At 33.9% G+C, this 109949-nt stretch overlaps 1 protein-coding gene across 1 annotated transcript; it reads right to left on the bottom strand.

The window, feature by feature from the left end:
* Positions 1-10605: 10605 nt before the first annotated feature.
* On the bottom strand, positions 10606-53242 carry LOC118199372 (calcyphosin-like protein). The gene is made up of 5 exons (XM_035371214.2): positions 53088-53242; positions 26746-26834; positions 23984-24161; positions 16578-16787; positions 10606-11568 (listed from the first exon to the last, which is right to left on the bottom strand). Exons 2-5 carry the CDS (start codon positions 26817-26819, stop codon positions 11467-11469), a joined length of 564 nt encoding a protein of 187 aa, XP_035227105.1. The 5' UTR covers positions 26820-26834; positions 53088-53242; the 3' UTR covers positions 10606-11466.
* Positions 53243-109949: the final 56707 nt, after the last annotated feature.

The following is a 109949-nucleotide window of genomic DNA, read 5'->3' as shown; positions in this document are numbered from 1 at the left end:
TTTTTACAAAAACACTCAATCTTTATGTGCTTTCTGGTTAAATCTAAAAACCGAAAAGTCAATAATTGTTAAGCCCTAAAAGTATTATTGCCCTTTTCAACAACATATATGTGTGAGGCTGGTTTTTCTGCTCTCTGTGTAATCAAAAACAACCAAGTTAAATCCAGAAATAGATTTAAGGTGCTCCTTGACAAGCATTCAACCCAGGTTTGCAGATCTTTCAAAATGTATTCAAGCACAAGGTTCTCATTAAAAGCGTATAAAATGTTATTATAAGATTAAATTTCAATTATTTTTAAAAAGTTTTAAATTTATTTAGTTTGGTCAATAAAATATTAAAAACACTTGATTATTTATTAAATTTTTCTTGGATCAAAAGTACTTTTGTTTAACTTTATTATTATAAAAAAAATAAAAAATTTGTAAGTTAAATAAGTCATCATTGTAAGATTAAAGGTTTTTACAAATATGCTCTAAAATAAAGCAATGAAAAAATATTGACTTTTTTTGGGTCGCAACATAAACATTTTTCTCAAATTTGGGTCGCGGCTCAAAAAGGTTAAGAACCACTGTTATAAAGCATTACATATCAAGTAACATCATTTCCACCATTGAAGAAACTTTCAACTATGCCTCCATAAAGTGAACCAAAAAGGATTGGTGCTTTTCAGTAGATGATTCTATTTCCGTCGAAGCCATGGCCAGGGGCTGAGATAACAGTCCAGATAGCAGTTATTGAATTATTTTAAAAAATTACATAAACTACAAGTCCTGTTGTTGTGCATATATTTTTCGAATTTGCATCTGAATTTTTATAGAAGTGAAAAGTATCAAAATATGTCATATAGAACAAGGAATACAATATTACGTAGAATAGAGAAGTTATGTAATATTGCATACACTTGAAGTACTACAATATACATAAAAATACAATAAACATCGTAATGCTTAAAAAGAAAACACGAAAACACTATATCATTGAATCTACGTTAATTTATCATATTTGCTCACGTTAAATTCATGTGGGATTAAAGATACAGTATCACACTGAGTAAAAATACACTTATTAAAAATACATTCAAGGTTAAAATCAAATGCCTTCGTAAAAGACCTTTTAATAGAAACTGCCTTATTCCACATTATACACGAAGAAAACCTGAAAACGACCATGCAGTGCGCTAATGGTTGCAGACTTCCTGACCTAGGCTGTGAAACAGCCCTTAACATGGTATGACGTCTCAACCTCTAAAGGCGATCCACGATGGCGCAAGTCCCCCAGTGGTGAAACACGGGAGAAAACGAAAAACGTCAGGTGTATAAGCGCAAGACAAGGCAACTAAGCACCAACTGGTCACCGAAGTAAACAAAGACAACTTCAATCCCCTGAGTTTGACAACGGAGGCGAAACCCCGATGAAAACCTTTGAAAATCAAATGTGTTGCGATCTCGTAGCCGGCAACACACTTAACAGTATCCGTACGGTCATTGCCGAGTCCAAACTGTCCACCGATGCGTCGGTGTCTCTAGTCATGTGAAAACATTCTATGTACCCAGGCGTCGAGTCTAAGTACAGGTCTTAGCAAGAACGCCGGGGGTTCCGCCCAGTTGACCACCCGGGGAACAAACTCCTACACAGCCAGCCCATTTGTCGGGATTTGAAACTGAGTCGGACTGCCAGCATTCAACGACCCTCCTCTGGTGGGCGCTGGTTACTGTTGCACATTACTTAAAAATATATTACAGTTTCTCCAATACACTCAGTGCAGTTAAGTTATGCTATGCAATGTTTGCATAATACGAGCGCAATCACTATATGTACAAACACATGATATGTGAGAACAAATACACTAAATACGATTTATGCAATACACATAAAATGCAATATGTATAAAAGATAGAATTATAAATACAGTGTAGGGCAGTCATAATTTTTTGTGTTTAGGCCTTTCTCATGTCATATAATTGAAAGAGCCCAGTGACATGTAAATCACAAATGCACTTCAGTGTTGTTACATTGAAGACGAATATCACTATAAAGATATAGAGTAAAGATACATTTAAATAATATTAAATAAAATACATATAGCACCAAATATACCTACCATCCCTGAGCGGTTAAATAGCTGAACACTGATAGTCTCAGTGTGGGTTCGATCCTAGGCGAACGGGTTGGCTACATGGGCGTTTCCATGGTTTTCTCCATGTATAATGTATATACTCACAAAATTCTTTTAGAATCTCCTCCACGAAGACATCCATTCCCTTAAGCAGATAGCCGTAGTATATTTTGCCATAATTTCGCCATAAACCAAAATCGAAATCATATATATTTAAATAGTTTTAACCCTCTGAGCGTTACGCGTTTAGCCTTGAAATTTCAAAGTTCCTCAAAATGTTATGAATAAGTTATATTTTATTGATTTTAATTAAAAAATGACTCTTTCATTTTGTATCTTGATTCCTTTTCTTTCAATATACACCCAAACTGAAATCAGATACATTAAAAGCTAGCAGAAATTTTCATGTATAATGAATGTGGAAGGCAACTTCCTGTACGGAATTTTTCGGCCTTAACGCTGAGAGGGTTTTAAATTACATGCGTGTTACCCTATCACATTAACTACGCTCCTGCTAAAAAATAAACAACAAACTCTGAAACAAAAGGCAGGGATGTAAAAAAGAAAAATTAAAACATACAGTTACATATGAGGTAGAGATCGCATCGCCAACTGCAAATAGACAACCAGAATTAATGCAATCCCGCAATCACACCATAACGATCGGGACAAAGGAACACAAACCACAGGTCGTCGGGCGTACACTTTCATGCAGTCGATTCGGCAGAATTAGAAACAAAATATGTCCATTTTTAAAGACATGTCCTCAAAAAGGGACATGCCGAACCTATGCGTCAGTTCGCAAGCATTGATAATTCCGTGTAATCCGAGATAGCCAAAGCAAAGCGGAACGCATGAGCCTAAGACACCATCTGCGCGATGAAATGCGTTGGAGTGACGTCGAAAGGTTTCAAAATTCTTGCAGAAGACGTGGGTCTGGACTTCGGAGGATTGCTACAGCTGCAGACGATCGCTTCCTGTTGCTATATGCAAGATGCCGTAGACCACTAACAGCATGACAGCTATTTCAAAGGAGACTATATTTCAAACTCATCTAAAATTGACACTATTTTGCACGAATCACTTTATTTTTGACACTTCACACAAAACAGTAACAATATCTCAATCATTACAACAATAACACACACACACAAAACACTTCTAACCTACTTAACGTCATTGTTCTATAAATGTACACTCATCGTTGCCAGTTATAAAAAAACTTACTTTTCCTATTCTCGTCGTTCTGAAGGCTTATAGAACATTACTGGCGTCACTGATTAGGGTTCTTGTAGGGGTGGCAAGGGTCTCGGCATAGCTTTTGTTGGACATTACGCGGTCTGTATGAGTTCTACGGCAGGGTTCATCAGAATTTGCGAGTTAAGGTAATTACTCTAGTTTGCGCCCAGAAGTTACTTTGCGCCTCTGTATCCAATAAAACATCTGATGGTACATTGTTTATGATAATTTGCGTTACTGAAAGAGAACATTTTTTTTATCAACACTGTCCTAAATTGAATCAGAGTCTTTTTTCTTTACGGAGTGATTGATTTTAATTCTTAACATTTTGTTCTAATCTTTTGTTTTGCGATTTACTTTGGCTATCGTCATACAAGGATAAAAAATTCTTCCGGTTATCAAAAACGTCTATTGACGTCAAACTTTAATCTTCTTTCCGTTATAAATCTACGAAAGTATCCGCACAATCTCTGTTCGTATTTACAAGCAAGAAAAACAATCCATCATCTGTTTCAGATGTCAAATATTCAGACACAGTCAATTCGGATGTTACCGATGTCTCAAGATCACCTGATTTATATGTGCAAACTACCTAAAGAAGAAAAAGGCAGTGTCTTAAATGTAACGAGGAGCATCAGTGTAATTTTCGAACTGTCCGGAGTTTCCGAAGCTCGAGGACATAAAAAGAGGACCAAGAAATAATCAATCTTGACCCCAAGGAAATGACTTAATAAACATAATATTTTAACTTTAATTTCTTCCATACTTAAGAAAAATCTGAAATTCAATGGGTTAGCCTCTGTAAACGAAGAACATATACGATTGGTGACTTCAAATCTCTTTTCCCTTTTGGAAGATCCCATCTACGAGTTCTACTTTAAAATTCATAGAGATTGTTTTTAGTAGCAAAAACAATGGGATTCCTTTACGGAAGAAGGAATATAAACTCTCAAAACTATAGGCTTATTCGGAGGGAATAAATTTTAAGGCACAGTCTGTCAAACTGAACGAATCAGATAGCATCCTTCTCTTCCAATGATCGGAGCTTTTAAGCTTTTATCTCGAAAATGATTTCAGCCAAATCTCTGCTTCTGGATTTCTTTCTTTATTCTCATAAAGCAATGAGAATCTCCAAAGATAAAGTACCTCTTTTTAATTTTCTGTTAGATCACTTCTGAGGAGCTCTACTCAAGAAGTTTGTATTTTCATCGGGAACTAGCATGGGAATAACTAAGGTTACTGGAAAGCGTATTTACTCAATAGCAGATGCTACCATAATCAATCGAGTATCCGAGTTCTAAAACGAAGAATTAGAACACAATTGTTCGGAAGAGCGATATAATTTTGTAGAGTTTACCATTAATTTTCTAATAATTAATTTTTAGTTAGAAATAGCTTTCCTTTCTTATTTTCCTACTTACGCTTTCCTGCCAGAATGAGTTTTCAGTTTCATGCTTTACGCAAAGTAGGGTAGAAACTACTATTTAAGCTGAAATCTGAGCTACTTCAGATAAAGCGTGTTCTGCCTTTCGGCCACGTTGCTGTTATGAGTTAAAGCTTGCTATTTTACGGCCGTGCTTATTATGTGGCTGTTAGTCTACGCCAGTGATTTTAGCTAAGAGACAACTGCGCGGTAGCAACTCTGTGCTGCTTAGCCTGATAATTCTACTTAGCATTAGTTTAGTTTCACGTTTTTTCATTTTAAGTTAAAGCCATAACTTCCTGTACGCCCAAGAAGGGCTATCTGTGAATATCGTTGAGTTAATATAAAATGGTATTGTAACCCTTCTTCTGAAGCTTTACTTACATAAGAAGAACTTAGCAAATAGTCGCTACACAGTTGTACTAAGTCCTAGCAGTTAAATAACTTTATTTTAGCTAGAACTCTACAGCTTTCCTGATTCAAAAATACTCCTTTTCTGCTAAGATGTCTCGTAAAAACTTATTCTTGTAGCCATTCGGTGGCGTATCCATTCCAGCACAGTGGAGAATCAGTCTATTTTCAACAAAGTTTAAAGACTTAAGTGAATGCCACATTCCCAGGCCATTAGATTGCGCCAAGTGATCTATATCTAGGTTCTCACGATTCGCAATCTACCGCGCGTTGATTTCTTTTCGTGTAGACGTCTCAAAAGTTCATCTATGGGACTTCTTAAATCTGATAAAAAATTGATCGACGGAATTTCAGCTGATACTGCAAACTGGGTGCAGTATGTTTGGTAAGTTCGAGAAATTCCTCCAATCCCTTCAGTGATATTTTTCATCTCCAGCTCCATCCTTTAATTTGAACAACTCTTCGCTTAACTGGGACCGTATCAGATAAGGAATTCAGTAATTTTTTATTTTTCAAAAATATGCCAACAATATGCACGTTAATATTTGGCAACACTAGCTTGATGCAAATCAATTATCTATCGCCCTGCATCAGCGATATTCATGTATGGTGTATATTTTAATATTGAAAACATTTCAATATTTGCCAAGAAATTATTTTACACTTTCGAGTAAAATTGCTTTTCGTGATAAACCCAAAAGTCAAAGAAGTATTAGATTAATGGTCGTCTATAATTAGTCAGCGAGGCCTGAATATCATGGCTGAGTGTTGAAAGTCATCTCTAAAAATCTCGGGAAACAACGATTTATGATTGGTTGTCTCGACGGAAGGCATGACAGAATATCAAATTTAAAAACAGTGCATGACTGAAAAGGCAGTGCGAATATAAGCATGAACAGAGGCAAAAAAATTAAAATTCCAATTTTTTTTAGACAAAGATTTAAAAAAAATTTCTTTTTGAATTTTTTTTTTTTTTTTTCAGTTCAGATGATATTTACAATATTGGTGAAATCGGCTTGTATTAAAGTGCTACGCCCGACTGCTCCTTGCGTTATAAACACATTGGTCAGGTTATAAAATGGCAATGGATCTCATTACTGTGTTATGCTATGCAAATATGTCAAATACGGACAAATGAAACCAAAGTCATGAGACTTTTTCCAAAGTTAAATGACTAAAGTCATGAGAAAAAAGTCTAAGCTGCGATGCTTTCAGCGGTTAGGAATATAGAATTTATCAGTAGAGTATTAAACCAATAGTAATGCATTGATCATTTGAAATTTTTCGGGATTGGCTTACTAGTTGCTATATAGAATTATACAGCATAATCAACGGAAAATTTTGTTTCTTCTTAATGATTGTGCAGCATTCCCTCATTTAGTTAATTTTAAAATATCAGGTTGGGATTTCTTCCTCTTAAATCAACTAATGGAATGCGAGTAGTAAAAAATTTAAAGACGCTGTATACAGAAAAATTGTTTAACACATATTGAAATTCATTGACGAAATTCAATATTCATAAACAGCCTGAGAGACATCGGTGGAAAAATTTCCATTATGAAAGCAATACAGTTTGCCGTTGACAGTTAGTGAGCTATTATAAATAACGCATTACAAACTTATTCTGCTATTTGCAGCTTAAACCTTTGGAAATTCCAGAAATTTTGAGTAGTGAGGAAAATGAAGCCATACTGCAAGTTCCTATCATCTCGGGAATATTGAACTTATTGAAATGACTATAATGAAGAATTTTCAATAGAAGATAAAAATTTACCATACTATGACGCAAATTTTGAGGTTATTAAATCCAAGTGTAAAACAATAGACGACTAAAACGATGTTGAAGATGATGCCTGTGCTTCTGATAAAACTTGACGGAAAAAATATAGCTTTATTTTTTTTTTATTCAGGAAGATAATGAAAGTAAGCTTACATCTGCACTCAGTACATGTGCTGATTTGGAAGAACAGCAAAATTTTAGAAGCTGCACTTCATGCATTTCTTCAGAATTAAAATTTAGAGAAATTGTAAAATTTATCATACAAGTATAATTTTTTCTGCACATTTAGATCAAATATTTTCTTTATTCCGGTTTAATAAAGATTAAATTTGGTATCGAATTATTACTTTTTACCTATTAATTTATTTATCTACGTATTGCACATTTTATTTCAAAATTTAGTCTTAGTTCCCTGAGATGGGATAGCTGCTTTATTGGGCCAAAAGAGATTAATTTCAATGTTTCTCCCTCTGAGTGGCCCAGGGTTTTGGATCTGTAATGAAGACCTATATCTAAACATCCTTTATTAGCTAAATTTGCACATTTGTATTTTAGTCTCTAATTTCATAAACTTATATTCATTAAGATGACATCTATATTGTTAATGAAAGTAAGAAAGCAAAATATCTTAAATTATAAGCTAGTATATACCAAGTAACAAAAAACTCATGACCAAATAAAGCTGACCATGGCGTTCAGAGGGTTAAGTGAAATCGACTGCGATATATTTCTTGCTTAAAATGATGCTAAAATTTCACAATGTGAAAGCAAAGAAGAAGAGAAAGGTAAGAGTAGAAGTTACCTATTTATACAAGTATGTTTCGTATAGTTTATTAAAGAAACGTCTTTTAATAAAGTACCAATTCTCAAAAACTACGACATAAAGTCAGTAAATATGTTAGGAACTGCTGCAAGGTTAAACTGAGTCACAGTGTGTTGTTCCATCATGACAATCTCAGGTCTCAGCTGCACGACCAACACAGCGATGTCTTACCGCATTCAGATGGCAACTTTTCAACTGTCTCCATACAACCTACCTAGACTTAGCCCCAAGAAATTTTCACTTGTCTAAGCTCTCTCTGGTAGTACAGGTTTCGTAGACAATGTAGAAACTGAAAAAGTCCATACCTAGCTGCGGCAATAACCCAAAAAATTTAAGTGCAGCAGGATTCAGACGTTCATACATTGAGGAAATAGTAGTAAATGGCGAGTATATACTGATGCATCATTAGATTTTTATCCACGTTCATTTCCGTAGCACTTTGTAGCCTTCTTTCACACTAACCTCATGTTCAATTCGAAATCGAAATCTTTTCGGTTATTTCTATTGTTTGCGGATGAAATATACGTAACTTTAACTTCATTTATTGGCTATCTCTTCCTTTCGTTATATATTTTCACTATATGTATTGTTTAAAAAACTTTAATTTCGTCTTGACGTTATTACGCACGAAACTATTATAAATTTGAATAAAAATTGAAATTTCCATAAGATTGGCCTTTCAGATCATTCAAATATGCAGTAAATTAACCGTAAATTAACAAAAAATTTTCTGTAAATTAACAAAAAGTTCACTTTCTTTTGATATTGAGAAACCATACCATTGCTATGATAAATAATTTGTAAACATTAAATGACAAGCGGGACAAGCATTTGTTATTCTTGTTTTTATGACACTGAAGTTACCGTGTTTAGTAATATGCTAAATTCTACATTCAAAATATATCCTCTTCGATATTATTATACATCGACTTTGATATTAATATCAAGAACAAAACTTATTTGCTAACTTTGTGGAAGGGTCAATAAATTTTCTTTCTCTTTCTTTCTTTCTTCTCAAGATCTTACTTTTCAGTTTACTTTAATGATTTTTTTAGAACACCATACAAACATATTTCTAGAACAAATACTCTGAAGAATTGATTTTATTCATTTTTTTTCCATAAACTACGGAATATTCAACCCGAACTACGTATTTATTTTTAGGATATTTCTAATGTTAATTTTATATATTGACCGTTTTTTGCTTTCGAAACTATTTTTAATTTAGATGACTTAGCATCAGAGCATTTACTTCTAAATAATCTAAACTCCAAAATAGATCAGTATACATAGAAATACTGGAAAATATGCTTAAAATCTATTTCGATTTAGTACTGCATAATGCGATCATGGCAGTGTGAGCCCAAAGCTTTTTTCATTTACACGGAACTTATGAAAATGTGTGTGCCCAAAGCTTTTTTCCAAGCTTTGGGCAGTATGTGTCCAAAGCTTTTTTCATTTACACGAACTTATGGAACTATAATCAAATATCATTCCCATCTAATCTATAATAAAAAAACTTAATTTCCCATTAGTTTGATTGAATTCAAATTTAAAGTACCGTTAAATGAATCGCAGTTTTACTGCAGTAAACTTCTTTTAAACGCATTTATTAAAAATCTCAATTATAATTTGGCAGAGTAATCATGGAAAACATTGCTTATAAGGTTGATATTTATTGAAATGACTATAATGACAGTTATGTGCAGTAGAAATGGCAGATCTCAAATCGATTAATATAAATCGATTAAAATGGTATTTAATATTTAAAGGCTACAAAAATCGATATGGAAGGAATATCATGTCAAGAGAAATTCAGTCCTGAAGGGGAAAGCTGCATTAAAAAATAATAGAGTAGAATGGTGATTATTAGGGTTACACACAGTCAATATTCGGTAAACTGCCATATAGCAAAAGAATACTCAAATGGACTACAAGAGCTTTGAAAGAAAATAAATAGTTGGTCTTTTTTCTTCACTGTTGAAGAGACAGCTGGATTATCTGTTGACAAACCTTTATAAAAAGGCTACAAATTTAAATGCATTACTTGAACAACTTGAAAAATATCAATTTCTGAATATCCTGGAATATACTAGTTATAAAAAAACACAAAAGGTTTTGCAGAATTGTAAAGAATTAAACAGTGTTTCGAAAACTTAGGATGATTTGGTAGAATCATATTAATTACAAAAGATCTTCCTCAGCGTTTAATAGTACATAATCGATAGAAAATTTCTAACATATGTAATTTTATTAAGAGGCATTGGCCATAAGTCATAGTTAAACTTAGCAAGCAAGTTGAATTACAACAAATATAGCCAAGGCAGTCACTTCATTTGGAAATATGCACAAAAGGAACGAGCAAGCAGTTATACGAATTCTCCATAGTGAAATTGAGCAAACATACGCCGGTGAGTGATGAGGCAATTACTGTAGAAGCTTGCGTATGGGTTTAGTGTGTTTCATGAGTTGACCTCTTAGAAAGGCATAAGAAACTCATTGCCCAGTTAGTCAAAAGAGATTGTTTCTTCAAGAAACCAGATATTTTGAAAACATTTAATTGCGATGAGGTTTATGGTAATAATGATTCTTTTTAAATTTTTTGGGAGCATATACTGTTAGCAAAAAATATTGTGATTGATTTTTGATTCTTCTACGTATAATATGAATTGTACAAACAAAAACAATGGAAATAAAATAAATAATTTATTTCAGATGGAAAAAAAAAAAAAAAAAAAAAAAAAAAACCCCACTTTTCGGTACAAGGCCACATTGATCATCAAATAGAACTACACAAATTATGCAAACACTATTAAGTAGACCAAAAATTTAATATTTTATTTTACCCTTTTTTAATTAAACTATTTTAATAGCAGTGATGCTATACAAATCAAGTATTACAACATAATTTATTCCGATTAAAAACTAAATTATCAAATCAAAGAATGCCAACAACAATATGCAAAAAGTGTTAAAAATAACAAATTCTTTACCAAGTTCTTCTCGGAAAGGATTTAGTAACATTTACTTAATGAAATAGAAAATACTATTTAGAAAAATATATATTTCTTCTATGACAGATATTCGTATTGTAATACTTTTTTTTGAAGGAGAAAGGAAAAAAACAAAATATTTTTCTGTTTAAAAAAAAAAAACATTTTTCTGTTAACAAAACATTTTTTCCTTTAAAAACGTGATAAATATAAAAAATAACACTGAATGGCATAAATAATTACAGTTAAGTATAATTAAGGCCATTATTTTACCAATGGCTAAGAAAGAAGCTCTTGACTAATACTGAGAAGTACGTGAAGACAGGCTAATACTGAGAAGTATATAAAGACAGGAATGTTTAAGAATAAAGCATTAAAATGCGAAGCTTAAGCGTAAACTACATTATGCAGAATTTTAACAAGCTCCAGATAACAGATTGATGTTAATGTTTCTGGACAGCAATTGCAGATTTAACCTTTTCCAGATGCTCAGCTTAACGAAAACATGGATTATACACACGAAAATCCATAATCTCATTTTTCAGCTTAGAGATAAAAAATAATTTATACTAATTCAACTAATTTGTAATTAATACATAATATACGACAAAAATGAACATTATTTTCAAATAGAAGTTCTACACAAAGAGCTTTCTGACGTAAATGACACAAACAGGAACTTAGAGTTGCCACGCCTTTTCCATCATGGTGACAAAGTATTCGTCCAAGTCAATAGATGCGCTGACACCCGCATAATAATCAATAAACTCTTGCTTAGAGACCTAGAAAGAAAATGAGAAATTCTCTTATTAATGACGATGAACCCGCATAAATTTGTTTTTCCTCAGTTAAGCTCGTCTGAACGGTTTTATTCAACAGAAGAATTAGTTTCAGAACTTTGAGCACTAAAGGTATTAGAAGCAAAGACAACGTGATATGAATGGAAGTTCATTCATTATAGTTATACCCATATGAAAATAAAAATGAAATTTTAACTAAGAAATGTACAGTCTACTTAACATACTCAGGAGCAAAAACGATCTTATTCCTCCTTTTTTTCTCTATATATTCTCATTAACGCTTAACGCACAGCCTGAAGTTTTTCACAAAGGCATAGCAGCAGCAATTCATCCAATTACTGATATTACTACTGTGTGATTTGTGGTTTTATTAGATTTCATTGCCCATTTAACTGAAAGTCGGCTGAAGAAATATTCGGTAACCGTGCATAACAAAACACCTCGAACTGGAATTCAAAGGAAGAAGAAATAACATGTCAAAGAGAAATGATAGCACTGTTTCAAATCACGATTTAAGATTGAAAAGAATTGTTGGAATAGGGATATTCTAACATCAGTCTTTCAGTACATTTTTACTAATGATTTAAAGACAAGTAAAATTCTTGGAAAGCGAGCACTTCATGATTTGATAACCGATTAATGCCAAAATCGAGTGAATGTATGTTAAATATATTCAAATGAGGATTCTAAATATTCATATTTTATTTACGAAGACTTTTCATTTAATTCAACATTGATGAGATCATACATGCAGTCAAGTAAGAATCAGTTAAAGTTTTGCTTCCACTCAAATGAGCGGCTATCAAGCGTTGTAACTCAGAATATTTATGCACTTTAAAGTGCTGATTATGGCTTTTGATTATGATGGGATCGCAGTGGCTTAGTCAAAGCTCTTGACGCTCCTCTCAATGGACGTCTAAGATCTTAGTGACATATATTGAATGAAATAAAAGCTTTGTTTATTTTTGAAATAAAACTTTTCCAACATTCTAAAACGCTATTTTGCATTTTTTTCTCCCGAAAGTATAATTGTCGATGGCAGAATAGAGCTTTGTTTCATTACTCCAACTGCTTTCCTGTAGAAGTAAAATCAGATTTATAAACTGAAACATACTTATTTTTAGATCCTTGTTGTTTCCTAATCGATATGTATCCAGAAAAATTAATCTGACAAAAAGTAAAACTTATAGCAACTGAAAGGAAAATTCACTGAAGTATTCCAATACTTGTAAGTCACTGAAGTATCCCAATACTTGTAAAATTTGAAGCGACCAGCTATCAATATTTTTGATTCGTCTTTCGATGCTGTAACAGAAATACTCTAAAGCAGCGGTTCTCAACCGGTGCTACGCGTACCACTGGTGGTACGCAAGAGAAAAATAGGTGGTATGCAAAGAAACAAATTTAAAATTCAAAACTCTCGTGAAGGAAAAAAAACAGTTGATAGAAATTTCCTGTGATCGAACTCTAACTTTGTGTGCGATTTCAAAAATAACACACCGGTTAACTTTTGACTGAAACGGGGGAAAAAAAATTAAGGCCGTCTCAAATAAAGCTATTAAATATTTATTGCCCTTTTGCACAACCTATTTGTGCGAACAAGGATTTTCTTCCATGTTATGTTTGAAAAATAAATAAGGAACAAAAATTAAAGTGTATCCTAATTTACGTTTAAAGTCAAGTCAAATAAGGCCAGACAAAAAGAAATTGCCCCCTCTTATAAAGACCCAAATTTCATACTAAATTTAGAATTTAAGTATTGTAACTTAAATTTTGATACTTAAAATGGTAACCAATTTTAATCTAACATTTTTATGTGTGCAGATTTAATACAAATAGCCAATAAATTGTGCAAATGGGAAAATGGGAAATATTTCTAGTGAGAATTTGAAAAATAATCATTTTAAAATGTAGTTATGGTACTAAAGTTTTTAAATTTTTGTTTAGATGTTAGGCGTTAGTCAAAAGGTTGAGAACCGCTGCTATAAAGTATTTCTTTCTCAGTGAAGATTCTTTCTTTCTCAGTTTCTTTCTCAGAAGAAGAACTGTTTCCCATTCATGCCAATGTAATCGTTATTTAATTGATATTCGTATTTTTTATTCAAAAGTTTCTGTGGAGTATGAAAAGCAAAATAAGAAGGATATAAATTGTTGAAATCTCCATGAAGTTTCTGTCCAGTGAGGGGGGAAAAATTCTTCAATTTATATTTGCATGTCAGTTCAGCATCTTGTGATGCTTCACATCACAGGTGACTAGCTGGTTAAGATGGCTGAATACTAGTACTTCGACCTAGGGTCAAATCCCAAAGAATGGGCTGAATGCATAAGTATTTTTATGGTTTAACCTATGTATAATGCAGGATATATAATGTTTTTAGCATTCATGATGTGAATACAAGACAGTAGAACTTCCATGCGTGAATATGAACCAGTAATTTTCAAACTTTAACGAACTTTAGTCTTCCAAAAAGACATCCTTCTCTTTAGATAGATAATCGCATTGAGTTTTGTTTAATTCAATAAATCAAATATTGTTTTATAATAATGCATGGCCCCTTCTTCTCGAAATCGCAAGATTTGCACCAGAAAATCAAAGAACTTGGCTGGGTAATTTTACCTTAACGCATCTTATAATTCAGGCAAAAATCTAACGACTTTTCATTTGTTTCGACCAAACGCAACATTTTTTAACATTTAATGAGATCAGAACATTTAATATATTTCAGAACATTTAATGAGATCGACCAGTATTTGGAACTGATTTAAGAAACTCCAGTTTTACAACAATAGTATCAACAACTTTATTTTAAATGAGTAAATATTGTGATCGCATTTAGTGATTAACTTTCAATATTATGCTTCTGATGCTATTTCAAAATTCATTAACAAAAGTAAAAAAGCTTTTAGCAGGAGACCTGTTAAGGATTAAAATCGTACAGTGACCTGGCGATGCATACTGTTTTAATTCCGCAGTAAAAAAAAAAAAAAAAAAAAAAAAAAAAAAAAAGACGTGCTTCTTTCAATAAATGGTAAGCTAATCAACAAGTAAAATGTTTTACAAACTTTATTAGTAGTATAAATGGCAGAACGCTCTCACAAGCAGAAAGGAAAGATGTTTGAAGACTTTACTGCAGCGCAAAAACTTTTAATGACAACCCTAAGAAAGTCAAAATGTTTTCACTCACAGTGGAAATAAGATCTTAATGAGATTTAAATATAACATAACATAACGTTAATAGTTATATTATTAAGACATTTTGGACGATTTACAAACAAACAAACTAATATAATCATGAATTTTTGACATAAACATCCAGTAAATAGGGATATAAGATATTTCTTATTTGTATAGGTTACAGCAACCTGTTTCAATGAACAGTTGCTTTATTAACACAGAAAATTGATTTATCAATACATTTTAGCTAGTTGCACATTTTTAAGCTTCATAATTAGACACAAAATTACGGTTGCCCTATAAGTATAACATTACACTGAACATAGTAAATCTGTTCAAAACAACAACCTTTATCAAACATGGAGATATTCTACAACAGTAAAGATAAGATTAGTCAGGTGAAGGACCTAAAAACCTGGTGTTCTGTCACGTGTTGAAGACAATCTTCTTAGCGTAAATCATTGCAGCCACAGGACGCACTGGCTAAAGTGAAACAGTGTCAGGTCTAGAATATCGCAAAATTCGAGATAATAATAACATTTATCGCTGCCTATTCATATCAGCTATTCAATTTATAACAATTCATGATCTTGTTGAATACACGTAATATAATGAATCACAATTCATCATTACAGCCGCTTAAAAAATATAAGGTGACTATATTGCATACAACAAAACAAACATTTAAAAATCTGTTTGGGCGACTTTTCAATCATACTTGTATTTCCGAAAGAAGGAACTAGTATTAGTATTGGGACTTCATTTAAGTACACAACATCTATATTCTTAGGCAAGCGAAAAATTTAATAAATTCTGCATATTGTTTTTGAATGCTTACTATTTCATATTTCCATCTGTGGGCCGATTTCAAGCATACTCTGTCGCGAAGTTCTTTCATGATGCAGGAGTGTGCTACCGTCCTGCGGACCATGCATATTAGTTCGTTTCTCTAGGGCCTCCTCGTCTTCTTAAAGCTAGGTTGGCAATCGAAAACTCCCTCAGAACGTCTGCGAGTAGCTCGGCCTCCATATCGTTGCTGCGCTCTACAGAGACGTAATAAAAAAATGAAAAATTGTTTTTTTACATCTATGTTCCATGCAGCAAAGCCTCTCGATGCCCATAAAGGCTCATCTCTCGGCGCTGATGCCGTGGAAGACTTAGTTTTGAACTGCTACTGAAAGCACGAGATAAGATTCCGTGCGCGTGAAATAAAAGAGGGAGCTGTTGTCGGTTGGACAGCGACTCCCATCGCATTTCCAAGGTGTGCTCTACCACTAGCAGATTCGACTTTGAGTGCAGCTCGAACGTTCTATAAACGTACAAAAGCCACCTGGCTGATCTTGCCGTAGTCATATGCTTGTTTCAAAGATTAAGCCATGCATTTCTAAGTCCTTTTTGTCTCTCTGAACTCATGAAAATGTTTCACTTGGTACAATTATCCAATCATCTTACAAAGAATTAGAATGGTTATAGTAGTTACCGTACATTTCTGGACTGAATGCATCAAAACTTTAAATGATTTATTCTTTTGCTAAGGATATGGAATCCTTGAGGCGTAAGACAACAATGACACTACCCACCTCACAGTAAAAAAAAAAAAAAAAAAAAAAAAAAAAAAAAAAAAAAAATTCGAATACCTTTTACTCTGGAATATTCAAGCAATGTAACATAAGCTACAAGCTAGGCAATATACATACGAGTACATTACATCCGGTTATTACATACACAGCTCCCAAGTCAAGGGCGGGCTGTTGTGAATCGGAAGAATAAATAATGGTCGACTTCCCGCCATTTACAACAGCAAATGTTTTCTTACCGTTCCGTCTCCCTTGTTGGGCGTGTCAAAACTTTGAAGGAATTCCAGTAGTACTTCGTCTTCGCTCTTTTTGCCCGCGGCAACATCTGGATGTTCTTTGGCATTGTATACGCCTTTTAAGTCTTCAAGAGTCACACTTCCGTCTCCTGTCTTGTCCATCTTTGCGAAGGCTTTTTCTATGACATCTAATCTCTCTTGGGAAAGAGGAGGCTGAAGAGCCATAAAATTTAGAATGAATGTTATTTAATTATTACTAAAATATGCACATATATTTACAACATCAAGAAATAAAAAGTTCATATTGCAATTCAAAATAGCTTAAAAAACTAAAAAAATCAAAATAAATAAATAAAAACTCCAATTTGCTGAGACCTTCAGGTCAATATATTACCTCAAAGAAAAAAAATTACTATTAAAAAATAATACAGCAAACCCTTGTCGAAAGCGGGGTTACGTCATTAACGCAATGCGCGAACGAAAAAATCGCATTCCGCAAAGTAAATTTACTTTGAAATCAACAAGTTAGGTATAGAAACAGATTAGATTAAGAGAAAGTATGTATAATTTATACAAAGCTAATTATCGTAATTAAAAGGCGAAAATAAACAAATGTTAATTGAAAGGATTTCTGTTACTGTTTAATAAGTAGGTACATGATGTATTTTAAGTAGCTGGTAATTTCTGCTTGAGACAATATCTGACGCAATTAATTCTTCGCGGTAAGAAGTGCAAAAAAATTCAGTACATTTCATAAAATACCCTCCTCTTCTCTCATTTGTGTCAATCTTCATTGCAAACTAAGACAGTCCTTGTGCCTTTTATCAACAATTCGTTTAATTTTTTTGTAAGTTAAAGGCGCTTTATCTTCTTCACTTTCGATGCTTTCATCGTCTGCTAAATCATCCAATTCTTCATTTGTCATTTCACGAATGTCATCCTCGACTAATTCTTTGATTTCGCCTTCTTCCGTATATTAAAATCTCTCGCCTCTTACTGCTTCTGCACTTTGTACGATTGCCTTGGCTTCATTTTCAATCGACAGAAATCCCTTTTTCAATTGATCAAATTAAAATTCTTGACAACTGATGCCACAACAGACGCCAGACAGCATTAATTGTTAACGAATTCAGATCACAACTGATGTTAGAGAGCATTAATTGTTAACGAATTCATTTGTTCATCAATAATTAATACTTACAATTAATGTATCAACAATTAATGCTTGTTGCGAGTTTAATCATTTCTATGCAGCGTCTTATGTCGAATAGCTTCCAGTAAGTAAACACGCCTGACATAGTAGACTTTGAATATTTTTATGAGTCCTCCATGATTCCAATGGGTTAAAGAAATAGTTATTTGGTTTAAGGAATAAAACCTCTACATTTGGCTGCATTGTTATGAGGGCTTCAGCACTCGGTCCTGGAACATTTTCGAATACTAAAAGAATTTTAATGCTCAGTTTTTGGCTATTCTAAGCAATGTTTGATTTCTTTAATGAATTAATTTTCAAGCCAGTAATTAAAAAGGACTGTCATAACGCGGCAGTGTATTCTGCTTATAGTTGAAATTTCCGCATTGAACAAATTAAATAGAACAATTAAGATAACGCGTATACGCAAAACTGTGTTCCGCAAGTCAAGGTTTGGCAAAAGTTTACTGAATTTCCGTTTGTAGCTTCGAAACTTGTTTTGCATTTCTTTCTTGAGTATAAAAAGGTGTCACAAGAAAAATATCAAAATGCTGATCCCCTGTATTGATAATGAAGCATGATAAAAGTATATTATTACTGATGCAACCAGATCATAAAAATCAACTGATTAATGAAATAAAAGACTTGTTGAAAAAAGCTGAATGAAAACATATTTTTAAATTACAATACAGTGGAACTGCCGGCGAATGGCGGACTCACTTACTAAATGGCGGCACTTGGGGATGGGACCGATAATTTTGATATCCAAGATTCAAGAAAAAAGACCATTGCTGAAATGGAAAACTGGATTTTTACAGAATGGAATATTTGCTGGGAGTCTCTAATAAGATAAAAAGAGTTAATGAAAATAAAAAGTTAAACAAGAGGATGGATATTATAAATAATGTTGATATAAATCAGATACTGATTAATCTTGGGCGTTTCCAGGCTTACTTTAATCGGTTTCATCTACAGAATAATGATAAATGCTTAATATGTGATAAGTTTGGGGACACCAGGCACTTCGTCGTTGAATGTACGCTTACCCGGAGTGCAAGAGAGAAATATAAAAAGAATTTTAAGGACGATTTTAAAAGGAACTCTTCAAATTTGAAAGATTTTGCAGAGACAATAATGAAGATTTTAAATACGAACAAAGATAGAATTGGAATTCGGCACTGAGACTTAGATTTCGGACTTTATATGTTTTTTCTTATGCTTGTTTTTTCGGGCCAGTCCCACTTTTTGATCATACGGTCTGCTTGTGCCGGCTAGGAAGATCGGAACTGTGCCCTTATAATGCTGATGATTATTACTTTAGAGGAAGGCTTTAAAAGAGGTTGTAAGAATTATCGCATCCATCTGGGTCGTATTAAGTGGTTAGCACGCCCAGCAAGCAAAAGGAAACTCGGTTCGAATCCCGGCGAGGGTACGGTTGATTATTTATGTTTTTTACTTGGAAAATTATGACAATATAGATAGTGGTGTCTGAACTAAAATGAGGTAGACGATAGTTCGTCATTAACTGGATTTGGTGTACTAAAATTTTACGTTTGTAGTAACCTTTTAAGCGGGAACGAATATACAGAATGTTCGTATATCCTTCTGCATACCTTAAAACGTTTAGCAAGTCCAGCTAGCAAGTGAAAGAGCAATGGCTCGAATCCCAGCTGTTGAGTTTTGCTTTTCTTAACTCCCGAATTTCTAAGCTTCACATTTTGCCACACAACTAAAATAAGTTGGATTCGTTAACACTTATACTTTTTCGAGCTGGCTCTCCCCAGTAGCTCTATGAGCGGAGGAGAATATACTGCTTTGAAGAATTATTATCTTTCCACTTGTGCTAGTGGTGTTAGTGGATAGCACCAGCTAACTCGCAAGTGGAAGAACCGTTGCATAATCTGTAGAGTGGCAATCGAAATAAAAATGGGCGAATTATAAGCACATCATCGGGGTTCAAATTCCAGCGATGGCACAATTCATTTTTCACGTTTCGAGCATCAGGAAAGGCTAATAATCTCTAAAAAGTGACTTTCAGATTTTTTCATCTACTCTATCTTCGCTTTTGGAATCGGATGATTCTCCGTTTCCTTTGTGTTCATCATACACTTTTTAAATTTTACACATGAATTCTAACTTATGACCGCTGATTTGTACATAAATCTCGTTGGAGGGAAGGTCGAAAGCAGCGAAGTTTAAGAAAATTATCAAATATATTGTTACTTATTTTTCTTCAAGTACCTTACGATACGGGTTCGTGGATTTGGAGTGAATAACGACAAAAGCACTTGATGAAGTATCAAAACACTTATTCAAAACAGCTCCAATAACACGTTTACAGTCGTCGAAGAACTACTATAAACATGCTGAAATGATCAGCGACACAGCCTTCAGACTATCAGGCTATAATGGTGGAGATAGCTTCACTGCAAAGCACCAGAGTACAGCTCCCGATTCTGTTCAGTCGTTCTCGGAACTCCACATACTCTCGAGGCTCTTCACGCTAAAACTCGCGATGCACTCGACCATACACTAGAGTACAGCTCCCGACTCTTTGCTTTAATCGTCCCTGGAGCTTAACACACTCTAAAATGAAACTCGACGATGCACTAACTCGCGATACACTAAGAGACTCTTTCGGTGCATTGGATGACCAACTCGGCACTCACTGACTATCAACTCGATGGACTCTTAACTAACTCTGTACGTACCAGTAGGGTTTATAACTTTTGGCTTGTGTTCGAGAACATTCTGGTCCAAACCAGTAAGAATTCGTTTCTGAAGGTTCTCCATCCTGCTATGGTATATTGCCAATTTTGTCGCCAAATAGTCGATTTCTCACCAAATATGAAAACCCTGCCTTCCCTTGCTATTTCCTGGCAACCTTAAACCTGCTTTACGGGGAAGCTATCTTACCGCGGCTGCACATTTCATAACAATATTATTATGAATTTTAAGCTACAAATGGCTTGAAAAGTTGCTAATCTTTATATTACATTATCCACTGAATCACAGAGTGTCAAACTATAGGAATATATCTAAATCGAAGATAATTTGACATTGATTTTAAATGTTTCGATCCGGACTTATGGCAACAAGCTTTAAAACAAGAATTATTAAAGAAATAAGAATAAAAAGTAAACTTTCTAATACTAATAGTCTTAAAAGTGGATTACAGTTTAAAGAGCGAGGTTTTTATTTGCCCTCTCTCCGGTGTTTAGAAATCAAAGTAGACATCAAAAAAAAAAAAAAAAAAAAAAAAAAAAAAAAAAAAACCGTTTCATTTTTTTGTTTTCTTATGTAGTGTTCGCATAGAAATATATCTCATATTTTTAAATGGTAAAAAAAGATTTGAATAACTATTCGACATTTCATCTCATTTTAATTGGCCTCCCTAAATAATATAATCAATTACTCATTTGACAGGTAATATCAGATTTACTTTCGACTTATGACAAGTGTGTAAAGAATGTAAATCTGTAGAGAATTAATGTACTGTTTATTTATAAAACCAATTAGAATAAAAACTAATCAACTTAAGTTGTTAAAATCTGCAATAAACTGTCTATTGTTACTGATGCAATGAGCATTTTCTAGATAGCAACGCAAGAGCATTGAATAAATCACAATATTGTCCGCTTTCTTATTAATAGGTACTTCTTTAGGGATAATTTGGGGAATTTTTCCCCCTATATCGATCCACGTGTTTACTGTAACTGTACACCAGTTAGAAAGTGCCTCAACGCAATTTTTGCTATTTTTACATTTATAATGATTAATGCCGAGAAAGCAATTTCAGGTGTTACTATTTTCGCTTTCCAAAAAGGAAACTTCTTCCGGCAAAACAAGAAGTTGTTACTAATCTAGAACCCCTCACTTAACTTATACATTACAAAATTACATTGCTTATAAGTGTGGGGAAATGAACAATTTAGAAATAAAAATAACCTATATCTTAAAAAATATTTTGTAATTTGTTTAAGGTTTTTTATCACTAGTATATAAAAGATGCGTGCATATAACACATGGTTTCCTAACGCTATAGCGTGTACATATACGTTATACCACGAGTCAGAAATAAAGCCTAAATTTGTAACAAAATTATGTTGCAAGATGTGAATTGCAACTTCAGTAAAGTGCATTGCGAGTTTTACTAACATTATGGCAAGTTTGTTAATTTTTCTTCTTTTTCGTAATCAACATGTTAATTTGCAAAAAAATGTTTCATAATGCGCCTTTAGGCGTAAAAGGTTATTTTTTAACATGTATCCGAAAATCTCATTTCTAAATTGTAGCTAATAAAATAACCCTTATTAAGCAAGTTACGAAACTTTTAACACTAGAATACTAGAAAAGAAAGACTTCAAGACTAGAAACAAGAGAAGTTAAGATTTTATTATTTCTTTAATATGTTCTCCTACTGTTCTTTGTTCTTGTTCTTTTCATCAGCTCTTCTACTTGGCACCACGCCCAACTACAAAGCTGAAAGATCGCTTTACGAGAAAAATTGAATAATGACTCTAACCCAAAATTCTTCCCTCCTTTCATCTCAAACAACACACTATAATTAAACATATTTTCTCCTTATGTTCTGGTGATGTGATCATTCGGTAAGAATCTGGCAATTTGAAGAACCAAGGTCAATTTCTGATGAGGACACAGTGAATTTTTCAAGATTTCCGTTTCCTTTATTCTCAGTGTTTCTATACACAAGCTAAAAATTGAGGACGATATATTATCACTACCTCAAATTGATAATTTAGGATTACTTCTTCCCCCAGCCTTCATTTAGATGGGGCGAATGTGTGAAATTAAAGGTATTCTTCCCATGTGCTCAGTAGAGTATTGGTCAGCATATCAGTTGAGTAATATACAGATCCTATTTGGTTCCCGGCAAGGGCAGGATTAATATTTTAAGATACCGCATTTCGAAACTTGTAATGACTCTACAATGCATGTACCTCTACCTCTTTGCAGCAACGTGAAAATTTTCAAAATAACTGGGGAAGGAATATAAACCTGTGATTCTGCTATATTTCTAGCTTTCAAAACGTAAGTTGCATGATAATGAGGGTACGTAAATTTGGTTTTTTAGAAGTAATGAAGTAAAAGTTTTTCACTGAAAAGAGCTACTCTGAGCCTGCAAAAGGGCTGAAAAAAGCCTAAAAAAGGGCTACCCGCTAGGAGATAAGAAAAAGGAATAATATTAGTAGTTAAAAATCAGCCAAACTTTTAAAACCACTTATGATTTTTCTCAGATTATATTTTGAGTTTATCTGCATTTTTAAATGACTTAGATGAGCAGGACACATGGAACAGGCACCAGGGCATAATCCGATCCTGTGTTTAATACAGTGAAACAGTTGATAGTAATTACGTTGTTAGTTAGCATTTCGAAGATAGTAATTCAGAGTACTATGTTTTCATTCTTCATTGAGAAGAAAAATGTTGTAGGGTCTACTTGCTTGTCTTCTGAGTGATAATTGTACTTGTAGTAACTGTACAGGAGATGGGTTTAAAGTACCTTTTATTAAACTCTTTAAAATTTACAATGCGTCAACTCGACGCTAATACACTACGTTTGGGCGATAACTGAAATCACAGAACTAAACTAAAGATTCGAACATGTTTACAAGTAGTAGAAATTCTCTAAGGGGCTCAGATAACTCCTGGTGGTAGCAAAGGAAATGCTGTTATGCTACGTAAACCAACAATAACTCCGGGAGTATAAGCTCACGCAACAGATGCTACGGAAATAGCCTAACTCTCTCTAACTTTCCTTCGGGAACCCGGTATTTAAACTTTTTCTCTTCCAAGTAGAATTTGCATTAGTCCACGCGCGCTACCAAATTTAAATATTCTGCCATTGACAATTAGGGAAATGAAGGCTTATAGGAAAGTTTAAAATTAAACTTTATCCTGTTTGTTAAAATAAATATGAATCACTACAAAGTAAAACACGAGTTTTAATGAAATCTTTTTTCTATTCGTTATGAAACTTCCATTTATTTTAAAACTTCTCTCTCTCCCCGTTTAAAAAGAAAATGAAAGAAAAAAAAAAAAAAAAAAAAAAAAAAAAACTCATTATCAAAACCAAAAGCTTATTACTTCTAGTAAGCTTACTGCAGAGTGTTTTGAAGTGTGAGTAATTTTATAGCAACAGACTACTATGACAAACGGGATATGCATTTTTCTTATTCAATTTGCGGTTACTTACTCGTACGGCCTTCAAAAATTCTTCGAAGCTGACGGTTCCACTACCATCTTTATCCAATTCTTTGAAAAGCTCTGCAACTTCATCACCGTCCAAACTTGCTCCATATTCTTGCAATCCCAGTTTCATTTCGTCTAAATGCAGCTTCCTATCGCGGTTATCATCCATGAGACGGAAAGTCCTAAAGTAAAATTTTATTAGTATATGAAACCAATTTCCTCTAAAACTTGAAAAAAATTCTCTTAACAAGTACGTTTATTTTTTAAAGCGCATAATAAAATCTATGCACTGGAAGTCACATCATATCATTCCAGACTTAATTTACGTTGGAAGAAAGCAATATCATCTTTTTCCTGTGATTATTTTTAATATCAGATGTATAAGGTGTATTTTAATTAACATATTATTTCCTACTATTTTAATTAACGTGTTATTTATTACTATTTTAATAGACATTTTACTTCTTACTTACTACTTACTATTACTTACAAATAAGAAATAAAATAACATGTTATTTTATTTCTTATATGTTATTTATTATACTTAATTACTTTACTACTTACTACTTACTTACTAGCTGAAGGACTCAGCATTGGCCTGGCTTTACGCAGAGTGAAGGCGCTTCCTTTTTTGGGGGGGGGGATGGGAGTAATTCTTTCGAAATCTCAGGCAGACAGTGATTTTCCTCTTATTTTGGTTTAAGATTATTTTATTTTATTTATTTCGCCACTTATTTATTTTATTTATCCTCTTATTTCGGTTATGCATAATTTTACCAAGTTCGAATAAAACTGTAGAACACTGTGGAACTAACACGGTGGCATGTAAGAGTTCTGTTAAGAACTGATATTTGCTTTGTTAGCGGTTACATCTTGTTTCGGAAATACGTTTACGGAAAATCACCATCCACTTTGGTCGATTCTTTCACTGTTTTCGGAATATTCGCGAAAAACTGACATCAAGCGCACTAAAATTCTGCTTTAAAGGTTCTGCACTGTTTTAAAGAGTAAACGAACATGGTGCCATCTAAGAGTTTTAGCAAGAACTGAATGGGAAAGCAACAACGGCGACGTAAACCTAAGATGGGTGACACGATTTCAAAATCGAAATTATGTTGAAATATTCACATCGGAACCCAAGATGGGCGACTTGAGAGCAACGTTCTATATAAACGCCGAGTGTGAACCCTGTCGAACGGTTTTTTGGAATCTGATATAGACAGTGATCTTTGTCTTGTTTTGAAGGTCAAAGGTGCAAAATTTCATTAGGATCGGAATAAAACTATTAGTTTATATGAGTTACACACATACAAACAGGCACTCTTCTTTACATACGTATATGATTTTAATGAATCCATTTAGGGCAATTTCACGGGCCTTGTTAATAATTAATAATAATTTAAATGAATCTGCATTTATTGATTTTAAATCGCTTAGTTTATTAATAAATAGCAGAATAAAATTGAAAGAAAAATTATATATCTTATGCTTTGCTGAACGACAAAACACTGCCGCCTGTAAGATAGACTTATTTAAATTTGACTGTGGCTACACATACCTTTTAAATCGCTGATTTTGTTTATTAAATTCGAAAGACAAATACACTGCAAGTGGGCAATACACTTCTTTTATATCGTCGAGTTTTTATATTAAATTTGAAGCAAATATTTTACTCTTTGCAGAGTGGCAATACATAGCTTTATGCATGATCATTGACAAAAATCATTACTGCATTTTATTTTATATGTTGATTTTTTTCTTCAATTCGACTTTTTCTTCTCTAGAAAATGTAAATGAAGAAAGTTTAAATAACAAACGAAAACCTTAGAAAGAACTGGCAACTCAGCCAACCATGCTGAAACTCTACTACCGTTCCTTGCCTTTAGCGCAGTGCTGAGGACTGATGTTATTTTTGATTGAAATTATGTTAGTTATTACGGAGCCACGTTGTTAAGCTTTAAATTTAAAATTTGATTTGTGTATAATTTGAATCATTGTTGTCTAATCATTTTGAGTATTAGTTATCTGTTCAGGTTGGAAATTGTTGCAGTTAATTAGTTAGCATTTTAGTTAACGCCAAATTGAAATGACAATAAATGCTTTAAGTTTGTTCTTTTACCCTGTTGTTATTACTTAACATTCTCGGCTTAAGGGTAAAGATGGGATGATAATTCGTCTGACAGTTTAAAAAGTTAAGAGTATTCAGATTAAATCAAACAGAGTGTTTACATTAAATTAGAGTATTTAAATTAAATCATACTCTTAGATGCACTGTATATATTCACAGAATCTCTCCCGGAAAAGAAATTTTCTCATCACGTTATGTAATAACTATATATATATATATATATACAGAATGTAGCTAATATCTTTGTTTATAAGGAAAACATTAGCTACTTTTGACTATAATATATTAAAAGTGGTTGTTTTTTTGTGCTTAATAACATATTTGTTTTTGACATTATAATCATATTGTACTTTTAAAGGAGAGCGCAGGAATCACAGGTATTACGAAAGCATAAACATATTCAAATACCTTTGTTTTAAATGGCATAATGAGCATTTTATAAAACATTTTTCAGTAACACATGATTCGTGTCAAGTATTCAAGTCTCAGTTTCATCCCATAAATGTAGAACCTTTTAAAATCATTATCAGTATTTATTTCAATAGCAGTTATTATCTCTGAAATAATTACTAATAATCATAATTTAAAAACCATCAACTATTAGCTCAATATTAGAGGTATCTCATTTGAATATTTACCGAGAAAGTCCAATAATTCCATTAGCTCCTCTAGATCTGCAAACTTCCCGCAATTTTTCAACAACCTGAGACATGATCTTCTGAATAACCTGAAAAATAAATTTAATAAATGAGAAGTTAAGATTTAAGCATAATTTAAAGTTCTTTCGAATCTAATATTGCACGCACAACTAAGTAATAAGTATATTATGTTTTCATAAATTCAGTAAAAATCACAGCAACAAGGAAAAACTCAAATGCGAGTAAAGAATGACATATTAAAATCAATTCAGACACTTATAATAGCGACAAATAAGATAATGTAAATTCATATGAAAAAATCTTTTGCTTAAAGGATGAATATATAAACTTAAGAAAGTAAAGAAGAAAATGAAATTCTGTCCATTGTTAGGCGCGAGTTTAATTGGCCTCGACTTCAAGGGAAATAATAATAAATATGTCAGGCATTTTAGAAAAAACATTACGTACGCATTAAAGTTTTCCTGAAGTGCATGGCATATTTAAGTAGTATATAAGCTATCAGAAATACCATAAACGATCAACATAATGACAGAATTGTTAGCATTCTATAACCATAATAATTAACAACATTGTTTGGGAGCCGCCCAACCGGTAGAGTGCTTAGTGACGCTAATTGCCGTACCGAGGGTCCGGTTCGAAACCGGAGAAGGCATGGATGTTTGTAAATGTATAGTGTCCGTGCGGCTTGGATGTCTCTAAATAGGCGGGTTACCGAAAGTCCTCTCTGGTAAGGCAAGAGGGGGGGGGGGGGCAGAGACCCTCGGACCCGTTCTCCCTCCCCGGGTGCTTTCCATCAAAATTGGAGGAAAAACTGAGCAAAGGCGCGAAAAAGATGAAGGCTACAAGATTATATTAGACTTTAACGTAAAGATAAATGAACAAGGGTGAGGCACTAGAAAATATAGGCAAACTATTAGGCAATATAGAAGAGCAAAGGGAGCTTGAAATTTTTGTGTAACAGATTTACGCAAGTACGCGACTGAATTTTAAAGTTCCTTTTTATTAAAATCATTAAAAAGTTAGAGATACATAAAATTATTTTTCCGTATTGTGATAAGTACTAAATAAAAATCAAGTTAAATAATGTATTATTGTTATTTTTGGAGATAAAGGGCTCATAAAATTGATGAAACGATTTTTTCAGGATAATAATATTTTATTGTTTTAAAACAGTTACTTGGAAGATCAGTAGTTCGAATGCCGGCGAAGGCAGAGCTGATTTTCACATTTCTCGTTCTGGGAGAAAAAAAACCCTTAATATCTTTTAAACTCTGCTTTCATCGGTTCTGTGTGCATTCAACCAATTACGGACTCGTACGTATATAACAGTATCATACTAAACCAACTGTTGTGTCCGTGCATGAGCAAAGTTCTTCAACACTATATTTGAAGCAATAAGCGTCGTAAAGGTTACGCCAAAATGTTCAGTCGACATTCTTGTACATTTTTGTAACAAAAAAGAGCATTAGCGTAGAGTAGTAAAGCAAACAAAGACAAAACTTGTTATAAATGACCTTGACCGAGCAACAACAAGAGACATTCTGGCGAGAAACTCCTCTTAAATAGAAGGCATTTAATATTACACTGCGTTTACTGCGAATCGTGAGAATCACCAACCCAGGAAATGCAGTTAATAAATGTACCCGTTTATAAGCAAATAAAAGATTTTCCTTCACATTATTAGTCTAGAAAGTACCGACCTTTTCTATCTGAAATGACATATTTTTAATCCTTATGAGGTAGACAAAACTTTTTAAATATTAATACACATTTTAATAAGCATAAAATGATAAAATAAGCAGTATACGTTAACTCAAACTCAAACTATCTAATGAATTAGGCTAAAAATCAAGTAACTGTTTATCAAGTCCGCATCAACTAACAGAATATTAACAAAGTCGTAATATATGCAATAAAAATCCCATAATCTGGGACGTTCGGGACTTAAGAGATAGCGGATTATAAAGTATGTCAGATTTTTTTTATATATATCATTGGAATAAAATTGTATTACTCAGTAAAAAGATTTTTTTAATTGAATTTACTGAAAAACGAAAAAAAATTGCTTACAGCGATACTGCATGCATATTTAACATGTAAAACGTATCTGTAAATAAATTTACTTAAAGTTTAATTCAATAGAATATGAATATTTATTTATTTATTTTTCGATATCATAATTTTTAACTTTTAAGGTGAATTTCACAAATATGATTAACACTTCACCAGCCTCATGGCAAGTGATCTTGGTTGAATCACCGTCTTTTCTGTCCTTAAGCCATAGGTTTCTGATCCTCTCTCACTATTCTTTGAATTAACGTTACCCAACTTTTGGTTAACAATCGCATGTTTCTATTTTATTCCCGCATCACCACTTTTTTTTTATCAAGTATTGAAAACGTTTTAGCATCCAACGATAAAAAAGCAAATTCTATATAAACTCTAAGTTTTGAACAAAAGACTAACTGCAAATTGCAACATTTTAGAATTTTGTAATCTGTAAATGGCAACCATTTTAAATTATGTAAAACAAATATATATATATTAGAGTTCAGGTCAACTTAATAGTTGTGTATGATATTTTAGAATTCTACGTTATACAGTAAACAAATATAATTCGACAGTTAAATATGAATATTCTTTCTTTACGACAATGACAAAACGACAGGAAACAACTACTCAATCTTTCCAAATATTGCTGATCGCTACTAGGGCAGTCTTAAGGCAGGTTTGTTTATTCAGAATACGGCAAATAGGTTACTCAAGAGCACTACGCATGCAAACAGGCACACTAGGCGGGCTGTCTGCCAAAGGGAAGGGATGCTTTTGTGAAGGACTTTATAAAAGAAACTGGCTCGCATACACGTTGCATGTAAGGAAAGCCACGAAAACGTTCATGCATGTAAAGCCCGTTCGCCGGGAATCGAACTCAGGTTGGACCTACTAGTGTTCAGGGACTTTACCACTCGTCCACTGGTGGGCCATCTTAATGCAGGAATGCTGATGAAAGGGATGCCAGATTATCAGGCACACTGAGCCACTGGATAGCACATTATCAGATTCTACAGACTGTTTTCCAAAACACATTTTAGGCTAATGGCTCCAGTTTAAGAAATGAAACGAATGAATGAAACAAAGCAGCTTGTAAAAGTGTTGGTCACGTGACATCTTTCAATAAAAGGAGTTAAAATGTTCTTTCCATAAAAAGAAATGTTTTAATGAATAAGTTAGTGCTTGCTGTATTTAATATATCTCAGTGAAAAAAATAAGGAGTATTAAAAAAGTTTCAAACTGAGAAAAAAAGCTATTTAAAATTATTCGACTTAAATTCCCCCCTCCAATGAAAAACAAAGATGAGATTTCAACTTCAGCGACTTTATAAAAACTGACAACTGCTGGAAAAATGTTTCTCTGAAGTTGAGCACTTTTACAAACAAGAACTTGAAACTTACACCTCTCTACTCTTATTTTACTAAAATTAAAGATGTCTTTAAGAAATTTTTCTCAAAAATTTACACAGATAATTTTAGAGACATGAATGTCTTCAAAATTTTAAATTAAATATATATGCAGCAATTTTAACTTAATGGTGGAGTAATGTTTTGGCTTCAAAAACTCGGCTATTAAATCTCCTCCCATCTACAATTTTTTCTTAAGGGAACGGCATAAATATTTAGTTCGTGAGTGCTTTTATTAAAAGGCATCATGAGATAAAAGTTCTCGCAGTCTAAAAGTCCACTTTATTGCAGCGATTTTAAATTAGGTCTGCGATCAGATGTTCAGGAAATCAGACATTTGTTTTTCTAAAACAGGATCTTGGTAGAATTAAAAGTCACACGAAGAAATTAAAAACCCTCCTCAGACACAAATTTAAAAAAGAGTGTAAATAATACTTTAAACTTATTTTTATGGTAAAGCAAGGACAACTACGGTGCCTTAGATGATAAGATGCTTTCACACGTGCAGTTAGGAAAACCCAATCATAACTATGTTAAACATGAGATAAACACATGAAGCCTTAGTCAGCGATTAAGAACTTAATTCGTAATGGATCACTAGTGTTTTAATAGTCTCATTTATTTGGCCGTTGATGGCCGTAAGGAACAAAGATTATACCTTTTTCAAAACCATTTGCATTTCATCGCTCTATAAAAGCAGGCCACTGATGTCATTTGCTGCCATATACGAAGGTGCCAAAATACAAAAATCAAAAGAATTTTCTAGCGATAATTTTTTTTGAATCTATATCGAAAGAAAATGTTAGAAAATGAATATATATAAGAACACTGGCCCATTCATCGATTGGAATCGACAAATGACGTGTAACATGTGTAACCATATAGTCATGTGTAACGTGTATGCAGTGATACACATCATAAACGCACGTGTACACATCATAAACGCATTACATTTTCTTAATGAAATAATTCAAAGAAAGCTTATGATTTTTTAAAAGTATATGCCCATTTTTTACTTTTTCCCGAACATAACTAAAACAGAAACTCACAAATTCTTAAACGATTTCTCTAAGCACGTGAAATTCAAATCATTTAGCGATAACATAAATCCAAAACAGCTTCGATTTTACCATGCGTAAATTAGTAAATAAATGCCATAAAAACTGCAGGCACTATTGATGATTATAAAAATCAAAACAGAAACACGACGTTTTCAAACACATTTTCTCTCAAACGCATAGAGGTAGCGGGCTATGACGTCTAATTAATGAAACGGCTTGATTTCTTTAAAAACTAAACGTAAAAAAAAATATATTTCAGACACCAAAACTCAGGTTTTGGAATGCAAGTAACGAAGCTGTTTAAATGCAACGAAACTTAATATTAGTTATAACAAAAAGTTGAGAAAAATACGTTTTAAATCGTGTCGTCGGCAATGTGATCAAAAATCAGGAGTTTCCCGACTAGAACTGAAGCGTTGGCTCATCTGAGCATTACACACACATTGACTTGTTTATAGCGCAGCATTCTAAAAATACGCATCATTGCTAAATCAGATTAAAAAAAAATTCTGAAATAAAAAGGCGCCATAATTACAGAAAACATCTACAAATATATCTATCGTATAACATCACATGTTAAAACCTAACGGAAGCAACAACATAAATCTGTTAAAAGCCTGCATTCATGCCTTTTATATAATTACCGTCAAGGACGAGGAAATAGTCTCGTGTCTCACTGGCTATGAAATAAACGAGGAAAGAAATCTAAGAAGAACGAAGACTAACAGACACAATTAAATACTATAATAAAAAAATTGCCTAGCGGTAGATAAAGATTGCTTGCAAAAGATGAGAAAAAAATAACCACACCCCCATCAAATCCTTGGACGCAGAGTGACGAAGATATAGGCAGCAACTCAGAGGAATAAATAAATAAATAAAAAGTAATAGTAAAACTAGAGAAGAAAGTGAGATCTCTGTTCGTTGGACACTCCCAAAGTTTGTCTGTGAAGTTTAGTATTCTAACGTAGTGAATTTAAATGCGTCATTAAAATGAAACATGAGTCAGAATAGCATGAAGTGGTCTGTGTGTTTTAAATATTATACGCATGTTTAATATACGCATCTTTTTATATACGCAAATGCTAATACAATCAACACCATAATCAAGAAAACAATCTAGAAAAGCTCTATTACAGTTAGTACAGATAAATTAATGCTCGAATATTTCCCGCTTTTAAATAATAACAAGAATTAAGATTTGATATAATACGTATTTTTAAAATAGAATAGGGGTAACAATCATACAGAATTTTTATGAATGTCTCCTAGCAACTTTTTCTGAACTGATATATACCCAATAAATAGAATCGTGCACAGATATGATGCACCTATTAGCCTCATATATATGTAAGATATAACAAAACACGATAGCTGTTTAAAAAAAATAATTGGCGACCTCAAAATTAACATTCTAAATGTGGTGGCTTCATCTTTTCTCCCAGGTTCCAGATTTTTTTATGTTATGCAACGTTTTAATGCAGATACCTCTTGTCCAATCAAATTAATTGTAACTAAAACTCGGAACTGAAACTTTTCCAATTCCAACCCTTCTTTCTCTGAAGTACTATGACACTCTTCCTTTTTTTCTCGTAAGATCTGCTGCTGGCAAGACGCTTTTCATCAATGCTGCTACCGCTTTCTTGTTCAAAATAACATCGTACTTCAAAATGGAACTTATTGTATTCAAATATAATTAAGAAATATCTTGTCTGGAAAATGATGATTCGATATACGTAAAAAAATAAAGATTGTGATTCCTAACCTCCGTTGTGATTAAATGCGTCATCATTCTTTTCCACTCAGCCCTCACTTAAAGCCAATACGGTCTTCTCAGCCATCTACGCAATATCGTAAGCTGTTAAAAGTTCCAATGCCTTCATCTACGCATTTAAAAATTATTACACATATATATATATATGTATGTGTGTGTATATATATATGTATATGATGATCTCTGTAATGATATATATATATATATATATATGTATGTATGTGAGACGATTTCTGTAATGATGTGGTGATTGGGGGGGGATGTGGTGATTGAGACTGTTGTTAGAAGTGATACAAAAATTACCAACTAGCTTGCTGGTTAAAACATTATTTTTATTTTTCACAGGAACAATTATTCAGAAATATACTTCTGGTTAAAACCGATACAACACTTGGGGTGCTAAACACACCCCACTGTTTCAACAAGGACACGTGTTACGTTTTTCTGCAAATCCTTCAAATTGTCAAAACGATGACCTTTTAAGTTAGATTTTAACCGAAGGAACAGGAAAACAAAACCCGGTGGTGACAGATCGGGGCTGTACGGTGGTTGGGGCAGCGTTGCGACCTTGTATTTTGCCAGAAACTGAGTCAATTTGAAGGATGTGTGGACCAGTGCATTATCGTGGTGCAGAATCCAATTGTTTGTAAGCTTCGGACGGATGCCTGCGATTCGATTCCTCAAAATTTGAAGCACTTCCTTCCAAAAATATGCATTAACTGTCTATTCGGACGGCACGAACTCTTATTGTAAAAGAAGGCAATGAGCAGACTTCAGTTTTTATTTGCTCACTGGAGCCATCTTTTGATGAGGAGATTGAAAAGTGTTCCACTCAGTACTCTGTCTCTTTGTTTTGGGTATCATACTGAAAAAAATCATGTTTCGTCACTGGTAATCACTCGCTTCAGAAAATTAGTTCACTTGTTACACAATCGAACAATTCATAGGAAATAGCCTAAATGTTTTGTTTCTCTTCGTCGGTCGAAAAACATGGAACTAGCTTGGAACAAATTTTCCGCATTCAAAGTTCATCCCTGACGATTTGATGCAGAATCGGTTTTGTAAGGCCATGTCTTCGCAATCATTCGGACACTCATCCAACGAACAAAATCCAAAAGCGCTTTAATTTTAACCACATTGTCAGAAGTTTGAGATTCGATGAACTCCCAGCACGCTGTTCGTCATCGACGTCCTCTCTACCGTCTTTGAAGACTTTATGCCACCTAAACATTTGGCGCAAAGAATCCTTCCCACAGGTTTCTTGTAATATGGCAAGAGTCTCAGTAGCCGATCTGTTTAGTTTTAAAGAAATTTTATGGCGTATGACTGCTCGACACTCCATTGCATTTTGAAAATCTAACTCCACTTTCAAACGTGCGTCTGCTTCACGAGCGATCCGTGCGCTGCAAAGGCCCAAGGCCAACTGACTTCTACCAAATTCTGTAGCTAACAGCCTCCACCACCCGTACCACCGGAAAACTTCGCTCCTTGGCGCAAAAAATTCAGTCTCGTTACGTTCTGGACTGACCCTGTATTAAAAATTAATCACTTGAATAGGAAAATAGCATTTAAGGTGAGCAAATTCCCTAAGGAGGTCTGATTTAAAATTTAAGATATTAAAGAAGGGGCAATGTCAGAGAAAAAAACTCGAAATGGATTAGAGATGTGGACCCGAAGTCTGCAAAAGCAGCAGAAGTGGAAACAGAATTAAATGATCACGGTGTTAGCAGGATAAGCGTATTTTCCCGGTGGAAAAGGACTGTGTTTTTGATTGGAGATAGTTGGACTTTGGTGGTATTTGACTGAAAGGTAGAGGTTTATGGCGTTGTTTCTAATGTAGTCATTGATATATTGAATTTTAAGGTCGTGGTTTTGACAGAGTTCCTGATATACCAAGGGACGTTAACGGAGAGTCTTGTTTTGAAAAATCTGTAGCTGATGAAGGGTGGATTTAGCAGCTTGGCCCCAAATAGAAGATGCGTAGTAGAGAGCAGAACGAAAGATAGACATATGCAATATAAACTTGTTTTTTTATTGAGGGCTTGTTGTGGCTAATGAGAAGAGAAAACATACTGCAAATGGTATAATTTAATTTTTCATGAACTTTTTCTTCAGATGACTTTAATAAGATTTAATAATTTAATTTAAAATTGTATACTATTCGTATATATAACAAGAAGTACTGAGTTTTATGTCACAGTTTAAATTTTAAAATAATTTTAATTCGTTAATTTGGAATGATTTATTAATTAAGGCAAAATAAATGAGGCAATCTGCTTAAGGGGACGGCTTTGATGGAGGACGTTTTAAATGAAAATTAATTCGTATTCACGTTACATATGATCATAATGAAGAACGCATTAGTGCTGCCCATTGTTCTCCAAAATTTGAACCAAGATTTCGAACTACAATTATTTAGTGGGTGTTTTGTATTAGCTGAGAAATGCTTGGCGCCAGAGCGGAATGTTGGCTAATGGCGCATGCGCCGCCGGAATTAGCGTTGAAATGTATTCTGTGAAAAACTTGATTTGTGGTACATTGTAAGTTGCGATTTATATGTTACGCTGTAAGGTGGAAGCTAGCGCCTGAGTGTCACTATGGAAAATAAAGGTATTTAAACTGTGGAATGTGTGTGGAGTTATTTTATTACGATATACAGCTATCGACGGGAAATAGAATTAAGTCAATTCAAGTTTTGTGGTCCGTCGAGCCGGAGCAGCTAATGAAGTTATGAGACTGTGAATTTACTTTCGGTTTGTAAATTGAAGAATTACATAGGATACTTCAAGATTGAAGTTCTGTAGAAACAAAAGGGTAAGTACCCTCCTCCTTTTTGAAGCTCTTTATTTGTTTATTGACTTTTGCTAATTAAAATGTCACTAAAGAAGATATTAGCGAAAAAACGTACATTAAAAACACAGTTAACAATGTTAAAACAAAAGGTTGCGGACGAAAATGCCCAAGAAGTGACTTGGAAGTACTAAAGAATAAATTTAAAGTGTTTGAGACAGAAATAAATTCTAATTTCGATTCTTTGTTCGAGTTATGTACGGAAGAAAGTATTGATGCTTATGTAAAAGAGAAAGAAGAGATTGACGATATTCTCTTAGATGTAGAAGTCGAATTAAATCGTAAATTAGCTAAACTTTCCAAAGAAATTAAATCGGAGCTTTCGGTTTGCACGAATATTGAGAACAATGTTAAATTTATGTTAAACAATGTTAAATACTTATATTTAATATATTTAACAATGTTAAATACCCAAAATTAATTTGCCAACGTTTTCGGGTAACTTACATGAGTGGCTTTCATTTAAAGATATCTTTTTAGCCAGTGTTGATTCAAATCCTAATTTAACAGATGCAGCCAAATTACAGTACTTAAAATCTGCACTAAGAGGAGATGCTTATCGTATTGTGCAGTCAATATCCATAGTTGACTCTAATTATAAATTAGCCTTTTCATTACTAGAAGAAAGGTTCTCTAATCACCGCGAACAAGTGTATGCTCATCTGAGACGATTTATGAATATGCATCCTATGCAAAATGAGTCTGCGTCAGCAATATTAAACTTGATATTAGAAATGAATGCGTGAGATCATTAGAAGTTTTAAATCAGAGTGTTAAAGGTTTTTCTTCCAATGTGTTTGCATACATTTTAAGGCAAAAATTAAATCCTAACACCAAAATATGGTGGGAAAGAAAATTAGAGAAAGAGAATTTGCCTAATTTAACAGATCTTATAGAATTTCTTAAAGATCATGCAAGAGCTCTCAACGCTTCAAATAGTGTGACTAACACAAAAAAAAGTTACACATAGAGTTACCGCTGTTGTTTCTAATGCAAATGAAAAACATATGCAGAATTCGTGTAGGTTATGTAATTTGAGCAATCACAAGCTTTTTAATTGTCCTAAATTTCAGAAATTAAGTGGAAAAGAAAGGGTAGAATTTGTGAAAAAACAGAATTTATGTTTTTGTTGTTTTAATTTGCACAGTGTGAGAAATTGCCGTTCTAATTAATTGTGCAAGAAGTGTAAGAAAAAACATAACTTTCCCTTGTGTTATCAAAACGAAAATAATTCCGTTGGAACCACAGTAGAAAGAGCAGACACTTTAGATCAGGAGTTGGGTGATCAAAACAGCAATGCGTTAAATGTACACGCACCTGCATTTCAAGCTAAAACTCAAAACGAAACCTTTACAGCCGCTACGGGTACTAATAGTGGGAAAAAACGTGATTTTATCTACTGCCTTTGTATTTATTGAGACTAACGATGGAACTTTAATTAAGGTGAAAGCGTTATGTGATATTGGAAGTGTTTCTTGTTTTTGTACCACTGCATTAGCGGATATACTTAATTTAAAAAGGGAAAAGACAATATTTCGGTTTGCAGTATATCAGGTATTTCAACTACGATAAAAAGAAAAGCAGTTGCCCTTATCTGTAATCAGGAACAAACGTATAAAAGGAAACTAAAGGTTTTGGTAATTCCAAAAATAGCAGGTTTAACTCTCGCAAAGTTTATCGATGTTAGTAACCTTGTGATTCCTGAGAAGATGAATTTAGCGAATCCGGAATTTTATAAACCAGAGAAAGTAAACCTGTTGCTCGGCGCGGAAGTTTTTTATGATATGTTACGAACTGGTAAAATCTATGTTCCTAACACAGGCTTGATATTACAAAATAGTGTGTTTGCATATATAGTTAGTGGAAATGTAAATGATTCACAGAGAAATAATTTATCGTATTGTAGGTTAATAAATGATAATTCAGAGAGTGAATTGAAAATGTTTTTCGAACTAGAATCATTAGGCATTAAAGACGATCCTTATTGTCATGAGGAAGACAAAGCATTGGAAATATTTAATAAGACAGTTTGTTTTAAAGCTGGTCGCTACGAGGTTACTTTACCTTGGAAAAGGGACTGGAGGGAATTAGCTGATAATTACCGAGTAGCGGAAAATAGATTAAAAACTCTTGCAAAGCGAATGAATTATGACAAAACACTGTTTTCTACATATAGTGAAATATTAGATGATTATCTCAAGCAAGGTATCATTGAGAGAGTGTCAGATGGAAATATACCTATCGGTAAACCAGTGTTTTACCTACCGCACCAACCGGTATTTAGAGAAACCAGTGCTTCAACGAAGACTAGAATAGTGTTTGATGGCAGCTCACATGAGTTCGGGCAGCTATCACTGAACGATTGTCTATGGACAGGGACAAATTTAAATCCTAATATGTTCCATCTGCTAATTAATTTCCGATTAAATAAAGTTGCAATTTCAGCGGATGTAGAAAAAGCATTTTTGCAAATTGCTTTGGCAGAAAAGGATCAAGACGCAGTGCGATTCCTGTTTGTGGAAAATACACAATTAACTGATCTAAAACTAGCGACATATAGATTCAAGCGCGTAAATTTTGGGATTAAGTCAAGTCCGTTTTTGTTGGCTGCAACAATTAAAGAACACATTAGAAAATATCGAGATGAGCAGCCAGATGTATTTGAAATATTGAATTCTTGTGTTTATGTTGATGATTTTATTACTGGACAGGACAGTATAGATGAGGCTTTAAGCTTATCGAGCAAAGCTAAAATTATGAGTGCAGCAAATATGAACTTGCGTAAATGGGTATCCAATGATCCTGAGCTGATGAGAAAATGGGAAAAGGAAGATTTCGAGATCCATCCACATAAATTCAGTGACTCAAATGAGACACTTAAGATCTTGGGAATGTCTTGGGATACTAATGAAGACAGTGTGAGCATAGACACAGACAGTTTGATGGAATTCCTTAAGAATAAGCGTAATACGAAACGGTTCATCTTGAAAACTGCCGGGAAGATTTTTGATCCCTTTGGATTAATAACTCCATTTACTGTTAGACTTAAATTCTTGCTACAAGAACTTTGGATTCGAAAATTGACATGGGATGATGAACTACCTACAGATATCTGTCAAGAGTGGGCAAAGTGGTGCTGTGAGTGTCATCATCTAAGTAAAATTGCAGTTCCAAAATCCATTTTGAATCCCGAAGCCGATTCCATAGAGATCCATTGCTTTTCAGATGCCAGTCAGAGGGCGTACGGTAGTCTTGTCTACGTAAAACTGCGTAAGCAAGAAGAAATTTCTGTGAGTTTCGTCGCATCAAAATGTGTTGCACCTGTGAAAAGAATTACGTTACCTCGTCTTGAATTACTTGGTGCATTACTAGCAGCCCGTTTAGGTTCTGGAGTGAAAAAATTGCTCGATCAAAAGAAATCCTCGAGAATATTTTATTGGACTGATGCCAAAATAGTGTTATGCTGGATTAAAGGTACCAGTACCAAATGGAAATCTTTCATCGCCAACAGAGTTAACGAGATTAGGAAGTTAACACAGCCGACAGAGTGGTTCTATTGTCCAACAAAAGAGAACCCAGCAGATGTTATGACGCGTGGTGTTCAAATTGACTTTCTTGTGAACTGTTCCGAATGGTGGTCATGCTGTGACTTTTTAACATGCTCAGAGATTCCTCATCACGACTTATCATTTGAGGTAGTTGAAGAAGTGTGTCCAAATGAACTTAAAAGGGACGATGAACTGCATAACGATTCTAACTTAGTTTTAATTGCATGTAATGAAGCAAACCTCTTTAATGATATTCTTAATTTGTCTTCTAATTATGCTAAACTTATTCGTATTGTAAGTTTCATTTTCAGTATATTTTAATAATAATAATCTTAAGAACCCTCAGGTAAGGAGATACGGAGTACTTACTTTAGAAGAAATAAAGAATGCTGAGGTGTATATTTTATTAGAGGCCCAAAAAAGTGAGTTTAAAGACGAAATAAATCAATTAAAAAGAGGTAAGTGTGTAAACCTCAAAAGTAAATTAGCATCACTGAATGTGTTTCTTGATAACATGGGGCTAATTAGAGTTAATTAATTAACATGGGGCGGATGATTGTCCTATTCGGACCTACCCGCTAATAGTAAACACCCTATAGTTTTACCTAGTAAACATCGTTTAACTACTATTATTTTAGAGCATTTTCATTTGAAGTACTTTCATTTAGGATCACAATCGCTGTTACATCAGGTAAGACAAAGGTTCTGGCCACTCAATGGCAGAAATAATCATAGAAAGATCATCTACAGATGTGTGACATGTTTTAAGAACAAACCCATCACAGTTCAACAAATAATGGCTGAGTTGTCCAACGAGCGTGTCACACCATCATACCCATTTAACATAACTGGTGTTGATTTCTGCGACCCGTTTGCAATAAAGTTTAAGAATCAACGTAAGGGAGTTTTGAACAAAATTTATGTCGTAGTATATGTATGTATGAGTACAAAAGCCATACACTTAGACTTTGTGACAGACCAAACTAGCCAATCTTTTATTTCGAGCTTAAAACTTTTTTTTTTTTTTTTTTTCCCTAGAAGGGGAAAATGTACTAGAATAATGAGTGATAATTCTAAAACCTTTATTGGTACTAGTGTATAACTAAAAAAATTGCAAAAATTGGTTGAGTGTCCAGATCAGAATTTAGCGAGTTTTTATACCACTGAAGGTATAGAGTGGAAATTTATTCCTCCAAAGTTGCCAAATTTCGGCGGAATTTGGGAGGCAGGGGTTAAATCAATTAAGAGTCATTTGAAGAGAGTTATTGGTAATCAGTGTTTAACTTTAGAAGAATTTTTAACTGTTTTAACTGAAATTGAAGGAGTATTGAACTCAAGACCTCTTACTCCAATTTCAGCTGATTACAATAATTTTGAAACTTTGACCCCAGGTCACTTTTTGCTTGGTAGACCTATCACAACTCTAGCTGAGCCAGATTTATCCAACATAAATGAGAACAGACTTTCTAAATGGCAAAGAATCACCAAGTATACACAAAAAAATTTGGAAATTATGGAAACGTGATTATCTGAATAATTTACAAGAACGTCACAAGTGGAAATTTTTAAAGGATGACGTTCAGTTGGGAACTCTTGTATTAATAAAAGATGAAAATTTGCCTTCAAACAAATGGTTAGTGGGGAGAATAGCTGAGGTTTTTCATGGTAGGGATAACAAAATAAGAGTAGTAACTGTAAGATTGCCTAATCAGCATTTGCTGAAATGAAATGTTCGAGATATATGTATACTTCCTGTAGAATGATGGTTTATTTCTATTATAAACTGGTATTTGTTGTAATGATTTGAATGCATATTTTTCAATATTGTGATTTGTTATTGTGAAGTAATTTATTGTAGTGCCTTTATATTTACATTTATTTAAATAATGGTTTTGAAATTGTGAATTTCAACGCCGGGAGTGTTTTGTATTAGCTGAGAAATGCTTGGCGCCAGAGCGAAATGTTGGTTAATGGCGCATGCGCCGCCGGAATTGGCGTTGAAATGTATTCTGTGAAAAACTTGATTTGTGGTACATTGTAAGTTGCGATTTATATGTTACGCTGTAAGGTGGAACCTAGCGCCTGAGTGTCGCTATGGAAAATAAAGGTATTTAAACTGTAGAATGTGTGTGGAGTTATTTTATTACGATATACAGCTATCGACGAGAAATAGAATTAAGTCAATTCAGTGGGTTTATCCACTCAGCCATTTATGGACAATAAGTCTTTAATTGCAATTATTTTTTAAGTTCTTTTATTATTACCGTGAACTGCCAATGTTGTTTTCACTAGTCTCTATTTCAATAAAAATGCTAGTAAAAAAAACTTTTACTTGATTTTTTATTACAGTTACTTTTATAAAACTATGATGCTCATCTGCTAGTCGATACGAATCAGTATTAATTAGGGAATATTTTCGGTGTCATTGGCTTTAGCTAATATCTGTGTTTTTTGCAATATTAATACAAGTTACCTTAGAATGAAACTTAATGGTTTGTTATAATCCTCCCGTTACAAAAAAATCAGAATTTTAAAACGTTTTGTTTATTTCTTTGAATTTTTTGACAATAAACAATTCATTTTATTATTTCGTTATAAGCAATAGAACAAGACAAAAATGTCTCGTCTTACCTTATCTCTTTACTTTCTGTCCTTAACAGAAAATGAAACTAAAGTGGCGATTCTTTTAATCCGTCTAACAACTGTAGCTTTTTCAGGAATAACCGTAAACAACGAATAACCTACTGAACAATTCTGAGGGAAAATAAATGTGGGTACATCGAGACAAAATTTTAAAACTATACATTCGTCCGACATTGAACTTTGAAAAATGAAGAAAGGAACTAATAATAAAGTAGATTTCATTTTCAGACTTCTTTGATTAATCTCCCAATGTCATTACAATGAACTTAAGTGTGTTAGATCTGCTAAGATAAATTTTAAAACACAGCTTATGAATTCTTGTTATAACGAAGCAAGAGCTACGTTCGGATTTCAGGGAAACAGAGAACTACTGATGCTAGCAACATGCCGTCTCCTAGGCAATATTATCTTTTCTTGAAAGACGCATCAAGAATGCAATATTTTCAAAATATCATAAGTAATATAAAAACAAATCCTTAAAATTTAATAGCTAATTTGGTGCCCCTTCTAGTTGTTCACCTGAGGCAAATACCTCACTTGCATGACTTTTGTTCCGTTAGATTTAGGATCATCAAATGTCCAGGATTGGCCTGGAGAGTCCAAGATTCGTAATTATGACTTGGATTGAAAAGTTCACGATTTTTAAATAAGTAGTTATAAAAGCTGAAGAAGAAATAATTAGTTTTTAGAAGAATATGGAGGGAATCTAATTATACCATCCGTGGAAGGCAAGTGTCCTATTTGCTCTTTGGATCCAATGCGGAGCAATTTTTTAAAAAGGCATTTTTAACAATAAAATTATTTCATGGGATATTCTGGATTGTCTTTCCTAAAATACTGTAATCTTAAATAAAGAAAACATTAATTGAATTGTAAGCTTTCTCGCTGAAATCATTATCTTAGAGATATCTGACTATTCTCAAAATACTGAAATTTTTAGGAAAAAAAAATCTATCACGCAATTATCGATTGTAGCGATGTTATCTTATAATAGGTTAAATCATTTATTTGTTTAAATTTGGCGGTGTGTAGAGTTTCGGCTATCTTATATATTTATTGTTTTGATAAAATTAAAAAGTTAATTAAATTAGTTAAATTATTTAAATAAGTAAAACAAAGATTTAAATTATTAAGAAATGCTTTTAAATCGTCCAGTATATTACGCGGTTAAGTATCGATTATCTGTGAAAAATAAAGATCTTTGGTTTGACAAATGGGAAATTTTTAAGAACTGGTTATGCGTGAGCTAGAGTGTATGACAACATCTTTCAAGGAAGGTGGATGATACATGCATGACAGCTTAATGTAACATAAAGTAATTAAAGTAACGGTCCAGAAGTTAAGGACTCTGCTAAGGGCATTTCATGCAACAATGCACCTCATGCATAAAGAAAACACCAAGTAAAAAATTCAAGAATAAGAACATAATAAAAATTAATGAATGAGAAACGTCTTGCACTACATTTGAATGAAACGAAAATAAAGGTGGATATTGGTGACATTTTGATTTCTTATCACAGAATTAGAGCTTAATAATTACTACAAAATATCATATTATTGATGATAAAAATTACTGATGAAATCTGAGTTATAAAACCTGGTGATTACAGGCAAATAAGTTTTCTTTTAACGGACTAATACCAATAACAAGATACCAGCACCTGCTCAGAAAATCACAGACGCACTAAAATTTAACTAGAGTTACAATTAAGAGACCATAAAAGTGAGATTCCATGCTTCAATTCATCTAAAGAACATTAAACCAAAAGTAAGCAAAAAGTCAAGAATCGTTTATTTCTCCATCAATATCCGAATTCCGGAATTTTGGTTACCATTCAGTCTTCTACTTAACTTCTGAAAGGATCGGGTAGCACTCCCATTTCTAAAAAATCTTTGCAAGGAACAGGTCATTTCCCGTCTGGAATGCAGCCAAAATTCGAATTTGATTTCAATCGACCCTCTCATTCATCATAAAGGAAAAAAGAACGTTGTCGACAATTGGGTAACATTATTTATGTTCTTTTTACACATAAATCACTGCGAAGCTAAGAAAAATGCATTAAAAATCAATCCAGTAAATACGAAAGGTATGTCAGACAATTTTTTAAACAAATCTGCGGGAAAAATTACTCATTTGCAATATACGGTTCAGTGAACTTGCTTGCTATATTTTTGGAATCTTCTTTTTTTTTTTTTTTTTTTTTTTTTTAACTATATTAACCTTACGGATGATTTCAACACGTGACTTTCCCAGTATCTTTTGTTTTTATTTCCGCATCTCTGCAGTCTCTCGTTTCGTAAATCTAGAGAGAATTCATACGCGCATGAGCAGACGCACGCTGAATGAGTCACGACGAGGTTTACATCCGGCGAAATGCCGGCTGAAGGCCGTTCGGTTCTGACAAACTGTGACCTCAATTAGTTAGCTGATATATTAAAATGAAAATAAATTTCCTCATAGCCGTCTACATATATCTTTTTTTTTTCCTCTGCTCTCAGCCGCTTAGTTCCAGGAACTTGATTTCTAAGCAAACATGGAATAGTATTTATAAAAAAGAAAAATAGTAGAAAAAGAGAAAAAACCATAACGAAATAATTATGTTTTAAATAAATAACAGTCCTACAAATGACTGAAAGTAACGTTCATTAATAAAACACGGGAAACGGCTCTTTTTACTTCCTTGTACGAGGCAAAAAGGAAGTATTGTAATCGCGAAAAGTTGCAGGCAGGATATTTCAACGAAAATATCCATTTTGACCGCTTTCGAATGCCATTTAACGATGTTTTTTCGTGATATCTGTACGTAAGGACAGAATAAAAGACTCTTTTTCTCTAAAAAAATTATAAAACTGCTTTAAAATGAATTCTGAAGAGAATTTTTCGTGGCGTCTGTACGAACGTACTACGTACGCATCTCGCATAACTCAAAAACGAGTAGCCTCAGAACGTTGAAATTTCATATATAGGACTACTATAACATGTAGATGTGCACCTCGTATTTTGGTTGCAATCGGCCGCACCAAACGTATATATATATATCCACTCTGTTACCTGGCTCAGTGATCTCAGTTTCTTTACTCTTATATGTTTGTAAATTGTACATTCTTTGCTTTAAAAATGATTGAATTATGTTGTTCTTGTCTTCCGGTTAATGTTTTTAAGCCTTTAGTAAATCTGTATGCCATATTTTTAGAGTTATCAACAATTTTAAAGTTGTTTAAGTGCCACTAATCCTAATAATTTTTTTGATAGCGGCCATTACTTGTTTACATTTGAAACAGCAGAGTAGTGGATTTGTTGCCAATCTAGAGAAACGTAGCTTCGCAGCAACAAAGATAACACTTTCATTTATTATTGCGAATTAAATCATGCTTAATCCTTTCTGGAATTTTTTCGAGGAAATAAGTGTTTAAGATTTACTTAATTTTTAATAATTAGTAATTTAATTTTTAATAATTAGTAATTTTTAATACAGATATTTTGAGCTTTTATGTATTTTTGCCTTGTCGCGAAGTGAGAACTGAATTAATTGAATGAGAAATACTCAATCGTCTGTGAAAAACTGTTTCTTTTTTGTTTTGTTTGCTTAATTCCTTTTATACATCGTTCTAGCTTTATTATAGTATTTGAAAAGAACATGTGGCAACGATTAGATAATTCTTCAAATGATATAAATTTTGTGCATTCTGAGTTATAATATGAACGAAATATAATACTGTTAAGTGAATCGAGCGCCAGAGTGTCGCTATGTTAAACAAATAGAGTGAATTTTAAAGAATGCCTTTATTCTATTGTGGTTTATGCGCTGTAGGCAAAGTAGATTTAATTAAATCCAATAAGTTTAAACGAAATGCAAGACAAAAATGCGTATAATTTAATATTCCGTACAAGGAAGTCATGCGGTGTAAACATCAGATTTTTTTTACAAGTTTTTCTGGTGACTTTCTTTAATTATACCATTAGCTCTTAGCGAGAGCGGTACCGTCCTCAGGGGGCGGTGGAAGAATGCTGAAGAGCGATGACCTTGTTTTGGACGGCGAGCATGTTTTGGGCAGTAGGGGGCGATGAGCATGTTTTGGCATTCGAACTTAAAATATTCCCAGAAATTTATTAAATCTATTATCCGATTATCCATTTATACCAGCAATAAAACGAACTTACGCGACTACTCTCCTCATGCAATTCTAAGAATGGTGAGACGAATCTGAAAAAAATTCATCCTGACAAATAAAATAAAGATTTTTCTTTTTTCACGAACATCAGAGTCAAGTTTCTGAAGGCACCGTTTGTCTCAGGTTTACTAGCAAGCTTATAAAAAAATGCCTCTTAAAATATATCTAAATTAATTGTTAAATTGAGGAAAGCTCATACCATGGGCAAAGAGTTGATACAAAAAAGAGAAGTCCACTCCAAATCGTGGAAAGAGGGGACTTGCGCATTCATCTCCCTAAAAGTATTGAACCGAAAGTTCAGAAACTGGCTCTGAAACATTAAGCACACACATCTCACTGATCACACTCGATTGTTTCAATGATCTTACTCTTTTAGTGTATTTTTTGTGCTGTCATTTTTTAATGATTTAATTAAGAATAAAGAAGTTTTAAATATAAAACATCGCTTAAGCAATTTTTCTGGCATTAGTCATTTCTGTTTTATACAGATACGGAGCGTATCGGACGTAAAACTCCGTCGACCTACGGTCTCTTATCCCCTTGGCCGAGAAGTGTACCACTTAAAAGGTCACTCGAGGGAGGGAGAGACGATGCAAAAAAAGAGGACGGTAAAGAAGACCATAACCTCGGAAATGAAATATATACATGATAAGAAAAAATGGCAATAGTAGTATAGATAGCGATGCAGATAAAGAAAGAGACATTTAAACACAGCGTTAAGTAAAATGCTAGTTCCATTTTCTTACGAAAAAAGTAAGGTAAAACATTTCGAAAATGTAAGATTTTGTATAGAAATTCTGTGGTATTACGAGATGTTTTTAGTTAAAGGATTTGAAATAAAAACAAAATCTAAATATTATTAAGCTATTACTCGCACATTGACCTCATCATCATTATTAGTTAGATTACTTAAAATGAAAAATATATCGTCAAAAATAATACTGATAAACAGCAGCTGTACGGAGATAACTGAATTTTAAATAAGCATAATACAAACGCGGCACCGCAGATGAATTAAGACATGTCCTTTCTGCCTCCTGTCCCATTTAGAAAAAGAAAAGTAGAGAGACAGAATGAGACCGCATGTTTTATTTAGTTTTGTGAAGCACGGAAATTAATAGTTAAGACCTCATTTGCAAAATAGTGAATGTAATATTTATACAGACAATGTTATACAGTTAGCACAAATTGAATTCAGTAAATATGACTCGATGTTTTATTCCATATTGTTAATGATTTTACTATTCATGAGTATTTTTTTTTATTTTCAGCAGACTTCTTTTACATTAAAACATTTTTGCTTTACAAAAATTAAAGTTAGTAATCTTGTGTTTACAGCACAAAGAATTTTTTTGCGCAAATTAGTCACAAGCATTTATAACATTAGAATAATTAATAAAACAATTTAGTACGCCAAGCTAATAGAAAATCTTAATTCAAATCCTATTTTTTTCGACAGTACAAATCGAAAACATAAAATAATGGGTTAATTAACATAAAAAACCTCGCATGTTAAAATGTTATGACTTCCCCCCCCGAAACACAGTATTTCTATTTATATTACAGAATTAAATTGTTAAATGTAAATCATTCATAATAAATTACATTATTTAAACTATAACTTTTATGGTTGAAAATTCCCGTAAAAAGTTTTTGGGAGCATGGAAATTTGTTAAATAGAATTCGCAAAATCTATTAGAAGATATTATCCATCGACATCTACTATTTTCACCAGCTTGATTATGTTGGCTTCACTGCACGAACGTCTTTTAAGCTGGAAAACAGATTTTAAAGGAGACCAGAAGACACAGATTAATTAATAATACTATTATTGAAAAAATCGATTCTCATACTTTATATCAGTAAAAACAAAATCTTAAAATTATGATGAATATTTTTAAATATGAGTAATGGACAGATGGACAGGCTGGCATTTTTTATGAATGTTTTTTTCAGCTGAATCATTGCAGTATACATTCACGAACTGTAAGTTACTTTTTTCTAGAATGTCTTTATCTAACATTTACTCTTCACTTTGGTAAAAAATTTCATAATTAATTTAACTCGAACGAATGAACTTCAGTTATTGAGATTCTAGATTTCTGGTACTTCGATCATCCTGACTGCTGTTGGTCCTAAACCAAATAAAGTTAATCTTTAAATTTTTTAAATGTTTTAAATTCTTCCATTGATTTAAAAGATATCAGAAGATAATATAGAACACTACATACCTTGAATTAATTTCATTGGTTTTTCTTTCTAAAAGAAACTTGGAATGACTGTGTAAGGAAATAAAAATTAATTTCATTATTTTATTTTACCGAAAAAAGTGCACTGTACTTTATTGTTTCAAGAAAATGAAAAATACTTTAACTTTTAGCGGCATAATTATTTTTGAAAATAGAATACAACAGACGAAAATAAAGTTCTTTCACTTGCAGTCTAGTAAATACTTAGTTGGCCAACAGGAAATATAGATAATCCAATTACACATAATTTTTCAGTATTCGGATTAGCTAATAGTTCCAGTTAGTCCACGTATGTGGAATAATATCATACCTATTTGATTAGAAATGAATGAATGAAGAATACAGTAATTCTCTGCGAAACGATAAAGTGCATAAAAATGTAAACTAATGTAAAGAGTTTCTAAATAATGTTTACACTCTTCAAACGGTAATAACAAGAATACTAACACCAAGAAGTATAACTATTTTTGGTATCAGATACCTTAATTTTAAATGTTCAGAATGGCTTGCAGAGACATAAGATTTTTTTGGAAGCAGGAGACTTGAAAAATGAGCAATGCCCCTCGCCGGGAATCAAACCACGGACCTCTCAAATACGCGCCGAGCGTGAGGACCACTACACCATGAAGGCACATGAAGAAGGCGAGGGGAATATCTTACATACTCCTCCTTTTAAGGGCGAGTTTTTAAGGGACCAATCGCCAAATCCTGGGTGTGGAAAATCATCATCCACCACCCTTTTAGTTCGGGCGTAACTGTAGAGACATTGGGTTATTTTTGAAGAAGGAGAAATGAAAAATGATCAATGCCCTCGCCGGGAATCGAGCCACGGACCTCTTGAATACGCGCCGAGCGTGCAGACCACTACACTATGAAGGCGCGCTAAGAAGGCGGGAGAAATACCTTACACGCTAAATTTGGCAGCAATATATCGTCTTCAACGCTCCACAACAGACTGACAAATAGCGGATATTACGTCAATAGAAAGGAAAGCGCAGGTAGTCTCATTCGCGTATCTTATGTTACCCAGCGTCAGTGGTTTGGTTCTCAGGTGTGCGTGTTAAGTCTGCAACATCATGCCCAAACTTTTTTCATTGATTTATTTTGTTGCTGGATCATCCTTTCTTTAAATCACAGACAGTTTCTTCACTCCCATTAATAACTGTTACATGTGATTTGGACAAAATATCAACTTCTCTCCTCCACCGTTTTTATACTTCTCTCACATTCGATAACATTTTAAAACTAACATATGTTGCTTGAAAAGAAATATACCCACTTCTTCTACTTAGTGTACACAGATGCTTACCTTCTGACGAGCTATGAAAGAATTAAAGAACGCTTGCAAGCACTCACACACATTCAGTCCATACATTGCATCTTCGACTATACAAACTGTCTTCAAATACAAAATGTCATCTTCAATAATTTATCTTTTATTAACTTTTAAAAAGTGTAAATACTTTTTGGGAATACTCTGTTCGCTGAACAAAATAAAAAGATCCACCGAAAAATTTCTTGATTCCAAATAACATTGTAAGTAATTGTAGGATTTTTATACCCAAATTATTGGCCAAATTAACGCATGCTTAATTGTGATTATTTTATTGCAGAGTGTTCTATGAGTAAAAATCTTTAAGCCTTCCTCCAGAACAGCAATTTTGAGAAAAGATGACTATGAAGATTCATTTGCAAAAACCTGTATAAGAAGATGTTCGTAATGAGAGACGATATGGAAAGAGGTTAATTCGGAAACGCCCATGTAGAACAAAATCGTCACTCTTATTTTTCTACTTTTAACTCCGTAAAAATGACTAAATTATATTTCAAGGGGAAAATGATTCAATATTCTTAGAAAACTTGCATGAAAATTTTAAACCTACTGTCTTGTTATGATATAAAGTTTCATTCAGAGACTGAGAATTATTTTCAATACCGTACATTCCTATTATTTCTTTTATTTATTCCTTTGTCTAAATATGGGTGTGTGTTGTAATATTAGCAATTTAAACATTTGTTTCACAATTTTGTTTTAACTCTCGAGTAAAGCATCTACTTTTTTTCGGGGGGGGGATTGAGGGACAGTATGCTTAAAAAGTTTATTTATACATATCTTTCCATAACACTGTTTTATGGGTTACTGGATAATATTTATGGATATGCAGACTTGATCATATTATCCTGTACTTAAGACACAATAACACGCCGAACAAATACTAATTCAGAAGTCAAACAACAAAAAACAATCATCCTGTGTTAAACTAGCACATCTCTTAATAATTTTCCTTATTTCAAATACACTACTTTGTGACATTATAACACGGTTTACTGACTGTTTTTTATGTATAGGCAACTATAGAATTGTTTACACACGTTATCACCTGTCTAAATAATATATTACATTACTATAATTTGTTAAATTAAATAAGGAGCATTTAATGTTAATTTCAATATAAAAAAGTACTTTTCAGGAGAGAAAATTTGCACTTTGTACTGATCATTCTATGTAACACCTGGTTAGAAATTTATCTTGGTTTGTTCTGCGTGTACACTTTTAATTAGTTCGTATTCTGAAAAATTCAGATGTAATTTATATTAATAAGAGTAGTATTTTCATTAAAAATAAGTGATAAATATGATTAATTGTTATTTTACATTGTTGTCTACAGAGAACTAAATATAAAATTATAATAAAGAAACTACAAAGAAATAAATATATAGTAATAATTTCGTAACTTCGTAATAGGCTATTGTTTTTACAGAGGCTATTAAAGTAAATTGCCTTACTTTATTGCCTTTATTTTATTATGATTACTTTTATATTATCGTGAGAAGGAAAACCATAATTTTTATCTCCTTGACAAAAGAGATGATACTAGAAATTCAGCACATTACTTCTAATATATACATATAAATTACTTTTAAATCGAAGTTGTACGATATTCGAGGTCAAGAGTCGCAATTATATTTGTATATCTCTCTCTCTCTCTCACACACACACATACACACAAAATGTAAAGAAATTAATCAACTGAATTTAAGACTCGTCTAGTAGTGAATACCCGTACGAAATTCGATGGAGGAATTAAAAAAAATATATTAAGGTATTTTCCATTGCTAATGAGTAAGTAAAATCTGATACTTTGTGGAATGCAAAATATATAATTTCGCTTTTATTTTATTTATATTAAATTTGATTTACTTACCTATTTTTTGCGAAAATAATAAAAGGTAAACACATTTTCTTATTTTAAATCTTAACGAAATGTTAGGGCACTAGAAAAGCCTATCACGTTTCAAATGGTGGCATATTATACCTACATAAAATTCTTAAAATTTTATTGTAATGATGGACTTCTATACCACTGAAAATTTCTTTCAAATTATTAAATCAAAATGATACGTAATTTCTAACCTTTAATTTATATTTATTTTTCTATACGCAATTTCTAACCTTCAATTTATATTTACTTTTCTAACAAATGGCTTCTAGGAAGTACCTCTAATTTTCCCCCGATATTAAAGCGGTTTCTATTCTACCATAGACTGTTTCACTTATTTTTTAGATTGTAAAAGTACACTGTTTATTAATGGTGTAAACAGAAGAATTATAAAGCAGTCTACGTTTCTTAATAATATTTTGCGCATGAAGTGAAAACATTTTACAGCAAAGGTGCAGTTAGAGAATTTCTCTCTAATTCTCATACCTATATACAACTGCATCAACTATGAAACTTAACGATGAATAAAGTTTTATAGTAATATATCTGTAATTAGCCAAATACTCTCCTTTACTCATCTCTCTCATTTTTTATTTTATTTAAAGACAGAAGTTATCTCTTAATTTTTCTCGCTAAATTTTCGACTCGTTCATTTAAATTCAAAAGAGAAATACAAAAACGAACATTAGAGATTTTCAAAATGAAATATTTCTTAGGCTACATTTACCCTGGTGACATCTGACAATAGTACTGATTTGTTAACATAACATTTAGAATGGTGTTAATAGTCAAGACTTTTACATATTTTTCTCCTTTTTTATCGAAAAGAGAGCAGACAAGTACACTTCTGAGATTTCCTGTCAGTTTATATTTCAAGTAGGAAGTTTGTTTATTTAGTTCCCACTTTCAAATACATGCACGTAGGAACGAATAGATATTGCTCATAATAATAATAATAATAATAACAATAATACACTAAACCGATTTCTTATAATTAATGCAAGTTGTCTAAGAACGAGTATATATTTCTCACTTCACAAACGTTCTATTTGAAATCGCTAATTTTATGCGGAAAGGATAAGATTTTATAACACTCTCCAAATGTTATATTGGAATTTGACAGTTAAGGATTGCCATCTATTTATTTATTTATTTAACAAGTCGTAATTAATTCTATCACTTCGAATTCATATGAAGATCGACTAGCAGTTATTCAATATGGTATATTTATTTGGATGCTACATTATTTATGCCTCATAATTGAATGTGCAATAGTTTTAATAAAAAAAAGACCTTTAAAGCTATAAACTGCACATCACAATACAGTAAACTGCTAATACTTACCTAAAATGCAACAAATGCTCCTATAATATTTTGATATACCGCACAATGATGCTCAAAATGCGCACGTCAGAAATTCCCGCCACGAAATGACAGCGTTTTGCGTCGGAAACATTTCGCCGGCAAACGGCAGTGACGTCACGAAACTAGCCTCGACGAAGGTCATCGCGTGGAAGTTCGTATACTATTGAGGTCACTCTGAACAATAAAAAGGGAGAAATAAAGTTTCGTTAACAAAAGAAGTGAAATAGTAAGTTACGCATCACTAATAAACGAGAACGAAGGAACACGTCATATTCTTGAAATTCAGACTAAGACAGAGTGAGTGTGGGGAGAGGGATATTTATTTATTCGATGTCTATTGTTTGTTTTCCTTAAAATTTCACGGATATTATTTATTTGCAAGTATTTCCGACACATACGAATAATTTGCAGTTACTAAAATTTCAGAACGTGAGTGCCGAATTTGGTGATTACTAATTTTTTTCTCGTGCTTTCCTCGCAATTTAATGGTATTTTTATCGTACAGGATGCAGTTTATCCTACGCGATTGAGAATAATCGGATTAGAGTAACTAAAATGAAAGTGAATTTCAAATTTGGAATAAAATTACTGACAGCAAAAAAGAAGATAAATGTTCGATACAATGACCTTCACTAGAAATCGCAAGTCATATGTATCATAGTATATCACTGAGTGATGGCATAGTCTACGCAAAGCAGTTTTCATTGCAGAGATAATTAGCAAAGCAAAAATGTTACAGGTCATCATATCAAGGTCTTTTTTATGTTTCCGGATTAGATTTTATGGTCAGATTTACAGTGAGAAGAAATTTGACTTGCACATCTTCCAGTCTTTCGTTCACAAAAAGGAACGAATTAATGATTAATCTAATAATGATTTAATTAATACCAAAGCACAACTCAGAATGAATAATTAGTAAACTTAATTATTTGTTTTTATGATTTAATTTCAGCTAATTGAGTTATTTATTTTAATGAAAGAGAATTAGTGAACTTAATTGTTTGTCATTTAATTTAATTCCACTTAATTTTAACAGGAATTAGTGAACCTTAATGACCTTATGTTTATTATTTACTTCCATTTAATTTAGTTCGAATTCATTAAAATCAACAGCAATTAATAAATTTAACTGTTTTTGTTAGGGTCTAATTCCACCGTATTCAACTCCATTTCTTCTAATTCATCTCCAAAAATTAGAAAATATCACTTTGTTAATGTTCTGCTTTAAGTCTAGCGTACAATTACGATTGTACGCTAGATTTAAAGCACTTTTAAAGACATTTAAAGACTTTTATTATTAAGTGAAACAGTTTGTAAGAAATTAAAGGCTCCTTACAGTATAATATTCAGCTCATTTACGCAGAAACTGGTAAGCCTCGGGTATGATTGCTAGCAACACTAGGTTGACATTTCATTACATTTATCTCACAAATAATCTAATGACTCGACAGTGACTTCCCAACTATAATATGACGGATGGCAAATCTTCCCGATTTGGCCACCTGAGTCTCGCCTCATTCACATACAGTCGCCCTCTGTGTACGGGGGCAGGATGCCATTATTATGGTACTCGCCCGTTTATGCTAGTCGCTTTCTATTCAAGACAGAAAACTTCATAATCTCTATTGAAGACAGAAAGCTTCATAATCTCTATTCAAGACAGAAAGCTTCATAAGGATGCTTCGGCTTAGAAGTGCTCATACCGTTAAGAAAATCAGTTTTTAATTCGTAAAAAGCATTCTTCATGTAAAGCTGCCAACATAAAGGTGCAAGCAGAATTTTCATTTTTTGTTAAAATCTACATTTATATAACGGTCCACCTTTATAAAAGAACTGCTTTGTTGAAGTTAACCGATACTCATTAAGACTTGAGCATTTTTATGGTGAGGCACCGTTATGAAAGATTTTATCTTTTTTAATAGTTGCCAACTTGCATAAAGGTGCCGGAACTTTTATGATGATTTATGATAGTTATTTATGAAGTATAAATTTGTCTCTTTCTCCCTGGCTAGTGATCAACGCATCCAGATGACAATCGGAAAGCGTCTGGTATGATTTCCGGAGGAAGTATGAATAATTAAGGTTTCCCTTCTCGGAAAACCTAATGGCTCTCAATTTAAAGTCTGGTATTTAAGATTACAAATTAAAACATGAAACGTGACAGAAAAAATTTTTTAATTGGATGATGATGAACAGAAATGGATTTTTTAAACAGCGGGAAATATTTTAAATACATACTCATAATCAGTAATAATTTTAAATCGAAGATTGCAAATATCAACTGATCAAAACGTCACTCACATCAAGCTTTCAATAACTGTGGAGATTCCAAAATGGATATTAATAGAAAATTGTTTCAAAGAATGACATCCCTATACTGTACAAATAATAAACCATTTAAAATTTAAGTTGTAACTTATGCTATTATCTCTAAACAAATCTTTTATTTGGTGCAAGATAGAGATGGAGTTTTTCCAAGCAAAGCGAATTTTTTTGATTGAGCAATACTTGGCAATGTATTCTTACATCGTTGCTTTCATTTAGGAGGAAGGTCTTTCAAAGTTTTGAAACCTTTAAAGAGGCTTCACTAAACGCTCTTTAATCTAATAAGACAATGATTTTCCGCGATGCGACCGCTTGTCTCATCTGGCTTCGGACAAAATGAGGAATAAAGTGTTGCAGTCACCAATAAAGAGTGTGAGAAAGCCGGTATTAAACAGACCTTCTTAATGCTGGAGAACCTAACAAGACAACGATTTTTCACTTTGTAAACCGATTTCGAGAAACTCGAAGCGTTTATCATAAGAAAGGATGTGACTGGCCTTCTCATCTGAGTTCCGACAAAATGGGTGAAGTCAGGAATAAAATGTTGCTGTCACTAATGAAAAGTATAAGAAGAAGCATTCAGATGTCGTAATTAAATTTATCACATGGGAGTGCACACAAGACTCTGGGAAAGTTGAATCTCCACTCTTATCGTGCTCCTATTCTTCAAGAAGTAACAACGTCTGATAGTTGAAGTGGTTGCGCTATTGTCAGTGGCTCAGATTGTTTATAAACCCCAAATGAGTAGAAAACTTGATCCTGTGCATTTTGAGGAGGAAGCTCGGTTTCATTTAAGCGGGTAATGTTAGCAGCCAAAACACACGAAAACGAAGCACATAAAATCCGCATGAATATCACAACAGACTTTTACATTTAGCCAAAACTGGTGTCTGGTGCTCTGCATCTACGCCAAAATATGGAACTATGTACACCAATATCATCCAATAGTTTACTGTATAATTTGAAGAATACGAGCGCTTTTGCTGTTTTCAGCAGAATTGAAAATATTACCATATGTCTAATAAAATAGTGCCATTTACACAGACGTTATAGCTGATTAACTACTCATTTCAAAAGGACCGTGGCCCTCATGGTCTCCTGATTTGTTACCTTCACAGTGTTTTCTACGGCTCTCAACCGCCGGTCCGCGAAGTTACTAGTTATTTTTGTCTTCCTAATTAATTTATGTGAAAAACATTGTGCCAGTGGGTCGAATTATTAAACTTACCGATCCGCGAGAACGTACCGAAATATTTTACCGGTCCTTGGAGTAAATCTAGTTGAGAAACACTGTTCTATGGGATCTCCTAAAAGCACACATTATGTTTATGCTTTTAAATTATGTTTATCTGAGCAATTCACACTCAATTGACGAACTCAATGAAAACACTGAAAATGAAATTTAAAAAATAGGCATTAGTGGACTGAGGAAAATGGCCGCGAATTCGTGCATGTATTCGAGGAAAAGCCTCACATTTTGAACTTTTACTGTGGCGATATTCAGAATGTTTCCCTTTTTGCTTCTCTAAATAATCCTTCTTCCAGCTTAGTCCATGGTTGTAGTTTGATTCATTTTAGTATTTTTTTAATAAAATATTTTTGCGCAATTTCTTGACGACACTATAGTTTCTATTTAGAGATATTATATCCTTGAATAGGCAACGTTTTCAACTTTGACAAGATGCAATTTATGTGCTTCCTAATACAATGAATACATACTTGCAAGTGTCAATAAGACTACGTAAAATAAGAAATGTAAAAATTTATCTTTATCACAATAATTTGCTTTTTGCCATTCACATTGAAAACTAGTAATGCCATTCGTCAGTTTCTATCCCTACAGAATAAAGAAGCTAGTTAACGGTTTCGAAATTCTGTTATGTTTTTATCTCGATTATTCTGCACATCAAAACTTTTTTCATAGGTTAATTTATCTTAAAGTTATTTTATTTTATAGTTACATGATTTAAAAAAATGCAACAAAAGTATTATTATTATATTTTTTGGAAAATACTTCACATGTTAAATGAATATTTAAGATATTTTATATATTTATATTAAATTAATTTTTCAGTGCAAACATTCATTGCGTATTCCTCATTTCATTACACTGACGAGCAGAGAATATTGAAAAAGAATCTGAATAATTTCAGACATTATTTGGAGGATTTTTACCATTGAATTTCACAAATAACGTATCTGCTAATAATCACCTTTAAAACAAAATATCATTCAGAAGGCCATGTGAAAATGTTTCGTGTTTTGTTTTTTCTGAGATAATAATTCTGGTGTCTCGAGAAAAATTACAAGTGCAGAGATACTGTATATAAAAAAATTGCGTCAAAGGTGTTAGTTCTGACCCCTGAACAGAAATATTCCGATGGCCTGAGGGCATATTTTGACACGTCGTGATAACCAAAGATTTCATCGGTGTGATTAATGGGATCTGGATGGCATACATTCCAGGCAAAAGCATTTTTTGAGGCATTCAATAATTATAATTTTAATTTATCTATGAACTAGCTCAGCTAAAAAATTATTATTTTGAATATTTTATTGTATTTCATGCATTCAAAATTTAATGAATATAAAAAGAATGAGGCTTTAAGATAAAATGATTTAGCATTTTTTGATTGATAGAATGGATAAAAATTTTTCAGTGGGTACACTGAGAAGGGAAAGGAAAGTGCTAAAAAATTAATAAAACAGAGCGAAAGCTGTTTAAGAGAGTTTCGCCAAAATGTAACAAAAATCGTCTCGATTTTTAACCCAGGAAATTTTTAACCTTTTTAAATTTGCACTTTTTTTTCTCCATTTTATTTTCTAGAATTAATGGTGGAAAAAAAGAGCTAAGTTTTCAGCTATTTTATTTTCGATTTATATTCGCTCATTTCATGAATCAAACGTCAACAGAAAAATATCGTTATTTAGCTAAATGATTCTAACTGAAAAGAATATTATTTAAAATATTAGGCTTTATTTTAAAGCAATGATTCATAAAAAAAAAGTTATGAAAGTATTGCTGGCAAGGAATTACGACATTCTTCTTACACATACCTTTGCGAAGCAGCCGTTAGAAGATCTAACATCTGCAACACCTGTGGTTGGATTCCCAGGGAGGCGCATTTGAAAGTTTCAACTGCTCGTTTAATAAAAGCCTGTATTGCATTCCATTTAGCCAAACCACCGGCCCGATGCATTGCAGAAACCGTGAAGTTCAGCTTTGTTAATCTACAGTTGCTTTCATAATAGTTAAAATATTAAATCAATGGTTTCAAATCTATCACATAGCAATACATATGCTTCTCACCACGTAACATATTTTGAACATCGAAATCTCAAGTAAGTATTCAGGCTTATGGCTTCATCTTAGAGTAAATCAAATTGCAAGGCAGGAGTGCGGTTCAGTTCTTCTAAAATACCTGGCTTGGAAAAAAACACATTATCTTTCTTATAGCTGGTGTCCAAACTAAAATTGATGGTTGCTAATTCATTATCAAATCAAGACTGACCATTATACAAGAATATAAAAAATTATATAAAAAAGCCGGGCTTCTAGTCAGTTTTTTTAAATGGAACGACAAGCTGGTAATGCCTTTTTAAGCTAGCATCACACTACCTAGTCTCCGTCTAATACACTTTTAAGCTAGTATCATACACCAAGGTAATTTGAAGCAACCGTCAATTTATTCTATCGCCAAATTGGTGCTAATTCTACAGGGTTGCCATGTACGTGAAAAGTGGTTTTAACTATTGTCCTAGATGATGATGATGATGATCAAAGCCTGGATCTGGTAGTTGATTAGTAGGAATGTGTAATTTAAGAATCCTCGAAAAAGAAAAAGCAACCCTGAACTACCTAGTTTTTAAAAAATTAAATGTCAGAGCTTAGCTAAAATACTGGTAACAGTTTTTTGTATCTTTAGAGTAATATATCTAAGGATTTTAAAAAGTATTAAACCTATGCTTAATAACGCGAACAATTGTTATTCTAAACAATAGTAATAATGATAATTTTTTGCCATTTATTTATATTTAATATTGCTGTGGATTTGTACTTTTGCTTAGATGGTTAAAGATCCACAGGAAAATTAAAAGATGAAACAATTTAAAAGTCATTTTTCTCTAAGCACATACGTGAATTAAATATGTAATCTAGTAAGCTATGGAATAATTTTTTCCGAAGACAAAATCGCGGGTAAAAAAGAAGATATATTTCAAAATAACATGGACTTCTAATTCTCCCAAATCACGGCTCAGCCTGTATAGTTTGCTTTCAAATGTGTAGATAGAGATTATTGGGCTTTTCGGAGAAACATGACAAATCAACCGCGCCCTCGCTGGAATTCGAACCACGAATCATCCGTTGCTAGCCGAATGTTTTAACCACTTACACCACAAGAGTACAAACGGAGGAATGCGATAATTCCTTACAAATGGCGCTGTTTAAACTATGCCATATTTTTAAATTCCTGAAGAATTACTCGACAGGAGTGTAGTTTGATTTAGGAAAATGAATGAAATTTCTATGTAAAGAGCAAAAGAGCAACAAGGAAGGGAAATATAATACATAATGAATATGACACAGCTGTCAAGATGAAGATTTTTTTTTCTTTTATGCTTGGGATAACCTCGCAACATTGTGAATGTCATGCAGGTGAATTAGAAACACTTCCCATTCCCCCCTTTTTTTTTTCATTTTTATTTCATTTACTTTACATTCAAATACCATTTACTTTGAATGAAGAGCGATGGAAATTTAATATAAATTTAAAACCTCACATAAATATGAACGAAAAAGTTTAAAAGAATGCAGAATTTCAAATATGCAACAAAGCTAATTGTAAAACAATATTTTGCGCTAAAATTATAAATTCTGCAGCTTTTGTCTTCTAGAACTTAAGAGCTAGAATTTTGAGTGATTTTAAAGTTCGTTACAGATTTTTGTGAGTTGACAAATATTAAAGACAAACTGACAAGCGTCCTCTCTGCTTACATGCTGTACCTATTAATGAAAAGTAGACGCATTTAAAGCGAGCTTAAAACAGTTAAATTTATTATTTTTGTAGCATACATTAATTAAATATACGTATGTTACAAGAGTAAAAGCTTAACTATTATGTATTTCCGGGAAGAAAATCGTTTCTTTGATCTGACTGGCTTCATAGGTGGTTTTCTTGGTTTTCCTCATACGCAGAACAAATGCAATTTAATTTCCCTTAAAAAGTTCCCTACGAACGCATTTCCCTGCTTAGGTACCAGCATCCAGCCAGCCAGCCTGCCAACCAGCAACCAGCAGGTAGTACTAGCAACCAGCCTGCCAACCAGCAGCCGAGCGGAAAAGTCGCTGAACACTCGCAGTTTGAATCCCAGCTAAAGACCTGGCTGTATGGGAGTTTCCATGGTTCTCTTAGAAAGCCCTTCAAGTCGGCATTCTTCTTATGAGGTAGATTGACCTCACGTGCTTTGCCATATTCAAATAAGCTATCGTAATTTCAGTACCACTACCAAGGAGTAAAATTAATGATTGTAAATAAATAAATAAAAAAAAAATACAAGAAAGCATGTAACAAATGTCTTTATTATGATATTATTCGATATTATTAACTTCATTAGTACCGATCAATCAATAAATTTACTAAATTTGCTATATATGTTCATTCATAACTTATTCTTTAAAACCATCATGCCGTATTAATCAATGATACGATCCACTTAACATTCAGAACATGATACTAAGTCTAGAAATCGGGATCTGAATTACATTATTTGGTAAAACGTGAACTTCTAACTATCGACATTCGTTCTTGATGCAACATTTTTTTTAACTAACAAAGCTTTTAAAAACAAACCGCTGAATATCATGAGCAAACCTCTAGAAATTTAGGGTGTTCGAAGGGAAAAACTGTGATTCTAAGACGCAATCCGTTTTATAAAGATTTCGTTACGAAAAAAAAGGACATCTTAAAGAAGTTAAAATAATTTCAGCTATTCTCATGTAAACTATACATAGATTCTTTCTTTCATAGATGTTCTCAAATTCAAACGCCTGGAAGTAGATGAAGAACTCTAGACTTCTAGAAGAAATCATGTTTTTAACACAGAGAATCTGGAAGGAACTTTTATGGATAATTAATTATGGTTTAATTATCCATAAAAGTTAATTTATGGAACACAAAACTGATAGATGATATTAAAAAATAGGATGGTTTAACACGATGATGGGGCCCACCAGCGGCCGAGCGATAAAGTCGCTGAACACTGGTAATTCCGTCCGAGGTTCGAATCCCGCGAACGGGCTGCCTGCGTGGGTGTTTTTGTGGTTTTTACCATGTACGAGTACAACGGGTCAGTTTTACTTTACGAATTCCTCCACAAAGGCATCCCTTCCCTTAGGCATATAGCCATCGCGTCTTTGTCATAATAACACACATTAGTCACCCGATGAAAGAGGCAAATATTAGTGGGCTTCGCTGAAATTATTTCTCGTCAGTATAAGTTTGAAATTCCGATTTTTTCCGCTATAGATCGGTATAGAAAAGGACAAAAATAATGAACGCTACCCTGTTTCATTACACTAAGATATTCTTCTTAACCGAGAAAAACAAAAGAAGAAAGTGAAAGGATAAGAAGAGGATTGCGGAGATTGAAATCAAAGGATCAGAGATGGCTATACGGAAGGGCGCAGGAATGCTTGGGCGAAAAAGATAAGTTCGAATGTAATGAAGAAATAACTTTGGGTAGTATTTGCCATATCACCAGAAAGAATGCCAACGTACTGTTAAAAAAGAAATATAACAGACTTCTTCGAGATTAAAAAAAATATTCAAATATATTATTATTTTAATAAAGAAAACTTATTTTAAACATTAAATTATGCATCGGCCACTCAGAATCCCTAAAAGTTTCCTTTTATTATATCCGTATATGAAATAAAATTTTACAGCATAATTTTTGCATTATATATTGGTTTAATTAGCGAATATCAGCATTTAGCATGATATTGTGAAGCACTTTACATCCATATTTTTGTCTATTTAATGCACATTAGGTAAGAAAGCTTATTACTATCTCTTGCTTTCTCCAGCTGCAAACGATATTAAAATAAATGCTTTTTAACATTTGTGCGTCAATCACCATCTAGTAACGACTGAACGTACTTAAAATACAAATTTAATAAACGTTTCATCAATAAACTGTTGAGGACGAAAGAAAGTGTAAGAACAAATGGAAAGTTTATTAAATTTTTGTTTTATTCCAAATAAAACATAAATACAATAAATATTCCATTTTGTTCTTACACTTTCTTTCATCTTCAGTTTACTGTCAGTTACACCTATTTTTCTTTTCTACTATTTAACTTCCTGACCTTCTTCTTTTGCTTCTCCTCCCTTTCCCCCAAGTTTTATTTCGCTACAGGATTGCAAATCTTAGCTAAATAACGTTCGGAAACCGATTACTTCACTAGAATGGGATAGGGTTTTATTCAGGAACCCGAGAAAATGAACATTGTTCACGAAGCCACAGGATTGCAAAGCAGTATCCAAGACAGAACCAGATTTTGTAAACTTTTGTATACTTCCGCCTCCCCCTCCATGAAAATAATGTAGAAATTATAAGAGTGAAAAATTATCGTCTACCTTATTTTAGTTCGGGGTTCACTGTGGAGCTGGGGAACGGAAGAGATCGACTATGATCTATCTCCTCGGGACCTAGCCATGGATCTTTTGCTTGCTAGCTGGAACGCTAACCATTTACGCCAAAGCGCACATCAGGCAATGCTATAATTTCTTATAATAGTAATTAAAATATATTATAAAAATATATCGAGAATAAAGCAATTAATGCATCTTAATTTACAAAAGAATAATTTGCAATACTGAGACTAGCATATGGATTTATTTTTCAACGTTTTATCTAAATAAATAGCAACAGAAATCTTTCTTAATACTTGGGTACCTTTAAAGAAAGCAAATTTGTGTAATCATATAATTTGGAAAATTTTTTTTTAGCTAAAGTAAATTCATATGAGTAGCAGTACATAAAATATCGATATTACATGCAGTTTTGTCTCAATAAATTATATAAGTTTAGATTTCAGGTATCACGGATTTTATAACTGCCAGTTTTTGTAAAATACAGCTGATGATATAAACAGTTCGAAATATATTAAGGAACAATACTGAAAGCAAAAGAAATAATGAGATAAAAAACTTCCTTTTGTTTAAGGCAAAGTATAAACAAGTAATAATACATTGAGATTTCGATTTTATGTCAGTACCGCTTTCAGTCTTTTGCAAGGACAACTCTAAACCTTTCGTCTCGGCTCTAGTTAATTATTTTCGATATTACTTTCAGCTTTTTCCGCAAACTAATCTAATGTTTGCTCAGACATACTAGACCTCAAAACATTTTTCTGCTTATCCATCTTCTATCGAATTTCTAAGAAAGCCGTCTTTTTATTTCATGTCTATCAAATCACTTGAGCAAACTAGATTATATAGCAAATGTCGTCATCGATTGATGCATCATCCACTATTCAGTATCTTATGGTATAAGAAAGAAAAGTGTTTATTGTTTTATGGGGTCGAGTGGTAAAAGCGATAGGGTTATAATGAAAGTAATAGCAATAGCAAAAGCTGACAGACAAAAGTTGAGCTGAAGTAAAATATGGCACAAACCTTTTATGACTGATTGCATTTCAAAGGGAAAAAATAATTTCTTTCTACGGGACGTTCAGAAAAGATCGATCTTTCTTTTTCTTGTATTATTAACTCGGATGAAATGCATCAAGTGAAGCTTAACATGAGTAGTGTACAAATGAGAGAGCTGGCGCAGTGACCTTTGGGGGCGAAACAATGGCTCTCCAACCCTCCATTAAAATCGAACCCACTTTTAGAAAACAATGGCTCTCCAACCCTCCATTAAAATCGAATCCACTTTTAGAAAACAATGGCTCTCCAACCCTCCATTAAAATCGAACCCACTTTTAGAATGTGATGGCTCTCCAACCCTCCATTAAAATCGAACCCACTTTTAGAAAACAATGGCTCTCCAACCCTCCATTAAAATCGAACCCACTTTTAGAATGTGATGGCTCTCCAACCCTCCATTAAAATCGAACCCACTTTTAGAATGTGATGGCTCTCCAACCCTCCATTAAAATCGAACCCACTTTTAGAAAACAATGGCTCTCCAACCCTCCATTAAAATCGAACCCACTTTTACAAACGCTACTTTTCCAAAACGCCGCTTTTACAAACGCCACTTTTCCTCTTCATCGCATGCTTCTTTTGCAAGGGGACATTCGTCCCCCACATAATCCACTGGCATGGTATATTTAGTGAGGGTATTAATTTATACCATCAGTGCACCATTATGTATGGCTTCTAGAGCGTCAAAGGAGAGACAATGGGTAATTGATTAATAATACCTAGTGAATAATAAAAGCATTTAAAGAGAAGGTTTGTAGTATATAGAAAGACAAAATGGATTTTCAATCAAACACAGTTCGACAGTTACAAGATTACTGTCGAGAAAATGATATTCGAGGATACTCGAAACTTAAAAAGGTGGAACTGATCGCCCTCATTCAATACCACAACGGCTTTTCCAGGTTCCACAATGACTTGTTTATCAAGCGAAAGAAGAAGAGGGAGCTAAAAATCAGGTGTTGCGGAAAGTTAATAAAGGAATCTAGCATAAATAAGCACTTACAAACTAAAGCTCATCAAAACTATAAGCCTAAGAAGGCCAGCCAGGAGGTTCACAGAGATGATTTTGACAATATGCAGGGGCTGCATCATATGACCATTAACCAACTACGTGAATTTTGTCGATCGCGTGGCATCGCAGGCTATTCCAAACTACGGAGGAAGGCAGACATCAAAGCATACATAGAAAGCGTTTTGTTCAACCGTCACTTCGAATTTGATTCCGACCTGTTTTCAGATTCGCGAGAGAGAAGGCTATATACCCCCAATGAAATTGATACGGCTTTTGAAAACCGTTTGGTGACGTATGATGTCCAAAATGAGCACAATCTGATGCTTCCCAAAGACTTCTTGAACGATGTTTCATCACTGGTCCGGGGTCTTATTACAAAACATCTGAAGAGGCTGCATGGCTTGAAGGTTAATTTCCAATTTCTCTGTGACTATGAAAAAGGGAAAGATGAAACGATGACAGAAATGGAGAAAAACTTCAAAACAAAAAATGAAGTCATCTTAGAATCAACTGATTTGGTAGCTTATTACAGATCAGTTATCCAAAAATTATTGACGGAGATGGAGGAGTTTGTTGCAAGGGGTTCAGGTTGGACGCTTGCTAGAATCAAAAGTCTTGAGGTGAGGATCAATAAGTACACCCCACTGAGAGGATCATCCTACATTGATTTGTCAAAAGTGATTAAAGCTAAAAAAGCAGTCATAAACGTAAAAAATGAGAATGATAATGAGTGTTTTAAATGGGCGATACTGTCTGCACTACATCCAGCAGAAAAAGATGCCCAAAGAGTCACCAAATATAAGCCATATGAAAATGAGCTAAAGTTCGAAGGCATTGAATACCCAGTAAAGATGGAAGACAGAGTACTCGAAAGGTTCGAAAAATTGAATAACATATCAGTGAACATATACTCATACGATGAAAAGACTAACATATACCCCTTAAGAATAACTAAGCATAAAGTAGATAAGCATGTCAATTTACTTTACATAAGAAACGAGAAAGGGAACAGTCATTACTGTTGGATAAAAGACATGTCCAAATTAATATGTGGGCAATTAACCAAGCATAATGGAAGAGTATACCCATGTGAAAGGTGCCTGTTATTTTTTCACTCTGAGGAAGATCTTCAAACGCATGAAAAGGATTGTAAGAAAAATCAGGCTGTTAAAATAGTAATGCCTGAAAAAGATTCAAAATTAAAGTTCAAACATTACCATAAATCGCTACGAGCACCTTTTGTAATGTATGCAGATTTTGAAAGTTTAACAACTAAGATAGATACATGTCAGCCAGATCCCAAGAGCTCTTACATGCAGAAGTACCAAAAACATGAACCCATGAGTTTCTCACTTTACATTAAATATAAGCACGGAGACTACAAACCGCCTATCACATATAGAGGTCCAAATGCAACTAAAGTATTTTACGAAACGTTGAAAGCTGAGGCCTTAGAGATAAAGAAAATTTATGATAAGAAGCACCCAATCAAAATTACTGATGAAGATGACAGGCATTTCAAGAGAACCCATATATGTCATATCTGCGGGTTTAACATCAAAGAAGTACCATCACCATATTCGCCGAAAGACTCTGAGGACTTCCAAAAAATAATGGATCATGACCATTTACTCGATCCATCCAAACATGAATCAAACTATAGAGGGCCAGCTCATAAATTATGTAACTTAATGTACCAATACCCTTCCCTCATTCCTGTCTTCATTCACAACTTATCTGGGTACGATTCTCATTTATTCATAAAAGAGCTAGGTGGTGATAATGGGAATATCGATGTCATTCCAAACACTGAGGAAAAATACATTTCATTCAGCAAAGAGGTTGGAGCGGAATGGGTAGATGCAGGTGATGGTAAAAAGGTCAAGCTACCCGGAATAAAGTTGAGGTTTCTGGATTCTTTTAAGTTCATGGCTAGCAGCATTGATAGTTTAGCCAAAAATGTGAAAGAATTCAGAGAAACAGCCAAATTCTTTCCCAAGGACAAATTGGACCTCGTTACCAGAAAAGGCGTGTATCCGTATGATTATATGGACTCGTGGGATAAATGTGACGAAACACGACTACCCAACAAAAAAGAATTTTACAACAAAATGACTGAGTCGGATATATCACACGAGGACTATGCACATGCCAAAACAGTATGGAAGACCTTCAACATTAAAAATTTAGGTGAGTATTCTGATTTGTATGTGAAGACTGATGTACTGATCTTAGCTGATATTATGGAACATTTTAGAGATGTCTGCATAAGGACTTACAAATTGGATCCTGCATGGTACTTCACTGCACCCGGTCTCTCTTGGGATGCTATGTTAAAAACCACTGGAAAGGAATTAGAATTATTGACTGATTATAACATGATTTTAATGTTAGAAAAAGGAACCAGAGGTGGGATTTCTCAGTGTTGTAATAGGTATGGGAAAGCTAATAATAAATATATGAAAGACTATGACAGAAGTAAAGAATCTAATTATTTAATCTACCTAGATGCCAATAACTTGTATGGATGGGCAATGAGCCAATTTCTACCATATGGCGGCTTCAAGTGGGGGGATACCGATATAGATGTAACAGCGATCCCCGACGATTCAGATGTGGGTTATATCTTAGAATGCGACTTGGAATATCCTGAATATTTGCATGATCTCCATTCAGACCTCCCACTAGGAGCTGAGAACAGAGTTCCTGATGGCTCAAAACATACAAAATTACTAACAACCTTATATGACAAAGATCATTATGTGGTTCATTACAGGGGTTTGAAACAATTTTTACAAATGGGCTTAAAATTGAAGAAAGTACACAGGGTATTAGAGTATAAGCAAGCACCTTGGCTGAAGACATATATCGACTTGAACACTGAAATGAGAACTAAAGCAACTAATGACTTTGAAAAAGATTTCTATAAACTCATGAACAACTCTGTGTTTGGTAAGACAATGGAAAATATTAGAAAAAGGCTTGATATCAAACTGTGCTGTGATGCGGAGAAAGCCGAAAAACTTATTGCTAAACCAAATTTTAAAGGAAGAACCATATTTGAAGAAAATTTAGCCGCTATACATATGCACAAAACTGCAGTACTCTTTGATAAACCTATCTATGTTGGAATGAGTATCTTAGATTTATCCAAAACTTTAATGTACGACTTCCACTATAATGTGATGGCACCTAAATATGGGAAAAACATTATACTGTTGTACATGGATACGGATAGTTTCATCTATGATATAAAAACTGATGATTTCTATGAAGATATGAAAGGAATGCTTGAACATTTTGACACGTTTGATTATCCGGAGGATAATAGGTATGGAATGCCGCGAGTTAATAAAAAGGTTTTGGGGAAGATGAAGGATGAAAATGCAGGGGGGATCTTGGAAGAGTACGTTGGCTTAATATCTAAGATGTATGCCTGTAAAACTGAAAAAGACTTAGTTAAAAAATCAAAAGGTATTAAGAAATGTGTAGTGAAAAATAGAATTACTTTCGAGGATTACAAAAACTGTCTATTCTCACATCAAAAACAGTACAGATCTATGAATCTCATTAGAAGCACAAAACATAATATTCATTCCATACAAGTAAATAAGATTGCCCTTTCAGGAGATGATGACAAGCGGCACATATTACCAGATGGTATCCATACCTTGGCTCACGGTCACTATGCGATAAAGAGCAACCTCAAAAGTCACCTGTACAGACGCCAGGCGAAGGATCAGCATTTTGGTAAGGCCCCTAAGAAACCTCTCCTCTATAATAGCTCGGCTACGTACTGAACATTTCAAGGGTATCACTAACTGGTCCTATCCCAACTGCTGTCCTGAATCCCTCATGCCTCTTCGAACTCCGCCAATAGAGATCCGCCTCCAGAACTGGCAGCACCAAGACTTTTTGATTTTTGCACCTCATGCACTTATGTATAGACATGACAACAACATTATCAATCAATTTAAAAGGGGTTAAAAGGAAGACTTATTAAAATAAATATGGACATGACGGAAGAAATGGAGGAAATAATGAGATTGTTTAGTCCAGACACAGAAGTTTCTTCAGACTTGAAAACTAAAGAGTGTGAACACAAATATGTAATTGGTGATGACTGGTACAATTGCCAAGCATGTGGTGAAGAACTGAGATATAATCCAAATAAACCCCCTATCAAATTAGAAGATTTATATTTCGAAAAGGCGCAGACAGCTAGAATGAAAAGCAGAATGACAAATCTTTATAAATGGATAAGTAAGTATAACTTTCCTTTCGAAGAAGAGCTTATGATTGATTTGTCATCTTTTATCTCTAAATACATAGAGTTGTATCCGAAGCGTAAGAACTTAATTAGCAAAGACTATATTTTATACCAAATGTTACGGAAAAGAGGTGGTTATGAGGTCTCACTTAAGCTACCTAAACTGATGACAACGCTAGCTCAGAATGAAGAAATCTGCAGAACCATCTTCGATGCATTAAATTGGAGCACAAATATGGGTGCGATGACCCCAATGAGTGAATTATAATTTTTAATAGCTTTCGTCGGCTATTAAAAATAAACTAAATCCTTCTTATCAATCCAGCTAGTCTCAGGATAGCCTAACCATTTTACTAGATATTTGTCCCCTTTCTTTTTGATGACTTTTTCAATCTTATATACGTTGTCTTTCTTATCATACTTTACCAATTCATTTTCATAAAAAGTACCTTTAACCTCTTCATTATTTAAATCCTGAACTCTATAAGTGATTGGATCAGTTTCTAATACTTCAGAAATGACAAATATTTCTTCTGTAAAAGTTGCTTGATAACCTCTTCTGAAGGCAGACTTATATATTGATATTCTTACTTTATCTCCTACTTGGTATTTAGGTTTATGTATGACCTTTTCTTTAAACAAATTGTGATACACATCACCACTGTTTTCTTTTAGACTGGCTTCAACAGGTGTCATTTTGATACTTCTGTGGTAGGAATTGTTATAATTTTTTACTAACTGACTCAATACATCTATGTATCTTTTTGTATTGTTTGCTGCTAAATATTTTCTAATTTTACCGTTTAAAGTTCTGTTGAACCTTTCCACTATGGAGCACTTGATTTCGACATTTTCAGTAGTAAACCAGTGAATATTATTCTCTTTAAACAGTTGTTGCGTCTCTTTGTTAATGAACTCGGTCCCCTTGTCTGTCTGAATTTTTTGAGGAATTCTTTCCTTAAAGATCTTTTTAAACGCTATAGTAACTTCTTCTCCCGTTTTTCTGCGAACTGGTATAGCCCAAGCATATTTGCTAAAAATGTCTATGACTGTTAGTAAGTAGTTGTTACCATCATTAGAACTTGATAATGGTTTTAAAAATAGCAAGTCTGCTTGCCATTGGTCGTCAATGTGTGATACGTAAGTTCTCCTTCTTTTGAATTTACGGATAAGTGGTTTGTGTTTGGTATAAACATCTTGCTGGTGTAAGAACTCTTCGATATCCTTTCTAGGAACATGCACCTTCCTCTGAAGCTCCTTGATGCCGCAATATCCAGTTTCAGGATCATAGTACACATCTCTCAGTCTAGGGGTGTTCTGAGTTACCCCGTCAACTTTAAAAAAGAACTTTTCCTTGATCCACACTTTTCACACTTTCCTTTCATAATAGGCCTTCCGTTGCTTGTTACCGAATTTTCAACATTTAGTGTACCTGTCTTCTTTTTACAAATCAAGCAATATGTCACAATAGCACCTAGTCCAAAAACTCTTTTGGTTTTTATGATAGGTCGGATGATAGCCCTAGCTTGTTTTTCTCCGAGTGGATAAAATCCGCTGTTTGGGTTTTCAATGGCATCTAAATCCTTTAAAAGCTCTTCATCTGCAACATGTCTCTATCTAGTGTCTTTTGTTTGACTGTATGCTATGTCATGCTTCTTACATGCTTTATCTACTCTGTTAACTCCTGGATCCCCTCTAGTCAATCTTTTAGAAAGCTTTGTAAAAGGTCCACAGTACTGATAACCAGGAAGATGCATTTCTGGTGGATTGAGCTTATCTTGCATCCAACCGACTAAATCTCCACCTTTAATCTTTCTATCTTGTTTGCTCATTTATTAAGAATAGAAAATTATTTTTCGTACCCGTTCAAACCTTTCTCCTTTAAATATTTTTCCATGGGGAAGTACTTCAAGTCCTTAATAAATTCTTGCTCTTTAATCAAAGCTTCCTCCTCCGAAATAGTCTTTGCTCTCAAGCAATTTAGTAAAGACTTATAAAACTTGTAGGCAAACTTGTATTCTTCTTTCCTTTCTGCGACATGCAAGGATTTATCAATAATCTCTATGACACTGGCCACGATGCTCAAGGATGCTAAGGGAAGCAGAGCGAAAGCTGTCAAACTCGAAGTACCAAACAAGAACTTCGCAATTGTCAGAGACAGACTAACATCACTGTAGAATTTGTAGCTTTTTCTGTATGCGTACAAGCATGACTCTAATTTTTGTTCCATGTTTTATTTAAAGAAGAAAAACATTTCCTATACCTCATTTCAGGGTTAACTAAATCAAGCATGAAAAAATCATGAGGTTTCGTGACACACTTTTTGTACATACTATCGAACTCCTCGCTGGTGAGACTACCATCGATTTCCCTCAGGATTTGTTTAACCTCTCTTGGTTGGAGTCTAAAGAAGATAAAGTAGTTACAGTTCTTGCGTATGTTGATGGTAATTGAGTAATATGATTGAGATATATAGATGATGGACGCATTTTTCTTCCTACCTCTTATGAATAGGTCCTCTATGACTTTTTGCTTCTTTTCTGTCACGCAGTCATCGAATACAACTAGATTCTTAACGTTAGGATCAAGTTCATCTACTGTTATAAAATCGCCCAACTCTGACGTGAATAATGTTTCCTTCTTGAATTTGTGAAACATTTCTAAAACTTTTTCTTTATCAACCTTCTTAACTTTTTTAAGGCTAAGAATATCATCTTCCTCTATATCATTAAACTGCGTGTATGTTTCTTGTAGAGATGAATACTTGGGCTCAAAGATGTCTTTAGCACATACGTAGAGATTGTCAAACTTCAACCAATCATAGATGAAGTTAAGAAGCAAGTTTGTCTTACCACACCCTGAAGGTCCGGTGATTAAAAGTCTGAAGGGATGTTTGGGTAGCAAAGGATGCTGATCAGCATATGCAAACTCTTCAGGTTGCGTGTAATTCTTTATTCGAATCATATCTTTATTTAAGGTGAAAATATTTGCTTTAAGGCAAAAAATATTTACTTTAAGGCAAAAACATTTACTTTAAGGCAAAACTTTATTTGCTAAGTAATAAAGATGAATCAATTAGAAAAGGAACGCATTGAAAAGATAAAGGGGCAGATACTAGCCCAAAAAAGATTGGGTGAGTTACAAAAAGATCTTAGAAGAAAAAACGAGCAGCAGCTTCAAGAAAAATTAGGTGTTCGAGAAATGTTAACAGAGTTTCATAAGCCTGTGACAGAAGAGATGACTAAGCAGGAAGTATCTAGAAACAAACACCTTAAAGCTGTTCAGGATGCAATACAGGAAATATCCTCTCCATCGTTAGAGTCCACAACAATTCCAGAATTGGATTATGGAATAAAAGATTTGGAGCGCAGGATTTATAATTTAAACTTAAATAAGGATATCGACGAGTCTTTCATTCGGGAAGAGGGTTTTGAACTACCATCGGAATTAGTGAACAAAAGTGAGGGCGAGCTGAATGAAATCATAAAACGCGCCAACGACAGAAATAAAGAATTCGGAACTAGAAAAGGGCCTATGAAAAAAGAATGGAAGAACAGTGCAGAAGATAATGAAGATAGGAAAAAATATTTAAGAAAAGAGTTGGACAAGTTCGACTACAAAATTCAAATGATGAGGAACTATACAAAAGCACTCAAAACACTCAGGGATGGAAATTATTATTCAGGCGAGGGTATCGATAGGGTGGAGCTGCTTTCGCGACTGACGGATAAAAGATGTGGAGGGAATAAAAGTAAAACGCTCTACAATAAAATCGTTACTCTGTTGGATGCGCTTTTGAAAAAGGGTGAGCTAACTAATGATTTTGTAAAAAGCTACTACGCAAAGTTTTTGAGCTAACTAAAATTTTCTCTACATATAATAAATGAGTAACTACATTAAAATAAAAGTGCATCTGACTGATCATCAGATCAACAAGTTAAAGACTGCACACAAGAAAAAAGAGGAGGTCACTCTACAGATCAATACCTCCAAGGCGCCAAATCATGATCTATATCTTACACAAACACAGATCGAGCAACTAAAGAAGGGCAAACGCATAAAGATCAGCAAAACACAACTGGAGACAAATGGTGGATTCTTGCCTTTTCTTCTTCCCATTCTTACTACTTTAGCTACCGGTGCTCTTTCGGGGGCAGCTGGATGGGGAGCCAAAAAGATTATGGATAAAGTGAGCGGATCCGGTTGCGGGGGAAAGAAAAAAAAGGGGAAAGGCGTTCTACAAAACTGGGAATCTCGAACAAAATGATTGAGGAATGCATGAATGGTGAGAGAGGATTTCGTGGCGTCTTCACATCAGACTTGCTACCCAAAAAGATGAGAAAGTTTGAAAGTGGAATTATTAATTTAGACTTGTCGACAGGGCCTGGAACACATTGGGTGGCTTACTACAACGATCCAAAAAATAATTTTGTAGAATATTTTGATTCATTCGGAGACTACAAATATAAAGGTACTACTTTAAAGGATGACACTATCCCGGCAAACATATTTCATTACCTGAGAACATCAAACAAAGAAGTTCGGTACAATTCAAGCTTCCTGCAGAAACCCACATCTGAGCGTTGTGGCTACTTCAGTATGACATACATAAAAAAGAGAAATAGAGGACACCCTCCTTGGGACATCTTATACTCCCTAACTCAAGAACCAAGTGATCATAATGAGAAGAAAGTGCTACTTTAATGAAACATGTGTGTTATTTTAATAGGTAAAAGCCCATTAAAATAAAAAAAAATAAAATGCTTATAATAAAATGACTCTGCTTATATTAAACTCAAAAGACTACCCGAAGTCAGAAGACTTTACTGTCGAATACGCTACGCCTCTGAGAATCAAGAGGGTTGCTTTGCAATCATTTTCCTTATGGGTTTCATGGTACAACATTTGCAAGGCCTATGAGAACAACATGCTTTCATTCTATGATGGAAGCCTTTGGTATGATCTAACTATTCCGGATGGAAATTATACTCTGGGGGAGCTAAACGATTACATGATGCAGTACTTCAAGGACGAAAGTCCTCCCATACAGTTTGGCGTGATATTCGCTCGACAGAGATTTGTGATAAAACTGAAAGAACACTACAAGCTTGATTTATCAAAGAGTAAGCTTCATGAGATTTTAGGATTTGAACCAAAGATTTACGAAGAAGTGAAACAAGAAGCCAAGTATGTGGCTAATATTTCTCGAAGCATCGATGATATTCATATCCATTGTGATATAATAGAGGGAGCTTATTTGAACCAATTTGCATCAGAAGTTATCCATTCTTTCACACCGGCTCAAGAGCCAGGCAGTTTGCTCTCTAAAGATTTTGACAGACCTATCTTTTTTAAGACAAAGAGTAACCACATATATAGGATCAGGATGCGTCTGACCAATCAGGATGGTGAACCTATTGAGCTCAATAATCAAAGGGTACTTTACAGGTTGCTGGTGGAGTGAAGAAAATTTTTGTACTTACAATAAATGAACAGACATAGACTTTACGGAGCAAGCAAGAGGATACAAGGGCGAGGTTTCTTTGGGAGAAAGCTTTTGAACCTAGCTAAGAAAGAGGTTGAACAAGAGGTGCAGCAAGCAGTGAATAGTAAATTGGAGTCAATCCTTAATAAAACGATTAAAAGAGGCACAGGTTTAAAAGTAGTGAACGAAGCTAAATTAGAAGCTATCCTTGGAAAGAATATGAAGCGAAAATAATTTTACTGCATATAATAAAGATGAACAATATTTGGGAGTTGAAACAAACGTCAGAAGACGTCATCAGAGATATAGAAAGTTTTGAGTATAGAGAAATCAAAGAAACGCACAACACTCAAGATACGAGTGAAGATGCCACGTATAACTTTCACATACTCGATACAAACGCTAAAATTCTCTACTCCAAAGGATATATTCACCAAGAACTCAGAGTCCTAAAAGCAAATGGAGATTCTGTAGGGGAAGAGAACGTGACATTGGTGAATGGTGGAGGTTTACTCAGGAGAAGTATCATGACCATCGGTGCCTACGAGATAGATTCAGATGTGCATGACACATCCTTGATGTTACAGGTTATGGGTTTAATTAACTTCACACCTGATTATGCAACTTCGGAAGCGACCAATATGTTTTACTATATAGATACCTCCGATTCTACCGAGAGAGGATCGTTCAAGTTTAACGGTGCCCTTACCGACGCTACAACAATAACAAATTTTTTCGCTAACTTAAGAGTGAATGATGACCATAACGAAGGTTTTACCAAAAGATGGATGTATACCCGAGATAGTCAGTCTGTGCACATATTTATACCGCTCAAATACATTTTCGGCTTCCTCAATGATTATGAAAAAGTCATTACAGGCTTTGATGTAAAATTTCAGTTTCAAAGAAACAGTCACAGGAACATGTTGTATACAAATGTACCTAATCCTAAATATAAAGTACAAGTCAAGAAACTTTCGCTTTGGCTACCTTATGTTAAATTCAATTCTTCTGTTGATGGTCAGTTTACAAAACTGATTCTGTCGGACCAATCCATCGACATTAACTGGAGGCAACCTAGAGTAGTCAAGTCCAACATTTTAGAAAATAGCAGCGGATCATGCAACATACCCGCCACTACTGATGAAGTGATGAGCCTTTACGTTGTGCCCCAATATGATAAAAGAAACGAAAACTTTTCTCAAAACAACATGCTGTTCGATAACTTAAACATGATTGATTGCTGGCTTATGGTCAATAACGTGAGGGTGCCAAACATCAATTATACTATGGACTTTGAGAAAAAAGATTATTCGAGACTCTACGCCGCTCTCTTAGATGCAGGGCTTAACAATATCACTTCCGAAGCCGGATGTCTGATCAACTATGAAACCTTTAGAAGTCTCTATCCAATCATATGCTTCAACTTATCTTTTCACGAGCCGTACGTAAATGTTAGCAACCTGATGATTGAATTTCACTGGAGACTGAAGAGCAGCCCTGATGATAAGTATGTATTTTACTTTGTTTTGAATGAGAGAAAGAGATGCAAACTCAATATGGTAGAAAAGAAGATCATAGTGTTGAATACTTTAAGGATGTAATATTTAGAGATTATTTTTAGATTTTAATAGATTACAATCTATTAAAAACTTATTTATATAATAATAAAGATGGCTTGGTATCCTTTTGGAATATACTATCCCAGAAAAGCGGTGGGTCTTCGCGGTCCACCTGGAATAGGGTTTAAACTCACAAACGGGGATGGGAATTATGATATGGAAAACAAGGTGCTGAAAAACTGTAAAGATCCAGTAGACGCCAACGATGTCACCACGAAGTCCTTCGTTTCCAGAGAATTGGAGGATTTAAAGCTGGAAATTAGGACACTTTATGATGTTATGACCAACAGAATAGAGGAATTAAAGCTGGAAGCTAGGAGAAGTAATGATGCTATGGTAAACAGCTTTAAAAATTATTCGTCAGAGACTTCGAAGAAGCTTAAAAGCTTGGAAATAGGATTCAAGCATACTGAAGAAAAATTACAGGAATATACTCAAAGTGTTTATGTATGCGCAGATCCTCCTGAAAGCGGGTACAGCAGCTCAAAATTTCAGAAGGTGACATTTACTTCGTTCAGTAATAATTTACTGAATGGAGCACTCATGACATTGAATGAAAGTGTAAAGGCTAAAATAACCTTCTTCGCACTCATAGATAATAATGGTACTTATCTTGAAAGTGTAGTTGAAGCTCAAATTTTTAACGGTAATAAGATGCTGCGGGAGTTCAATTATAACACCGAACAGGTATCATTTATAAACTATATTAAGAAAGATAAAGAGATACAAGTATTCGTTAAGACTAAGGACCTAAAAACTTATGTATACTTGAAAGTAGAAATTCTTTTGTGTTTATAATAAATGGCTGACGTAAATTGGAACGATATTTCGAAGACCGGTTTGTTGGAAGGACAAATCAGGGCATTACAACAGAATATAAGTTGGTCGCTCGTGAGTCGATACTCGACTCTTTCGGAGGAGTTCATCGAAGAATTCTCAAATCAGGTGAACTGGAAGGTCATTTGTCAGTATCAGACGTTATCAGAACCATTTATAGAAAAACATGAAGGTTTAGTTGAATGGTATGAAATCTCCAAATACCAGAAATTGTCGGAACCCTTCATGGACAAATATGCCTATAGTTTAGACTGGGAACAAGCTTGCAGGTACCAAAAGATGACAGAACCTTTCCTCGATAAACATATAACAAAAGTGCATTGGATAACAGTTTCCCACTACCAAGTACTGAGCATAGACTTCATGCGGAAGCACAAAGACTATATCGATATGGTTCTTATCTCTTCCCAACAAACACTCACTGAAGATTTCATGAGGGAATTCGCAGAACGGCTGGAATGGGAACGAATTGTCAGATATCAAACCTTTAGCGAAGAGTTTATCTTAGAACACCAGGATAAGATAGACTTTTGTCATCTGATGACTTATAAACACCATTTACTATCGAATGCCTTTTACGAGATGCACTATAAAAAACTGATTTGCATCCTTCTAACTAACATATGCAACAGAAATTTATATAGATATAGCAGCGAAAATGAACCTTAAACCTAGTAATTTTTTAATGCTGTGTAGCATTAAAAATAAAATAACTACCCGCAATTTGTTATGATCGTGTTTCCGTTTTCAACGTCCCGCGTGGGGAAAAAAAATCGAAGCGAACGCTGATGAAATGACCTTGGAGTGAAACGTGTTCCTAGCTTGAGGAAATGATAAGTGCTTTTTTTTTTTTTTTATTCTATCGTATACGTCACGACCTTGACTGCGTCTAAATGCGTAGTATTAGAAAGTGACAACAGATGGCAGCACTTCACAAAACATGTTTGATATGTTACATTTATAAGACAGTTAGCAATTATTGAATACGGGTACCCTGGCTGAACGGTTAGCGCGCAGGACTACTAACATCAAAGTCCCAAGTTCAAACCCCGACCTCTCCCGGATTGATGCCATTCAATCCGGATTGATGGTCTTAACCTAGCCAAAAAGTCATGTCAGCTTACTCTCGCCGTTGAACCAATAGAGTAGCATTCACCGTTATTCATAAGTGGGATCCCCGACGCTAAAGCGTCAGAGTCTTACAGTGTATGTCCTCTATGTGTCTTATATATGTTGTGCGAGAGGTGGCCTGTGGAGGTGCAGCTGGCGCGCCTGTGAGTCCAGTCAGACCACAACTCCAGGTGAAGGGCGCTGCGCCCTCCACTGAGAAAAAGTTGGAGGGCGCTGCGCCCTCCAACCTCTACATTGGGAAAAAGTATGATAGCTTATCTTATCATGATGGTAAGGCCGTCTATATTTACTGTGTATGTGCGTGTTGTAATGGCTGTTCGCTCAAAGTTTAGTCCAATGGGGGAGAGTGTCCGCGGGGTCCTTCGGTCATGCTTGCGGGGCCTTCCTGGCTTTCTTCTCGGTACCTCGGCGAGCGAGTCCTTGGTATCGTTGGTGAGTGTCATCATAGTTAATTACTACAGCTTATGAATATACTGATCTCAGAGTCATTTCAAACGAAGGTTTCGTAAAATTTCGAGGGGTCTGATGAAACCTAGTGAATAATAAAAGCATTTAAAGAGATGCATTCTATATGTAAAGATGGAATTGTTACAAGAATTAAACACATTTAGTTCTCTCAATGAGTTCAAGAAAATGAGCGAACTTAATATCAATGAAAAGTATCCGGTTACAGAAATTAGAGAAATAAACACAAAGTATGGTAAAAAAATAATAGTCCATTTACCTGAGTGTGTTGTATCTTTACCGAAGCGATCTGATAACAAAGCATCTGATTATTTAAAGCTCAATGGCATTAAACCTCTTTATTTTGTTTATTTAGGAAGTAAAGATGTCGGGAAAGCCCAACCTGGAAACATGTTTAAATTTGAGCAATAACTTTTTTTTAATGGTTTTAGAATCATTAAAAAATAAAGTAGGCTTAGTTACACAAAAGAAATCTGGTCATTTTTGATAGAGTGTCATAACCCATATTCTGTACCTTACTATTCTTTTCTTCGTGTAGTATTTGATACATTTGAATAATATATTTTAAAATTAGCGAATGAATTTCAGGATAATTATTATTCATATCTGTTTCTTCTTCAACAGCAGTCAGTAAATGCTGACACATTCTAGCAAGGCCGCACATTCTGCTGTTATTACCTGAGCTATATAAAGCTCTAATATCACCGAATAAGTCATAAATATTTGCCATCTTTACATATAGAATGCATCTCTTTAAATGCTTTTATTATTCACTAGGTATTATTAATCAATTACCCATTGTCTCTCCTTTGACGCTCTAGAAGCCATACATAATGGTGCACTGATGGTATAAATTAATACCCTCACTAAATATACCATGCCAGTGGATTATGTGGGGGACGAATGTCCCCTTGCAAAAGAAGCATGCGATGAAGAGGAAAAGTGGCGTTTGTAAAAGCGGCGTTTTGGAAAAGTAGCGTTTGTAAAAGTGGGTTCGATTTTAATGGAGGGTTGGAGAGCCATTGTTTTCTAAAAGTGGGTTCGATTTTAATGGAGGGTTGGAGAGCCATCACATTCTAAAAGTGGGTTCGATTTTAATGGAGGGTTGGAGAGCCATCACATTCTAAAAGTGGGTTCGATTTTAATGGAGGGTTGGAGAGCCATTGTTTTCTAAAAGTGGGTTCGATTTTAATGGAGGGTTGGAGAGCCATCACATTCTAAAAGTGGGTTCGATTTTAATGGAGGGTTGGAGAGCCATTGTTTTCTAAAAGTGGGTTCGATTTTAATGGAGGGTTGGAGAGCCATTGTTTTCTAAAAGTGGGTTCGATTTTAATGGAGGGTTGGAGAGCCATTGTTTTCTAAAAGTGGGTTCGATTTTAATGGAGGGTTGGAGAGCCATTGTTTCGCCCCCAAAGGTCACTGCGCCAGCTCTCTCATTTGTACACTACTAACATGTACTAAAGGATTTTAAAATTTACGTAATCAATAAATAATCTCTTAGCGTTCTTTCATGGACAGCAAATACCAAACTAATTTCTATACTCCTCTACGAAATAACTTACTTACCTTTTGCATTAACTATTTCCTGAGGATAAACTGAAAAATTATTAATGAATTATGATGAATTATAAATTATGAAAAATTATCGATTCCGTGTTTTACTAGTCGATAAATAAATTATTCAGTTTCCCAGAGATGCATAAGTCTCCCTGCCCTTAAAAATATCATATAAGCTCTAGAAATTCACTATGACTAAATTCACTTTGTATTATCTAGCTTTCAGACTGTAAATAAAAGAGACCTGCTATGAATTGACAATACAAAGCAGAGGTTTAATTATGCAGCAGTTCGTTAATGTAGTTTTGGGATAGTTTATTTGCTCAATTCAATTTTCTGAAAATTAAATTTTTAAATTTTACCTAGCATTTTCTCAAGTTTTATGTGAATTATTCAGATTACTTCTTAATGAAAGATTTCGAACAATTAAAGTTTTCTTACTGAAATATGGGTGATATTGATTAGAGTATGAGAGTTCTCGAGTTTTTGGAAGCATCAAGTTGAGTTATGAAATGGCAGCCATTTACATCAAATAAACAGGAGAGCCTAGAACACGTCTTTGTGAGAAATTTGTAAATGTTAGGAGGGCAAAAAAGGTAAGAATCTGAAAGCAAGCAGAAAAAATGTACTTGATGAAACACAGGAAAAACAGAAAGATACAATATCTTCAAACAATGTTTTTCAAATAGACAGATATATCGTCTGAAGCATAACTGGAAGAAACGATATAAGTATATATGTAAACTAAAGGTAGAAAGGAGGCCTGAACTTTTGAAATCATTTTCTAAACATTTTAGATACTTTTCAAATTTCAAGAAAAGAACGATCTCACACCATCCGTCTCTAACTAGGTAAAATTTTGATTAAGAAAGATGCCCACAACTACAAAGCATTTTGTTGCGAAGCCTGAGCATGAAACTGACGTCATCATCACACAAAAGAAGTTAATGTTCCTTCTTAATCGCTTTCAGTTACCGTTCGCCAGCAATAAATGCACTCATACTAACAACTAAAGGTATCGCTTATTATTATCAGACAGCAACTGTCAGTTAAGGAATTTCTGATAGTGAGCTGGAGTTTCTTACTTATAGGGCTTAAATTGCGCCCGACGTTACGGGAGACGGCTAAAATAGTTCTCAGTTTATGAGATAACGCCAGCAGTTCTTGTAAGAAACTGAACAATTTCAGCAAAAATTTCTTCTGACCTCAATGCATTTTTAGCAGTAAGGAAGTATTAGAAATTGATTCTTGTTTCTGAATACATGCTTTTCTTCCTCTGGAAAACAAACCTACGAATGGAAGTTGAGATACTGAAGGAGAAAATAACCCCCATCCACAAGTCGAAACCTCATACGAAAGGGCTGTTGATTTAAAAATTTAAAAAAACTGAAATTAACATCAAAGCCAGTTAGATTATGTAGCAAATTTATTTACTACTGTAAATAAAAATTAGTCGCAATCACTTATCATATTCGGGAAATATAACACATTAAAGCATGTAGAGACATTAGGTTATTTGGAAGCAGGAGTCATGAAAAGTGAGCAACGCCTTCGCCGCGAATCGAGTCATGGACCTCCGGAATACGCGGCCAGCGTGCTGACCACTACACTACGAAGGCATGCTAAGAAGGCGGAAGAAATATCTTATAAGCACTCTGAGCTGACTGATGAGGCGAAATAAACGGAAAGATAAACCCAAAGCATCAGTAAATATAAATTTTAAAATCGTGCTTATATTGCAGGCATACGATGAGGAAGATAACATAAAAAATATCTGACAGCCGCTCTGTGGTCACATTTAAATTAGAGTTAGCTAGCACATAATATATTAGCTGGCTTATTTGAGTTGGGCATTCCACTCAAACTCAATTAAATCTTTCTTACAATAAAATTCATCTGACTGATAAGTGTTGTGCGAATATTTTTGTTCTTTGATTAATCGATTATAGTAAAACACGCTAGGTAATATACTTTAGGAGGGATGCTTTCGGGGTGAATTTTAAAGGAAATATCTAAAAAAAAAAAAAAAAAAAAAAAAGAATAGAATTAGTATTTAGTAGTTGCTAAGAAAAGTTTTCAAAATCAATAGATCTCTTAAAATGAAAGTTGCAAAGTTGCCAGTTACCATGTTGGAAAGAATTATTGTTCATCTGTGTTTAAGGTGAAGAAAAGTAAGTAGAGAAACTCTAAAATCCATTACACTTTAAGAGAATTCGAATCAGCGTTGGAAACATATTAGGATAATGTTAGGAAAGCCAAATGGTTTCAGTATGAAAATTTACATCAGTATTACGATCTACGTAGGATTATTTGAGTAAATTAAGAGTTACTATGTGGTTTTGAACTTTAAAAAAATTAATGGTTAAAAATTGCAAAATGTTTATACGAAACCATAGTTCATATTAAAGTATGGGATTTTTACGTTGTAGAAAAACCCGCACTAAACAGTTCTCTTCAGAGAGAGAGAGAGAAATATGCCAGTGTTAATGACTTTTTCCGAAGGCTAATTGATCAAATTATCAAGAATCATTTTTAAAAAAAAATTCTGAAAAATATTTTTTCATAGAAGGAATTAAAGAAGTGTTAGATGTTTTAATCTTGTAACTGAAATGAAGGTAAGAAAAATCAATGAAAATTTTTCTTACCTTCATTTCAGTTACAAGATTAAAATTAATGCCAATTCATTTAAATAATTTAAGAGCAACAACTTAGCACTTAAATATTCACATGATATAAATGATAAAATTCATTCAAATACCCGAATGCTATAAATGATGCAGAAATTCGGCCAGAAATATCTAGTTTTAAAAATACTGTTGCTAATAACCAAAGAAATTTCAGCAAATTTTTAAATAATAAAATGTGATATAAAATCTTCACATATTCAAGAAAAACTTGCAAAGATTTTCACAAACTTTCATTCTCTCTGTGGGATATCAGTTAAGTAATCAAGTAGATTTTAAAAAAATAAATGTCTTTGATTCTTTAAAAGCAAGAAAAATTATGTTATTCAAAATGGCTGAAAAATTATGCTATACGTTTTATACTAGTTACATTACTATTATATTGATTCATTATATATGTCATTACCCAAAAGGAAGTGCTTAATACTTTTCATTTCAAAACTTCAATATATGGGTCATTTTCTGAATATACAAAGATATGATTAAATGTTATTGTAATAGTTATAAGGTAATGTGACACACTTCCGCACATCGCAGTTTCTCACCAGAGGCATTTTCGCAGATTTATTCCTGAGGGAACCCGAAATTTTCTCACAGGTGTAAGTAATAATGAATAACAAGTGACACTTCATAGCCAGCCAACAATCCATCAGCCTCTGTTTATTGACATAGATTGTTCTTTAATATTATCTATTCCTACTCTGGCGGTTTTGTTCTGAATATTTTTCGTGAACTAAATTTTTTTTCGCGTTCTTTTTAGAACATTCACGTAAAATTAATTTCATCCTTACTAAAACATCTAAACATGTGTAATCTACAACTATTACCAATATCGGCAATTTCGTGCTAATGAAAATTCTAATGAATGACAATGAAGAGATGCATTAAAAGATTTTGTGCACCATTGTAGGTATCAGCCCCAACTCATGGGTCTCATGGACATGATTTAAATAAAAATAATTTTCGTTTCAACTATAATGAAAAAAATCTCTTTATAATTTCTATACACGCCAGCATTCTGCTGCCGATCTCCGAAGATTAGATACAGAATAAAAGGAAATTACAAACGTATAGATTTAAAGGGTAAGGCCCTTTTAAAGAGACCATAAAACCAAAAATCTTTTACCCAAAATTTTTTCACCGTTTTCATACTGAAATCTAGTCTAGATATTTCTTAATTTTAGGAAAGTACTCGTAATGTGCTTACAATATTTCAAGTTGATTTCATTTTCCAGTTAAAGATCTCACAAAAATTGAGTTTTTTGTCTGTTTGCGTGTATGATTTATATGAGCTGGCTTAAGAAATTCTATGTTCTGATTCTATGTACAAGTCTTTCTGACTGATAGTATAAAAACTGCATCTATATAAAATGGCTAGTCATAACAATTCCAACGAAAACCGTTTAGAACAGTAATAAAATTTGAAATCATATCAAAATTTCGAGTCTTCAGTTTTCATTGCCTCGATTAAATTTATGATAATTACGCATGCAGTATAGTTTAAATATATAATTATGCATACTTACAAACTTTAATTTATAAGTACATCTTTATTTATAAGTTTTTAATTTATAAGTACTTTCTTTATTAAGAAGATAACTTTCATTTGCAGGATATGAAGACAATTACATCTTTATTAAGTCAAGATTTTTCAATTAAAATTTTTCTGTTTGCGTGCACGATTTCTCCGAAGCTATAGGTATAATGCGTGCGTATGGGTTCGTAATAGATTGAATGCACAAATCTGATGAAAAATTAATAAAATTTATTCTTATCACAAGAGTTAAACAAAATGCTGAAATTTTTTCTCACAGATTTTCGTACAATATCACAGTATATTTTACTAAAACGTTAAATAGAACACAATTCAAAGTGCAGAGAAAGCTAATCCGATATCACCTATATTCGCTACAGTAAACAACAAAAGTTATCTAAACAACTGAACTGAGATTTTTTTCCCCCGAGTTTTATAAGTTTTTTAACCAGTTACGAAAAGCTTCTCGTAATTTCTAGAGGTTTGTGGAAAGCAAAATAGTAGAATTACAGTTACAGCTAACACGCAATTGCATTATTTCAATTTAAATACAAATTAGACGAGATATATATTTATTAAATGTGCGTGCTCCTGTACTTTTACTTTTTCGGTGTAGCTTTCTCTTAAAATTCGTCACGCGCTGCATCACTCGGGGAAATAAAACAATTTTAATAACAATTCTACCAAAAATAGCTAACTAAATACAAAATCCGTAACAGGTAAAAGAATTTGACCTACAGTATAAATCCTACGTTAATTTAACTCAGTAACGATAACCTCCTGCCGCAAAACTTAAGAAATTATTTTCAAAGTTAAAAAATAATCAATTTTGGAGTTAAGAAAATAAAATAATAATTAAAAAATATTTGAAAGCTTTCAGATTTTATATTACGCTCAAAGGAGCGTTTTTTTTTTTTTTGACGTTTTGTGTGTTACCTTATTAAATATCACGTTCTTCGCACTTAAAATACATAAAGTTCAAATCAACAGCAATATCACAACATACTTTAAAACAGCATACTTTTAGAATCTCCGACACACAGTCTCGCGCGCTAGAGATAAAAGTGTTTTTTCCCGTACAATATTGCCATCGCTTTGAAATCGTCGAGTTTGTTAATGAAAAATTCGTTAAAGTTTTACAAAATTTGAAATAGACAATAAAAACAAATTCAAAATTCGAGTTTCTAAGTGCCCATATTCGATTGAAGGATTACGTTATTCAAAATTTGATGTCTCTAGGTACCGTCGTTTTATCACAATGCGAGAAACATACATACATTCATGCAGATTCTTCATTATTTAATTTCTTTAAATATAATACACAGCGATAACATTTGATGGCAACGCAGAAGAAAAATGCCGTTTTGAGACTAACAGTCCTTTGGTTATAACACCCCTCTGGCCTAAAAAAAAAAAAAAAAAAAAAAAAAAAAATAAGAAAATGTAATTCTCTTATTTTTAATGCACCATTTTATTGTATTTAATGTAATCATTTTTCTGCTAAAAATAGTGATTTGTTTATGTGTAATGCTGCGTGGAGCAATGCAAACTATGACAATATTATGTGGGTGATTAAAAACAGTATTTTATTAAAAATATTTTAATGTTTAGATTACAATCAATAAAAGTAGCAAATATTTTATCAAAGATATTAAAATAAATATACAAAATTTCATGCTCCTAAACGACACAGTAATAAAGACACTGAGCTTTAAAACGGGTTATATTTTTGGGATACTTGGACATTTTGAAGGTATCCTTCTCTTTAAGGTATTTATGATTTTTTACACATTAACGCATACATAATAATATAAACATTTTGTTAAAATCTATGTTTGTTCTGTCCAGTAGATTACAATTTTGTAAAGCAAATTAATAATCAAAATCGTTACTCCAAGTTATCGAAAAATAATCAGAAAAATGTGGTTTTGTGTGGAAGTGCCATTAAATTATATAAACTACTATCACTCATCCAGCAATAAATATTTCTTGTGCGGAAGTACCTTGTTTTCCCATTTGTGCGTATGTGGCATGTGCATTAGCGCCACTAAATCAGTTTTGATATTATGATTTGAAATAGTTACCTTGAACTGTGTTTCTGTGTTACATATTTCTTCTTACAAATCTTCCTTCTCCTACTTTTCCACATCATTCTTCTCATACTTCTCCACATCATCCTTCTCCCACTCCCCGTGCATCTAATGGCGGGGCAGCATCTTTCATTATAACATATACGACAGCGCATTCAAATTTTACTTCAGGTGAAAAAATACGTAGGCATCACTCTGCCTGATGTATTTCTATTGAAGATCAGATAATCGTAGTACCGGTACATAATCTCAAAGCTTTATAGGACAGAATTTGTGCTGCAGTTAGAAATATGAATGCTACATTGAGGTAGGTTATTATTGCCACTTTCACTAGCGGAATTCATGTTGCAGTGCTCCCGGTATGTACAAACTTTTTGAGTTTAGCGCATGGAAGAATACATATCGGTAGCACATTGAAGCAAATTAAAAATGCAACATATTTCTTGAGTTGAATACTTTACATTTCACAGTACTATGGGAAACCTGTTTCTTGAATCAAAATTTTTAATTCATGGTACTGAGAGTAACATCCAGTCGTTTACTTTTGAATCTAAATTATTGAAAGGATTAAAAAACTGCTATATCAATGGGCTGGAATTATGATCCATTAATTAAATTTATTATCGAAAGATTTAAATATTTGTTAATATTGCAATATTGTTAATCTACTTCAGTATTAATAATAATGAAGCTAAAATTGCGTTTATAATGTTTTAATAAATAATGCGAGATTAAAAATACCTTCAAAATACTATTTATTCCCTTTTAATTTTTATAATAAACTAAGAAGCAGAAATAAATTTTGAGAAAACTTGATTAAAAGTTTAAAAGTAGAAAATATTACTTTTAATTGCACTTGAAAGAAAACAGTTTTTAAATTTGCAAACATTGTTAAAATATATTAACAGTTAATTACTGCCCTTTTCGATATTAGTGACTAGCTGTCAAAATTAGATAATTCTTTTCTGATGAATCTATTTCAACACATTTTTAAGACTAAAATACCTACTAGGATTTAACCCAAACTTAAGAGCTGCTACTGGTGGTCTGAACAGATTACTTGCATAGCAACCTATAATCTCGTTAGAATAACTGTGAATTAAAAATTTGAGTAATTCTCCGAATCATTTGCAGCTCTAATCAAATTCGTAAAAGAGAAAGGGGGTGGAAGAAAAGATGCAGTTCAGCCTTTATTGTTAAGTCTTTATAAATAAAATAATTTTAAAACTGTTAATTTATTAATTATAGCTTTTCAGTAATTTAGTTACCATTTTTATTCACTTTTAAATATTTCTTAATATGCTTGTAAGAAGAATTTTTTACATTGATTCTTATAGTTTACTTTTTTACCTTTATCTACAAGTATTTCCAAATTTAGTTCTTACAATTTATTTTGATATTATTTTGATTTAATGTCTACACAAAACTTTTTGTATTCATGAACATATAACACTGGCTTGGATGCAACAAAATATGCTTTTATTTTACAGCTGAAAAACATTTAACGCATTTAATTAGTATCGGAATAAGTAAAGGGAAATATCGAGTCCCTTCTTTTAGTGCTTTTAACTTTCCATTCAGTTTAAATTCTGTTTTTATGAATCACACAAACAAAATCCTCCCATTCAGTAAAGAAGGCTGCAATTTGAGCTTTCAAAGAGCTTAAAGGCGGCCAAAAGCTTTTCCATGTTTCTTAAGTAATAAGAGGTAAATATTAGTCGATTCTTATCACTTTTGAAACCACTGTACTTCCGCCTATTTTATCCGTTCTCCAGCTTATCTTAGTTGAAAATTTCTCGTGTGACTCAAGCTAAGTGCAACGCATTGTAGTCGAACATAGTTAGTTTTTATAATTTAATGAATACCTATTTTACGTACAAATAAAAAAAAATTTACATCTTTCTGGTAAACGCTATTTCACAAGGAGGGCCGCGGGATTTTATAAGCGTTCATACAAAACCAAATCATTATTGAGGATTTGATTTAATGCGTCTTTTGAGACTATACATATGTATGTTTGTCTATGATGATATATATGTCTGCATTTGTGATAATATCTATGATGGTATACATGCTTAAAACTACCATACCAAATCTGAAATATTCTAGCTAATTGAGATATTGCAACATGAGCAAGAAATTTTTCAAACTTAACAATGTGCTTATAGAAATATTGAGATGAATAAATTAAACGAAGTTTGCATTCTTGAATTTCAGTTTTAATAACTGAAGGCAGCATTCGTTCAGCGAAATAATAATAATTGCATATATACGTAACGTGTATATGAAGGCGACTTCAGTCAGATATTAGTATGCAATCCCATTTTATTATGGAGATCCTACTTTTGTTTAACAAACAGAAAAGGGTTAAAATTAAAATCCATTTTTAATTTGGAATTCGTTTTACATCTAACGATATCGATCCCATTTAATAATTGCAGGTTTCTTTGAAAAATTCAACTTCTAATATCTCTGATGAAAATGATGCAGAGCGAGTCATCTCATTAAATACGATTAACATAATGGATTTGATGCGTTTACGGCCAAATACAATGGAATAACTAACAGCATTAAAAAATCTAATTTATCTTTCCACTGTTGTGAAATAAATGGAACAAATACCTACAGAAAACATACATTTAAGCCGTTCAAAAAATTGGGTGGTATTTCTGAAACAGACATCAAGAGCAGAATAAACTTTCTTGTGTTACAAAAACTAGGTTTGGGTTTTTAGGGGACCCAATCGCCAAATCCTGGGTGTGGAGAATCCTCATTCAACACCCTTTGAGTTCGGGCGCCACTGTAGAGACATTAGGTATTTTGGAAGCGGGAATGATGAAAAATTAACAACGCCTTAGCCGGGAGTCGAACCGCAGACCTCTGGAATACCGGCCCAGCGTGCAGACCACTACACTACGAAGGCACGCTAGGAAAGCGGGAGAAATACCTTATAATCCAATTACATTACGTGATAAACATTTTAAAACATAATCATAAAAAGAACTGGTGAATTAATTCTAAGATGATTGATACGCCCCGAGTGTTACAATTAAATGTACGACATCGGTCGAATGACTTTTAATTTTTTTTCACTTTGAATTAGAGAGAAACATTATAAAACAGTTTATAATTGAACTTTTCCGTAAAAGATTTGTGAAAAATCTTTGCTAAGACGCGTAAACGTTGTGAAATTACGTATTTATACGTCTTTATATATATAACCTTATATTACATTATGAAATTTCATTGCTATTTTGAAGGAAGATTTTTTTTTTCACCGTTTGATGCAATCAAAATAGCTATGGAGCAACGTGATCACATTGAGAGGCACCTGATTTTATGAATCAGGTGCCTCTCAATTTACCTGTATTTAATGAATTAATTTGTGAAAAATCTTTGCTAAGACGCGTAAACGTTGCGAAATTACGTAGTTATATGTCTTTATATATATAACCTTATATTACATTATGAAATTTCATTGCTATTTTGAAGGACGATTTTTTTTTTCACCGTTTGATGCAATCAAAATAGCTATGGAGCAACGTGATCACATTGAGAGGCACCTACTGTATTTAATGAATTAATTTGTGAAAAATCTTTGCTAAGACGCGTAAACGTTGCGTATTTGTATTAATTGTAATTACGTATTTATATGTCTTTATATATATAACCTTATATTACATTATAAAATTTCATTGCTATTTTGAAGGACGATTTTTTTTTTTTTCCACCGTTTGATGCAATCAAAATAGCTATAGAGCAACGTGATCACATTGAGAGGCACCTATGTATTTAATGAACTAAATAATAAATATAACGTTTCGTCACGAAAATGCTAACACTCTTAAACTGACTCATATATATATTTATGGAATAAGCTTATTAATTTTACAATCTGAGCAAAAGACGCAGACTTTCTGAAATGTAAGTACTCTCCTCTTTCCCCAAATTAAAATGCAAATTTTACTGTAAATATCCGTTTACTCTCTATGTGTTGAACAGCGCCAGACATCATGTGATAGTCTAAAACAACTTCTTACACCGCACGTTAGTGGATTTGCTAGAGGTAAATGAAGAGACGCAGTATCGTGAATAGAGAATGACGAATCAGGTTCTTGCACACTTGAACCACCACTTGTTTCAAAATGAATCACCTTTCGGCAGACAACTTTTTTATTGCTTCCGCTATCCAGTTTACATTCCATGCTAAACAACACAAGAGAGTGATAACGCAAAGCGAGCGACTAGTGTCGGAGTAGGAAGATAAAACAAAGAAATTTTAAATAAAAAAGAAAATCTGAAAGGTTTCAGATTTTAAATTACACCCAAAGGGACTTTTTTTTTTAAACATTTTGGTGTGTTACTTTTATTTATTAAATATCATATTCTTCGCACTTAAACCATAAAATTCAATTCAAGAGCAATATCGCAAAATAATTTTAAACTGAGCATATCTTTAGAATTTCAGATACCGAGTCTCGGGCGCTGGAGATAACAATGTTTATTTTTCTGTACAAAGTTGCCATTGCTCGTTTTGAAATCCTTGAGCTTGTTAATAAAAAAATTCGTTAAAGTTTTACAAAATATCAAATCGATAATAAACCAATTTCAAATTTGGGCTTCCAGATGCTCATATTCGCAGTGGGATTACGTCATTCAAAATTTGATGGATCTAGTAGCGTTGTTTTATTTTAATGCGAGAAACATACATGCATTTATGGAGATTCTTCATTATTAAATTTCTTAAAATATAATACAGGGCGATAATATTTGGTGGCAACAGTTTGAAAAGTGAAACAGATATTCAGAGTGATTCGATGCAAAATTGCAAAACGAAAACAATAGTCCCTCAAGGACAATGCGGCTTTCTTTGGGCTAAAAAATTTAATGGAAAAAATAATATACAGATTTTTTTAAAATTTAAAATTAAGCTTTTAAACGTTAATATACTTTTTTAGATTATTTATTCTAACTAGGTTGTCGACATAAAATGTAGAAGGAATATTTGTCATTATGCAGTGTTCAGATCTGCAATCAAATACAATCAAATATTATAAGATATAACTGCAGAACTAAAATAATACTCAGAAACATGTTTATATTATTTATTAATAAAATATTCTAGCTTGTATTATAATTAATGCAAATACGATAAAAACTTATATATACTGAGGTGTGTCTCCCAAATGCCTACGCATTCTTATGTCTCTGATGAGTAAAGGTCCCTCTTAACTCAAACGGTGGAAAAAAACGTTTAATCTTTGGAATATGGTAACAGGTAGTTCGGCGACATTTTGGAGGCGATAAAGGTTACTACCTAGGACTTTGGGAATAATGTGAGAAGTACTGAGTTCCGATTACGCATGATTTTGTGTGAGGGAAATGAGAGATCATGAGATATGTCATGTGATATTAATGGACGAATCACTGTTCTTTAATCGGAAAAGCGGGTAAATTTGTAAAAATATCTGCTGTACTTTATAGCGTTAGTTTCATTCTAAGTTCTGTGAAACAGTGTTGTTTAATATTTGGATCCCATGGCCCTATATAAAGTAAATCCGTTAATTTTTATTGCGTTTATGTGTAATTGAAAAGAATTGCTTAATTGCGGATAAGTATGAATGTCCAACATGTGGGAATGAAATGAGATTGTGTGAAAGGAAGGATATTACAGATAAGTTTGAATGGCGGTGCAAAAAATCTGGTGAAAATGGACATTTTGTGATCCGCCATGCACTCAAGATTCTGTAGAAGACTGGGTAAGTTAGTATTTTTAATTATTTGAGGATATTATTTTTATGCATTGTTCTAAATGTAAGGAGTAAATAAATTAATATGGTATTATTGGAAAATTGTTATTAGCAATGATTTAGTTTAAAGTAATTAGGATTGTAAACTAATTTTTATTAATTTAATGTATGTGCTTATTTATATTTTAAGTAGTGTTTTGTAATTTAATTATATTTTAATTTAATGATCGTGATTTTGGGAGTTATATGTTTGTAGTATTTTGGAATACGTTTGAGTAGAAGTAAATGTGCATGGAAAGAATTTAAGTATTTGACACTAAGTATTTGGAATCATTTTTAATGTTTGCGTTATAAATTGGCAGGTGAGGTTTGTAATAGATAATTTAGAGGGAAAAGTTTTTGGATATTTTATTTATTTTATACGTGCAAATGTTCATCCTTGGAAAGGGTATATACTTTTTCGCGATCAGGTAATTTCATATATGTCCTTTTTACCGAATTTAAATATTCACAAAATTTTCATGCATTTTCGTGAAATTTTTCTAATTTATGAGAAAAAAGCAGTGTACATGGATATAGTGAACAGTGTGCGCAATGCCATTTTTGTGGAATTCTGGGATGTTTTTTTTAAGTAAAAATAAGTCGACGTGTACATGGTTTCATTATATTTTAATTAAATGATAGTTATTTTGTGAATTATATGTTTGTAGCAATTTGGTATACGTTTCAGTGGAAGTAAACGTGCATGGAAATAATTTAAATATTTGAGACTAAGTATTTGTAACCATTTTTAATGTGTTGTTATAAATTCGTTGGTGACGTTTATAATAGATAATTTAGAGGTAAAAGTTTTTGGATATTTTATTTATATTATACGTGGAAATGTTCATCCTTGGATAGGGTATATACTTTTTCGCGATCAGGTAATTTCATATATGTGCTTTTTACCGAGTTTAAAGATTCACAAATTTTTTTTGCATTTTCGTGCAAAGTTTTGGAATTTATGAGAAAATAGCAGTGTAGATGGTTAAAGTCAAGAGTGTGCGCAATGCCATTTTTGTGCAATTCTGGGATTTTTTTTAAGTAAAAATAAGTCGACGTGGACATGGTTACTGTGTATATGTGCTATTTTGAAAAACGCGGCAAGGAGTTTGCGATTCTGCATTTTTTCCCAATTTTGCAGTTAATATTTGTCATAATTAAGCAGTTTTGTTCCAAAAAATTTCTGGCATAAGTGTAATTCGGTTAGCAGATTGTTGGAAAAAGTGTTGAGTAAATAAAAAAAAAGAAACATGTCTTTACTTCGTGAAGACAAAATGGCGGCGAGAAAAAAAAACAGAGGGTTGCTGTAGCAGAGTTGGTCGCCAAATTTTCGCCAAAAAATCGACAAGTTACCATAACCCAAAGATTAACCAAAAAAACTTTGAATTAGTGATTTCAAAAACCAGTCACAGCATTTTTATGTCAATGTTCTTTCTCTATTCTTCATAGGTTTCATTGTTTTTTTCTTCTATTCTTCATAGGTTCAATTCTTTCTTTATTTTTTTTATTTTTTTTTTTTCCCCAAATTTTACATTTGCAGCTCTAATCACTCCAAAAACTGGCGGAAAACATCTGTTTTGAAAGCTCTCATTTAGAACATCTTTTTTCACTCATTAAGCCTAAATTTGGTTAATCTTTACGGTTCCGTTTGGGAAATCGTTGATATTTTTTGACGCCAAGATCGGCGCCACGAGGGAACAGCACCAATTTTAAGATGGTGCCAATCCTTTTTGACGCCTACATCGGCACGACGAAGGATCGGCACCAGTTTCAAGATGGTGCCGACCACCACCTACAGAAAATCAAAACAAGAAATCGAACATTTATACAAACTCGGTGTCCATGTACATATCGGCCTATTTCAACTGTTTAAAAAAAAAAAAAAAAAAAAAAAAAACAGAGAATTGCACAAACTAGGCATTGCGCACTAATTTAACTTTATCCACGTACACATCGACCTATTTTAACTTTTAAAAAAATCACAGAATTGCAAAAACTAGGCACTGCGCACTAATTTCACTTTCTCCATGTACACATCGATCTATTTTCACTTAAACAAAATCAGAAAGCTAAAACAAAGTTAAAACTTTCATGTTAAGAAAAAAAAATTCGCCGCTGTTTTAACATACAAACACGAACAAATAATCAAAAATACATAAACGCAGAGTAATAAATAACCAAAAAGTACCATTTTCTTAACATAAAAACATTAAACAGCAAATCTTTTAACAAAAATTAACACACTGACACCAATAAATAAATAAAACGTCAATTCTTTAACGTACCTTTTCTTCACGTGCATACGTTAACGCTTCTCACCAGCGTCTCGTCCACGTAAGCAATTCAATTAAATATCTGGTCGTTTCGGCTCATCCGCTGTTAATAGCCGATAAATACGTAGAAAAGCGGCCAAGAAAGCCACAAACGCCGTTTTTTTCCCTGCTTCTTCTTGCACCATACATATTCGGCCAAATAATAGTGCAAACCGTCTTTCGTTTTTCTCCTGCGTAAGGCACCACTTTCATAAAACATTACGCACGTGCAACCAAACACAGCAATTAAAAATCTCGGTTCATACGAAAGGGTACTATTACAAAAAATAGCCAAAATCTCAACAAATTTAGCAATATTCGCAATTTTCCTAAAACTAGTTTTGCCAACATTATCAACATTAGGGTTACCAAAAAACCTACTTCACGCAGCAGGCTTCCAGATTTCACGAACCAATGAATACCACTTGCCAATTTTTTTCAGACAGAAACCAAGTGCAACGTTATAACAAATTTCAACCCTAAATTTTGTTTACTGCTAAGAGTCACTATATGACATCAAACCTTAAGCCATATTAAAAGTATTGTGGAACACTGGATCATGAACAAATCGGTTCACGAAGAATGTCTTGGGATACGAACAAGTAACCCTACAATAAATTACATTCCGAAATGCAGTGGACAAAATGTTTACAGAAGAAAGTTGAAAGGAGGATATTCCTAGTTATTTGATGTACGAAATTAAGCAAAGTGGGGTAATGTGCAAAGGTTCATAGAACATTATCAACCTGATAAAGTAGTAAGCCGCAGCAATGACAATGCCGTGTTTTCCTTTAGGAACATTTTAAAATATAGGCAGAAGCAAATCACATTGAACGAAATTTTAATAGGAAAAGGGCTCAGTGATTAGACCTTAGGAACAAGATTTCCCTTTTAAACAATAAACAATATTTTGCACCTTTGGCTTTCCTTCGTCGAGACAGCTCACCAACAATGTTAAAGTACAACGCACTGCAAACAGAAAGAAAAAGCTAATTCAGATATCTCAGTTCACGCGGAATTAAAAAAAAATCGCACTAAGCAACTGAGCTGAGATGTTCTCTCTCACGCTTTTTAAAGTTTTCAATCGGCCGCAAAGATAGTTCCGGCAGTTTCTGGTTCTCGAGATTTCTGGAAAGCAATAAGAGGGATGTAATTATGGTTCAGCTTACACAGTAGTCAATCACGTTTATTCAGTTTCAATAAAAATTAAAGTGATAGTTATTTATTAAATGCCAAATGCACGTGCTCCTGTGTTTTTATTTTACCAACAAAACTTTCTCTTAATATTTGTCTCCTGCTGCATTGCACAGGGAAATACAACAGTTTTAATTATAATTCTACTAAAAATATCTAACTAAATACACAATTCGTAACATTGTCCACTTCCAAAGTACTGCACGTCCCGGGCAGTACAATCCCTGGGCAGGAAGCCAACTTACAACTAAAGCATCAACGCAATAATACACATTGCATTACAATAACAAACAACATAAATAATAATTGCAATAAGTAACTTAAAAAATTAAATAACAAATCAATACATGAGTCCACAAATTTAGAGACAAAAAGAACCGAGGTGTTATACTACACTCTTAGACAAAAAAAAAAAAAAAAAAAAAAAAAAAAAAAAACACGACGCACTGAGAAGATATAAAGCTAATTGGACACAAATTGATATGCATACAGGTTTCGATGGGAAATGCAAAATTTTACATTTTGGCTGCCAATGAATGAACGGTTGTCGCTAAGCGCATGTGGTAGGGTATTTAATAGGGGAAATTACGATTCCAGGTCATAAATTCTTCACTGATTTCATTCCGTGTACTCTGGTAGACAGTTTCGCATACAGGTGCACGAACGATATGCGCAGATGTCAGAATTTGAAAGGTCGTGTAGTTGGACTCAAAGAAGCCGGTTGGTCTTATCTGCGACTAGCTGGACATTTGGAGCTGGAGCGATGCCACTATTAGACGATGTTGGCAGGAATGGGTGAACCATGGCCGCACACAGCGTCAAGAAGGAAGCGGTAGGCCTAGAAAAACGACAGAACGTGAAGACCGGGCAATCGTCAGAGCGGCACTCACAGCCCCAGATACATCATTATCATCGATTGTACGTGGAACTAGTGCTTCAGTGACTGCAAGGACCATTCATAGACGGCTCACAGAAAGGGGGCTGAGGTCACGGCGCCCCTTGCGCTGACTACTATTGACTTCTGTACGACGTCAAGCCCGTTTGCAGTGGAGTCGGGTTCATTCGCAATGGAATGTCACTGACTGGAGTAGAATAGTCTTCAGTGGTGAGTCCCGCTTTGAACTGAGCCTCGATGTCCAGGGAAGGCGAGTCTAGAGACGCCCCGGACAGCGGTGTGATACCAACCTGACTGTCTTCCGACAGACAGGCCGACAACCAGGAGTGATGGTCTGGGGTGCCATTTCATTTCATAGTAGGACCCCTTTGGTTGTCATCCGTCTCAACCTTACAGCACAGCGGTACGTTGACGAAGTTCTAAGGACCGTTGTGTTCATGTCACGCCACCCTGGGCTTACATTTCAGCAAGATAATGCCCCCCCACACTGCACATGTTTCTAATGCTTGCCGAACATTACCTTGAGCAGCAAAGTCGCCGGATCTCTCTCCTATTGAGCACGTTTGGAGCATTATAGACAGGGCCCTCCAACCAGCTCGGGATTTTGACGATATAACTCGCCAGTTGGACAGAATTTGGTCCGATATCCTTCTGGAGGACACCCGCAACCTCTATCAATCGATGCCAAGCCGAATAACTGCTTGCATAAGGGCCAGAGATGGACAAAAGCGTTACTGACATTTTCACTTTGTGAAGCTCTATCACTTCCAGAAATTATCCATTTTTTCTCAAACTGTAATCATTTCTTTTTCTGTACATGTACATCACTTCTACCGATTTTCGTCTCATTCGGATAACTCCTTCTTGGTGCGTCGTTCTTTTTGTCTAAGAGAGTGTTTACATTATATACACTACGTACTATGGCCATAGTAAGGAGCTAGTTTGTTGTAATGAAGGACATTAGGCTTTGAATTCGATGACTTACGGATCTGGACCACAACGTCCTTCAGCCTGTTTACGACTACGTAAGGAGCATCCCAAGGTTACTGAATCCTTTTCGTCGAATGGGATACGACAACCACATCTTATCTCCTTCGTTGAATCGATGTCCTGTAGCTCTCGTGTCTTCTCTGTCGCCAAGTTGACTCGCTCTTGTGCAAAATTGTGCACCACTTCAAACCGGGTCTGGAGATCTTTGATATACTCCACAGGTGATGAAGGCGCATTCGGAGGGAGACCAAACAAAAGATCACAAGGCAGAGGAAGGTCAGGACCGAAGAGCATCTGAGATGAAGAATAGCTGGCAGTCTTGTGGAGAGCACTGCGATAAGCCAGTATAATAGAGGTAACTTCTTGTCCCAGTCCTGTTGGTTTCTGGAAACCACCAACGAGAGGTTATTAAGGATGGTTAGATTAAATCTCTCTACCATGCCGTCTAACTGGGGATGTAAAGGTGTCCTTTGAGTTTTGTCAATGCCGAGTAGCTTGCAGATTTCTTTAATTACAGCCGACACAAAATTTCTTTCTTGATCGGAATGTAACTGAAGAGGCACTGCGAACCTGGAAATCTAGTGCTGTATCATTACCTCTGCTACTGTGACAGCCTCGTGATCAGGAATAGGATACGCTTCAGGCCACTTGGCGAAGTAATTAATAACAACGAGGATGTATTTGTTGCTTTTAGCAGTTCGTGGCAGAGGTCCCAGGATGTCAAGGACGATACGTTCAAAAGGTGCTCCTACATTGTAACGTTGTAGTTTGCCTCGGCTGCGTTTCTTCGAGCCTTTGCGACGTGCACAGGCATTGCAAGATCGACAACACTTTTGCACGTCATCCTTCTCGTTACTCCAGTATAAGCGCTCTCGAACTCTCTGCAGAGTCTTCATTACTCCGAACTAACCTGTAGGGCTGCTATATAGTTCTTTAAGGACGTCTGGGATCTTGGAAGTATCAGTTGCCATCGGAAAGTCTTTCCAACATCCGATTCGAATTTCCGGTATAAAACGCCGTTTCAAATATGGAATAAGTCCCAGACAGTACAATATTGTTTTGTCGTAGGACTATCGATCGAAATGTCCAGCCAGGTAGGTTTTCTGTTTGAAGAGTCCATTCACTCAATTACGGGTTTAATGTCGCCGTCGGCCACCTGGAGTTTCATGACTTCGTCATCACTCCATGTGTATCGATCAGCCGATGTTTAAGTTGTAACTTGTCGGACGAGTGGATTAAGCAGCTCGTGTTTCTCTTCGACCCTGGTACGATATCTGCAGCTTTCTGAGCAGGGTCTCTAAGACAAAGCATCGGCGTTTCCAGGACAGGATTCCTTCTGATGATGGATTGTTACATGCTTGGATGCTGAATGTAGTTTGTTATTTCCAAAGTAAAATTATATTTTTTTAGAAAGTCCAACCCGAGTATGCAAGTATCTGTAACATCTGCAACATATCCCGCGTGATAGTAGGCGGCACTTCCAAACCTGATGTTTACGCTTAACTTCCCATCAATTTCAATTTTACCACCAGATGCAGTCTGAAGGGTAACGCAGGATGGCGTCCAAGTAAATTTATAAACTGTTGAACTGAATCTTTCCGAATGATGGTAACATTCGCCGTTTTGTCAATGATCATATTACAAGGGACTTTATTTATATGCCAACTGATGAATAATCCATTACTACTGCCACTCACTGCAGAAAACTGAAGCGCTCTAAAATGAGGCTTCTCATTAGCTTTCAAACTCCGCTCTGCGAAATGGGCACTAATTTGTTTCCTGCGTCGTTCCTGAGAAATGGAGCTGTTTTCTGAGCCTTGGGGTTCCTTCGTATGTGGTCTTCAACAGCGCAGTTCCAGCATTTTAGGATTGGCTTTATGTCACTCATCTTCCTCTTAAGGCATTAACTTGTTTGTGCTATTTTCCGTGCCCTGAAGTGTTCTGCAGTTCCTTTGTACGTTGCCATCAGCAGCGCAGTTCCACCACTACAGGGTCGGTTTCTTGTTACTAATATTCCATCTTAAGGCACTGAGTTGTCTGGTTAAATCGTCTAAACGAGCAGTCACTTGCTTGACTTGCTCTTGTACTTCAGCACTTCTGACTGGGTGGCGATCTCTGCGAGTTGCTGGGCTGCCTCGAATTTCATGGCGTACACCAGAGCTATGGTGTTTCATTTTCAAATCTTGGATTTAAATTTTTTGAGCGATGCCTGCCCGTGAGTTCATAGTTTGTAATGACGTTACGCAGCAAACATCGGTTGTTGCGTGACAGCCTGCTGTAGCCTTTAAAACATTTCTCCCCAAAACATAGCTCCAACGCGGCCACCGCAGAAACCCCTGTCATCAGTTTGTTGTGCAGAAACTCTTCCTTCGATTCGTTCTTTCAGAACAGAAACTCTCCCTTCTATTTGTTCTGTGATAGAAGAAACGTCTTCTTCAGTTTGTCCAACTTTATTTTCAGCCGCGTCTATTCTGCCTTCCATAGCCTCAAATTTGCTTCCTATGATGCAGGTAATTTCTTTTTTCATTTTTTCTTGTCCTGCTTCAATCTTTTCTTGAATGGCTTTCATCTGTTTTTTTAACTGATCTTGACCGGCTTTCATTTCTTGTTTAACTGAGTCGACGGCACCTTCCACCTTTTCTTGGAATGCAGCAAAGGCAGTCACTACCTGTGTTAAATGTTCTTCCATCGCTCTTGTCACTGGCATTCAATCCCACCGCTGTCACTAAAACGTGTTGCGTGCGTACGGGTTCGTAATAGATTGAATGCACAAGTCCGATAAAAGGTTAAGAAAATTTATTCTTATCAGAAAAATGGAATTTTCTTCAGAGATATTCAGACAAGTGTTCAAAAATATCACGCAATTTAACCAGTAGTTATACTTTAAACTACTAAACCCGTTAAAACACAAGGTAGTAGGAAATACAAAGCTAATTCAGATACCCCAGTTCGCGCAGAACTAAAGAAATAGCAATAACTGTAACTAAGCACAGCTGTTCGTTTTTTGGCTTTTTACAGCCAGAGATACAACACCATGTCCTTTGCCACCATAAATCTCGAAACTGCATACAAATCCTGATATTCAATTCAAAATGAAAAGTTTGTTACCATATCTATGAAGCTTATCAGGCATATACTGTTTTAAATAAATAAATACTTCAGTTTAGCGCACATTTGTTCATCGACACACAAGGACTTATAGGAATGAAAAAAAAACATTTTTAAAGGTGATCAATCAAAGGTCTCAGTTTGTAAAATTTATCCTGATCTCTTTGCAAATCAATTGCAAATGCATTATTATCATTGAAATGAATGTATTTTCTTTTTTCAAATTTGTTAACTGTCATAGAATTTTTAATGAGAGATATCCCAATAACAAAGTTCCAGCATAATCTAAAGTCTTGTCATTGAACTTAAAATACAAATTCCCAAATATTTTCTTATATCTGATGATGTTACATTAATGGGCTTTCAGTCATCTGCTGTACACTACATAATAGTCTGTTCGGTAATGAAAGTTATGAGTTCCGAAGAGAAACAATATGAAAAAACTCATAAGGTGCTTCCAAATTCAAAATACTTTGTGGTAGTTGTGTATCTCCACCGAAAGCCATGAATTAAGGATTTTATGTGCAAAGACATTTTCTTCCATTCAAGTTAAATTTTTTTCTTTTCAGCATTGCTCCCCCTTTTTTTTCCCTCTGATGTCTTGTTACCTGAATCTGAATTTTCACATTGAATATTCTCTTCATTTTCAGGAGATTCTTGATTGTTTTCACTGCCAGAACTAACCTCTTGATTTCTATTTAAGAGAACTTCCTTCCACTTGAAACAGCATTCCATATTTCATCTGACAATAATTTCCTTTTACCATCCCTATCAACAAAGTTAACAAACTTATTTGCTTCCATTATTTTAGATAATAAAAATTTAAAAAAGAAATAAATTACTTGCATTCCTATCACAAAGACATAATTAAAACTGCACGAACAAAGAAAAAGCATAGAGCAAGAAATCTAAACAGAATACATGCTTTCTGAACTACAGTACCGAGTTGAATTGTTCACGGCATCCTTCGTCCAATGTTGCGAAATGGCTAGATATACTTTCTTTTGCAAAAAAATCGAAGCACCATGAAGGAAATGGTTGTTTTTGATGAAACTGAATATGTGTATAGCTCATACACGGACAATGATTAAAAATCAAGGTCATATAGTACGTATTCACTACTCACAATTACCCACTTGAGTGTTCAAATTAATATTTGGTCGAACCACCCCTGGCGGCAATGCATGCTTGAACTCGTCGAGGCAAGGAGTGGTAGATGTTCCTAATTCATCCTGCGACACATTCTGCCAGGTATTCATCAGTTGTCGCTCCAGATCTGGGATATTTTGTGGTGCCCGAATCTGGCGGCCTACCATGCCCCAGACATGCTCGATTCGTGAAAGGTCTGGTAATCTTGTTGGCCAAGGAAGAGTATCAACCACACGGACAAAGTCCAGAGATATGCGAGCGGTATGTGGTCTGGCATTATCTTGTTGGAAAATGGCCCCAGGATGACGTGCTATGAAGGATAATGCAACCGGCCGCAGGATGGTCTCAACATATCGTTGAGTTGTTAAAGATGTACGGAGGATGACCTGCTGTCATAAGAAATAGCGCTCCACACCATCACACTAGGGGTTATGGCTGTATGCCTTTGTAAAACAAAGGCTGATTGGGACCTGGCGCCGTCCTCTCCAGACATGAACACGGTGGTCATAGGCTTCAAGAATGAAGTGGGATTCATCGCTCAACACAATGCAATACCAGTCTGATGGCAGCCATGATGATCAGCTGCGACATCACTTCAGACAACTCCGCCGATGTTGTGGGGTAAAAGGCAAACGTCTTAAAGGCCTCTGTAAGCATAATCCCACCTCAGACAAGCGCCGTGAGATGGGTGAACGGTACCACGGGTGGTATAGACATGGCTGTAGTGGGTTGAATAATTTACAACGATACCGTTGGAGCGGTTCAGACCTGGCGAACAATCATCCTATCTTGCCTCGCATTTGTGCTCCTTGATCGTTCAGAGCCTTCATTTCGTCCGCAATTTCCTTGTAGCAACCATTTTTGCCAACATCTTTGCACAGCAATGTCTGCTCGGTATGACCATCCAGCTTCACGCAACCCTACAATGCGACCACGTTCGAAGTCGTTTAGTTGTCTGTAAGGTTTCCGATATCGTCGTAATGGCATCTTTAGTTGCTTCTCTACGGAATTACAGTGGCCCAGCAACAAAAAATATAAGTTTTCCACCTCTGTTACAGGTTTTATACTATGCGAATTGCGCGCTATGATCGCAATTCCGGTTCATTTGCCTTGAAACTTTGATCATTTGCATGTTCGATCAAGATGGTTTTGCATACCGAATTTAGTCACGATCGCAAAAGTCCTTCTTGGTGCTTCGATTTTTTAGCAAAAGAGTGTATATGATGGCCTAATGTTTTTTAAAAATATTAGCTTTAACATAAAAAGCCTTTTAAATGGAAGACAAATGTTTATTTTATGCATACTGATTTTTTCGTGTTCATGGAAAAATATTTAATTCCAAATAGGAATTGTGAAATTTGGTCAGTCAAGAGATTTGGAATGTCTGTTCCATAGTTTTGTTTACTTTATATTACAGGTAACTACTACCATCTATTGGGAATAAAAGGTGACATTTGAATTAAAGATGTCCAAAACTTTCTCTTAATGTACTGTGTTGCCTACACTTTTGCTGGTCATTGAGAAGACAAATAGCCCGCGCAGCCATTTGGCAACATAACGCAGTGTAGGGAAGTACCTGCAAGACCTGTACTTGCATTTAAAAGACACTCATCGGTTTACCAGACGAAGCGACTGAGAGGATAACGACACCAAAATTTTGGCTGTGGAACCCAAGTGTTGTTGATATTTATCCAGCTGCAAATATCTTCGGATGAGCCGGTTTTATGTGGACAAGACAGTCAAAAGCATGGTGATACATGTACATGCTTGCCAAGATTTTTTTAAAGAAATCAGATTTTTCACAATGTTAAAAAGACTTTTTAATTGATAAAAATATAGTTTTTAATAATGAATTAACTTTAAATAGTAACTAATTCCTAAATGCAAGAAAAATATTTTTATTACTTGCATCGTTTATATATATATATATATATAAAGACACTTTAATCAGTTTTTGTACAAATGTTATAAAGAGCGGCAGATTTTGCTTTGTTTAAGAAACTTCATAATTTTGTTCATAGCAATTGCCACGTAGGCCTGCTTTCGCTAATAAAAGTTTTTCTAATGTGTCATCACTAATAATACATCTAAATTTAGTCCTCGGTTTCGCAACAACACTGAAAATCCTCTCACACTCTGCATTACTATGGGGAATTGTCAAGATGGCCAACATAATTCTAGGCAGTTCACTATATTTTAAAATTCCATCAGCACCTTTCAGTTTTCCAATTAAACTCCACTGGGTGTCAATCCTAGTTGATTTTATAACTTCATCCCAAGTTTTCTAATTGTAAACTGCTGTTATGCAGCTGTTGGAACTGTTATTATTACAACTTTTATTTAGTTCACTTATTGGTGTTTGTCGCCTTCAATTTTTCCTTCCTTTTAGAACTCCTTTCAAGATAATAATAAATATCAACAATGTGTTCATCCATATTTATTGGTAAAGAAGCTGGCCCTTTTTCAGCTGCTTAATTTAAGAGGTTACAGGTGCACCTCATAATCTACAAATCTCAATTTTCCTTTCTTAGGATGCCTGCAATACCAGCCTTCAAGCCTACCAATACTGGTGCATTATCGGCACCAAGTGCTAAGCAATTATACAGAGGGACTGCATTTTCTTTTAAAGTTTTAATAATTCGCTGTGCTATATTAAGGCCTGTCAAATGTCCTTCTAAAGTGGGGACAGAAAGTAAACTGCACTCAATTTCTGAAGACTGGATTAAGAAAAGAAACAGCAATTGGATACAGTTTTGAATCGGTATTACTGCTTCCATCCGTAGAGAGGCAGAACGGAGCTGTTTTAATGCAATTAATAACTGAAGATTTATTTTTCAAGCCCATTTCTTTAACAATTGCACCTGTTTTGGTTCTTGCACTTGAGTATTTCTTAGCGATTTCATTATCGGGAAACATTTTTCTAAATAAATCTGCAGCGTGATCCGACACATTCGATGGCAGATTGTGGTCGAGTAAAAAGGCAGAAAACAGACATTCTGCATTAATAACTTTTTGGTCCTTTGTTTCCAAAGAAAAATTTAATTTTTCGTTTTTTTTGAAAACAACTCATGTTGTCCTTGTGTTTTTGTGTACGCACATGTTTGAAAACATCGCCCTTCCACCCTGCGAAATCGAAAAATCGCAACGACAGGCGTTACACATCGCAAATGTAATTCATTTCCTTGAGGAAATAATGGAAGGAAAGTCAACTGTGTACGATTTTTGAAACGTACACGAGTATTTCACCTTTCTCGCACACCTAACAAAACATGATAATTTCTAAAACGTTTTCTTGAAGGCACGTGTACTCACACAACTCAGGACAAAATGAACAAAATAACTAAAGAACATCTAAATAACAGCTTGCTTTCTCCTCATTGGCTAATATATGCCAGATGACACGCAGTCGAGCTCGATGCCTATTGGAGAACTGGAGAACGACGTTTCTGGATACATATATGCTCTCACTCACAAAGCAGAAGTTATCTGATTCGCAAAGTTTTGTTTTAGATATAATCTAGGAAAAATTCAATTGCTTTCAGACGTCAAAAAATCACTTTTTTTTTTGTTTTGTTGTTCATATAACAAAGTATTAAGCCAAGTTTCATAAAAATCGTGAGAAATTTTAAGAATAAGAAAAGTCGGGAGAAATATATTGTAAATCGGGTTCGCGGGAGAGTTGGCAACTCTGCATGTAGAAAATTCCTCCGTAAATTTAATAGTACGCTGCAATATATTCTTTATCTTTCTTTTATGTAATAGCAACATTGAAGGCTACCTGCTGAAGAGGAGGGATTATTTCGGGGAACATTTTCTAAGAACCGGCTAGTATCCACGTTACAAATGGGGGAAAACCACGAAAATGGCCATACAGTCAACCCGTACGTCAGGATTCGAACTATTAGTAGCTGAAGACTTTACCGCTCCACCCACTGGCTTTCGAAATTTCATTTCTCGCGATGTTTTGATTTTTAAGAAGGATCGATGCCGTAAATTGTTGTGTTTAATTTAGTACTATTCATTTGTGTGTATTTATTAGTTATTTATTCAGTTCATATTGTACGATAACTTAACGTTCGCTAAATGGCATACGTGTGGATATTACTGTGTTTTGGGAACTTTTAATTCTCAGTCAACTTATTTTTCAATTGAAAGGAAAGTTCAATGGACAGAAACTTTAATTTGCATAAAAAATGATCTGGAAATGGAATTTTCGAAGGGACTCTTCTGCAGAAATGACGAGTCTCGCTCACATACATTTTTCTCGCCAAACTCGACACAGACTGGCGACGTCCGCCACGTATTTAAATGTTAAAAACAATTATTAATTTAAATTTTTCATAATAAAAACTTAAAATATGTGGTTACTTAGCAGCCTCATATTCGTCAAGTTTCAGTTCAGTAATGGTACTTCACATTTTTTGTTTTAGACTGCTCTGTAATATTCCTCCCATGTTACGGAAGATTTCAGCTTACCTCTACATCCTCTTTTCAACAAGACTTGGTTAATTAATGAAAGCTTCACACATTCCTATTCAACAGGTTAAGTTAAATTAAGGAGAAATGTTATGAACTTGATGCACACAACAAAATTCAGATTGCTATATAGAAATTTAGTTACTTTCAATTTTGTGATTACTTCTGAGTTAACACCAAGATTATTTGCTTGCTATCTCCTCTTATAGAAAGTTTGGTTATTACTTTTATTTATCACATTTAGCCATTTTTAATGGCATAAAAGGTAATCTGCTGTAAATGGATCTTTTAAAAAAAGGTGACATTTGCAAAAATGCAATTATCAGTAATACTTAACTAAAATAAACTTTCTGTAAACAATGTTTTCTAAAACAAAAAAATGATTTATAATGGCATTGTCAGATTTTATATAAAATTCTACTACTTTAGAGTAAAACCTAGTTTCATACATCTTAAGGGGAAAAGAAAAAGAGAATTTGATAATACAAGTATGCATTATGGTATATCTAAGAAAGTATTTAAGAGAATTTAAACTACTGAGTAAACATTCTACTGAGATAAGAAAATTTCAGGCATCAAAGTTACACTTACTTTTTTGGGCAAAAATCTTTAAAACAAAGGTATTTTTTTTTTATCAAACTCTGATAAGAAAGTTACTGATAAGTCAAAGAACAACACGTGCCTTTCAAAGAAAGAGTTTTACAATCAAACAAACAAACACACACACACACAAAAAAAAAAAAAAAAAAAAAAAAAAAGAGATGATACAACTTAAGAAAACCCTCATTATGGAATAAGAGGGCAAACTACGATAGCATTAACACCAGGGTCAGGCTATTTCCAACATAACCCTTTTTTGCAGGAGGGGGGAGGGAGAGAGAGGGGTTACATAAATTTAAAAGAAGTTCAGTTTTTTAACCAGTTGGGTCTTTTTTAAAAGCATATTACATTAAGTTTTAACAAATGTCAGTAATCATATTTATTCATTTCATATTCAGCATTATGCAGAGTTTTAAATCAGAAATTACATTTCTGGTGCTCATTTTACTTACGCCGTTATTTTATTTTATTCCCAAAATTCACCAAACACGTTGCAGTCCAGTTCTTAAATGTCAATTTATAATTCTCGCCTGCAAGTATCATATGGCTACTAAGTGAACTAAATCTTCGAATCGAAGACTAAATTCGTATTTTTTTCTTAAATGAACGGTGACAAGTTTTTTAAACACACCAGATATACATATTTTCGAAAAAAACATCTTTTATTAGCATGGGATGCACATGAATCTTTGTCACTCTATTTGCTTATCTCAGGTCGTTTAATTTACTAATGATTCTTTTGTAAAGTTATTTGTTACATCATCAACCGCATCACGAATATTCTGTTCCTTCAAAATCTGAATCAAAACTTTCATTCCCTCTCAAAATAATGATAGCACATCTGCAAGTGAATGTTGGGTCAAGTTAATTGATTAAAACAGAGCAACGCAAGGCCTATTTGGCTGTCAGGAGGCCCTTTTTTAAGGAAAACTAGTAGTTGGAAACCCACGTAAAATATCATGCAGTCAGTCTATTCCTCGAGAAAAAAAAACTACTAATGTTCTGCGACTTTATTAAAAGTGAATGAATGGTCAGCAGAGATATTCAAACACAATCAGTTTTGCACATTCGTTTGGAGCCTGAATTTTGAATAAATAAAAATTTTTTAGTAATAAGTTCCATTTAAAAACTACTAATGCATAAAAAATGTTATTCACATATGGTGAGGAAACTTAAAAATTTTATTTCATAATACACTGGATTCTTTTTATTAAAGTGAGATATCTGTAATTACACACTATTGTTAAATAATTATTTCATAAAAGTAATACTTTTACAAAATTTACCTTAAGTTTAATTATTTTATGCAGCACAAGTTCCAGATTATTATACTCTTTCGGATATTCTGACATAAGAACAGCGAATTGTCTGATTGAGATTACCTTTCAATGATTACTATTTATGAGAACATGAACACTGGTATTGAACATAATCTTTCCTAGACTCTTTTGGAATCATAGGTGGTCTTACATAGGGTTTATTTCATTTAACAAAAATGTAGTTTTAATAATAAACACATAATAAAGTTATGTGTTTTGTATGGTTCTAGGAAAAAAATCCCACAGGAAAAATGCCCACATAGAAAAAAGCTCACATGGAAATAAGCCCACTGATAAATAAAATACGTAGAAATATCCTTTCTACGTATTTTATTCCGTATAATTACTGGAATTTTTTAAAGAAAAATTATTTAAATTATCAACACATCTATGGTACATATTTCAAAAACTATAACTTATGTGTAGATTCAATTGCTATATAATAATAACAAATGGGCCATTTTGAATTAAGAATAGGAAAGGAGGAATGAAGTAAAAAATTATATACAATTTTAATTGTTAAAAAATAAAACAATAGTAAATATAAATTACACATTTTGAAGTATATAGTAATATAAGTTACACATTCATTAGCAAATACAAACAATTGTTTTATTTAAATTACATAAAATACCTTATTATATATAAATCAAAAATATATATTTTGAAAAATTTATAAATACATAAACTTATTGAATATTAGCTAATATACATAAATATCTAATTTTGTCATCGATTTCACCATAGTTTCTTACATGATTTGCGATTATCAAACGTAAGTTTTCATATTTTCTTTTTACTTCCAACACGTCCAGTATTTGCATTAGCTAATTAATAACAAACGTTGAAAGGATAACCTTTTTCAGTCCGTCAAATAAAAACCACATACTGAGATGGCTACAATTAAATAATGAAATTAGTGTGTCATGAAAGCCTTTGCAACAATTCGTGGTTTTAGATTTTCCAAAAGCTGTTTCATAATGATTCCACACTTCGACTGAAAACTGTAGTCTTCTACCTCAAGGCCCCTGGATGTATGTAAGAACTTCATCATATCTATCTTCGTCAGAATACGTATCAGCAAGTTGATCGTAAACTTTTCTTACTTCATGCAGTGGAACAAACAATAAAGCCGCAAGTGATTTTAGCTTTATTTTGCAATCGATGCTTGTTTCAAATTCTTTCTTCAAACCAAACATCTGAATTTTTTCTTATAATGCTTTGGCATGAGTGAAAATAACATCCTTTTATTTCAGCATGTGGAAAAGCAATGGCAGCAG

This window comes from Stegodyphus dumicola, chromosome 3, assembly GCF_044657685.1.
Source record: "Stegodyphus dumicola isolate Sdum_Otavi_A_Nest chromosome 3, ASM4465768v1".
Classification (NCBI taxonomy): Eukaryota; Metazoa; Arthropoda; class Arachnida; order Araneae; family Eresidae; genus Stegodyphus; species Stegodyphus dumicola.
The sequence above is the reverse complement of the archived record's forward strand: the minus strand, read 5'-3'. Positions and strand labels throughout refer to the sequence as shown.

Coding starts and splice junctions, on each gene's coding strand:
- LOC118199372 (XM_035371214.2), bottom strand. CDS start 26,819: ATGTCTCAGGTTGTTGAAAAATTGCGGGAAGTTTGCAGATCTAGAGGA. Junction 24,162..26,745: donor GGAATTATTGGACTTTCTCG/GTAAATATTCAA, acceptor ATTTTACTTTAG/GACTTTCCGTCTCATGGATG. Junction 11,569..16,577: donor CCAACAAGGGAGACGGAACG/GTAAGAAAACAT, acceptor TTTTCTTTCTAG/GTCTCTAAGCAAGAGTTTAT.